The sequence below is a fragment of the Sphaerodactylus townsendi genome, linkage group LG15 (genome assembly GCF_021028975.2).
Source record: "Sphaerodactylus townsendi isolate TG3544 linkage group LG15, MPM_Stown_v2.3, whole genome shotgun sequence".
In the NCBI taxonomy this organism is placed as follows: domain Eukaryota; kingdom Metazoa; phylum Chordata; class Lepidosauria; order Squamata; family Sphaerodactylidae; genus Sphaerodactylus; species Sphaerodactylus townsendi.
Genome location: NC_059439.1, coordinates 19194403 through 19337078, shown reverse-complemented (window position 1 = coordinate 19337078; position 142676 = coordinate 19194403). Strand labels below are relative to the sequence as shown.

The 142676-nt window shown below is 48.4% G+C and overlaps 2 protein-coding genes across 7 annotated transcripts; one reads left to right on the top strand and one right to left on the bottom strand.

The window, feature by feature from the left end:
• The first annotated feature begins 36391 nt into the window (after positions 1-36391).
• SYT3 (synaptotagmin 3) lies at positions 36392-87468 on the top strand. 4 transcript variants are annotated; one of them, XM_048517920.1, is made up of 10 exons: positions 36392-36487; positions 49349-49817; positions 51061-51201; positions 52547-52934; positions 55144-55696; positions 78855-78975; positions 80956-81127; positions 83025-83154; positions 84607-84727; positions 85731-87468. In XM_048517920.1, the coding sequence occupies exons 3-9, from the start codon at positions 51066-51068 to the stop codon at positions 84691-84693; spliced, it is 1587 nt and encodes a 528-aa protein (XP_048373877.1). In that variant the 5' UTR covers positions 36392-36487; positions 49349-49817; positions 51061-51065; the 3' UTR covers positions 84694-84727; positions 85731-87468. The 4 variants fall into 4 exon arrangements, with proteins under 4 accessions (XP_048373877.1, XP_048373876.1, XP_048373878.1 ...); XM_048517919.1 differs by lacking the exon at positions 36392-36487 and adding an exon at positions 37604-37835; XM_048517921.1 differs by lacking the exon at positions 36392-36487 and adding an exon at positions 41412-41539.
• Positions 87469-91602: 4134 nt separating this feature from the next.
• On the bottom strand, positions 91603-136174 carry MYBPC2 (myosin binding protein C2). Of its 3 annotated transcripts, none has more exons than XM_048517420.1 (29): positions 136010-136174; positions 134894-134929; positions 131948-132025; positions 130899-131047; positions 126167-126284; positions 124391-124439; positions 124176-124241; positions 121302-121501; positions 120649-120781; positions 119802-119926; positions 119548-119653; positions 116795-116961; positions 116534-116699; positions 115341-115447; positions 114156-114185; positions 112584-112723; positions 111863-112022; positions 111655-111759; positions 110890-111078; positions 109908-110042; positions 107940-108107; positions 107487-107575; positions 105821-106016; positions 95185-95324; positions 94001-94160; positions 93652-93788; positions 92726-92912; positions 92186-92232; positions 91603-91810 (listed from the first exon to the last, which is right to left on the bottom strand). In XM_048517420.1, exons 1-28 carry the CDS (start codon positions 136155-136157, stop codon positions 92222-92224), a joined length of 3495 nt encoding a protein of 1164 aa, XP_048373377.1. In that variant the 5' UTR covers positions 136158-136174; the 3' UTR covers positions 91603-91810; positions 92186-92221. The 3 variants fall into 3 exon arrangements, with proteins under 3 accessions (XP_048373377.1, XP_048373376.1, XP_048373379.1); XM_048517419.1 differs by having other exon boundaries at positions 92190-92232; XM_048517422.1 differs by having other exon boundaries at positions 92190-92232; positions 131948-132022.
• Positions 136175-142676: the final 6502 nt, after the last annotated feature.

Genomic DNA, 142676 nt, shown 5'->3' with positions numbered 1-142676 from the left:
TCTGGGAAAGGGGACGAGGTTCTCTCTTCAGCCTCCAGCTCCAGCATGGATGGGGCTGCAGGGAAGAAGGGTGGTTAATAGTCAAGTCAGAAATAGCTTTTTTAAAAGGGAGTGGCGTATAATGGTTAGCATGCAAGAAGACTGGAGCTGGGGAAATGGGCGTCCAATCCCTGCTCTGTCATGATGCTTGCTAGGCAATGTTGGGCCCGTTCCTCTCTTTCAATCTGATCTCCTTCACAGGGACATTATTGCTTGGGCCAGTGGTGGCGAACCTATGGCACTCCAGATGTTCAGTGGCCAATTGACCATTCTGGCAGGGGATGATGGGAATTGTAGTCCATGAACATCTGGAGTGCCATAGGTTCGCCACCACAGGCTTAGGCGATGTTTTAAATATATATCTATCTATTAAAATATAAACGTGACGCCGACACAAACAAAAGACAAATGACAGAACAATGATGAAACCTGAAATAGACACACTTAAAATTAATTTCTCACTCTAGACAGGAAAGTATTTTAATTTTTCAATTAAGAATTCACGACCCTGGCTGGGTTGCAGATGGGACTGCTGGAAGCTAGGCCTCCGAGAGGGTACAGAGAATTGCAGCTGGAAGAAGAAGAAGAAGAAGAAGAAGAAGAGGAAGAGGAGGAGGAGGAGGAGGAGGAGGAGGAGGAGGAGTTTGGATTTATATCCCCCCTTTCTCTCCTGTAGGAGACTCAAAGGGGCTTACAATCTCCTCCCCCCCCCAACAACAAACACCCTGTGAGGTGGGTAGGGCTGAGAGCTCTGGAAAGCTGTGACTAGCCCAAGGTCACCCAGCTGGCATGTGTCGGAGTGCACAGGCTAATCTAGTTCCCCAGATAAGCCTCCACAGCTCAAGCAGCAGAGCGGGGGAATCAAACCCGACTGTCCAGATTAGTGTGCGCCTGCTGTTAACCTCTACGCCACTGCTGCTCCTGCGCCGCTGAAGGCAGGCAAATTGTAAGGAATTCCATAGAAGCAGAAATAAAAGGCTCTTTGGTGTAAAAGACCGTTTATTCAGACATCTTAGAAAGCTCAAGTACACGCAGTGGCAGGAATAAGATCTCCCGCCAGAAACACAGGTTATAACTCTGTCCATCCCATCCCCCCTCCCGGATTCCCATGGGAATGGAGGTCTCATCTCCCTCGCAGAGATAAGGTCTCCGCCGGAGAAGCTGGCCCATCGCCCTGGCTGTGGAATGTACTCAAGGTCAGGGCGGCTGCCCCTCTCATCAACAATTCATTGAATCCTTTACACTCTGCCTCCCTTAAAGAAGACCCCTCCCCCCCAGGTTTGTTTTGGTGCTGCGGAAAGCAGAAATAAGGGCATGGGCGTCAATATTTTCGGAGTAAACCCATTGATTATAATCAGAGGAATAGCACCCAAGAGATCTTCAACATTGCCGCCATGCGATTGAAGCGAGAGTCCAGGATGGCATACCAATTCTCGCGAATGCTTGTGGCCATCAATAATAGTCGGTGGGGGTCTCTCCAAAGGAATGTCGCTGCCAGGCATCGGAAACGGGTTCCTCCTTGAGTAAAACTGGAATGGAAGACAGGATGAATGCTGGCTTGGGAAGAGAGCTAGGGCAAATCCAATCGGGCAGCGACATCACTAATCACTTTAGTAATCTGAAAAGGTCCTCACCTAATCTTTTGCCTAGTTTGGAAAAATTTATGCACGTAGCCTCTGAGATTTTTTGGTAGACAAATACACCCAGGCGCCTACACGCGAGAGGGAAATCCGAGCGGGTGCTTATCCGGCTTGCACGCTTTTGGGAGTCTTTAGCCTGTTGTAAAGACTGAAGTCTGGACCGATTTCCACCCCTCGAAGCTAGAGATGAAATCCATTGTTGAAACTCTGGAGGATCCAATGCTTCCGCGGGTAGTTCGCGACAACGGTGGGAAGGAAGCGATGAGACAATGCCTATTTCAAAGGGGGGGTTTTGTACTGCTATGAACCGGCGATTGCTATATATAAGTACTCCGCAAAACAGAATGAGGCTACGCACTCAATTGTCTTGTTGGTAGTTGGTGTAACAAGCGTAAATACTGCTCTTAGGGTTCTTGTTCGTTCTCTCCGACTCCACCGTCACTTTGAACGTGGTAGGGCTGGCAATCGCTGGCTGACCCCTAACAACCCCTAGAAAAAAAAAGCACCAGAACTTTGAAATGAATTGGGGAGCGCTGTCGGAGACCACCTGCTAACGGGCGGAGTGTAGACGGTAAAACATGCACAAGATGAACAGAGCGAGCCAACTTAGGAAGCCGGAGGGGATGGAAGCACATGGAATAAAATGGGCTTGTTTAGAAAATAAGTCCACCACCACCCACAAGACCGTGTTGCTGTGACTTTCTGGCAAATCTGTAATAAAATCCATGGAGATGACTTCCCAGAGGCGGAGGCCACCGGGAGAGGTTTCAACAGACCATGGGGCTTTCCCGGAACGGTCTTGGCTTCTGCACAAACAGACGGCAACCTTTAATATACGTCTCAATGTCCTTGCGCGTCGCTACCACCAGAACTTTTAGGTAACGGCGGAGCCCAAATGCAGAAGCTTTTTAGAAAGTCAAAATGTCCAGCCGAGCCGGGCATCATGGCAGGCCTCGAGAACTCAGTGCTTTGCATGGAGGGAGGAGGCACGCATACCCAGCAACAATCCGCCGCGCTGCCAAACGCCATTCTCCAAAACGCTATAACTGGGAGTCAGCCTTCCTCTCGCCGGAGGTTCGCGTGGCCCCGCCGCCTCAAGTTCCCTGCAGGGAAAGGAGAGACCAGGCTGGGAATGGGCGGAGAAGGAGGAGTGGATGTCTGAGATCGAGGTGACAGCCAGCCCCAATTGGGAGGGAGAGAACAGCGCGGAATGTCCCCTAAGCATGTGGCTCCACACCACCTCCCCGGAGTAGGCGCTTAGAGCCGCATCAACTCCAGTTTATTGGTTTTTTTTCCGGGGGAAAAATGGACCGTGAAAGAGAAACGAGAAAAGAAATGTCGGCCCAACGAAGTTGCGTACTTGTTGGCACATCTTGAGGGGGGTGGAGAGGGCGACTAAGATTCTTGTGATCCGACCAAACTTGAAAGGGTGTTTAGCCCCTCCAGCCAGTGGCGCCAAGTGGAGAGGGCTACTTTAATGGCCGCAGTAGCTCTTTATCCCCCACATTGTCCAGCTTGAGTTCAGCGCCGGAGAATTTCTTTGATAAATAAGGCCACCGCGGAACCAGCCTCTTATCATCTTTATTTCTTCAGTGGGCAACAGGGCTGCCCCAAAGCGCTTTGTCCGGTAGGCATCCACGTGAACCACAAACGGGAGATCTGGGTCAGGGTGCTTTGTTGGATAAGGTCTAGGTGGTAAAAGCAGAAAGACTTTAAGAGCTGAAAGGCTGTTTGACATTCTTCAGACCAGGGAAAAGAGAGGGCCCCGTGGCTTGGCTTTTGGACAGTGGATCTTTTACCGCTTAGTGCGTAAGAGGTCTGTGAGAGGGAGAGTCAGTTCAGCTTAATTGGGAGTATAAAGTCCACGATAGAAATTAGCAAAACCTAGAAAAGATTGGAGTTCTTTTTCGGTTGGTGGGAAACCCGCCGGCCGACTGGAGGACCGCGATCAATCTTAGCAGAGATCCATTTTAGGCTCCTCGGGCGGTAGATTACCGTAACCCAAATGAGTCAATAGAGGTTTGGTGGAAACAGCACTTGGAAAGTTTGAGCAAAGAGGGAGTTGTTGAGCAAGCTGTTTCAATACTTCCCGAACCAATGCTTCAAAGTGCTCTTCCCCATGGTTTGTGAATAAATTAAAAGCGGCCATCCTAAGCATAATGCTACCACTACTTCCCTTTGTAACAATAAATCATGGAGAACTCGTTGATAAGGGCCATGGGGAAAAGCCCTCCGGGGCCCCACTTAACCCTCGAATGGCATTATTATTAAGTATTCAAACTGTCCAAACTTTGTGTTGTAAATGCAGTCATAAGTGTTCGCGGTAGCCTTCAGCAATTCTGACCCTGTAGTAAGCTTCTTCTCAAGTCCAACTTAGTAAAGATGGCTGGCCCTTTGGCTCCAACAATGCGCTCTAAAAGGTCCTTGATCAAAGGCGCAAAGGGTATTTATTGGACAGGGAGACTGCATTGAGACCTCGGTAATCTGTGCAGAGCCGTAGAAGACTCCATCTTTTCTTTTTACAAACAAAACAGGAGCAGCATGTGTGTTTGGTAGGCTCCGCCATATGAACCCGCTGAATGCGAGGTTCTTGTCGAACAGGGCACGAAGTTCCTTCTCCTGATGGGGACTCATACCGTAGATTCTACCTTTGGGCAGTTGCTCTGGCTGTATTACTACGATACGATTTGCAGTCAGTGTCTCTATGGGGTGGCAACTGATCGCATTCTTGTGCTCCTGAAATATTCCCCATGGCTAGATCTTGGTATCACGCGGGATGCCGGTAGAATCGGGAGCAATCGGGCTGATGAAGCCAGGGGGGTGTGTGTGTCAGGAGAAGTCGAAGTTTTCCCACCAATTCATGTGTTCCCCGCAAGAGGTGAGGGTCAGTGAATTCCAAGATCCTTTCTTTCCAAAGGAATTTTGGTTCATGTAACAACAAATCCATGGCATGCCTCCAGAACTATGGAGGTTTAGCCACTGGCGCCAGAATAAAACCCTAATTTTCTCCCAATGGTCGGGCGCAGCGAGGAGAACCGCCATGGCGCTTTGAACTGGGTCCGGTCCTTCGTCTCCCGGTAGAGGACTGCCGGCCCATTTGGGTGAAGGGTATGGGCTTAGCCAGGGGATTTGGTCTTTAGACTCCAGCTCCTCCGGCCTACCTGGGGTCATGATTAAACAACAATGGGGAGTGCAGCCAGAATCCACAAGGGCTGAGGTATTATAATAACGAGTATGCTTAGCTGGGTTGGCCAGAAAACGCTTTGGATTGTGGAATGGGAGCTTGCTGCCTTCAACCTCACCGCTGGCCTGGAGCTCAACCACCCATGTCCATTAAGCTGGAAGAAAGGTAAACTTCGCTGCTTCCTCCGGGTCGCCTTCGGGATGACTGCTTTTAGGATGAGTTCCCGGGGGCGAAGCTCCAGATTTGCGTGGTGGCTTTTGGCAGATGGGGTGCGCGCGTCCGGAGTGGTTGGCTTCTTGTTTTTCGGCAGTTGGCGGCTAGGTGACCGGACTCTCGCCAGCAGTAAAGAGCATTATTAATCCCAGTACCGGGGCGACGGCGCTCGGAGGTGTGGTCTCGTGAGGGGCGGCTGGCTTCATTGGCTTTGGTGGACGAGTGGTCGGGCTTCGGCGCATGGCCCTCCGCACGGCAGCGCATCTGCTAAGCTTTGAAGACGCTTCACTTGGGGATCCCAATGCAAATCCAACTCAGCAATAGTGCGGGGAACACGAATAAAAAACACCGCTTTCACGCAGCTTTCTGCCGGGCCGACAGCATCTGAGGAAGTATTCGCGTGATTTCATGCGCCAGGCCAATTCGAGGGGAGTCGAGCAGCCGCCGCATCGCAAATTCACGGGCAAATTTCTGGCGTAACGAAGCCGGGTTGCCTTTGCTGGAATAGTTTTGATGGCGCGGATAGCTCTCATTTTCCTCGCACCTGGATCTTTGGAAGCGAGCCCTCAAGGCTTGGAGGACAATGCGGGCACCGCGGCGGCAGAATCTTCATCTTGCAGGTTCAAAAAGAGTCACAAACCAGTCGGGTTGCTGCTGCCCCATCCAGGGACTGGAGCCGATGTCCCCAGTGGTGATTTTTTCTCGGGCCACCAGACCGGTATAAATCATCATAGTCCTCCATGTGGGCATCGAAGTTGCAAGGGTGATGAAGTAGGGAAGTTTGGAAGCCGGTCCCATCGAAAATTCGTGGCTGGTATTGAGGTTCTGTAGTAATTCCCCTCTCCATCGTCCCTTGGCGTACTCGCAGGGGCGAGGCGGCGCTTGCGCGAGGTTGAGCGGGCTGGAGTGCAGCTGCTATGCCAGGGGCCGGAATCGGGTGGAGGTATCAGCCGCCGGTGCCGCTTGCGTGTTCCGCGTGAGCCGGTCCTTGGAAGGTGGTTGGACCCAGCAGCGTCGCCCCTCGGGCGCCGGCTGTACGGGCGGACAGCGTAGACTCCAACTTGGGTTGCCCTGGTCTGCTGCGCCCTCAGTTCCCTCTCCAAGGGCAGCCAGCTCTCTCTCCTTGCGAAGTCAATGCATCCTGGTGCGCATGCAACGCTGCTTTCTCTCGTTCCAATTTAGCCAGTTCGTCCCGTTGAACAGCTGCAGTAAGTTCACTTTGAGTGCGCAAGGCCTGAACACTCTCACGTTGACGCTGTAAGTTCAGTTTGGAGTGTTCCAGGACTTTATCATGGACTGATAGATTCTGGCGATATTGCCGTTTGAGCGCATCCTTGGCACGGTCCAATTCGAAGTTGGATTTCTTTGCGCTGCTGCTCCCGGTCTCTGCAGGTTTTCACGCTCTTGCTGCAGCTGTTCCCGTTCCTCTTCCCATAGCTGGCGCTCACGGGCCCATGCTTCTTGGGCATCTCGGGTGCCAGTCGGCCCACTTCCTCATCCCAGCTCTCTTTCGATGGGAGAGGGAACAGATCCGCTGGGAGTGCAGGCTTTCTCCGACTCTCGTCGTCTGGACGCGAGGCATCGTGCCCACCGTGGCTCCACGGGCATCTCAGGTGCAGCCGCTGGTCCGGGATCAGGGGGGTCCGACCGGAAGACGGTACGGATACCCCTCCCAATCCCTGGTATAGTCCCAGTGTCACCGGTGGTCTTCGGACGGGCCCCAGTGCTGTGCCACGGTGGTTCTTTGGGAGCATCACCAAAATACGAGTCCAGGAATCGTTCAATGGACTCCTGGGTTGCCGCATGAAAGGTGGTCAGGCCCGTCTCCTCCGTGACAGGTTGCATCTGAGGTTTGTAATCCATACGAAAACGGGTAGATATCCAATCGACAGGCGCGGGATCGATAGACAGCGCGCCAAACGACTCATGTAAGTCCCCATGGTCGTCTTCACGCCCCTCGTTCCAGCGAAGTAAAGGAAGACTCGTGCTGATACGAGGACGGGAAAGAGCTCACCAGCGAGACCTCGCTTCTCCCACCGGTTCCTCCAGATCCAGAAGGGACAGGTCGAGCCCTCTTTGGGGCTACCGCACCTTCCCCAGAAACACCCAACCTCTCCATGCCGAGGCACCAGAGGTCCACTGCACTAGGAATATAGATGAATTAGGATTCCTGCCACAATGTAAGGAATTCCATAGAAGCAGAAATAAAAGGCTCTTTGGTGTAAAAGACCGTTTATTCAGACATCTTAGAAAGCTCAAGTACACGCAGTGGCAGGAATAAGATCTCCCGCCAGAAACACAGGTTATAACTCTGTCCATCCCATCCCCCCTCCCGGATTCCCATGGGAACGGAGGTCTCATCTCCCTCGCAGAGATAAGGTCTCCGCCGGAGAAGCTGGCCCATCGCCCGGGCTGTGGAATGTACTCAAGGCCAGGCGGCTGCCCCTCTCATCAACACCATTGAATCCTTTACACAAATGTTGCCTCTTTTAAAAACTGGCTGTCTTAGCTGAACTTCTTGGGTGGCTTCACCCGGCTGTGTCTCGGTGACTCTGAACTGGAGGGTGGGCAACAGAGCAGTTCCTTCTAGGGTTGCCGGATCCTACCCCTGCAGCCACTGACTTGGGATGAAGGGACCAGGGTTGCCAGATTCAGGTTGGGAAACTCCTGGTGATGTGGGAATGGAGTCTAGGCAGGGCAGGGACCCAAGTGAGATACAATACCGCAGGGTCCACCCAGTAGTGTAAAGCATAGATGTCAAACTCACAGCCCTCCAGATATTATGGACTACAGTTCCCATCATCCCCTGCGACCATCATGCTGACAGGGGATGATGGGAACTGTAGTCCATAACATCTGGAGGGCCATGAGTTTGGCACCTGTGCTGTAAAGCATCCTTTTCTTCCAGGGGAACTGATCTCTGTGGTTTGGAGATGAGCTGTAATTCCAGGGGATCCCCAGATCCCACCCTGTGGGTGGCTCCCCTAGATCCTTTTCCACTTCTATTCTGCATCGCCAAGCAGGCTGCTTGCGGCCTGGGGTTGGGGATCAAGAATGATCCTCCGCCTCTTTTCCAGCCCTGCAGAATATCTGCTCTCTCTTCCCCCCCACCAGCCTCCTCCTCCAAGTATCGTTTCTGCATTGCCCACCCCCACCCAGGCATCTTTTCCAACTCATCTCCATTTGACTGGCTAATTATGTTAAAACCTCTCGCTGGCAACAGCATCTTTCAAAGCTATGGTCCAGGAGGAAAGGCGGGGGGAGTTAAAAAGGAGAGGGGGCTGGGCTGGGCTATCCAAACCGCAAAGGGGGCTGACAAGCCAGGGGGGAAGATTCTGCTTCTCCGGATCTTGACCTGGTTCCCAGACGTTGCTGGAACCGGGCCACAGCTTAGAACCTTCCGCCTCGTCTTCCTGCATCCTCAGAGGAAGTTAAAAACCCCGGTGTTGGATTTGTGCACAGGTGATTATGGCCGACCTGCAAATACAAAAATAACCCTGTCAGGACAATACGCATTTTGTGACAATGCCGAGGGGCCTCTTAAACTTGACACGGCTCAGGGCCTCCGCCTGTCTTAATCCGCCCCTGTTAAGAATGTTTGGTAATACCCTGAGAGTGATTCCTGTCTTCTCCACCGAAGCAACCCTGAACTTGCGTAAGTCTTTTGCCCCAAAACACAGCTCCTCCCTCTCTCTCTCTCTCTCTCTCTCTCTCCCTCTCTCTCTCTCTTTTTCTCTGGCCCCTTCCGTACATGCAGAATAATGCACTTTCAATGCACTTTGCAGCTGGATTTTACTGTGCGGAATAGCAAAATCCAGGGCAATTTCCCACTGGCAATTAATCCTGGGATAGTCACCTGAAATATCCAGGTTTCCTTGTGATCTCCCCACTGCTGAACCACAGAATACATTTCTGAACCATAGTCCCACTTCTGGCACCCCCACCCCCCCAAACAGGATTTTCCTGGACCTGCTTGTATATGCACCTTTTCGAAAAAACACTCCAATGGGAGCTAATAGGAGATGGGGGCTACACATTTGAGGGTCCATAACTTTGATACTCATGAACCAAACTTCACCAAACCTGGGTGGTATCATCAGGGGTGTCTCCTACTGATACCACCCAATTTTTGTGAAGTTTGGTCCAGTGGGTCCAAAGCTATGGACTCCCAAAGGGGGTGCCCCATCCCCCATTGTTTCCAATGGGAGCTAATGGGAGATGGGGGCTACACATTTGAGGGTCCATAACTTTGGCCCCCATGAACCAAACTTCACCAATCCTGGGTGGTATCATCAGGAGGGTCTCCTAAAGATACTCTGACATTTTGGTGCTGCTAGCTTAACAATTGCACCCCTGAAAGCAGGCACAACCCCCCCAAAAAAGGGGCAGGCCTAGACGTCTTCACTAGAAGCATGCTGCAGCAAGGATGTTGGAACCTAGATGAAAAGGTGCCAATTCGTTTGAAACTTGGTTGTATCTAGATTAAATTTTCAGTGGGAATTTGGCCCCACTTGCAAACAATTGTGAAAGTGGATTGAAAGTGCATTCTTCCGCATGTGCAGAAGGGGCCTCTGTTTTTGTACCCACCTAAGTTACAGTTGCCAACTGCCAGGTGATGCCCAGAGATCTTCTCAGATTACACTGATCTCCAGGTGACAGAAATCAGCCCACCTGGAGTAATGGTTGCCTTTGAAGGTGAATTCAGTGCATTGGATAGCCCCCAACCCCACCCCCAGTGGTGGGATCCAAAAATTTTAGTAACAGGTTCCCTCGCCAGCCCTCCCTCAGCAAAGGGGGCAGAGGCGTACTTAGGCAAACCTGAGCCCTGGGCAAACCTGAGTTGGATCCCCCCATGGGCAGCCACCCCATCACTTCGACCCCCCCAATTTTTTTGCACCAGGTCATTTCTAAATCATCATCACATTATAGAAAAAATGTCCCCTGCAACTCCATGCAAAATCTGAACACAAAGCAATGGAGTGAAACACACAGAGTTTTTTTTTGATAGAGACTGGTGTGGTGTGAGATAAAGATAGCAAATCTGCAAGGCTGAGAATCTCAATTAATTGCACGAGTACCTTAGAAAGGGATTAACCCAGTTCAGGGAGTTACATTATTAGTTGCAATTGCTATATGGAACCTTCACGTTCAAAGGCAGGGTGGGATGCCCTTTGGGAGTGCTTTTAGGGCGTGGAGATGGGAAAAAAGCAAGACCCAATTATAGTAACCCCCTCTCGGCACAATAATAAATAATTAGCCAAACTACACTCTGCCGGGAACTGGTAAGAACCTGCTGGATCCTACCCCTACCCTGTCCTCCCCAAATCCCACCCTTTTCAGGCTCCACCTTCAATGTCTCCAGGTATTCCCCAAGTCAGAGTTGGCAATCCTAACCCATGTACATCTTGAGATGTTTCGTAGAAGGGGTAAACAGGCATGCAGCACTTCTTGGTTTCAAAAACTGAAATGGAAACTCCTTTTTTCTCCATCTCACGCCATTTTTTACTGGGCAAGGGCTCCACAAAGTAATGGCAATGAAATGAAAGCATTGGGGGCAGGGGAGAAGACACAGTAAAAAGTCCCTCCCATGCCATTCTTTGCTGTCCCTCTGACCAATTCAGTTCCATCCCCCCCCCCCCATCCCCATCACACATTGCATGGGATTGGACTGGATGGCCCTTGGGGTCTCTTCCAACTCTATGGTTCTATGGTACTTCCTAGATGCAGCTTCCTCTACAGACCCTCCTTGTTTTTCCACACTCGTATCTCTACACCACTTCCACAGTTCCTTTCCTTTACTTCAGCAGTTCCTTCCGAAGAGGAATTCTGCTTTTCTTGCAGGTCAACTGTACCAATTCAAACCCACGTTCAAGGTTCCAGAACTCCGGTTCTGGATCCTCGTTGGAGGAAGAGGGGGTGGTTCTTAAGGTAAGCAGCCTCCAGGTGAGGCTTGGAATTTTCCCAGGATGACATGCAATCTCCAAACTGCAAAACACCACACCATTCCTGTGAGCAAAACAGCAGCTTCAGAGAGTAGACTCTAGGGTATACCATAGAGTTATGAAGAAATGGGCGTCCTAGAGTGCCATCATATCTCTGCTGAGCTCCTTCCCCAAACTTGACCTTCCCCATCTGCACTTCTCAAGCCAGAGTTGGTATCACTGTTTTTTTTCCTCACTGGAATTAGGACAGCCAGTCCTCACTGGAATTAGGACAGCCTTGGAGATTTCAGTGATGGGTGGGTAATAAGTGCACAGATAAATAAATAACATAAATACATTTCCTGGAATTGCAGCTGATTTTCAGACTATGTTGATTAGTTCCACTATGTTGATTAGTTCCTCTAGAGAACATAGCTGCTTTAGGAGCAGCAGTGGCGTAGTGGTTAAGAGCAGGTGCATTCTAACCTGGAGGAACTGGGTTTGATTCCCCGCTCTCCCACCTGAGCTGTGCAGGCTTATCTGGGGAATTCAGCACTCCCACACACGCCAGTTGGGTGACCTTGGGCTAGTCACAGCTTTTCGGAGCTCTCTCAGCCCCACCCACCTCACAGGGTGTTTGTTGTGAGGGGGAGGGAAGGGCAAGGAGATTGTAAGCCCCTTTGAGTCTCCTACAGGAGAGAAGGGGGGGATATAAATCCAAACTCTTCTTCTTCTTTGGAGGGTGAACTTGATGCCATTATACCTTGCTGAGGTCCCCCTCCAGGCTCCGCCCCTAAACTCCAGGTATTTCCCAAGCCAGAGCTGGCGATCCTAGCTGGAACTCATCTGTTTCCTTTATCAGTAGCACACACCACTACATCCTCCAGACAACCCAAGCAAGGCGAGGTCATTTTCTTTCCCTGCCATTAGTTAAGACTGCAGGGGGTTGAATTAAGCTTTCAAGGGCTTGACTCCTCATCACTTTCCATTCAGGCTGGGATGTCTAATACTTGGAGACAGGGAACTGTAGGAAGACCCCATTAAAGGCCAGAGTCCCAGTTGCACTGTGCTCTGTGCCAAAATGCCTGGGCACGGGGATTTCTGAGTGCTCTACCAGGACAGAAGAGCAATTAGACAGAGAGAGGGAAATTATGTGAGGCTGATTGCTTAGGCCCAGGAAAGAAAGTACAGTCTAGTAGGTTTTGTTTAATATTGAGCAGAGGAAAATGTGTGGATGCCCAGTAACTCTCCCGTCCTAAACAGGACCGGAGCTTGGAATTAAAACTGGGGTGGGTGGAAGGGGGTTGAACAAGGGAAAGAAGATGCACTCATAAAGTGAATAATCCAAGGAGAGAGGGTCCCAACTGTTGGAGAATTAGCCAAGAAGAAGAGTGGGTTTATATCCCACCTTTCTCTCCTGTAAAGAGACTCAAGATGGCTTACAGCCTCCTTTCCCTTCCTCTCCCCACAACAGACACCTTGTGAGGTAGGTGGGGCTGGGAGAGTTCTGAAGAACTGCAACTAGCCCAAGGTCACCCAGAAGGAATGCAGGAGTGTAGAAACACATCTGGTTCACCGGATAAGCCTCTGCCACTCAGGTGGAGGAGTAGGGAATCAAACCCGGTTCTCCAGATTAGAATCCACCTGCTTTAAACCACTGCGCCACACAAAGATCTGTCTAATGCACCTGTAAGAGGGGCAATTGAGTTCTGCAGTGGCTGATTCTGCACAGGCAACACGGGTCCGTGGCTAATGTCCGATTCCCAGCGTTGCGCGTGCTGCCATTCTGGTAATGGCAGGTGCATGGGCTGGCTAGCATTGGTGAAGCTTTCAGAAGCTAGCTTTGTTCGCACAGGAAACACCGTGTTTCCATGCAAAACAATGCAGCCAAGAATCCCCCCACCCAAGATTCCACCCAAGAATCCACCTCCCCTTGGGAATCTCCCCCACAAGAATCCCCACCACCCACTTATGGGCACAACATGGCAAAGCACCTCCAAACTTGCCTTGAAAACTGTAAGGTTATGATTTGAGGGCAAAAAACCAACTCCGACATCTCGTGCTCACTGAATTCCCTCCACTCCCCAAACGTAGCCCTCCTGCAGCACAACTTACCGAATCCCCGAATATTTCCCCAACTGGAATTGGCAACCCTGTTTCACCCTGTAGCAAGCAACAGCTTATGCCCTATTGATCAAGTATAATTCACTGGCACCGAACTCTTCCCCTGCTGCCAACTTTGCCTCTCGCCCCCCTGTGCTGAAGCCGACTCGCATCTTGAAACGTGCCTGTCACAAATGTGGCCTTCGTGGATTTGTGCCACGCCGCAGCCACAGAGGAAGGAATGGCAGGGCACTTTTTGCACTCCGGAAATTGCACTCACGCAGTTGCACAACACTTGCTAGTGTGTCCAGCCTGCAAGAGGACCAGTGTTCACCAAGCTGTTGTCCAGCCAGCGGACAGGGCCCACCTGCCTGAATACATAAGCTGTTGCTCAGTTTGACAATATTTGTCAGGGGTGCCAATCTAGCAGTCTGTAAAGCACACAACAGATTCTTTTTCTGTACAGAAGAGGATGCTGGGACTGATCTCCTTGTGGCTTTATGCCCCAGCATCCCGGGGTACATCTTGGGTTGCCAACCTCCAGGCCAAGTCTGGCAACCTCTTGGAATTACACCTGATTACACCTGAAGGGGAGGGAGGGAGGGGTGACATGCAAGGGAGGAGAGGGGCCTGGCATCTGGACATGGCCCACCCACCCTAGCGGAGCGGGAGGGTGGCATGCAAGGGAAGGGGAATGAGGGAGGGGAGGGAGGGAGGGGTGACATGCAAGGGAGGGGAGGGGAGGGAGAGAAAATGGCCCCTGGAGAAAATGGCCTTTTTGGAGGGTGGACTTTATGGCCCCCCCTTCCCAAATCCTGAGAGCCAGAGTGGTGTAGTGGTTAAGAGCAGGTGGATTCTAATCTGGAGAACCAGGTTTGAATCCTCACTCCTCCACCTGAGTGGCAGAGGCTTATCTGGTAAAACAGATGTGTTTCTGCACTCCTACATTCCTGCTGGGTGACCTTGGGCTAGTCACAGTTCTCTCAGAACTCTCTCAGCCCCACCTACTTCACAAGGTGTCTGTTGTGGGGAGAGGAAGGAAAAAGAACCTTGAGTCTCCTTACAGGAGCGAAAACTGCGATATAAATCCATACTACTACTACTACTACTACTACTACTACTACTACTACTACTACTACTACTACTACTCTTCTAACGGCAAGAACAGAAGAATTTGCACCAAATAAGCTTAAAGTACTAATGTATTATATACTGTATATCAGTAAAAGCATTTAAACCCTCAAGAACAGTTTCACAATTCAACTATGTTTGCATGGACAGCAAAACAAACATAGGATGTATACGCTCCTGAAAGCAATTTCTTTCTAAAAACCAACTAGAGAATCTAACACAAGGCCATGAATCCTTGATTAGATTCTCTAGTTTATTCTTAGAAAGAAATTGCTTTCAAGAGAGTATCAATGCTATGTTTTGTTTTGCCATGTATGTAGACATAGTTGAATTGTGCAGCTGTTCTTCGGGATTTAAATATTTTTAATCATATACGATATATAGTGCATGAGTACCTTTAAGACTATTTGGTGCAGTTTATTCTGTCCCTGGGGTTATCCCGGTGGGGCCTGAGGCCCCTTCTGCACATGCAGAATAATGCACATTCAGTCCACTTTTGCAATGGTTTGAAAGTGGATTTTGTTATTCCACACAGCTGCAAAGTGCATTGAAAGTGGCTTGGAAGTGCATTATTCTGCATGTGCGGAAGGGGCCTGAGAATCACAATCGTCTCCAGACTAGAGCTCAGTTCCTGCAGAGAAAAGAGCAGCTTCCGAGTGTGAACTCTGTGAGCTCCTTCCCCTCCCTAAATCCCAGACTTCCCGATCCCCACCCCCAAATCTCCAGGAATTGGCAACCTTAGCAACCAATCTCCCTCAGTTAGTGCTTTCCGAGAGCCACGTGGCACCATTCTGTTTAGCACGACTCTGGTCTCTGATGTCTTTGAGACATGCTTGTCTGCCAGCCTGTCTGCTCTCTCTCTCTTCTCACTTCTCCCGGGCACAAGAGTGCCGCCACCTCTTGATCCTCGGAAGAACAGCCCCCCCTCCCCAATCCATTACAGGACATCTTTCTGCCTACCTAGCCTCCCCCCTTCCCCCATCAGCCAGATGTGCCAAATAAAGATGGGGACCAGTGATTGACTTGTTGGTCCATTGCCATGGATACTGTTACCATGGAAACAGGGATCCATAGTCGTGCCCTGGCCCCTGGATGCTTGCTCCTTCCAGGAATGGGCTCTGGCTGCAAGGGAATGGGGCTGAGCATCCCTCTGGGCTGGGAGAGGAGCAAATGCATTAATGAGCAGTGGGAGGAGGGCCGGGAACTTTGTATTCTGAGCAGGAGGGATGGTCAGGTTGCCGGGGATCAGAGCAATGAATTAAAGCTGTTCCAAAGGCGGCACAAACAGAAGGACCGGCGGAAGGCAGAGAGATAAAATGGAGGGTGGGGTGAAGAAAAGGGTCCAAAGGACATCTGATCTTGCAAAGAAGCAGGGTCTTCTGGGAGGGAACTGGGGAGGAGCTGGGGAATCTTGAACTGTTCTGGCTGGCTGCTCATTCCTGTTTTCGGCTCCCAGCCCAGAATGGTTGGCTGCTGCTGCTTCAATAGGAGCTAATCTTAGCTTCTGATAACTCTGTTCAAGGTCCCTACGCTTTCCCCCAAAGGCTCCTTCTAATTTGTTGGGCACATTGGTTAAAAGAGCAGCGTTTGCCCAGTCACAGAAGCATGATCCAGTGCAGTACAATCAGCCTTCCCGAGAAGTAAATTGCAATCAGGTAAACCTTACCCTTATTCAAGTAGATCCTCTTCACATCCTTGTGGCAGTTGCACAAAAGATAGAAATCCTGATCTAAAGAATACGTTTCCTTATACAATTGGCCAGCTATTCCGGAGTCATGTGAGTGCAAGTATGAAATATTTGCTTCTACGGGAGAGACCTGTAGAATCATTGGTCTCCATGCAGGTCCACGTGGAAAGTGGGAACTTTGTATTCTGAGCAGGCCACTAATCTGGATAACTTTAAAAGGGGCTTGGACAGATTTATGGAGGAGAAGTTGATGTATGGCTACCAATCGTGATCCTCCTTGATCTGAGATTGCAAATGCTTTAGCAGACCAGGTGTTCGGGAGCAGCAGCAGCAGCAGAAGGCCATTGCTTTCCCATCCTGCAGGTGAGCTCCCAAAGGCATCTGGTGGGCCACTGCGAGTAGCAGAGTGCTGGACTAGATGGACTCTGGTCTGATCCAGCAGGCTCTTTCTTATGTTCTTATATTCTTAAAGTGAGACAAAGAACCATGGCTACTGAGAGAGAAGGAGGAGAGGTCAGAGAGCAGCTCCCAGATCCAAAAAGAGGAACATCCCACCAAGAGATAATACAAATGTTTAGAGAGATTTAGCATCCCCCTATACAAGTGGCCAGCTATTCTGGAGTCATGTGAGTATAGGTATGAAATGCTGAGTCGCTCTCACTCCTGCACTAATATTGGCCCCCCGAAATGAGTCTGGTCTGCTCTGAGGCCCCTTCCGCACATGCAGAATGATGCACTCTCAATCCACTTCCACACTTGTTTGCAAGTGGATTTTGCTATTCCGCACGGTAAAATCCAGCTGCAAAGTGGATTGAAAGTGGATTGAAAGTGCCTTATTCTGCACGTGCGGAAGGGGCTTTTGTGACAGCTGCTCGCCAGCCTTCCCGAGCAGAGGTCTTTCCCGTCACTGGCTGTTTGATCCTTTGAACAGGGGATGCTGGAGACTGGGAACTTCTACATGCCAAGCAGCTATTCTGCCAGTGAGCCCCAGGCCGCTCTCTGCCAGCATTTGGGGAAGGTATCCCCACTAGGGGAAGAGAAGGGACGACTGAGTGAGTGAAGGAACAACACGTAGAGTTTGAAAATGGAGAGGGAGTCGAATGAGGCACATCTTTTGGGGTCTCCGTTGGGGAGAAAGACAGGGTGTCGCTGATATAAACAAATAAACGTGCTTATCCAAACAGTCCCAAACCCTCGTAGCAGTGGTGGGATTCAGCCGGTTCGCACCGCTTCAGCAGAACCGGTTGTTAAAATGTTGCTTCTAAACAACCAGTTGTTAAATTGTTTGAATCCCACCACTGCCTAGTAGCATTTCCCCGAGATCTTCTCACCGCAAATAGAAAGGGAGAGCGTATTGACACTAATGATGGTATACGTTTGGATGGTACTATAATTATCCATTGCCTGCCTAAATTGTGTCTTCATTTATTTACTTTGTTTATTTCCCCAGTGGGAGGACCCAGAGCAATTTATATCATTCTTCTCTGCTCCTCCATTGCAGAGTTTACCAAGGCCTTGGGGGCGGGGGGTGGAGGGTGGGGGGAGGCCTACACTGATCCCAGCCCCGATTCCTACTCTTTTCCTTTCAGGGCATCGCCTCTTTCTTTCCGCCTCTCCCGCCTTCTATTTTGCAGCTCTGAGGAGAGGATTTTAATGGCTAGTCGCTATTGGGCTTTAAGTTGGTTTATTGATAATGATACGGTTTTTTGCTCTTGTTTTATAGTATTGATATTGATATTGAGTTTACATACTGTTGGAAGCTGCCTTAAGACGGGAGGGGAAGGACAGCCTATAAATGTAATTTAAAATAATAATGATAGGCAGGCAGGTAGGCAGGCAGGCAGACAATGATGATGATCATGGTGGTGGTGGTGGTGGTGACGACAGACAGACAGACAGACAGACAGACAGGCAGGCAGGCAGGCAGGCAGGCAGGCAGGCAGGCAGGCAGGCAGGCAGGCAGGCAGGCAGGCAGGCAGGCAGGCAGGCAGGCAGGCAGGCAGGCAGGCAGGCAGGCAGGCAGACGATGACGATCATGGTGGTGATGATAGACAGACAGACAGTCAGGCGGTCAGTCAGTCAGTCAGTCAGTCAGTCAGTCAGTCAGACAGACAGACAGACAGACAGACAGACAGACAGACAGACAGACAGACAGACAGACAGACAGACAGACAGACAGACAGTCGATGACGATCATGGTGGTGATGGTGATGATAGACAGTCAGTCAGTCGGACAGACAGACAGACAGACAGACAGACAGACAGACAGACAGACAGACAGACAGACAGACAGACAGACAGACAGACAGACAGACAGACAGACAGACAGACAGACAGACAGACAGACAGACGATGACGATCATGGTGGTGATGGTGATGATAGACAGACACTCAGGCGGTCAGTCAGTCAGTCAGTCAGTCAGTCAGTCAGTCAGTCAGTCAGTCAGTCAGTCAGACAGACAGACAGACAGACAGACAGACAGACAGACAGACAGACAGACAGTCGATGACGATCATGGTGGTGATGGTGATGATAGACAGTCAGTCAGTCAGTCAGTCAGTCAGTCAGTCAGTCAGTCAGTCAGTCAGTCAGACAGACAGACAGACAGACAGACAGACAGACAGACAGACAGACAGACAGACAGACAGACAGAGAACAAGGGAGTGAGGGGCAGAGGAAGTGAGATAAAGAGAGGGAGGGAGGGAGGGAGGGAGGGAAGAAGAAGAAGAAGAAGAAGAAGAAGAAGAAGAAGAAGAAGAAGAAGAAGAAGAAGAAGAAGAAGAAGAAGAAGGAGGAGGAGGAGGAGGAGGAGGAGGGAGGGAGGGAGGGAGGGAGGGAGGGAGGGAGGGAGGAGAAGGAGGGAAGAGGGGAGAAGAGGGAAGAGAGAGAGAGAGGAAGAGGAAGAGGAAGAGGAGGAGGAGGAGGAGGAGGAGTTTGGATTTATACCCCCCCTTTCTCTCCTGCAGGAGACTCAAAGGGGCTTACAATCTCCTTGCCCTTCCCCTCCAGACTGAAGGGATTTGTGTGTGTGTATTATATGTAGGTTTCTGTATATCAGGATATATATACCCTATCATACATAAGGCAAGCCATGACGATGACTCACTTTTGAAAGAGCTGTGCAGGAGTGCAAGCAGGGTGGGGGGATAGGCTGTGCTGAAGCGAGCGCATCACCGTATTCTACAGGCCACTGTATTTTCTCACACAACCGGCTTGATTGCTAGTATGCTATATGTAATACTTCATACTCTGCCTTTCTCCCCATGTTTCCCTCCCCTGCATTTCATCCTCACAACAACCCTGCAAGGTAGGCTAGGCTGAAAGTGAGACTTGCCCAAGGTCCCTTAGCAAGCTTCCATAGGAGAACAGGGATTTGAACCTTTGTACTTTCACACAAAAGAAGCCCTCAGTTCAGTCTCTGGTGGAGGTTTACCTGGAGGTACACAACCCACTGAGGTGGGTGGGGCTGAGAGAGCTCCGAAGAACTGTGACTAGCCCAAGGTCACCCAGCTGGCATGTGTTGGCGTGCACAAACGAATCTGGTTCCCCAGATCAGCCTCCACAGCTCAAGTGGCAGAGCGGGGAATCCAACCCAGTTCTCCAGATTAGAGTGCACCTGCTCTTCACCACGACACCACGCTGGCTCTCATGCAAGGCAGGCCATATCTGCACCCGCCCTGACCACCCAGAGATCAGGATTGGGCTGCCCAGCAGTTGGAACTGGGAGAATGAAAAACCTTCCAAACAGTTCCAAAGGTCTTGCCCGCTGCATCTCAACACTTGGGCCCCACTACTGTCTCTGTGCCGTGGCTTTTCCTGGCATTCCCCAGCGCGATGTGCATAATTGTTCTTTCCAGTGCGGCTTCACCTGTCAGGCACGGTTGTCATCAGGGATTAGCCTGCGACCGGCTGACAGCGTGCCAGATAGCAATGTTGACAGCGAAGGGCAGTGACAGGCAGGTGCCCCCGGTTAGCGAGCTGCCCCAATCTTCTGACACAATGGATTTGTGCACACTTGGCATTATGCAGGCCTGCAGTCACGGTCCTTCCAGACTTGCTCGCCGGAACATATGCGGCGGATTTGCAAATTCACACGGGTTGGCCGATCGTTCGGAAGAAGCAGAGTCAGTGGCTCCTTAGAGGACCAGCAAGACCCTCCACTGCCTCACCTTTCGTGCGCTCGTGCTCCCTTTGTCAGGTCCCCGAAATTAAAATGGATGATGCAGCAGCTGCTGAGAAATTAGGCCGCCGCAGATTGGGCCGTTGCTATTAGGAACTGGGCAAATGAAGTGAGCAGGGCTCGGTAGCGCTAATGGCAGGAGAAAATACAGTCTGGGAAACCTCTTTCCGACACTGAAGAGATTGTTAGCTCCCCCATCAGCCTTTGCGAGAGGGGGAGCTATAAATCAAAATTAACAACCAATTAACCCACACACACACGCGCGCACACACACGCGCGCACACACTGCAACTGTACCTCGGGAAGAGTTTCGACTCGAAGCCTGTTGCCGACACCTTGGAGCATACAAAAAAAAAATACTGAATGGTTTATTAAGGCCACAAGGCCAGCCAAAAGAAAACAAAAACAAATTCGGATTATACATATATACAAAAATCCATGGTCAAAGAAGCATCAACTTACAACATTATTACAATCGCCGTCATCTAACGCTGCTCCCTGTCTCAGCATGGATCTGTGCTTATTATATGCTAAACATACAAAATTTAGCTAGCTGCAAAGATATATAAGAAACCCGGTCTTCCGATAAAATTCTTGTAAGAGCTCAATCAGAGTCACCTGCGATTGAATTGGTATAACGAATTAGCAATGGTTGAATTAGAGACTTCCTTTCCCTTTTATGGAGCTCACAATGCACAGTAGGATGTGTGACATAGAGTCCACCTCCAGAGGTGGGATCCAGCAGGTTCTCACAGGTTCCCGAGAGTAGGTTACTAATTATTTGTGTGTGCCGAGAGGGGGTTACTAATTGGTGATTTTGCCACATGATTTTTGCCTTAGTTACACCCCTCCTCTCAGCAGTAGCGTGCAGAACTTGAAGCAGTCTAGCAGGAGGTGCACCGGCGTGCGTGGCAGCCTGTGCCTGCGTACATTCATTTCCCGCCCAAGGACCGGCGCAGTGGCTGCGTCCTTGCCACAGCCCCACCCAGGAATGCCCCACCCAGGAATGCCTGGCCACACCCCCATCATGCCCTGCCCAGCCCCATTGGCGCTACGCCACAGCTTGAATCCCACCACCATGGGAACCTGTTACTAAAATTTTTGGATCCCACCACTGTCCACCTCCCCTGAATTGCAAATACATACTCTCCTGTGCGGGGTGGGGGGGGGGGCGACCATACAAAGGGAATGGCCTTCCCCCACCCACCACCTACCCCTCACCCCTGCTGGTGGCCAGGGGAGAATGCAGCAGCTGGACTAAACTGCAGATGGGTGAATCTGGCCAAGCGCATATCCTTTTTGCTGCTGGGTGCGATTCAAGGTCTTGAGGTTGATGTGTGAAGCCCTAAATGGCTCGGGTTCCACCGACCTGCACCTGTGCCCATATAAACCTGCTCAGCACTGAGGTTGAGCCAGGGGGGAGGGGGCTCTCCTGGTGGTCCCTTTCCCCGCTGAAGTGCAGGCGAAGGGGTTTCTCCGTGGCTGGCCCCAGACTATGGAACATTAGCCAGTCGCTAATTCTTTATGGGGTTTGGCGTCTGGCAAAGACCTTCCTATTCACCCAGGGTTTTGGTCTTTGACCCATTTGATGCTCCGTCTGAAGGTCGCCGGTCTGGGGTGGGGGAAGGTGCGCGCGTTGGTAGTTCTATGGTTTTTAGAATGGTTTTATATGTTGATGCTTTTATTGTTGCTTTTAATTTTGTAAGCTACCCCAAGACTGCCGTATAGGGTGGGGTATACATTCTATGAATGAATGAATGAATGAATGAATGAATGAATGAATGAATGAATGAATGAATGAATGAATGAATCCCTATTTTCAGCATATATGGAAAGTTTTCCAGTCATGGCTACCCGTGTGATCCTAAACAGAGTTATATGCTTCTAAGTCCATTGAAGTAAATGTGTTTCAAAGAGTGTAAGACTATTTATGATCGCACTCTGACAAGCAGTCCAAGTGTAGGAGTGAGACCCCTATAAATTGAGTGGGACCCCTATAAATTGAGACTTCTAGACTGCCTTTCATTTTAGAAATGAAGTTGGGCTAGCCAATTGCCTGCAGAAAATAATATCCAGCACCTTTTAATAGAGGTTTAACGGGGTGTTATTTAGTAGGCTATTGAAACTTCAGTGGTGGCCCTTTCCACACAGCAGGAATATAACATCTTGAGGATGTTATGAAAAGTGTTGTGGGGGAAACGTTCACATAGCTCTCTCCCCAAAAATGTCTTCCGAACATTTTATTTCTCTCAATCTGGGTTTTTCAAAAAAAATTGCAACACTTTCAAAACTTTGTTTCCTGAAGGCAGGTTGAAGAAGTGTGCAGAAAAACCCACGGAAGCTTCCCACACTAAACTGTACTGCCATAACATCTATGCATGTCTATTGAATACTGTTTAAGCGTAATTCTACTCACGGTGTCTTAAATAAATGTAAACATACAATAAAAAGCAGTGCTCTCTCTCTCTCTTTTAGAATAAATATCCAATTAACATATAATTACCAGCCTTGTACAAACCTCACAGATCATTTTTGTTACATGAGGTACATAAACAGAAGGCTCAGCTGGAAAAAAAAGTACAAAATGCGCTCTATGAATATTCAGGCATCAATTACTGCACTGTCTCCATACCAAGAGCTCATTACAACGCCCATGTAAGGTGGCCAGTTCTGAGTTGGCAAATACCTGGCGATTTGGGGGTGGGCAGCCTGGGGAGAGGAGGGTTTGGGCAGGGAGGGGACCTTAGCAGAGCATAATGCCACAAACTCCACCCTGAAGAAGAAGAAGAAGAAGAAGAAGAAGAAGAAGAAGACGAAGAAGAAGAAGAAGAAGAAGAAGAAGAAGAAGAAGAAGAAGAAGAAGAAGAAGAAGAAGAAGAAGAAGAAGAAGAAGAGGAGGAGGAGGAGGAGGAGGAGGAGGAGGAGGAGGAGGAGGAGTTTGGATTTATACCCCACCTTTCTTACAAGCTGCTTTCCCTTCCTCTCCCCACAACAGACACCTTGTGAGGCAGGTGGGGCTGGGAGAGTTCCCAAGAACTGTGACTAGCCCAAGGTCACCCAGCAGTAATGTAGGAATGCGGAGACACATCTGGTTCACCAGACACGCCTCCGCCACTCAGGTGGAGGAGTGGGGAATCCAACCCAATTCTCCAGATTAGAATCCACCTGCTCTTAACCACTACACCAAAAGGCTTTTGACAAAGTTCCTCACCAGAGACTATTGAGAAAACTCAGCAATCAAGGAATAAAAGGGGAAGTCCTCCTATGGATTAAAAACTGGTTGAGAAACAGGAAGCAAAGAGTGGGTGTAAATGGGAAATTCTCATAATGGAGAGATGTAGGGAATGGTGTCCCCCAAGGATCCGTTTTGGGACCAGTGCTCTTTAACCTATTCATAAATGACATGGAAGTAGGGGTGGGTAGCGTGGTGGCCAAGTTTGCAGATGATACCAAGTTATGTAGGGTGGTGAGAACCACAAAGGATTGCGAAGAGCTCCAAGCGGATCTTGATAAATTAGGTGAGTGGGCTAAGAAATGGCAAATGCAGTTCAATGTAGCAAAATGTAAAGTGATGCACATGGGGGCAAAAAATCCAAACTTCACATACATGCTACAGGGGTCAGTGCTATCAGTCACAGACCAGGAAAGGGATTTCGGCATCTTAGTTGATAGTTCCATGGGAATGTCAACTCAATGCATGGCAGCTGTGAAAAAGGCAAACTCTATGCTGGGGATAATTAGGAAAGGAATTGATAATAAAACTGCAAAGATTGTCTTGCCCTTATATATAAAGCAGTTAGGTGCTGACCACATATTTGGAGTACTGTGTCCAAGTTCTGGCCGCCACATCTCAAAAAGGATATCGAAGAGATAGAAAAAGTGCAGAGAAGGGCAATGAGGATGATTGAGGGACTGGAGCACCTTCCTTGTGAGGAGAGGCTGTGGCGTTTGGGACTCTTTAGTTTGGAGAGGAGACGTCTGAGGGGGGATATGATTGAAGTCTATAAAATTATGCATGGGGTAGAAAATGTTGACAGAGACAACTTTCTCTTTCTCTCTTTCTCACAATACTAGAACCAGGGGGCATTCATTGAAAATGCTGGGGGGAAGAATTAGGACTAATAAAAGGAAACACTTCTTCACACAACGTGTGATTGGTGTTTGGAATATGCTGCCACAGGAGGTGGTGATGGCCACTAACCTGGATAGCTTTAAAAGGGGCTTGGATAGATTTATGGAGGAGAAGTCGATCTATGGCTACCAATCTTGGTCCTCTTGGATCTGAGATTGCAAATGCCTTAACAGACCAGGTGCTCGGGAGCAGCAGCAGCAGAAGGCCATTCCTTTCGCCACCTGCATGTGAGCTCCCAAAGGCATCTGGTGGGCCACTGCGAGTAGCAGAGAGTTGGACTAGATGGACTCTGGTCTGATCCAGCTGGCTTGTTCTTATATTCTTACGCCACACTGGCAAAGCAGGCATTTTCTCCCGAGGACTAATTTTGATCAACAAGATTAGCTGTAATAATGGGAGATCTCCATGTGTCCCCTGGAAGCTGGCAACCCTCGGTCCATGTCTACACAGTATGCCTCTGTTAAAGGGACAGGGCATTTTTTTCCCCAGGTCTCTTGGCAACCCATGTGCATGCAGAAACATTGCCAGTGTGGATGTAAGGGATCCCTCTTCCCTGGGAACTGTGCCTCCCATGAGGCAGTCTGCTGGATGAAACAAAGCACATGACTCCAGAGAGCGGCCAGGCAACAATGAGACCATATGTTCTGAGTCAACACAGGCCAGGGGCTCTGTTGTGCAAGCGAGTGCAGGGAGACAAAACCACCATGAGCGAGAGATGCTTCCAGCGAGCCTGTGCACGCTAAGAACCAGTGAACGCATGCGTAGTGTAGCGACAAAGATGCTCTCCAACTGAACGTGTGCCTAGGTAGCAATAGAGGTGAAGCCACTTCCGAGCTACAAATCTGAATATGAACAGTCCCTCCAAAGCCTTCTGATCTTCAAGACCAACGCTCATAATATCAATGACAATATTCAAAATATTGTCGAAGGCTTTCATGGCCGGAATCACTGAGGCATTGTGTGGTTTCCGGGCTGTAAATCGGTGCTCTAGTGGCATTTTCTCCTGACGTTTCACCTGCATCCGTGGCTGGTGTCTTCAGAGGATCTCAGATGATCCTCTGAAGACGCCAGTCACAGATGCAGGCGAAACATCAGGAGAAAATGCCACTAGAGCACAGACTTACAGCCCGGAAACCACACAACACCCCAATATTCAAAATGTTGTCCTGTGAAGAGAAATGTGCTTGATGGAACATTTCAGGATGTTGGGAACATGTAAAATTCCCACCTCGTCTGCATATCTGAAAACTCAAAATCCGGATTCAGACTTGGAACGAAACCAAAGCGTTGGTGGTGAAATCGAAATTGTAATGCTATTCTCAATTGCGTTTGTGGCTTGCCCAAATTTTAATTCCCGGTCTGTTTTTAAATGGCATCTGTCGCCAGTCTTATTTTAACGCTGATCTAAATGAGCTTTTACTCAATTTTAATCTACATGTATTTTAATTAGATTGGATCGGACTTTAATTATTATAACTGTTTTGACTGTTTTAGTTGGTGATTTAAACAGATTTTTTTTTTTGCGTGGTTTATTGCTGTAAGCCACTCTGAGCCCTGGCGGAGAGAGCGGTGTACAAATCAAACTAAATAAACAAACAAACAGACTTCAGATCTTAATGGAAGAATTCACCTGTCTGTGCTTGAACCCACTTTATACGTTTCCAATTGAAGCTCCTGCTGATGTAGATCCATGCACTGTGAATGTCACACACGAGGTGCACTGCTATGCATATGAGCTGAGAAGGGGTTGGATCCAACTGGTTTTCCTAGTGGTGAAAAAGAAAGGAAGGACCTTATTGGACCACCGTGCTGGGGATCATAAGACCTGCACATGCTAAAGGCATGCAGAACAGGGGCTATTGCAGAGGTGGGATCCAGCAGGTTCTCACAGGTTCCCGAGAGTAGGTTACTAATTATTTGTGTGTGCCGAGAGGGGGTTACTAATCGGTGATTTTGCCACGTGATTTTTGCCTTAGTTACGCCCCTCCTCTCAGCAGTAGTGCGCAGAACTTGAAGCAGTCTAGCAGGAGGTGCGCCGGCATGCGTGGCAGCCTGCGCCTGCGTGCATTCAAGCTTCCTTCAAGGACCCGAGGCGCTTGGTGGCTGCGTCCTTGCCAAAGCCCCGCCCAGGAATGCCCCGCCCCTGGAATGCCCGGCCATGCCCCCGTCGTGTCCCCCGCCCAGCCCCATTGGTGCTACGCCACAGTTTGAATCCCACCACCATGGGAACCTGTTACTAAAATTTTTGGATCCCACCACTGGGCTATTGTTAAGAGGGAAATGGGGTGAGGTTGATTATGAACAGCTGGGTGGATCTAACCTCGTGTGTATAAGTATCTAGAGCTGAGAAGCACAATACAAGTCTGTCTGTGAAGAATCCCCTCTGTTTCACACCAAAAACAGGATATCAGGGATGTACACATTCAGCTTTGGCTTGTTTTAATTGTTGAAAATATTGTCCATTATCTGTATGTTTATACTGGCTTCAGTGAGGGGGAAACCTCCTGCTCTGTCATTTCTCACCCCACGCCCACCTAGGACGAAGTTGTGACGGACTGTAACTCTCACCCAAGGGAACCTCCATAACCACATCGCTGGTTATGGAGGTTCCGTCCCCGTTGTACCGTCCCCGTTGTACAGGCCATTAAAATTCTCTCTCGTAAAACCGGCCACGGATGCAGTAGAACGAAGCTGAGCTCCCTCCATCCTTTCCTGCCGGAACCTGGCTGTGTTGAGTTAGAGAACGGAAGCCCAATAGCTTTCCTTCTGCAAAGCAACAAGCTTGCCTGTTAAAATACTGGAAGGAATCAAATACAGCCAGACAAGCCTGCTGCAGTTTAGCTGCCTCACTGAACGGTGCTGCCGCCGCGCTCCCTGTTTTACAGAGAGAATGCAAGCATGTACGCTGCCTCTATCTCTGGAGAGCATATCATATAAATTCTCTGGAGAGCACATCATATAATTTTTTTCTAAATAAATAAAATATTTAGAAGTGCTCTTTTCTGGAGCCATGCCATGCAGAACTACATCCCACCCCAAGGCAGGGTTGTGATGGGGTGGGGGTGAGTGATGCTCTGCGCAGAGATTCCAATCAGAGCCATTGTTTGGTATGAACATCAGCTAAACTCTCTGGTTGGACAAGGTTGCTGCCAGGCACCTATCTGCTGTCATGCTTTCAACTCGCGACCCTTTGCTGCCCTGGGGAACTGACACTTACTTATGGCAGGGGAAACGGAAAGCAAATCTTAGCTTTAGCCTAATCAGTTTGAACCCCATTGGGAGTAGTTACCCTTCCAAAGTGAGCAAGCAGGGTGTGCTCGACCCAGATTTTGATTGGTTATATTACAAGTGCAGGTCTCTGCAAGATTTCTGTCATCTCATATTGTGAGGAATTTACACTAGTGTGGCTGTCCTGGTTCACCTCAAAGACCATGGGTACGTCCAGTACCCATGAGCCAGCATGGTGAAGTAGTTAAGAGAACTGGGCTCTAATCTGGAGAACTGGGTTTGGTTCCTCACTGCTCCCCATGAATGGTGGACTTTTATCTAGTGAACTGGATTTGTTTCCCTGCTCCTCCACCGCAGTGGCGTATTTGCCTAGGGACAGGGGGTACCCTGGGCGGCACTAATCTGGTCACGTGGGGGCGCAAAATCATGTGATCAGAAAGATGGCAAGGCAAGGCTGCCTTGTCATCTTGTGGTGCCCTTGGCCCCACCCATGTCAGAGGACCTCCTAGGCCTCGCCCCCCTCCCGGCTGCCAGCTCCCCCCCCCAAGCCCCACCCCCCTCCCGGCTGCTGGCTCTGAGCTGGCAGCTGGCAGTCCCTTCTGCCCTCCCCTCTGGGGAGGACAGAAGCAACTGGAAGGCTCCGTGCTGGGGCCTTTGCTTTTATAACCTCAGGGTATGTGGCCCAGGTGTGGGGGGGCGCACCCAGAGAATTGATGTCTCCGGGCACCGTTTCCCCCCCTCTGCTCCACCTGCAGCTTGCTGAGTAACCTTGGGCTAGGGCTAGTCACAGTTCTTCAAAACTCGCTCAGCCCCACATCCCTCACAAGATCTTTGTTGTGGGGTGAGGAAGAGAAGGAGTTTGTAAGTCGCTTTGGCCCCTTCCGCACATGCAGAATAATGCACATTCAATCCACTTTCACAATTGTTTGAAAGTGGATTTTGCTATTCCGCCCAGCAAAATCCAGCTTCAAAGTGCATTGAAAGTAGATTGAAAGTGCATTATTCTGCATGTGCGGAAAGGGCCTTTGAGACTCCTTGCGATTGAGAACAGCGGGTATAACTCCAAACTACTCTTCTTCATCTTTATTTTCTTCTAATGTAGGGGTGTCCAACTCTGGCGCTTCAGATGTTCATGGACTACAATTCCCATCGGCCCCTGCTGATGGGAATTGTAGTCCATGAACATCTGAAGCGCCAGAGTTGGACACCCCTGTTCTAATGCTACAGTTCCCAGGATTCTTTGGAGGAGAGAGACTAAGCCAGTTTGCTTAGACTATAGATGTGACCCAGATATATGAATGTAGGTGTTGCCGAGAACATCTAACATAGCTGTGTTGTGCTGATGCAAAAAGAATACATCATTTCTGTGTTCACGTAGTAAGTTTGGGAAAGATTACCATTCAACAAACAGGTCTACGTAGGAACGAACACAGACAGGATTCCTGTATTACTTATAGGGACATATCACTTTTTCTCCCTGTGGTCAAAAAGGAACATGAAATGTCTAACTACATACATAGTTTCATCTTCTAAATATATATGTGCACAAATCTATAGAAAGATTCATGAATTGCTAGTGGATATCTCATCTGCTGTGCAGGCACAGAAAAATCACAGGTCAATGTACCTGGATTGCTAAAAATAATACACTGGCTTCATGTAACATCTGATAAATGGGAATAAGGGTAGCTTAACAGAGGAAGATTACAAAAGAGACATTTGAAGGGAAATGGATGGATACTGCATTTGTGGATAGATGAATGAATGAATGCGATTTGACGTGTCTGTACACAAAGAGCAATGATGCATGTATGTGGAGGGGGCAGAGTACATTGTCAGGCGTCTATATGGCTGTGCGCACCAATTGTTAGCATTGCAAATACATATCTGCATTTAAACTATTCATGCATTATGAGAGCTATACCCAAAGTGGATCCACGGTGCGTGTGAGTGAACAAGCACAAAAGACATATGCAGGCATGTACATAAGGATTTCAGTGTTACAAGTCTTGTTTAGCTCACAAGGGAACAGTTGCTTATAACGCACAAGTATGCGTGCAGTCACGATACATGTATAACATTACTTAAGCAAAACATGTTACAGATGACCTCTTGACTCTCTTGAAAATAGATCATGGGCGAATCTGCATTTGAACAGTTATAACTGTGTCCTGAGTATGTGTACCAAAGCACAGGTGGCATTTCCAACCTGTTTTGCTTCAATTGATGCCGACAATCCATCTTCAAACAGAAAATTAGACAGGGAGTGTAGATCCTGTGTGATCTCTCATTCTGGCCCCTTCTGCACGTGCAGAATAAGGCACTTTCAATCCCCTTTCAATGCACTTTGCAGCTGGATTTTGCTATGCGGAATAGCAAAATCCACTTGCAAACCATTGTGAAAGGGGATTTAAAGTGCATTATTCTGCAAGCTGCTTTCCCAACCTGAAATGGCTCTGGGTCGCACCCATTATTTTACTGGAGCAGGAACATGCATGTGTACCACTGAACTTCCTATGCAGTCTCCATTTTGGGTCGGGAAACCAAACGTGGGGAAGTCCACTCTTTCGATCTACCATGATTCTGATCCAAATTGGAGCCCTACGTGGTTAGAAAAGGAGCTCCCTCACAGCAGACATGCGGTTGTCCGAAACAAAGTCCAGCTGGGAAAACCCACACATAAATTAATAAGTGTAACAAGCTATGTGGCATTCAACCAATCTTTCTCCTGGTGAAAAGAGGAGGTGGATCACAATAGAATGCTGGGAGGACAAAATCAGAACATACACTATTGTGGCCAAATTATGAATCGATATCCAAAAGATGAACTTGAGGACAAATGGAGTCCTTATTTTTCATACCAATCTGATCTGACCACATAAAAACAAAATAACTTGAAAGCTGGAACTTAACAATGTTTAAGATATAATAAATGGACTAGTAAAAATGGTTAGAAGTATATAAATGATAAAGATTTCAAAATCTTATAAAGTCTGTCCAGAGGTGGGATCCAGCAGGTTCTCACAGGTTCCCGAGAGTAGGTTACTAATTATTTGTGTGTGCCGAGAGGGGGTTACTAATTGGTGATTTTGCCACATGATTTTTGCCTTAGTTATGCCCCTCCTCTCAGCAGTAGTGCGCAGAACTTGAAGCAGTCTAGCAGGAGGTGCACCGGTGTGCGTGGCAGCCTGCGCCTGCGTGCATTCGTTTCCCGCCCAAGGACTGGCGCAGTGGCTGCGTCCTTGCCACAGCCCTGCCCAGGAATGCCCTGCCCCCAGAATGCCTGGCCACGCCCCCATCGTGCCCCGCCCAGCCCCATTGGCGCTATGCCACAGTTTGAATCCCACCACCATGGGAACCTGTTACTAAAAATTTTGGATCCCACCACTGAGTCTGTCTAATAAATAGAAGATGATATATTGGGATCCATTATATAATATGTAAATATGAGGGGTGGATTTCTTTTTCTTTGACGTAATTGTGTCTGTTTTCGATTATTTCTTTTGCCTTTTTTCTTTCTCGTATGTTTAATAAATGTTGAAAAACAATTAAAAATATTTTTTTAAAAAAAGAGGTGGGATACCTTTTTGCCACCTCAAAAAACTAGGCTGAGGATCAAGGGATCTGCATGGATACAGGGACAGGGGCTCTACTTATGAGGAGACCGTAGTGAGCATGAGTGAAAAATCTGAATGGATCCCTAACCCTTAATCTTCAAGAGAGATACTACATAGCGCTGCTGGTTTATCTGCTTAAGGTCAGCATCAGTGGTCAGTCTTGTAATGAACATGACAAGCTGCCCAGAGGTGCCACGGGAAGTACACAGGGGCACCGTGGCACCCACAGGGAGCACATTGAGAAACCCTGACCTAAATACCTCACAGGCTTGTTTTTGTGGGGAAAAAAATTGGAGAAGGGGCAAACTTGTGAGCCCACTATAGGTCCCCATTTCAGAGAAAAGCAGGGTACAAACATCTAAATAAATACTAATGCCCTATGACAAGGCCAAAACAAAGAAGACCAGGCCACAGAGCTCACATTTTGTGCTTCATTTTGAGAACCAGCATAATGTCGTGGTTAAGAGGAGGCGGGTTCTTATCTGGTGAACAGGATTTGTTTCCCCACTCCTACGTTCCTGTTGGGTGACCTTGGGCCAGTCACAGTTCTCTCAGGACTCTCTCAGCCCCTCCTATTTCTCAAGGTGTCTGTTGTGAAGACAAGAAGGAAAAAGAGTTTGTAAGCTACCTTGAGTCTCCTTACAGAGAGAAGGGGGGGTATAATCCAAACTCTGCCGCCGCCTCCTCCTCCTCCTCCTCCTCCTCCTCCTCCTCCTCCTCTTCTTCTTCTTCTTCTTCTTCTTCTTCTTCTTCACAATATTCTAAGTTGCAAACCCCCGTGAATGCCCTGACAGAAAAATTAAAATAAAATTGAACAAACCGCTTCCTCTAACAGAAAAAAAATTGCCCGGCCACCCATTAACCATCACGAAAGCAGAGCCATCAGGCCTTCCGCAGTGACGCTCTGGGGACCCATTCATGTATGCAGAAAAATCTGCCGTTGTGAATTAACCCACAGAAATGAAAAGAAAATGACCAAGTGAAAAGCGAAAATGCTCCAGAAGCCATGAAACATCGCAAGCAGCTCAGAGTCAGTTGAAAGGGGGGGGAGTGGATGGGATCCTAGAGGGGGGTCCTAGAAGGGGGGATCTTGGGGGCACAGGCTCCCAGTCTGAATAAATAAGGGTAAGGACCTGGTCCGGTGTATGCTTATTCAGAAGGAAAGTCCCACAGTGCTCCCTAGATCTACTTCGAGGCAAGCATGCGTACGATCCCACACTTTGCCGTATTCAGCGGCATTGCAGCCTGAATGAAGAAAGTGACAGGCAAGTCAAAAGGCCTACAGCCGGAAGGCCGAGCACGCATGTTACAAGCCCCTGCTTTGCTCAGCCGGTTTTTTTTCTACGGCACAATCAGTGCGCAGCAGGACATGAGGGGAAGAGACAGATCCTTGCCTCAAGGAGCTTACAATTTAAATGTTTGTAGCGTGGGGAACAGCAAGCTGACACCGGGAGAGGAGGGGCCGGGAAGGGAGCAAAGCTGGCGCTTGAGCTGATGCAACTTGCAGCGCTGGAGTGTGGAGTGTGCACAGAAAGGCTGTGGGTGTATCAAATCAAATGGCCAGGCGGCTTTTGCAAATGGGGCTGCCAACCTCCAGGTAGTGACCAAAGCAATTACACCAATGCGTACCTATATTCACAAAATGAGTAATATTTCAACCAATAATAAACTGGAATACAACTCTGTCTTTCTATCTGAAGAGTTCCACATAGTTTTCAGCCCAAGATGGGGGGTTTTTCCCCTAGCCTCAAAATGTTTTAGATGCATCCTGGATGTCCATGTTAGCAATTCTTTTTGTGAGAACATTTTCAAAACGTTTTCACTCGCTGTGCGTATATCTTTAAAATGTTTCCTACCGCTCTCTGCAGTCCCTGGGCTGTCTCCTTGCCTCCACTGTATCTCCTGTTTACCTCATTTTAAAAAACATGGGGGGAGGTGATCTCTTCAAACCGACAAAGACGCAACCCCTGAAGAATTGCAGCATGAGGTTTGGAAGCGTCAAAACTATGAATCCACAGAGACATTAAAATAAAATCGGAGAATCCTGAAATGATGGCCAGGAAGTGTTTTCGAGGGGGTGAGTGTGGACATACCCGGGGGGACTGGACTGAAAACGCTTTGCAAATGTTTTCAGTAACTTGTGTGGAATTGGCGATGATCTAAAATGATAATCAAACTAGGGAAATGCAACGTCCATAAACATGTGTCAAAAACCACGTCGCAGATCTGGCTTAGGTCTTATTGAATCAGTTCATATCATCATTGTGTGTTCGTGTGATTGGTGTTTGGAATATGCTGCCACAGGAGGTGGTGATGGCCACTAACCTGGATAGCTTTAAAAAGGGCTTGGACAGATTTATGGAGGAGAAGTCAATCTATGGCTACCAATCTTGATCCTCCTTGGTCTCAGATTGCAAATGCCTTAGCAGACCAGGTGCTCAGGAACAGCAGCAGCAGAAGGCCGTTGCTTTCACATCCTGCAGGTGAGCACCCAAAGGCACCTGGTGGGCCACTGCGAGTAGCAGAGTGCTGGACTAGATGGACTCTGGTCTGATCCAGCAGGCTAGTTCTTATGTTCTTATGTTCTTATCAAATAACAACAAAATTATATAAAATTCTGTATAATTTACAAAAATTTGTATAATTTTGTTGTTATTTGATGATATGAACTGATTCAATAAGACACAAGCCAGATCTGCGACGTGGTTTTTGATACACGATGATCTAAAACGTACATTCCCAGCATCTGCTGTGACATAACAAGGGATCCTAAATTGCACGGCGGATCCTAAATCACCCAGCCCCTAATTGCCTGGTTCTTCCCACTTGGGGTTATCCACAGGCCAGAAAAAGAAAAGAAAAAAAACCCGCTTGTCCTTAAGAGTGACTTAATCCAATGAAGCCCTTCTCACAGAACCGAGATAAGCCTTGTTACCTGCTAATGGTTTCAGATTAAGCTCCTGTTAAAAGTTCCTTTAAAAAAAGAAGTTAGCAACCATAGGTGCCCAAACCAGCTAATCTTAATCCTATCCATGCAAAACCGGCGGCCAAATGCTGTCTGGGCGCACAGGGGTGCCACGCCACGCCACGCCACGCCCTCACCCCACCCCCACCCCTTGAAAGCCAGGTGACGCTTTTGTTCCTGACTTTATTCCCGGAACAGCTTTACCTACTACATTGAGTTCCTCAGAGGAAGGGAAGGATTTAAAGGGGCAAAAATATGTCCCTAAAAATAAATATATCCCCTGCGGGTCAAAGCTACTGACAGCGCAAGGTGGTTGTCAGAGATTGAACCTAGTTTACTGAGATGCATTCCTAGTTCAATGTAGTGAAAAGTGGTGAAAGGGAAGGTAGCTACTTCACGTGCAAACCCACAACTTTTCCTGGGCATCTTAACTGCACCATAGGCCCCCCAAGCAAAGCAGTGCGTGAGATACTTACATGCACATGTGGTTGTGATGCCCTTATATAAAGCAGTGGTGCGACTGCATTTGGAGTACTGTGTTCAGTTCTGGCCGCCACATCTCAAAAAGGATATCGAAGAGATAGAAAAAGTGCAGAGGAGGGCAACGAGGATGATTGAGGGACTGGAGCACCTTCCTTATGAGGAGAGGCTGCAGCTTTTGGGACTCTTTAGTTTGGAGAGGAGACGTCTGAGGGGGGATATGATTGAAGTCTATACAATTATGCATGGGGTAGAAAATGTTGACAGAGAAAATTTTCTCTCTTTCTCACAATACTAAAACCGGGGGAATACATTGAAAATGCTGGGGGGGGGGGGGGGGAATTTAGGACTAATAAAAGGAAAAATTTCTTTACACAACGTGCGATCGGTGTTTGGAATATGCTGCCACAGGAGGTGGTGATGGCCACTAACCCGGATAGCTTTAAAAGGGGCTTGGACAGATTTGTGGAGGAGAAGTCGATCTATGGCTACCAATCTCGATCCTCCTCGATCTGAGATTGCAAATGCCTTAGCAGACCAGGTGCTCGGGAGCAACAGCCGCAGAAGGCCATTGCTTTCACCTCCTGCACGTGAGCTCCCAAAGGCACCTGGTGGGCCACTGTGAGTAGCAGAGTGCTGGGCTAGATGGACTTTATGCACAAATTCTAATGTCCCCCTCCCCACAAAAATCTTTTCTTGAGCATTCACCTGGGGCCACCACCTGGCTTGGAAAGGAGGCCACGCCATGCAATGAAACTCAGTCCCCTCCTAATTCTTTGCAGATCGAAGGCACAAATTCACTCTGTGGCAACTACACTGCAGCCCCCTCCCCACTTATAGCCCCCTGATGCCCTTCCATGTTCTCTCCCCCAGAGCTGTCTTAACACATGGGCATGCCAGGCAGTGGCAGGGGCACGAGCAGTGGTGGGATTCAGCCAGTTCGCACCACTTCTGCAGAACCAGTTGTTAAAATGGTGCTTGTATACAACCAGTTGTTACATTATTTGAATCCCACCACTGGGCATGAGCACAGGGCCCCCATACCAATCTATGTATGTTGTGCCTTGCTCTCAAGAAATAAATAAACACCATAATAAACTATAAATATTTATACTTTATATTTGTACTCCGCCAATTGCCAGAAGGACTCGAGGCGGCTTTACATATCAACCCACGATGAAAACATCATAAAAACCATACAAAATTGCAAAAACACAAACGGAAACACTAAAACCAGTTTGAAACTAACGATATAAGGGAGCAGGCGTTACTTTTACTGGAAAATGCAAATTGGGCATGTATTCCCCTCAAGACAATATTAATGCTAATGCTTGTGATCGCAAGTGGACCCTGGCATTCGCCTCTGATCTAGCAGCCCGGTCCCCTCTGCAACCACACGTGCGTGAATGTGGACGTATCTCACGCACTACATCACGTCAAAGCGTCGTGCAGGTAGGGGCACCAGTGCATTGCTTTGCGGAGTGTGTGTGTGTGTGGGGAGGGGGGGAGGGTATAACTCTGCCCTGTTCTCCCCACGTGTGCAAAAACCCAGCCTCTCTGGGGTGCTTGCAGGAGTATTTTTTGTTCAGGCCCCCAATGCACGCATACACACCACACGACCCCACTCTCCAGATCCTGGCTGGGCGTGCGCACGCACCTCTGCACACAGACAATGCACAGAGGGGTCACCACAGCGCACGGCCAAGGAGCCCTCCCCCGATCTCCCTTCCTCTCGCCCTTCCCCAAACGCCACCGCCCTCCTCTCCTCACACCCCCCCCCCCCCGGTTAAGGGGCTGCCGCAGCTCCCTCCCGCTGCCCCCTCCATCCCCAACCGAGCGCCCTCTAGCGGCGCCGCCCCGCACCGCCAAGCAGCCGGCGAGGGAGGCGACCGGCAGTCCGGCTCGCCCGCCCGCCCGCCCGCCCTTCGCGCAGCACCGCCCGCTCCACAGCAGCTCCATCCTGCAGGTAGGCAAGCCGGCGCCCAGCCTCCGCCGCCGCCGCCTCCGGGGCAGCCGGCCTCGGTTTGATCCCCGCCTGGGGGGGGGGGGGAGGATGGGGGGCGGGGAAGAGGGGAAAAAAGGGGTTGCCCAGAACGGGGGGCGCCCCGAGGAGGCTGTAGGCAGGGGATGCAGAAGAGCTGGGCAGAGAGCGGTTGCAAAAGGGGGTGCATGGGGGGAGGGGTACGGAGGTGGTGGGTAGGAGACTGGGGGTACGGAGTGGAGAGGGGCCAGATGGGGGAAAGGCTGCAGGCACTGCGGGGGCACAGGTGGGGGCAGATAGAAGGGGTGTGGGGCAGGGAGGTTGAGATCAGAAGGGGGGATCCTCGGAGGGGAGGGGAATTGGGGAGGGGGCCTCGTGGATGAGGGGTACAGGTGCTTCGGGTTCCCCACAGCCCGAGGAAGGAGGCGGACAGGATCCGGGGCTGTGCTTGTGCAGCTGCATCGAGATGCTGTGAGCAGCACCGGAACCCTGTGGCTGGGAGGGGGGGCAGAGCCGTGGGGGCAGCTCTTCTGCCCGCACAGGGCCTCCCCCACCCACACGCCCCTTGCTTGGCGCAGGGCGTAATTAGGGGGAGGCTGGCAGGGCGCCACACGTCAGGGCAGAGACAATGGGCCAGCCTCCCCCGGGGCGGTTGTTGTGCCAACACACTGCTAATGTGATTAGAGGAGCATCTCCCAGCCAGCCCCTGGCCTCCTGGGCAGCGTGTGTGAGTGTGTTCAGATGGGGGGGAGCATGGGGTGGGTTGGGAGGCCGAGGGCAGACTGGGCATAGGGAGAGAAAGGTCAGTGAAGGCCGTGTCCCCTGGAGCATCCCAGAGGGTGAATCGAGGCCGGGCTGGAGCGTGCCCGCACGCCTATGGGTGCGTGCATGCCCCTTCAGAGCGGGCGGGCCTTGCACAAGGGGGCTGGAGATTGAGGGGACATCCCTATTCCCCCTGAGGTCACGCGTGCGGGAAACCCGTGCTTTCTGGGGACAGGTGTATGTGTGGCACCCTGGCACCAGGCTCGTGAGCGTGGCCGGGTGCGACGGCGTGGCTGGGATTCTAGTAACACGCTGTCTGCTTGTGCCACGGCACCTCAGCTCACATGTGGAGAGGTGCGACGTTTATCGGTGTCGGAGCAGCGGCGGTCGTTCAGACACAGAGACGCAGCCTGTGCGCCCGAAGCGGCGCGGGGGTCAGAGAGTCTCCTGTGGAGTAGCTAATGATTATTTCACACATGATGGGTTTCTGGCACAAATAGCCCTCCTGTGCAGAAAATGGCCTCTAGCCCATCGCCTGTGACAAAAGGCCTCTGTGTCTATTTCGCCACAGGTAAACGGCATAGGAAGCCCTTTCTGGGCTGGGCGTACCGAAGGGCCAGTTAGACGCGAGTGCCCACATCAAATATGCACCATTTCCTGTGCGGAAGCAATATCTGCCTGGGGAAAAGCACGTTGCGTTGACCAGACTTTGATGTGGCCCCGTTGTGTGTTTCGTGTGCCACCGGGACCTCTGAGTTCTCGCTCTGGGCGCGTGTGCCTCCGTTGGCGTGCAAACGGCGTAGCGCACCTCGATGACCCTCATGCGCCCGGGGGGGGGGGCCCTAACTGGGTGCAGAGGCAGCGTGAAAAATGTTTAGTCAATTAACTGATTAGATACTTTGAAGAGACTATGGCATGCCTTGTGCGGTCCTTCCCGATGCGTTGACTCGGATCTGGGGAGAGATGCGCTGATTTGAGCCTGTGAGTATGATGCTGGACGTTTTGCCCTAAAGAGGCTGGTGGGAAAATGTCCCCCAATCACGTAAGAGAACGGCAGCTTTAGGCTTTCTTCTGTTTCCATGTGCTCCAAAACCCTCTTAACCATAGGTGTCAAACTCGCAGCCCTCCAGATGTTATGGACTACAGTTCCCATCATGCTGGCAGGGGTGATGGGAACTGTAGTCCATAACATCTGGAGGGGCACGAGTTTGACACCTGAGCTCTTAACCGACTAGGACTAACTGCCCCCTTGCTGCAACCCTTTACTGCCCCCTTCCTACAAGATCCTACAACCCTTGGTTTTAAACCTTCCCCTCATGCCCAAGTTATTCCATTCCCAGAGAATGAAGGAAGGAATCTATGTGGGGGGGGGGGGGAGATTAAAATAAATCCCTGCTGAAATGGGGAAAAGGGAAGTCCTGGGAATAGTAAAGGGTAGCTTGGTAGAGAATATTTGGAAGCGGGACCCTTTCTCGTCCCTCCCGCAGCTGGGCTGGCTTCTCCCCTCATTGGGGCCTCCCCCGTTGGGGCTCTACTCTATTGGCAGGAAAAGTTTGTGGGATGGAGATGAAGTTCCTCCTTCTAACAGTGACAAGGCGTCCTATCGACCCGACATGGCTGTGGATGCAACAGGGCTGGGTCATGTTACCCGGAGATGCCAGCTTCGGGGAAAGACAGAGAGGGAGGGCTCCCGGGAAACTTGGTTGACTGAAAGAGTGGGAGTCACGAGGGAACCGGACTACTCTAGCTTGGGTTTGAGGCCTGGGGCATTCAGCAGGGATATTCCGTCAGACACAGATGCCTGGGACTTTGAAGGAAGGGGCCACGACTCAGCGGGTTAGCATCGTCAAAGGGCGTGAGTGGTTCTGCCTCCTCTGCATAGGAGGCCATATAATCGAGCTGGGAGTCGAGGTCCCCAAATGGGTATGTGTCAGTCATATTGGGTGTTATCCGTTTTAAGCAGCAGTGGCGTAGTGGTTAAGAGCAGGTGCGCTCTAATCTGGAGAACTGGGTTTGATTCCCCGCTCTGCCACGGGCTGTGGAGGCTTATTTGGGGAACTAGATTAGCCTGTGCACTCCAACAGACGCCAGCTGGGTGACCTTGGGCTGGTCACAGTTCTTGGGAGCTCTCTCAGCCCCACCCACCTCACAGGGTGTTTGTTGGGGGGGGGAAAGAGATTGTAAGCCCCTTTGAGTCTCCTGTAATTGATACCTATTATTATACCCATGATTGCACATCCTTTGCTGTCACAGGAGCATCTCCTGACCCTCCTTTTAAGTGACGGCCTTTCCAATACTTAAAGAGAATAATCGTGTCTCCTTTTAATCTCCTCTTTTCCAGACTAAACATTTCAAGTTCCTTCAGCCTTTCCTCCCACCCTTTTTTCACTCGTGTACCCCCTGGCAACCCATTTCCCTAAAACTGTACCACCACCACCCCCATATTAGCAAACCCATTAAATAATTTTTTTCCAGCGTGGTGTGGTAGGTTAGGGCAGGTGCGCTCTAATCTGGAGAACCGGGTTTGATTCCTCGCTCTGCCACTTGAGCTGTGGCGGCTTACCTGGTGAACCAGATTAGCTTGTGCACTCCAGCACATGCCAGCATGGTACCCTTGGTCTAGTCACAGTTGCTCAGAGCTCTCTCAGCTCCACCCACCTTACAGGGTGTTTGTTGTGGGGGTGGTGGAAGGAGATTGTAAGCCCCTTTGAGTCTCCTAACAGGAGAGAAAGGGGGTGTGTGAATCCAAACTCCTCCTCCTCCTCCTCCTCCTCCTCCTCCTCCTCCTCCTCTTCTTCTTCTTCTTCTTCTTCTTCTTCTTCTTCTTCTTCTTCTTCTTCTTCTTCTTCTTCTTCTTCTTCTTGTGTACCCCAATTGTTCTGTTGTGCACCTCTAGAGATAGAGGAACCACTGCACTGTACGATACTCAAGAGTTCTTAGGAGTTTAGTCCAGGGGCATCTGGGGGACCACTAGCATTTTGTAGCGATCAAAGTGAAGGGGGGATTACCAGATGGAAAACAAGGTGGAGGTCTTGTGCCTGGAAAACCTTTGTAGAGGGTGGGATTCTGGCAGGTGTTACCGTTCTTACCCCTGGTGTGAGAAGTCGCCCTTAGCAGCAACTCCTCCTTCTTCACAGCTGTTGACAGCGCAAATACCTGTGGCCTTTGCAACCTGCCTTCACAGAGAGCCAGGAAAGGTATTTGGAAATTAATCTCTGTGGGAGTTCCTGTATTGCAGGCTAGTATTGAAGAGGGGCCCTGGGTCGGACTGGGTAGCCCAATGGGTAGTGTGCAGTGAATCAGAAGAAACCGGAATTCCTGGGATGGAAAGAAAGGTTAGGCTGGAGAAGAGGAGCTAGGAATACCCCACAGTTTAATGTGTGGGGGGGGGCATGCCCTCCCCATCTTATTTGCCTGCCTGCTATGACCCCTTTTCCTGAGCAGAGGGGGGCCGGTTCCCACCAGCTTTGGTCCCCTGCCTGTTGTCCTTTATTTGCACTGATGGGATTCTTTGACGCCGTGAAGAGATCTCCTTTTATTCCCCCCCCCCCGCCGCCCATGCGAAAAGGCCTGGGGAGTCCCCTGTCTAGTCTCAATGAGTCATGCCTTGTTCTTCATGCTGAGCAGGGGGGTTGAGGCATTGCCAACGCAGAGAAGCCATCCCAGTCCAATTTTTCCTGAATTGCAAGGCCTCCGGGGCAGAGACTCCAGCCGTTTGTATGTTCTCTGCCTCTGGCATAAATGTGGCATTTGATCTATGGCGTCGGCGCCTTCCTTCCCAGTCGTTTGTCTCCCCTCCTTCGCTGCGCTGGAGAAGGACCGTTCTTCATGTTTCACGGATTCGAACAGAAGCTATTCTGATTGACTTCAGTCTCTGCTTGTTCCCCACCTTTTCTTCCCTCTCCCAACCTTGGAGAGACCTGGGTTGGGGGCGAGGTGGGGGGATCTTTCTCTTTTGTGTTTTGCTTTCCTCACAGCAGAGGGGCGGCACACAGAGCCCAGACCCACCTTCCTGGAGGTTCCCTTGAAAATCCCCCTTGCTCTCTTGTTCCGCCTCTTCTCCATCCTACACTGCACAGTGACTCATTGTGTGCGGGGGTGGGGAATGGCAAGTGATTGAAGTGCCTTGTCGGTTTGATGCGGGGAGCCGAGGAGCTGAAATCCCGGGGTGTCTTTCCCCGTGCGTGCGTGGACTCGCACACACCCCTCTCGGCTTGGCTGTCTCCCTTCTGTCTCCGATCCAACTGGAGAGCCCGGCAACAGGCTGCAAAGCAGGTACGGGCTCCGGAAATGTGCCACAGGTGCGGGTCCTGAAGCGCGCGTGCCTTGTGCATCGGCTGCCTTGGCGTGTTGGAGTAACGTGTGAAACCTTTGCAGCGACGGTGCTTTGGTAAAGATGAGCGAGCTGTCTGTGTGGAATGTTGTGTGCAATGCGCGTGCAGGCCGGTCAAGGGAAGCTGGTGCCAAAGGTTTATAGGCACAGGATTTGGGGGTGGGGTGAATGCTGTGAAATGCCGAGGGAGGTGGGGGTGAGGTATAGCTGTGCATTTCCGTGCTCGCTGGCTCCTGAACAGCAAGTGAGCATTTGAGCAGGGGCCCACCTGTGATGCAGTGTGAACGGCATCAGTGAGCCGAACGCTTGGGGGTCACAGAACAGGTGACTGGTCAATGCGTTCATGCTCTGCTTGTGGCTTTGATGAGGCATCTGCCTGGCGGGTGCTGAGACCTCAGTCCTTCCCTATGTGGATCTCGGTGTGATCCAACAGGGCGATTCTTACATTTCCAAGAGATGCAGAATATTCATCTACAAGAGGGGTTGGGGACTGGGTGCCGGTGGAAAGCTCAAGCCAGTGGTGGGATTCAAATAATTTAACAACCGGTTGTTTACAAGCACCATTTTAAACAACTGGTTCTGCCGAAGCGGTGCGAACCGGCTGAATCCCACCACTGGCTAAAGCCCTTTCTGTGCGCGTACCGCGTGAGCGTCCTAAGTCCAACGTGGCGGGGGGGCGGGGGGCGGACAGACTCGAGCTGTGTGATGTGGTAGTGAGTGAAGAAGTAGTTGTACAAGTCTACCAGGCTAAAATTCTGGGTTGCTTATTCTTCCTCTCTGAAATAGCGTGACCTCTGTCAGAGGTTATTGTGAGTCTGAACGAGATAAGCAACCCTTTGCATGTTCAGAGTGATTTCAGAATTAATAATAGTAATAATTAAGGCTGTCATCTGATTAAAGGCCTCCTTAGTCAATTTACAGTATTCATTTGAGTTGAAGCGGTTAAATCTGCATGCATCCTCGTACGTATGCCCTAGTTCAGTGGTGGCGAACCTATGGCACGGGTGCCAGAGGTGGCACTCAGAGCCCTCTCTGTGGGCACGCACAAACAGAGTCCCCCCCCCTCCCACACACACACATATCTAGGCTGGCCTGGGCCACTGGGCTCGAATATTAGCGTTAAACCTAGTTTGGGGGAAGCAGTGTAGGTAACCCTGTTAAGTGCTGTTAAACGCCACTATTTTCATGCGCAAACTAAAGCATGATTGTTTACCTGGGAGTAAGCTTGGTTGCTGGCAATGGGGCTTGCTTCTGAGAAAACCCTCCTAGGGCCGTGATTCACCCATTGGAAGAATTGCACGGTTGCTTCAAAGCAAAGCCACCGACTACCACCAAGCTTACTCCCGAGTAACGGACGCCTCGGAGCCAACCGTTTTTTCTAAACGAAAACCTCAGTATTCAGGTTAAATTGCCATGTTGGCACTTTGCGATAAATAAGTGGGTTTTGGGTTGCAGTTTGGGCACTCGGTCTTGAAAAGGTTCGCCATCACTGCCCTAGTTCAAAAGAAAAGAGCATGTGTGTGTCTTGAGATGGTTCACGTGCACTGAAGAGGCATTCCCTTCCTTCTTTCCTAGAAGAGGCATCCCCTCTCTTCTATGCCCGAGGAGAAAGAATGCCTCTTTTTATTTTTTAAAAAAAGAATTGTTACCTACAGTTATTATAAGTCGCATTCAGAAAGAGCACAGTTTTAAAAGCTCTGCAGTGTAATTAATTGGGGGCACATTTTGAGCGGGCCACGTGTCTCTCCATGATTAATATAACCAATTAAACCATGCGGTTCTCAAAACTGTAAAAAAAAGAAAAGAAATCCAAATGCCACAATTAAAAAAAAAAGGAATGTGAAAATTGGCCAGGGCACAGATAGTACCTATTGTTCTCTCTGCTGCCGCTGGAATGATCCCCAAATCTCTGAAGGATCGTTCCAAAACACATTCCAGAGGGGGTAGCCATGTGAAGTCTGTTGCAGCAGAAAGAACGGGGGTTTGCGGCCCCTCCTGAACAAACAGAAGGGGAATTTTCGGGAGCCCATCAGATGATCTTGCAGCTTTTTCCTGTGTGAGCCTGTAGCCCAGTCACTGGGTTCATTTCTAAGGGGCCCTAGATCTTAAGAGAGCCAGTGGTTAAGAGCAGGTGGATTCTAATCTGGAGAGCTGGGTTTGATTCCCCATGCCTCCGTCTGAGTGGCAGAGGCTTATCTGGAGAACCAGGTTTGATTCCCCATGCCTCCATCTGAGTGGCAGAGGCTTATCTGGTGAACCAGATGTGTTTCCGCACTCCTACGTTCCTGCTGGGTGGCCTTGGGGTAGTCCCAGTTCTTCGGAACTTTCTCAGTCCCAACTACCTCAAAAGGTGTCCATTATGGAGAGAGGAAGGGAAAGGAGCTTGTAAGCCACTTTACAGTCTCCTTACAGGAGAGAAAGGTAGGATATAAATTCTTCTTCGCTTTTAGTCAGTGCTAAGAACAATGTGGACAACCTTTCTCCTGCCTTGCCGGGAAATGTCCTGAAAACCTGTTGCAGTCGGAAATATTTAATGTGCCTCGAGAAAGTTGTCTCGGCCGCGTCTGATGGGTATCCAGCAAACACTGATAAAAGAGAAACGATTGCTGTGACCATATCTTCACGATAACTAACTCTGAACGGCGCAGAGTGCTTTGCAACAGGGCAAAGGACCTTCCCACCCAGACCAGTTTCAGATCTGGGTGACGCTTATCTAAGTGCCCATCTCTGGGATCACATTGCAGGACAGCCAAGCCTTCTAGAGGCTCTGAACCATCTGCCCAGGCAGTTGAGTAGCCACCCTACTAGGAGCAGCTGCTATTTATCGCCTTTCCCCTAGGTTGGCAGCCGCTTGTCTTATTTGTGGTGTAGTGGCGGTTAAGAGCAGTGGACTCTAATCTGGAAAGCCAGGTTTGGTTCCTCACTCCTCCGCATGGCTCCTCTTATCTGGCAAACTGGATTTGTTTCCCTGCTCCTGCACAGGAAGCCTGCTGGGTGACCTTCGGCGAGGCACAGTTCTCTCCGAACTTTCTTAGCCCCACCTACCTTTCTCAGCAGTGGCGTAGGAGGTTAAAAGCTCATGTATCTAATCTGGAGGAACTGGGTTTTATTCCCCACCCTGCCGCCTCAGCTGTGGAGGCTTATCTGGGTAATTCAGAGTAGCCTGTGCACTCCCACACATGCCAGCTGGGTGACCTTGGGCTAGTCACAGCTTCTCGGAGCTCTCTCAGCTCACCTACCTCACAGGGTGTTTGTTGTGAGGGGGGAAGGGCAAGGAGATTGTAAGCCCCTTTGAGTCTCCTGCAGGAGAGAAAGGGGGGATATAAATCCAAACTCCTCCTCCTCCTCCTCCTCCTCCTCTTCCTCCTCCTCCTCTTCTTCTTCTTCTTCTTCTTCTTCTTCTTCTTCTTCTTCTTCTTCTTCTTCTTCTTCTTCTTCTTCTTCTTCTTCTTCTTCTTCTTCTTCTTCTTCTTCTACCTCACAACGAATGTTACAGGACCAAGTGGTAGTGTCTTTCTGAAGCTAAGTGTCATTCTATCAGGCCTTCTAATTACTTTAAATGTCTCTGGGTAGCTCAAGGAAATGTGTCGTTAACCTTGTGAATTATCTGGAGCTGTTTTTCACAGCATAGGCTGGCAGAAGATAACATTGCTTCTGATCATGCGCAGAGTGCCATCGCCATAACCTGCTACCGTGTCTGTGGGCATCTGGCGTAGGGAACCTAATGAGCAGAGGAAACTGACCTCACGCTCTCTGTTTCCAAAATTAATGCTGCCTGTCTGTGTGAGCCTGTTGACATTTATTTCTGTGTGCAGATAGCGTTGAGCAAATGAAATGGCACATTTGTCCTGTGATGTTCTCCTAGCTCACAGCTGGCTTGGGTGAAAACCCAAACGAGCATCTCCGGCCGTGCGCTTTTGCGCTTTGGTGCGCCGAAGTCAGTGGGTACTAGATTGGCAAAAAGCGGAAAAAAAAGTATCTGCTGAAGATACTGGACTGGTGAGCATGTGAATTGGCGCCCTTGTTGGGAACATAAGCATGTATGTTTTGCAGCGACCGCTTGTTCACGCCATCTGTGTGTGTACGGCTGCCTGTTCTGGAAGTGCGTGTGCGTTTGTGGGTTGTGTGCGTTTGTAATGTATCCCTGCTAGCTTTGGAGGCAGCCGGCTTGCTAGCACACATTTTCCCCTTGCACGCGTCTTCTGCCCCGGCATCGTTCCCGAGCGTGGTGCCAGAAGGTTGGGCAGGCTGCGGCCTTGTTGGCGAAGGGCTGTCTAACACGATGTGGCAGCGAGCATCTGGATGTTTGGCATTGACATGGCGGGTTGACCTGGGCCGTAGGCGAGAGGATTTTCCAGAGTGGTAACCAGGCCAGGCCGTATTCCTCCAGAGATCACTTTGGCCTCCCTTCTTTAGGGCCCTGCGGTTCCTTCAGATGAGGGAACCAGGGTTTCCCCTCTGGGTGAGGCAGCCTGTGAAGAGCTCAGAATTGTGGGACGTTGTAGGCCATTTGAAGAGAAACTCTGGCCTCAGGCTGACTCCCATCCCAGAGGCTTCTGGGAGATGCTCTCCCAGATCCCCTTCTCCCTATAGCTGAGCACAGCCGTTCCCCGTGGGTCTGATGACTGACATCTGAAAAGGGAGCGTGCCTTGTGGAAATTCGCTAGGGAAGGCTGAAGGTAGAAAGAGAGAGGCGGTTTCTTATTATGAAACCCCGTGAAAAGCTAGCTGCTGTAGAAAAGATTAGCTGCAGCCAAAGGAGAGCTTTCTAGCTGGACAAGAGGACAAGATGTGAGTGGGGAGACACCAGTAGAATTGGGGAAGGGGGGTGGAGATGCTATTCAGAGAGTGGTAAAAAGGAAAAAATAGCCAGAGTGAATTAGGAGCTGGGAGATCCAGGATCTCGAGAGCCAGCATGGTATAGTGGTAAGAGCAGGGGGATTCTACTCTGGAGAACCGGGTTCCCCACTCCTCCACCTGAGTGGCAGAGGCTTATCTGGTGAACCAGATGTGTTTCCGCGCTCCTGCATTCCTGCTGGGTGACCTTGGGCTAGTCACAGTTCTTCAGAACTCTCTCAGCCGCACCTACCTCACAAGGTGCCTGTTGTGGCGAGAGGAAGGGAAAGGAGCTTGTCGGCCACCTTGAGTCTCCTTACAGGAGAGAAAAGTGGGATATAAATCCAAAATCATCATCTTCTTAAATCTCCACTCTGCCATGAGGCTCTTTTTATGACTTTGGGCCATTCTCTCTCTGTCTCTCTGTCTCTGTCTCTCTGTCTCTCTCTCTCAGCCTAGCCCTCCCTTGCAGGATTGTCGTGGCAACTTAGATGGATAATATCGGGAAGGGAAAACTTTCTACGCCGCCCTGGGTTCCTGGGAAAAAGTGCCAGATACAAATGTACCATTAGGGAGATGCTAATAATTCAGGGCAATGCTGGAAAGCTCTTTGCTGGGAAGAGGGGGACAGGAACAGAGGGGCGCGGGTTTTTTCAAAATTATGAACCTAAAATAATGTTTGTTGGGAGCGCGAAAAGCGGCTGCGTCGGGAGGAGATGGGCTAGGACGATTTTGCCCGGATGAGAAGTGATGGGAGAGAGAAGGCTGTGTGCTACCATTCAGCCCTGATACTTGTTATTCTGGGCAGGAATGAATGCTGGCAATTCCAGCAGGGATGCAGCGATGGCAGCAGCGGAGGCCGCAGGAGCTTTGGGGGAGAGGCAAGTCAGTAGAACCAGGCTCTCCTCTGTTCTGCCCCTGCAACGCATTCTCCTATTGGGGATCAGAATCTGGTATCTTCTTCCCCACAAAAAGGGCAGAGCAGGAAAACCCCCATGGGTTTGCCTCTCTTATAAAGCTTGTGCTTCTAGGCCTTTACCGCACCCTACTAACCCAGCCTAGGAGATCTGGCAAGAAGAGACTTTCCATGATGGCTGTTTGGTCCTAGAGGGACCACCATGCAATAGGGGAGGGCAGGCTGTCAATACCTGCTAAGAGCCGTGGCCTCTGGGAAAAACCTCCATCTGAGAAGCTGGAGAGCTTCTGCCAGCCAGAGTAGACAATAACGGAACTTAGTAGACCAGAAGTCTGACTCAGTAGAAAGCAGCTTAGGGACTTAGGGACGCAAACGTGTTGCTCCCTTGTGAGCCTATTTCCTATCCAAAGATGTAAAAAAATTCCTTTCTTCTCAGTTCTAGCCCAAATTATTGCTTAACCAGGGGAGCAAATGTGGTGTAGTGGCTGACTACAGCTGGGAGACTCAGGCCCCTTCCGCACACGCAGAATAATGCACATTCAATCCACTTTCACAATTGTTTGCAAGTAGATTTTGCTATTCCGCACAGTAAATCCAAGCTCCAGAATGGATGAAAGAAGGGTGCATTATTCTGTCTTGAGAAGAATTCATTAATTTCTGCCCTGCCATAAAGCTCACTGGCTCTCCTTGAATGATCATATTAGGATCTGAATACACAGGTTTGTGACGACAAGGGGTGGACGGAACTATGTAAACCCTTTGAATCTCTGCAGAGAAAGGGGTATAAAGATATCTTCTCTTCTTCCCATTCAAATACTAATCAGGGCCGACCCTGGACTTTTTTGGTGCTTTCCCACCCAAATTCCACCCAGGGCTGTCCCTGTTTAGCTTTCAAGATCTGCCAAGATCAGACTAGCCTGAGCCATCCAGATCAAGGCACCTGCTTGTTACCTATCATAAAAATATCTTGCAGGTAAAACATTTTTAACATGTTGGAAAATCTGTCACTCAGTGGCCCAGTCCCTGCCATCTTGAGTTTTCAAAAGAATCTTGGAGAGCAGCTAGAGCAGGAAGAAGACCCTTTTCTCCTTGAGACCTTGAAGACCTACATCCAGTTGGAGATGGACCATTGGCCTGACTCTTACCTAAAGCAGCTTCATATGTTTGTATTGTGTTATTTAGATATTTATGGCCCAGTTTTCTCCACAAAGGCGACCCATTCTCCTCTCCCCCAGTGGCCCCCCCCAGCAGCCACCTCATCAGATACATTAGGCTGCGAGAGAGTGATTGGGGCAAGGTCACCCAGCGAGTGTCCACAGATCATGAATCCCAGATCTTATTCCAGCACTTTCACCACTATACCATGCTGATCCCCATAGACACATCTGTAATGTTTAAAAAGCAAGAATTCAGCACCACGGACAGCTCCCATCTCTGGTCACCATCTGCCATTACGTCTGATCTAAGGAGGTGGCATCTGAGGGTCTCTAGTGATGACTTTGCTGAACAGGTGGGCTCATAAAACATAAGAGAAGGTAAGAAGAGCCCTGCTGGATCAGACCGGCGGTCCTTCTAGCCCAGCATCCTGTCTCATGCAGCGGCCAACCAGTTACTCTGGAGACTCAACAACAGGGTGTAGAATCTGAGGCCTTCCCGTGAAGTTGCCTCCTGACACTGGTGTGTTTAGAGCATAGGTGTCAAACTCGCAGCCCTCCAGATGTTATGGACTACAGTTCCCATCATCCTCTGCCAGAATCATGCTGGCAGGGGATTATGGGAACTGTAGTCCATAACATCTGGAGGGCTGCGAGTTTGAAACCTGTGGTTTAGAGGGAGGAGGCAGTCTTTAAATACCCCATTTTTAGGCTCTTTCGTGGGTTTTTTAGATCAAGAATGACCAGTATATGTATGTTGTGTGCTCTGTTCTCTCAAATGGGGATGAAAGCACATGAAAGGCAAACTTTGGCTCAAATCTAACTGGGTTTCCCCTTCACTGCAGCTGTCCACATATCCCTGGAGGGGAGAAGGAGGAAGATCCTCTGGAAATCAGTTTCCTTGAAGATTTAAGAAATCACTCCCTGTCACCATGAAGAAGCCCCCTAGGATCCATGACTCTGAGATCCCGTGGCTCTGAGATCCCCCTGCCGTCTCACAGAGCCAGCCAGAACCATTGACTCCACTGGCAGCCCTGCCTGCTGATTGTTCCCTCAAGCATCCAGCAGAGGGCACTACTGCCCTCACCCTGTGAACCCCTCTTTGAGACGCATGGACCCCACGGTGCCCCGGATGGCAGATTGCATGCCCTGCTTCCCGCTGGCCGCTGCTCACGTGCGGACTTGGATCTCCAGGGATTTGGCACTGGTTTCCTGCTACTCTCCTGCTTGGCACTGACCTGGACCAGTTGGCATCCTGGATTCAGCAATACGGAAGCAACCTGACAGCCATACCCTGAACCAGTTGCTGACCAGGTGAGTGGCAGAGTGGGGAATTGAACCTGGTTCTCCAGATTAGAGTGCACCTGCTCTTAACCACTACACAACACTTGCCAGCTCCTGACCAGGACAGTGTTCTTCTATGGCCTAGTGCAGGGGTCTGCAACCTGTGGCTCTCCAGATGTTCATGGACTACAATTCCCATCAGCCCCTGCCAGCATGCTCAATTGGCCACGCTGGCAGGGGCTGATGGGAATTGTAGTCCATGAACATCTGGAGAGCCACAGGTTGCAGATCCCTGGCCTAGTGTGTTCCCCTTCCTGGTGAAGAAGCTGGTGTTTCCCTAGTTCCCTTGAGCATCTGCAGCGCCTGAAATCCTTCATTCCTTTGTATTCCATGGCTGCTGGTTCTCACCCAGAGAGGATGACTCCACCTTGGTGCACCAAGGCACTGAGCCAAGAAGTGGCTGCTGTGCCTCTTGTTCTGTTTCCTTCACTAACTCCTTCCCTTTCTATCCTCCCACACCTGTCATGTCCAATGAGGCTCTAATTCCCACCCCCTCCCCTGACTTACTACTGTGAGGAAGAAATAAGGAGGGTGAGAATCTGTTTCTCCAAAATGCAAATGTTGAGGATTGTAGAAACCAGTCCTTTCTAGAGGCAGCCTGGTTGCCCTCAAATAATGCTGCCAGGTTGCCCTTAAATAATGCAGCCTGGTTGCCCTCAAATAGTGCAGCCTGGTTGCCCTTAAATAATACAGCCTGGTTGCCCTCAAATTGTTTCCCCATCCTTCATTCATTCTGAGTGACCTTGGGTGAGTCACAGTTTGCTGAGAACTTTCTCAGCCCCACCTATCTCACAAGGTGTCTGTTGTGGGGAGAGGAAAAGAAAGTATTTGTAAGCCACCTTGAGTGTTCTTACAGGAGAGAAAGGTGGAATATAAATCCGAACTCCTCTTCCTCCTCCTCCTCCTCTTCCTCTTCTTCTTCTTCTTCTTCTTCTTCTTCTTCTTCTTCTTCTTCTTCTTCTTCTGCTGCTGCTGCTGCTGCTGCTGCTGCTGCTGCTGCTTCTACTGCTACTGCTACTGCTTCTACTGCTACTGCTACTGCTACTGCTTCTCCTGCTTAGATTAGGATGCTCTTCCCATCCAATAAGATAACCACAAACGAACCATCGAAGACAGTAAGAATGTCAGGGCCCGCCAAAGAGCAGCGGATTAAACTTCACAACCAGCATGACCCAGGCCTCTCTGATCTTCTTTCAATCTGCCTTCCCTTTAGGCACCATGTCAGGAGACTACGACGAAGAGAGGCACCGCAGGGCGATGGAGCTTCTACAGGTGCTGTGCTCCAACACATGTGCTGCCCAGGAACGGGAGAAGTGTCAGGAACTGACGGGCCACGTGGGTCCCGTCAATACAGGTAAGGAGCCTGGAGGGAGGTCGAGGTAAGAGATGGCCCAGATCTAGGAGGAGGCTGGAAGAGGAATCACGTCCTGCTCCCAGAAGTCACTAAAGTCGTGGCTCAGCTCAGGTCCCAGGTTCAGCCTCAGGATCTCTAACCATTTCATGTATTCAAGCAAATCCATATAGTGCCCAGGCTTTTAGTAATTAAAATGTAAGAGAACGACAACTGCCTTCTGATTATAAAGAGCAGCAAGTAGGTGACGTGAAAGTCTGAAGACTCCAAAGTGCTTCTGCCTTTCAGAGGAGATAATCCCAATCTTGATCGACTGTCAGTTGGACTCTTTGTGAAGCAGCTTCATGGGTTGAGATTTAGCCACGGCTCACTGGGAGGGGCCAGCTTTTCACGAGAAAGGGCCTGGGTTCCATCTTGGCCTTTCCAATTAAAAGCGTTGGGTAGTAGACGATTGAGGGCCAGGATGTTGTGGTGGTTAAGCCACTTTAAAGGACTTGTCCATGTTCTTCAATCATGTTGGAAACGACAGAACACGTTCTGTTGTATTGTCCCCGTCACACTGACTCACATAAACATTGTATTGAGCAGTATATAAACTCAAAACCTGCTCTTTCCAACAGGGTTAAGACTCAGATACTCCTCAGCGATTGTTGTTCTAAACGGACCCAGGATGTGGCAAAGTTTCTTGCTTTGGCCCTGAACAAAACTTAGTTAACCTGAATAGGTTTTCCTCCCCTTTTAATATATTTTATTTTATTTTAAATTATGCCTAGTAAAGTTTACTGAATTGAATTGAATTGATGTGGCGGTTGAAAGTCATACTGGACTACAATGATTGCAATTGTTTGTTTTTCATCTGTATATTTTCATCTGTACATATTTTTTAATCTGTTTCTATTTTTAGAATGTATATTTTGCTTTTTAACCTGTTCAAAAATTGAAATTCTTTTAACCCATCTTTTGTTCATAAATAAAAATACTACTACTACTACTACTACTACTACTACTACTACTACTACTACTACTACTACTACTACTACTGCAAGAGTATAAGACAATGTCCCAATCATGCCCAGTTCTGCTAGGACAAAACCTTATAATGCCTCAATCATAGGAAACTCTTCTAGTTTGGCGCATGATTGGCTTGATGTTTACTGGTCCCTTAAACAATTCTTGGACTTTTAGGTCCTTCGTTCTAGTTTTATAGGGTTGTTTGTTCCCCTCTTTGGTTTGTGCCTCATGTTTGTGGGATTCGCTAGGAACGGGAGAGGGATTCGCTAGGAACAGCCATGTCTCAACAGTGAAGCTTGGATACTGAGTTCAAGGCCTTTCTGTTTGTCCCATCTAGAAATCTTGGTCAGCCTCCTGTCGGTGATCGTGACCTTCTGTGGGATTGTCCTGCTGGGGGTCTCCCTCTTCGTCTCGTGGAAACTTTGCTGGATCCCTTGGCGGGATAAGGGCTCCTCTTCGCAAACCCAGCGCAAGGAGCACCCCCTCCATGCTCACCTCCACCACTCGCCTTTTGGGGACCTCTTGGCCGAGCGGGTGGAGCTGGGGCCAGAGATGCCCGAGAGGTCCTACCTCGATATGGATTCCTACCCCGAGGCCAACCTCAAGGTCAGCCAGACCTCCCCCGACCTCCCTGTGGAAGGCCAGACGAACACCAAGGAGGGCGTGCCCAATATGCCCAATGCCCATTCCCACCAGCAGGTTGCAAGCTTGGCCCCCACACCCAGGTGAGTGGGATGGTGGGGGGAGACCTGGGGAGGGGAGAATGTCTAGCTAAGAATGCTCAGTTGTAGATAAAACGCAGGAGGTTGTTGGACGGGGTCCTGACCTGGAAGGCTCAGACTAGCCAAGTCTGGCTAGATCTTGGAAGTTGAGCAAAGTCAACTGTAATTAGTATTGGGATGGGAAGTCCAGGACCACTATTCAGAGGCAGGCAATGCCATACCACCCCTATTAGTCACCATAAATCAGGTGTGAGAGCCAGCGTGATGTAGAGGTTAAGAGCAGGTGGGCTCTCATCTGGAGAGCTGGATTTGATCCCCCACTCTTCCACCTGAGCAGCAGACTCTAATCCGGGGAACTGGATTTCTTTCCCCACTTCTCCACGTACACCCTGCTGGGTGACTTCGAGCTAGTCCTAGTTCTTGCTGAACTCTCTCAGCCCCACCTACATCACAAAGTGTCGATTGTGGGGAGAGGAAGGGAAGGAGTTTATAAGCTGCTTTGAGACTCATTATGGCTCAGAAATTGGGGTATAAATCCAAGCTGTTCTTCTAACGACACATTCCACTACCAGACAGACACACTGGATAGATATATATTTCTATATGCACGTTATGCATGGAATGATGGCGGATGGGGAGATCTTTAAGATGGACTGTTGTGTTAACCAACATTTTTCTTGCTCAGTAATGATGTACAAAGGGTAAGGAGCAGTGGCGTATTTGCCTAGGGATGGGGGTACCCTCTGTCCACCGGAGCACTGATCTGGTCACGTGGGGGGCGCAAAATCCCGCCCCTCACGTGACCAGGAAGACGGCAAGGCAGCTGGAAGTCCTGCTGCCTTGTTGTCTTCTAGAGCCTTTGGCCCCACCCATTTCGTCATTGAAGGAAGCCAGAGGACCCTCCCAAGCCTCCCCCCGGCTGCTGGCTCCCCCCAAGCCCTATCCCCCTCCCAGCTCCCCCTCTGGGGAGTACAGAAGCAACTGGAAGGCTCCGTGCTGGGGCCTATGCTTTTATAATCTCGGGGGCTGTGGCTCTTTCTGGGTATTCTCTCTGGGTATGTTTTGGGACTCTCTCTGGGTATTTTCAGTTCCCAGTCCTGTGAGGGCCCAATTTGGATCGGAACAAGAAAGGGTGCATATACCTCTCACTCCCGTGCCATTTTCCTGACCTGAAAAAGCCCCAGGGAAATCTGTTTGCCTCTTTGGGGAAACCTACTTGTACCGCATGAGGGCATGTTGAGCCCCAACAGGTCTTTCAGGTCAGGAAAATGGTGGGGGGGGGGGGTACAAAAATCCGAGCCTGCTGTCCTTATGAATTGGGAACCGTGCGCCTGGAAGCCGTGGAACTTCCAGACCATGCCTATCAGCCCAAATTGTGGACATCCCTGGTAAAAGCATATCCTGTTGTCAGATCCTTTACTGTAAATTTTAGGCCATGGATCATCTTTCAATTTAGCCTACCTTACATGTTTGTGGTGTGGATAAAAGGGGAGCCCCACATATTCTGTCTGGAGCTCATTAAAGAAAGGGCCGGATTAAAATAAATTAAATAATGCCCGTTCTGATCTGGATGCAGGATTGCTCAGCTGCGTGGCTAGATAGGTGGAGATGATTGTGCAAGAGACTGGTTTGATGTCTGTCCTTTCAGCAAGTACAGTACACTGCCTCTCCCCTTGACTCAGCAATTGAGCAGCCCGCATCCCAGAGTCCACGTAGGGGAGGAGAAGGTAGAGCTCATTAAGAGAAAGGTAGAGCTCAGTAGAGAAAGGTAGAGCTCAGTAGTGAAAGGTGGAGCTCATTAAGAGAAATGTAGAGCTCATTAAAAGAAAGATAGAGCTCAGTAGAGAAAGGTAGAGCTCATTAAGAGAAAGGTAGAGCTCAGTAGAGAAAGGTAGAGCTCATTAAGAGAAAGGTAGAGCTCATTAAAAGAAAGGTAGAGCTCAGTAGTGAAAGGTGGAGCTCATTAAGAGAAAGGTAGAGCTCATTAAGAGAAAGGTAGAGCTCATTAGAGAAAGGTAGAGCTCATTATTTATTTATTTATTTATTAGGTTTGTATACCGCCCAACCCCCAAAGGGCTCTTAGAAAAAGGGCTGGATTTAAATAAGTTAAATAATGCCTCTTCTGATCTGGACACAGGATTGCTCACTTCTATGGCTAGATAGATGGAGATGATTGTTCAAGAGACTGGTTTGATGTCTGTCCTCTTGGCAGGTACAATACACTGCCTCGCCCCTTGACCCAGCAGTTGAGCAGCCCGGATACCGGAGTCCACGTAGGGGAGGAGAAAGTAGAACAAGTGACCAGCATCGGGCAGATCAAGCCGGAGTTGTACAAGCAGCGCTCTGGTGAATCGGACTCCAAGAAAGGGGAGGCCGCCAGCTGCGGGCGGCTGAGTTTTGGCCTGCGCTACGCCTACGGCACGGAGCAGCTGGTGGTGCGGATTCTCCGGGGTGTGGACCTGCCCGCCAAAGACGCCAACGGTTTCTCAGACCCCTACGTGAAAATGTACCTGCTGCCTGACCGCAAGAAGAAATTCCAGACTAAGGTGCACCGCAAGACCCTGAACCCCATCTTCAACGAGACTTTTAACTTCAACGTCCCCTTTGCCGAACTGCCCTCGCGGAAGCTGCACTTCAGCGTCTACGATTTCGACCGCTTCTCCCGTCACGACCTCATTGGCCAAGTGGTGCTGGACAACCTGCTGGAACTTGCCGAGCGGGACAGTGACGCGCCCCTGTGGCGGGACATCATGGAAGCCAGTTCGGTGAGTGGGGGTCATATTGCGGGGAGGAAAGTGGGGGGAGGAACAACTCTATCTTTGGAGCAATCGCATCAAGTTTTTTTAAAATTATAACTTTATTTAATAATTACAAATTACAACAATGATTATAGTTCCGTCAAACATTAAAACTTAAAATGAAAAACAAGAAATGTAACACTATGTTGTACATAAGTAATATATATCCCATATTTTATATCCCCCTCTATTATACCATGAACCCTCCCCTCCCCCCTCTGTAGAACTTCTCCTCCAGTTCAACTTACTTTCTACTCAATTACAGTCTAACAGCAGTAAAACAAAGATTACTATAAATCTCAAAACTAAGTCATATTACTGGGGTGCTGTGTGGTTTCCGGGCTGTATGGCCGTGTTCTAGCAGCATTCTCTCCCGACGTTTCGCCTGCATCTGTGAAGATGCATCTCTGAAGATGCCAGCCACAGATGCAGGCGAAACGTCAGGAGAGAATGCTGCTAGAACACGGCCATACAGCCCGGAAACCGCACAGCACCCAAGTGATTCTGGCCATGAAAGCCTTCGACAAGAAGTCATATTAATCGATAATACTGCTACTTCAATTACAAAAAACTGTCACTACTAATTCACCCTTTCTGTTTGCAACAAAGCAATTAGTATTACTCTGTCTTATCTAAAAGAAGAAGAGAAGAGTGGATTTATATCCCCCCTTTCTCTCCTGTAGGAGACTCAAAGGGGCTTACAATCTCCTTGCCCTTCCCCCCTCACAACAAACACCCTGTGAGGTGGGTGGGGCTGAGAGAGCTCCAAAAAGCTGTGACTAGCCCAAGGTCACCCAGCTGGCGTGTGTGGGAGTGCACAGGCCAATCTGAATTCCCCAGATAAGCCTCCACAGCTCAGGCGGCAGAGCAGGGAATCAAACCCGGTTCCTCCAGATTAGAGTGCACCTGCTCTTAACCACTACACCACTGCTGGAACAGAAAGTAGTAGAAAATAGTAGAAAGTAGTGGAACAGAAAGTAGTAGAAAAAGACGGGGGGAAAAGAGAAAAGACATTGAGTAATATATTCGTAAAATACCGAAGAGTTCATATGCCACCGGAGCGATATTTATGTCATAAGCATTTGAAATATAGCTCGACCGTAGTTGCCAATTCTGGACATAACGCATCAAGTTCATGTCCTTCCAACCCCATCGGTCAGCCGAGCAATGAAACCCTTTCTAATTTGCCGTCCCAATTCTGTAAACTTGACATTTAATCCAGGACAATCAGTCCAGTCTGTCAATGAAATTGGCCTACGAAGCCGTTCCGCCTGATAATCGTGACTTGCTCAGTGATACTTCCTCTAAGGGCTGAATCAAAATAGTGACATGCCTTTGGCACGCTCCGTGAAGAGAGTCCCCTTTCTGTCAGTAGAGGGGAAGGGGGTCAGAAGTATCAACAGCATGGCTCTTTTCCTGTCCATAGTACCTGTTCTTGTTGTGGGGGGCCACGCTTCTCCTTCCCCAGTGTCATTCCGAAAATGCCATTTCTCGTCTGTGGGGAGTGTCCATGGCTCAGTGATAGAGCATCTCTTTGCACGCACAAACGCCGAGATTCTATCCCCAGCATGCACGGTCGAAAAGACCTCAGCCCAAAAAGCTGCTGCCGGCCAGAGTAGACAATATGGATCTTGACTGACTCAGTAGAAGAGCCAGCGGGGTGTAGTGGTTAAGAGCAGGTGCACTCTAATCTGGAGAATCGGGTTTGATTCCCTCTCTGCCACTTGAGCTGTGGAGGCTTATCTGGGGAACCAGATTAGCTTCTGAACTCCAACACATGCCAGCTGGGTGACCTTGGGCTAGTCACAGTTCTTTGGAGCTCTCTCAGCCCCACATATCTCACAGGGTGTTTGTTGTGGGGCGGGGGAGGAGAATGTAAGCTCCTTTGAGGCTCCTATTGGAGAGAAAGGGGATATAAATCCAAACGCCTCCTCCTCCTCCTCCTCTTCTTCTTCTCCTTCATCTTCATGTGTGCTTGGGTGACCTTGGGCTAGTCACAGTTCTTCGGAACACTCTCAGTCCCACCCACCTCAAAAGGTGTCTGTTGTGGGGAGAGGGAGGGAAAGGAGCTTGTAAGCCACCTTGAGTCTCCTTACAGGAGAGAAAGGTGGGATATAAATCCAAACTCCTCCTCCTCCTCCTCCTCCTCTTCTTCTTCTTCTTCTTCTTCTTCTTCTTCTTCTTCTTCTTCTTCTTCTTCATGTGTGCTTCCATTCAGTGGGAGGTAAATAAAGCTAGCTTTGCTTGCCCTCAAGGACATTGTCACATAGCTGGATCCTATTGGTTACGTGATAAGGTCACTGGTCCTGGGTAGAAAGCTCCTTGTTGTTAAAATCAAGCATAACAAAATGGTGTGGAAGTGGCAGAGTTGGAGGGAGGGGGAAGGTCGAAAACATTTCAGTTGCTCCCGCAAACCCTCCTTTCCATGCCAAAAAACGTTCTCTTCCAGACATTCTCCAGGGCAGCATTAGAACGAATGGTTTAATATTAGAACGCAACCACCCAGTGATTTTAACTCAGTCCAGCACAACAGCTCCTCCCAATAAAACATGAAAAGTCACAATGTACCCGAGCAGTCAGCCCAGCTTAGTCAATTGTCCTTGATGATAATGAGGCCTCGTTGCACGTTGCGTTTGTCCAAGGGGGGAGAAAGATCTCCCAAAGTTCTCGGTTTCCATTTCTCCCTTTGTTTGCTGAAGCCCGTCCGGTAATGAGCATGAATTGCTGCAAGTCAGAACATTCATCCACCTGTCCTAGTGTAGTCTGTCTGTCTGGCGCGTTTTCCCCCCAATCTTCCAAAAGAAGGTTTCACGGAGAGAAACGCGTCTCGCCGTGACATGCCACTGGAGATGACAGCCGTAGATGCAGGCAAAGTTTGAGGAGCGCAAACCGCCAGGCCACAGCCGCACAGCCCAGAAAACCCACCACATCGAACTTCTTCCCAAAATGTCAGGGCGATGTACCTGCTTTTATCTTACCCCAGTTATTTATTATTATTAATGTGGCCGTGGACCGGCACAAATCACTGCAAAGTTCGAAACTTGGTGAAATAAATAATCACAGCCGATTGACTCCCACGAATAAGCGGACTTCTGATTTGGAGGAAATGGGAGTGAAATAAAATAATAAATGAGGTCGTTTTAAAAATTCTGTAATATGTATCTAAGCAGTGGCGTAGGAGGTTAAGAGCTCGTGTATCTAATCTGGAGGAACCGGGTTTGATTCCCCGCTCTGCCGCCTGAGCTGTGGAGGCTTATCTGGGGAATTCAGATTAGCCTGTAACACTCCCACACACGCCAGCTGGGTGACCTTGGGCTAGTCACAGCTTCTCAGAGCCCTCTCAGCCCCACCTACCTCATAGGGTGTTTGTTGTGAGGGGGGGAAGGGCAAGGAGATTGTCAGCCCCTTTGAGTCTCCTGCAGGAGAGAAAGGGGGATATAAATCCAAACTACTCCTCCTCTTCTTCTTCTTCTTCTTCTTCTTCTTCTTCTTCTCTTCTTCTCCTCCTCCTCCTCCTCCTCCTCCTCCTCCTCCTCCTCCTCCTCCTCCTCCTCCTCCTCCTCCTTCTTCTTCTTCTTCTTCTTCTTCTTCTTCTTCGCATTTCAGCTGTCGATGTTTGACAAATTTTACAGGTGGCCACACATGGCTGTCAGTGCATGCCGAAACCAGTGGTTTTTCCATCAGTAAGCAACATACGAGCGTGAACTGAGTCTGATCCACCTGGATACCTACTATACAGGGGAAGAACAAACTTAGAATAAACCTCCCGGTGTGAGGGGCAATGAAGTAAAACATGTTCCGCTATTCTCATCTTCCCTAAACCTCCGAGATATAGCTTGAATGCCTTTAGGACCTTTTTGATAGTGGAGGTTTATAAAAATGATCCCTGGGATGGAGAAAATGGAGAGAACTTTTTATCACTAGAGAGTTCAGAGACTGGATTCCAGGATCTTGTGCATGTGAGATATGTACGCTCTACTCCGAGCCACAGTATAATCCTAAAGACACTGCATGCTTGATGGCATTGTGGCAGCAATAAGGAACAGTGAGCAAGCATGGTGGAGAGGTGGAATACTACGGCCCCTTCCCCTCCTCCCCTCCCTTGCATGCCACCCCTCTCTCCCCTCCCTCACCCCCTTCCCTTGCATGCCACCCCTCCCCCTCCCTCACCTCCGCTAGAGTGGGTGGGCCATGTCCAGATGCCGGGGCCCCTCCCTCCCCTCCCTTGCATGCCACCCCTCCCTCCCCTTCCCTTGCATGCCACCCCTCCCTCCCCTTCCCTTGCATGCCTCCCCTCCCTCCCCTCCCTTGCACGCACTTTCAATCCACTTTGAATGCACTTCGCAGCTGTGCAGAATAGCAAGATCCACTTGCAAACCATTGTGAAACTGGATTGAAAGTGCATCGTTCTGCATGTGCGGAAGGGGTCGTAGAACAGCAGGCAGGCAAAGCTCTTGAGGAAGATCTGTGTGGGGCAGAAATGTTTCTGGCACTGGGGAGGGTGCAGAGAAAAGTGTCGAGAATTCCAGAGACCTGCAGAGAGCTCCTTCAGCCTTCTGCTCATCCACCCACCTGCGCACCTGTCGGCTCCTCCTTGCTCCCATCCTCCCCGTGCCAACCACGCTTTTCTTTTTTGGAGCTCAAAGAGAAGCCGTTGGCACAAATAGGGTTGTTGCTTTTTTTCCTATTCCCTCCGATGAGTATTTTTAGCTGGGCTTGTTGTTCATGAAACGGGTGGCTAATTAAGGTGGTCAGGTGTGAGGCCGCCGCTTCCCTTGCCCTGCACCTTGCGAGATCACCCCTTCTTTTCAAGCTCACGTTTCCTCCCCTGCTGTGTCAGCCCTCCGGATGACTCCCTCCAGCCCGCATGATGCGAACCTGTAGCCGTCTTCTCTTCTCACACACCCTCCCCCCGCCGCCACTTCTCACCACCAAAGCCCTCAATTGAATGCGATTGTCATTGATCGTGATCTTATTACTGGGCTCCAGGAAATCAGCTGGTTTTCAGTTTTCTATATTTTGTACCTCAGAGAACAGAGGAGTGTAAGGAACGAGAATCATAGAGTTGGAAGAGACCCCAAGAATCATAGAGTTGGAAGAGACCCCAGGAGACCCCAAAGATCGGCAAGATCTTTGCACTGGAAGTTCTGTTAGCGGGGTGGCTGGAATCGGAGGGAGGGAGACTGATCCATAACCCAAGAGACTGATCCACAGTCCAAATAAAGCCAACTCAAGTCTGCTGATAGCTGTAATAACGCTCAAGCAGAATATGGCACTGTGGTGTAGTGGTTAGGGTATCAGTCAAAAGATCTGGGAGACTCAGGTCCAAACCTCCACTGTGTCATAGCAGCTCAGCAGGTGACCTTGGGAAGGTCTCTCTCTCTCTGCCTAACCTACCTTGCTGGGTGGTTGTTGGGATGAAATAGAGGAAGAGGGCATTGTAAGCTGCTTTAAAGGTAAAGGTTGACTCCTGTGCCAGCATCAGGTCATTACAGACCCATGGGGTGATGCCATATCACAACGTTGACTGCTATGGGGTGGTTTGCCATTGCCTTTCCCAGTCATCTACACCAGGGGTGTCCAACTCTGGTGCTTCAGATGTTCATGGTCTACAATTCCCATCAGCCTCTGCTGGCATGGCCAACGGAAGCGCCAGAGTTGGACACCCCTGGTCTACACCTTACCCCCAAGCAAGCTGAATGCTCGTTTTTCCAGCCTCAGAAATTTTTCTCTCTTTCTCACAATACTAGGACCAGGGGGCATACATTGAAAAAGCTGGGGGGGAGAATTAGAACTAATAAAAGGAAACACTTCACGCAACGAGTGATTGGTGTTTGGGATATGCTGCCACAGGAGGTGGTGATGGCCACTAACCTGGATAGCTTTAAAAAGGGCTTGGACAGATTTATGGAGGAGAAGTCGATCTATGGCTACCAATCTTGATCCTCTTGGATCTGAGATTGCAAATGCCTTAACAGTCCAGGTGATCGGGAGCAACAGCCGCAGAAGGCCATTGCTTTCACATCCTGCATGTGAGCTCCCAAAGGCACCTGGTGGGCCACTGCGAGTAGCAGAGAGCTGGACTAGATGGACTCTGGTCTGATCCAGCTGGCTTGTTCTTATGTTCTTATGTTCTTAATCTGGAGGAACCGGGTTTGATTCCCTGCTCTGCCATTTGAGCTGTGGAGGCTTATCTGGGGAACGAAGATTAGCCTGTGCACTCCCACACATGCCAGCTGGGTGACCTTGGGCTAGTCACAGCTTTTTGGAGCTCTCTCAGCCCCACCCACCTCACAGGGTGTTTGTTGTGAGGGGGGAAGGGCAAGGAGATTGTAAGCCCCTTTGAGTCTCCTACAGGAGAGAAAGGGGGATATAAATCCAACTCTTCTTCAATCCAGCTGAAAATTTGAGTGCTTGCTCGCTGGGTTCAGTGAAGTTCAGCATGCTCAATCCAATTTGACGAAAGCAAAATTCAGCATTCAACATCCAATTGGACAAAAAAGAGACACCCAACGTGGTCAGAGTGTCATTGGACCCATGAGAGCCAGGTTCAAAACCCTATTCTTCCATGGTAGCTTGATGGGTAACCACAGAATGGAGTGAATGCAGAAGAAAACAACGAGGATGATGGGGGATCTGGAGATCAAGCCCTATGAGGACAGGCGGAGGGACTTGGGAATGTTTTGTCTGGAAAAGAGAAGGTTGAAGGGGGCATGATTGTTCTCTTTAAGCATTTGAAGGGCTGTCACTTGGGCCCCTTCCGCACATGCAGAATAATGCACTTTCAATGCACTATGCAGCTGTGCGGAATAGCAAACAATTGTGAAAGTGGATTGACAGTGCATTATTCTGCATGTGCAGAAGGGGTCTTGGAGGAGGGCAGGGAGCTGTTCCTATTGGCTGCAGAGAATAGGATTCACAACAATGGGTTTAAGTTGTAGGCAGAAAGGTGGCAGCTGAATATTAGGGAAAAAAGGGTTTACAGTACAAGTTGATCTCTGCCTTGGTCTTGAGCTCCACCCCCCGCCTCTCCTGAACAACCACCGGTCTGGGATTCTAGTCTGATCCTGTTTTGAGCAGGGGGTTGGACTAGATCAGGGGTCTGCAACCTGTGGCTCTCCAGATGTTCAAAGACTACAATTCCCATCAGCCCTGCCAGCATGACCAATTGGCCATGCTGGCAGGGGCTGATGGGAATTGTCGTCCATGAACATCTGGAGAGCCACAGGTTGCAGACCCCTGGACTAGATGACCTGTATGGCCCCTTCCAATGCTTTATCCCTGAAATCAGGCTCCATCCCTGAAGACTGGAAGATGGCCAATGTCACACCAATCTTTAAGAAAGGATCTAGGGGGGACCCGGGAAATTACAGGCCAGTCAGTTTGACATCTGTTCCTGGTAAATTAGTAGAATCTATCATTAAAGATAAAATTATAAGACATGTAGAAAAGCAAGACCTGCTGAGAAAGAGTCAGCATGGCTTTTGCAGAGGCAAATCCTGTCTTACAAACTTACTAGAGTTCTTTGAGGGTGTAAACAGGCATGTGGACAGGGGTGAACCGGTGGACATTGTCTACTTGGATTTCCAAAAGGCTTTTTGACAAAGTTCCTCACCAGAGACTGTTGAGAAAACTCAGCAATGAAGGAATAAGAGGGGAAGTCCTCCTATGGATTAAAAACTGGTTGAGAAACAGGAAACAAAGAGTGGGTGTAAATGGGAAGTTCTCACAATGGAGAGATGTAGGGGTGGTGTCCCCCAAGGATCCGTTTTGGGACCAGTGCTCTTTAACCTATTCATAAATGACCTGGAAGTAGGGGTGGGTAGCGTGGTGGCCAAGTTTGCAGATGATACCAAATTATGTAGGGTGGTGAGAACCACAAAGGATTGCGAAGAGCTCCAAGCGGACCTTGATAAATTAGATGAGTGGGCTCAGAAATGGCAAATGCAGTTCAATGTAGCAAAATGTAAAGTGATGCACATAGGGGCAAAAAATCCAAACTTCACATACACGCTACAGGGGTCAGTGCTATCAGTCACAGACCAGGAAAGGGATTTAGGCGTCTTAGTTGATAGTTCCATGGGAATGTCAACTCAATGCATGGCAGCTGTGAAAAAGGCAAACTCTATGCTGGGGATCATTAGAAAAGGAATTGAGAATAAAACTGCAAAGATTGTCATGCCCTTATATAAAGCAGTGAAGATGCGACCGCACTTGGAGTACTGTGTCCAGTTCTGGTGCCGCATCTCAAAAAGGATATTGAGGAGATAGAAAAAAGAAGTGCAGAGAAGGGCAACAAGGATGATTGAGGGACTGGAGCACCTTCCCTATGAGGAGAGGCTGCAGCGTTTGGGACTCTTTAGTTTGGAGAGGAGGCTGACTGAGGGGGATATGATTAGAAGTCTACAAAATTATGCATGGGGTAGAAAATGTTGACAGAGAGAGACATTTTTCTCTCTTTCTCACAATACTAGAACCAGGGGACATTCATTGAAAATGCTGGGGGGAAGAATTAGGACTAATAAAAGGAAACACTTCTTCACGCAACGTGTGATTGGTGTTTGGAATATGCTGCCGCAGGAGGTGGTGATGGCCACTAACCTGGATAGCTTTAAAAGGGGCTTGGACAGATTTATGGAGGAGAAGTTGATTTATGGCTACCAATCTTGATCCTCCTTGATCTGAGATTGCAAATGCCTTAACAGACCAGGTGATCGGGAGCAACAGCCGCAGAAGGCCATTGCGTTCACATCCTACATGTGAGCTCCCAAAGGCACCTGGTGGGCCACTGCGAGTAGCAGAGAGCTGGACTAGATGGACTTTGGTCTGATCCAGCTGGCTTGTTCTTATGTTCTTATGTTCTATGACCATCAGCCGGTCTCTGGATAAAATGGGCCCGTGAAGAACGTCATTAGTTGTCTTGTTTCCCCATTGGGGGGAAACGTGGGGTACGGAAACCTGCATGAGCAAATAAAATCATTAACCATGGTTAGACTGTGCCCCAGGTTCCTAGCCCTCATGGTGTTTGTCTGAAAAGAAGGATGGGTGGAACGCCTGAATTGCTAACTACATTTTCCACCAGGCAGGGCTTCAATGCCCGGCACAGCTCCATGACTTGCAAAAGCAGGATAAAAATAGCAACGAGGGATTAACTGCGCTAAATATGGAATGTTGATGCCAGTTTCCTTCATTTAAATATTGTGATGTGTCGCAGAACATGGGCTACCTTAGCACAGACGTTTGCTGTTTTATTCATCTAGCGAAAAGCACACGGGGGGCTCTGGTCGCGATTCTTCCTCTGGTGATCAGACAGGCTTGTGGTTAGGAGAGGAGAGGGCTTTCACAAGCAAGCAGGAAAAGAAATGGAGCATGCCATGCTCTTCGGAAGAGTCTGCCATTTCCATGCTTTGGTTCCTCCCTCTGATAAAGGCTAGAACGATGTCGCCCTGATGCTTGCTAGCGGTAGGAAATCCCTCTCCTACCACCGTGGTGCAGTGTGTGCCTGAAATGCAGTCGACGGATACATGTGATTAAGGTGTGTGTCAAACATTATCTCTCCAGTGTGCAGCGTTGTCAAGCTTAAAAGCTTGTTGGCTGTCTTCTCAGGGCAGCCATCTGGCCTGGCCCAAATGAAGATTGCCAGCTACTTGGAGGGGGGAAAATGTCATGTTCCTTCAATTGGATGTTATTTACCAGGTGATGTCAATAACCACCTTGACCTGGACGGTCAAGGCTAGCCTGATCTCGTCAGAGCTCAGAAGCTAAGCAGGGTCGGCCCTAGTTAGCGTTTAGATGGGAGACCACCAAGGAAGACCAGAGTCATTATGCAGAAGCAGGCAATGGCAAACCTCCTCTATTGGTCTCTCAGCTACTGGGTTACCGTCAGTCGGCTGGACTTGATAGCCCTTTACATACACAATGTTAATAACCTCCATGTCACGAAAATGGGCTTTGGCCGCCCGTTTCCACATGTTCAAAGGGTCTAGACCTGGGGTCTGCAACCTGCGGGTCTCCAGATGTTCATGGACTACAAATCCCATCAGCCCCTGCCAGCATGGCCAATTGGCATGGTTCTGCAACCTGCAGCTCTCCAGATGTTCATGGACTACAAATCCCACCAACCCCTGACAGGATGGCCAATGTCACTAGACATTTTTCTCTAAGCCTACTGGCATCCGAGACAGAGAAGATAAGCGGCCAAGCTTTGTGTGGAGAAAGTCCAGGATTCCATTCCTGGCACAGCCAGTTAAAAGGATCAGGCAGTAAGTAAAGGAGAGATCTCTGTTTCCTGTCTGTCACAGTAGAGATTAGTGACTTTGATAGACTCCATGTCAGTCAGCTTCACATGCTGAGGTTGGACCGTGACTCAGGTCATTTCCGCCCGATCCAAATATCCCGGGGTGAGCGAGAAAAATATCCCTGTGCAGCTGTGAATTCTGCACGGCTCACGGTACTAACGCGGACCTGCCCCGGTTCTGCCCCGCAATATTTCCCTGACCCCAGGATACTTTAAAAATCGCCAAATTGGCGATTCTTTTCAGAGATCCCGGGGTGAACCCGCTGCCGTGCAAACTCCACGGGAGCAGACCTGGTATATTTTCCCCCTCCACGCCGCTTCCTCCCACTCCCTCTGTCTTTTAAAACTCTTTTTACAGAAGACATAATATCAAAAGGTTATTTTTCCCGCCTCGGTACTTCTTCCCACTGTGAACACCTCGGGGATCTACATGTATGTACCACTCACACAGTAAATACAAAAGACCCGGGTTGCACAGAACAAACTGGAGTATAGCCTCTTGGTCCTACCTCAACTCCTGGGAAGAAGCGGAGAGCTGTGCAGAGGCAAAAAACCGGGATAATATATCTGTGGTATGTAAAGTCCTGGTTCTACCCCAGTATAATTGTGCCATGTGGAAACGGCCTCACCCCATATGTCCCTACTCGGCCTCTGCGTTCAGCAGAGGCCAATTTGCTGCGTTCAGCAGAGGCCAATTTGCTGGTGGTCCCCGGCCCCTTAATGATGCGGCTGGCCTCCACACGGGCCAGGACTTTCACAGCGCTGGCCCCGGCCTGGTGGAACACCCTCCCACCAACTGTCCGGGCCCTGCGGGACCTTGGTGAGTTCCGCAGGGCCTGTAAGACTGTGTTGTTCCACCGGGCCTTTGGAGTGTCCAGCCGCTGATATGGTGCCCCCCCACTGCTCCTGCTTTGGCACTGGTACAACAGAGCTCCTCATATTGAGGGGCCTGCCGTCCCCCCCTTCTTGGGGTGAGTTTTTAAATTGAGCCTGGACGCCTCTTGTTTAATTTGCTAATCGTTAGCCGCTGTTTTTATGTATTTTAAGATGTTTTATTGATGGAGCCTATGTTTGTATTTTACTGGATTTGCTCCTTTTTATTGTTTATATATTATGTTGTTCACCGCCCGGAGCCCTTTGGGGATCGGGCGGTATAGAAATTGAATAAATAATAATAATAATAATAATAAAGCGCAATCAGAAGATCCTGAGTTCGAGTTCTCCATCTCTAGTTAAATGGTAGCAGTTGGGGTAGCACAGCCTTTTCTCCCCTTGGGATTTCTTTGTCCAGCCAGGATGGATAACATTTGAGTCGAATGGACCAGTGGTCTGATTCGGTATAGGCAGGTTTGCAAAAATGAAACGAGGAGGAGCCAGGAGGACATCTTCCTCTTTAAAGAGCAAGCCTTTGCTTCAAGTTAGGGATGGCCCCTAAAACCACTGGTTCAGTTCGGAGATTCACAATATAGCAGGCAGAACTCGCAAGCTAAAGTTCAGTGTGGACAGAACATGAAAAAGGAGAGGAAGATCTGTAGGGGAAAAACAATTTTTAAAAATGCACTTGAATGAAATGAGATAGGAATGCATGAAACTACTTTCTATACTCTGTCTTAGATAAAGGTGTTAGTATGGTCAGTGGAGGTGAGGTGCAGCGGCTGAGAAAATCGTATGCTTCCACATTGGACTATAGTCCCGAACAAAAATGAGAATTATCATTCATTTTTACATGCTGCCTTTGTCAAAGCCATTATTTTCTGCATTATTGAACATGGTGAACAAGGAGAGATTTATAATTTATAATTCGTTGAATGACTATCATCAAGCTTTCAGATGGATTGGGGGGGAGGGAGCAGGGCTAGATGTGCACTAGGACCTAGGCGGAATACTCTACAATAAAGAAGGCCCGGCATGTTGTGTTCTGTGGTGGAGGAATATACAGTCTAGTAACATCTTTTTTGTGAGGCAGAGCATGCTAAGTCGTTCTAGGCCAGTTTTGTCTGTTCTGCCTGGTGGCAGCTCTCCAGGGTGTCAGGCAAAGTACTACTAGATCCTTTCAGCTGCAGAGGCCAAGGATAGCAACCTCCCAAGGGACTTTTGATGACCATCCTGACAGATCCGCATTAACAGACGAAGCAGTCTTATACTGAGTCATGCTCAGGGTCATGTCTACTCTGACCAGCATGCTCCAGAGTCTCGAGCAAAGGTCTTTCCCATCACCTGCTACCTGAACAGAGATGCCCGGGGCAGAACTTGGCACCTTCTGCATGCAGAGACGATGCTCTCCCCCTGAGCCTCATCTCCATGTTAGATGTGGGAGTTGGATGTCAATGGATCAGCGAACGTAAAGGCATCTAGGCTGGAGAACACAGACACTCACATAAACAGGGGTGTATCTACCTAAAAGGCCACCCAGGGCAAGCCCAGATGCTGTGCCCCCTCCCATAGCTGTGCCTTGCCCCTGAAGACCAGGGTACAGTTGGGGCCCGCCCCCATTCGCAGTCTCCACGTGGAGATTATGAATAGGGCAAGCTGGGTCTCTCCGCCCCCTCTCCACATGGAGGTCGGATATAGAGTGTCCCTGACTGGGCACAGTTCGGGGTGAGTGGGGCATGGCCACAAAATGCACCCCCCAGAAGCGGGGCCCGGGGCTTAACACACACACTCCGCCTCCCCTTGATATGCTGCTGCACCTAATCAACCTTGTACCTCTCGGCTATTAGTACTCAGCCCTGGATAACCGATAGTCATTGTACAGTTCCACAGTCCTATGAAGACAACAAGATTTGGTCAGAAACCAGGGACAGATCAGGCTTGCTGGATTGTTTAGCTTAGTGTTTGTATCACTTGGAGCTAAGAGTTTCTATTGGATTGTTAAGATGTGAGAATCGCTGAGGATTGGGTGCTTCGTGTTTGTGACGCATTTGGTGTTGTGAAGAGCGTGTGACATTTTTGAGGAGTACATGGCAGCTTGGTGGGCACCTTGAGTGTCAAGTCAGGTTTGTTTCGACTATCCGGTACTGTGTATGTGAGTGTTTTCTGTTGCACCTCCCTTTTGTTTGGGTATGGGGTAGAACAGAGACAGCTGCTTGATCTCCGAGACCGGGCACTGTCGAAGGAGGGTGCCAAGGGGAAGCATGCTGAGAAAGAAGAGCACAGCTTGTGCATGAGAACATTACTGGGCAGAGAAGAATAAAGATAGCAGTCAGGCTGGATTAGAACAAAAGGTTCATCTGACCCTGCATCCAGTTTCCAATAGTGGACAGACAGGGAAGCACAGGGCCTGCTGGCAACAGCGTCTGTCAGTCAAGGCCCCTTCCGCACCTGCAGAATAATGCACTTTCAATCCACTTTCCAATGCACTTTGCAGTTGGAGTTTACTGTGCAAAACAACAAAATCCAGGCCCCTTCCGCATCTGCAGAATAATGCACTTTCAATCCACTTTCCAACGCACTTTGCAGTTGGAGTTTACTGTGCAAAATAGCAAAATCCAGGCCTCTTCCGCACATGCAGAACAATGCACTTTCAATCCACTTTCCAACGCACTTTGCAGTTGGAGTTTACTGTGCAAAATAGCAAAATCCAGGCCCCTTCCGCACATGCAGAATAATGCACTTTCAATCCACTTTCACAATTGTTTACAAGTGGGTTTTGCTATTCTGCACAGTAAAATCTAGATACAAAGTGCCTTGAAAGTGGATTGAAAGTGCGTTATTCTGCATGTGTGGAAGGGACCTCAGACAATCGGTTAAAAAAAAGACCCCTGAACCACGAGGCTTCAGTCACCTAATGGCCAGCCGGACACCTGTATTCTCCCGCTTTTAAATCCTCCTAAGACTGCCACCAGCTCCACAGGACAACTACCAGTAGAATGGTTGCTCGTTCATCTTGAATCTGCTGCCAGCAATTTCTGCTGGGCGAGCAAGGCCCTCTATGCCATTTCTCATAAAAGTAACAAGGTGCCACTTTGCCGAGGAGCTGGGGGATTGTGACTGAGTTCCTGCAGCTATGAAATTCAATGCTGCTTTAGGAATGGTTGTTTTTTTCCTTTAAATCAAGGCTGTGATTTATGAATGGGTGGGGGAAGGAAAATGAAAGAAGCGACTTGCATTCTGCACAGGCTGACTCACTGGCTGTGTTCCTGCTTACAGTCTGTACCCTTGCTGGGGCCATACTGTGCGGAGGCCGGAGGGCTGGGCAAATTGCAGCCCCTGCTATGGCGGGAAGCTGACTGACCAGCCCCCAAGCTGTTCATTGTTGAGCTGCCATGCCTTCAGGGATAATAGCCATGCTAGCAGAAGATAGAAGAAGAAAAAGAAGGAGGAGGAGGTTTGGATTTATATCCCCCTTTTCTCTCCTATAGGACACTCAAAGGGGCTTACAAACTCCTTTCCCTTCCCCCCTCACAACAAACACCCTGTGAGGTAGGTGGAGCTGAGAGAGCTCAGAAGAACTATGACTAGACCAAGATCACCCAGCTGGCGTGTGTTGGAGTTCACAGGCTAATCTGATTTCCCCAGATAAGCCTCCGCAGCTCAGGCGGCAGATCGGGGAATCAAACCCGGTTCCTCCAGATCAGAGTGCACCTGGTCTAAACCACTACACCACTGCTGCTCCCATATTTTTTGGGCAATATGGTCCACACTGAAAAAGTGGAGTCCAAGAATTAGTACAATGGATTTTGCTATTTCGCTCAGTAAAATCCAGTTGCAAAGTGGATTGAAAGTGGATTGAAAGTGCCTTATTCTGCACGTGCGGAAGGTCCCCCAGTCTTAATCTTGCCCAGTTAACTTTCTTAAGGTCTCCGTCCCTTGTGGCTTTTCTCCATGCAGGTCTCATGATCCCCAGCCTAGCCTTTTAAGCGCTCAAAGAGGACCACACTTTTCTTTTCCCCCAGAGGACAATCTGACTGGATCACACTCATGACTACTGGGGAAAGTGGGGGTTAATTTTTTTCCCTTTGAACCGTTTCTCTTCTTGAAAAGGCCTCACCTTGTGCTATCCTGCTTTTTACTCTAATCAGGAAGAAATGGTGAGGTTCTTGTGCCTTAAAGATCCTGGCTTATCTTGAACTCAAGACTTGAAAAATGGCAGGCGAGGATTTTGCCTGTGCTCCGTTGCTACCTTTGGGAATCTAGAGGGTGTCTAGGCATTGGAAACTGAGAGGTTTCCCCCCTACTCCTGCAGCGAGTCAGGAATAAATCCTCCACTGAAGCGGTAAAACTCCACAGTGGCTTTAATTTTAAAAGTCCTTTCTCATTTTCACCACTGAAGGAGGCAAATCGGATCCCTCTTAACATCAACTGCGCGGAGGGACTTTGTGCCGCTCCCTCTCTCAGCCTGCCCTACCTCACAGCACTGTCGCAGAGATAAAGTAGATGAGGAAAACGGTGTATCCTGCCTTGAGTGCCTTGGGCTTATTTATTCCAATCGGAGGCAGCATGGTATAGGGGTTAGAGTGCTGGGATAGAATCTGGGAGACCCAGCTTCGAGTCCCCAAGGGCCAGGCTGGGTGACCCTTGGGCCAGGCACACGTTCTCAGCCTAACCCACCTCGCAGGGTGGCTGTGGAGATAAAGCGGAGGAGAGGAGAATCGTTTACGCTATTTTGGAACCCCGTTAGGGGGAACGGTAAGGAGGTATAAAGTACAGAAAAGAATACCATGCACGGCACAGAGACCTCGCCAAATCCTTGTTCCTTCGGGCATCGACGTGCCTACCTCGCAGGGTGGTTGTGAGGACAATGCGGAGGAGAGGAGAATAATTGACTATTTTCCCCATTAGGGGGAAAGATGAGCTATAAAGTATAGAAAAGAATAGCATACATGACAGAGACTCTGCCTACATGCTTGTCCCTTCGGGCACCAACATGCCAGGCCAACATGCCATCCCGCCCTTTCTTCTCCTCTGGCCATCTCTTCCTGCCTCGGATGAGTCCAGGCACCATCATGCTCTCCACCCCCACGCTGGCTCGTTCTCTCGGCCTTGGGCTCCGGTGGGATTTAGCCCGGCCGGCATCCAGCAAAGCCCTTCTCTTGCCCCATAACAGTTGGCAGAACAGACGAAAGGGCTTGGCGAATGGGGTGGGGGGGGAGAGGAGGGAAAGGAGGGGGAGAGCTGCATAAATATTGATGAGGCTGCAAATGGGATCGAGCTGGTAAAAGGTCATAAAACATTTATGCAGGAAACAACTCACCGCCTGGTAACATGGGGAGGCTTGGCACCCGATTCTCTGCCAGGGCCAACAGTTGAAGTCCCTGGCTTCTCCCCCGCCCCACCCCGCTGCTTCGATGTGATTGTTTATTTGTTTATCTCTCTCTGCCCCTGCTTCTCTTTCCAGCCATGACCAAAGCAACCACCAAGATTGTTCTTCCTTCCCTCCATTCTATCCTCGCAAAAAAACCACTCCAGCATGACTGGCCCGAGGCCACCGAGGAGGTTTACATGGCAGAGTGTGGATTCGAACCCAGGTCCTGCACATTGTAGTGTGACGCTCTAACCTCTACCCCATGCTGCCTTCAGGCCAAGACTCTTTAGGGGATGTTCAGGGCTTATTTTCCTCGATAGGAAATGTGTGCATAGGGAGGTTTTATGCAGCTTGCCAATGGTGCGGTAAGGGACGCTCCGAGCAGCTTACCCATCTGGAAGCATCCCGAACCTTTTCCCAGTTCTATGCTGTTACAGCAGCAGTGGCGTAGTGGTTAAGAGCAGGTGCACTGTAATCCGGAGAACTGGGTTTGATTCCCCGCTCTGCCACTTGAGCTGTGGAGGCTTATCTGGGGAACTAGATTTAACTTGTGCACTCTAACACACGCCAGCTGGGTGACCTTGGGCTAGTCACAGTTCTTCGGAGCTCTCTTAGCCCCACTCACCTCACAGGGTGTTTGTTGTGGGAGGGAGAAGGGAAGGGTAATTGTAAGCCCCTTTTGAAGAAGAGGAAGAAGAGTTTGGATTGATATCCCCCCTTTCTCCCAAACACCCTGTCAGGTGGGTGGGGCTGAGAGAGCTCCGAGAAGCTGTGACTAGCCCAAGGTCACCCAGCTGGCGTGTGTGGGAGTGTACAGGCTAATCTGAATTCCCCAGATAAGCCTCCACATCTCAGGCGGCAGAGCTGGGAATCAAACCCGGTTCCTCCAGATTAGATACACGAGCTCTAAACCTCCTACGCCCCTGCTGCTCCTATAGTCTCCTTTTGAGTCTCCTATAGGAGAGAAAGGGGGGTATAAATCCAAACTCTTCTTCTCTTATCGAGGCAATTTTGTCTACCCTTGCTTTTCCACAGTGAGAGATCATCTATTCTATTCCCTTTCAACCTGCCATGCAAAACTCAGGGAAGACAAAATAGCCGCGGGATCTGCCACATTCTCTGTCCAGGGAATTCTGTTTCGCAGCTTCTTTTCTAGGGCTTTGTTCCCCCTGAGATGAGTCGAGTCAGTACCTAGCTCGTCGGTCTGCAAACTGCAGGTGCAAACTCACATAACTCCTCGATGGTTTGTTGGGTTTTTGGAAAACCTTCTTTGTTAAAAGCAAACCCTTCCTGGGAGCGTAAGAGAAGTCAGATGCTCCTTCCAAATAGCGAGGATTCTCCGATTTGCATTCATCATCCCCACTTGGGTGGAGACAGGTGCACTGGCGAATGAACATCCGCAAGGGAATGTTCTGCACGCTTTTCTCCATCCGTGTTTTTTTCCCCCTGCGCCACGCCACTGGAGTGCTTCCTGAGGTTTTTTGTTTTATTTTAATTGGTAATTGCTAAACTGCTAAAACTTTATAGTGCTGCAGCAGTTCCTGGGTGGTTTTTTTTTAATCCCTCAAAAAGCCCTCCAGTGGTGCAGCAGGGAAAAGGGGGAGGGGTCTGCAAATACACACAAATCTGCAAGCTTGTGTAACCTCAGCTTGTGGGTTCTGTGGGGCAGTACTTGGAAGGAGTTGCAAAGAACCAAATTTAAACAAAACAGTTTACTTTACTTAACAAATAACACTTTTAAAACATTTAACCTTTACACTTTGCAGTCCTGTTAAGTTTGCATTTTCAAGTCCTTATTTACAGTCTACTGATATTGCCAAGTCCAATTCTTCTTTGCTGGTGGTTGGTTTTGAAGACTTCTGAGGCTTGGTGAATGGGCTTCAAGATGATGAAGGTTCCCAGAAAACTCTCACCATTTACATACACAAAAACCCTGAAACAATAAATTCTAACATTTACAATATAGCAAAAAAATAAACTCCCTTCCCACTAGTTCCCCACAACATTGCAGTTACCTTAAACAAGGTGTTAAGGGCTTAATAAAATCAATCAAGGTCCCAGCCTGGTAGTCTCGCTTCCTCCAACCTCATGAGTTCTGCAGCATTCTACTTCATTTCAGACTCCACCCCTTTCTGGGTCATCCCATTCTGACACAGGGGTTACACTTGCATCGGATTTTGTTGCCCAAATGAGGTGTACAAAATTCCCTACGATTATCGGTACTGGAATTGAAATCTTTCCAAGTATTGCCGCACCTCAAAAAAAGGCAGATTGCAACGAGAATGTATATTGTAAAAATATATATTGCAACAATATGCTGGTAATCTGTCTTTTCTCTTTTAGACAAAATCAATTGTACGCCTTGAGACTTGGAAAACTGATTTTTATTCAGTGTTAGTAAACATTGTTCACATTTATTTATATATAAGATCTATATTCTACCCTTCTGTTTAAACAGCGAGCGTGTAGAACTCTTACAAGCAAACGTAACAAAAAGCAAGGTCCTTAAATTGGAGGAGGAGTCTTTAAAACACACCGAAAAAGATCATTTTGTTTCTGACTGAGCTAAACAAATTCCCGAACAGGTTGCTGCTGGCAATAGCTGTGGTTAAAAGGTTCTTATTTTGACGGGGAAATGGGGAAATGGGCAACAACGCCTTTTGAAAGCAACATTTTAAAAGCATTTTAAAAGCTCCTACGTGGTGCTGTCTACTTGCCAAGATGTGTGGCTCTGTGGCAGAGCATCTGCTTCGCATGCAAGACGCTGCGGGTTCAATTCCCCACTGTCTCCAGTTATAGGATCTGTGATGGCTGGCTACAGGAGAGACCTTTGCCTTCCTGGGGTTGCAGAGAGCCATTGCTCCTCAGAGAAGACAGTACTGACCTAGCTGAACCCGTGGTCCGATCCGGTGCGAGTTTCGTTTAAACGAAAGTCAGAAGCCTTCTTGCATTTCGTATTCTTGCCCAGTTAGATTTGGTGAGAATCTTTTGAAGAATCACAATATTCGGAAACACAGCCGGTCCCTGGCGTCCCTCCGGGTTAAAAATACGAAGTCAGGGGTTCGTTTTGCCTGTTGCTGTCGGGAGGAAGAAGAGAAACGTGGCAAGTGTTATCTTCTTCGGCAGGCTTGACGTCTGCAAGCCCTTTTCAACCCCTCCTGTGTTGTTGAGGTCTGTGTGTGTAAACCAGAAAGGCAGTTTCAAATGCGCAGGTATCGGTTTCCTGTGAGAAACAGGCTGCTGTGAAAACATTGCTTGGGGGGATTTTGGATTCATCAGTGGCCGAGCAAGAAGGCTGATTTACAATCCTGCTTCAGGTTTATGTGCAAGTGTGATTTCAGGCTAGTTTTTGGGCGGAAGACCGTAAGAGTGGCAAAGTGTATCATCAGGTGAAAGTGGCAGGCGTATGTGTCTGAGGTAAAACAATGGTGACAGATTGATTGGGTGCCTGCTCAGTCCTGCTTCCACCTTTCAGCCTGGCTTGCTAATTGAAATCCCTACCCTTCACTTTTAGTCCTGTTTTCAAGGAAAGCAATCATGTTCCTGGAAAAAAACCCCATATTTTTCCATTTAAAATGCTGATAGCATAAAAAGTCTGGTTCTAATTAGCATAGCCAAGAAGGAGTTAAACAATTGCATCTCCTTTCTAAGAGGTCAAGACCCGGAGACTTATGCCTACAGCAGGGGTCTGCAACCTGCGGCTCTCCAGATATGTATGGACTACAAATCCCATTAGCCCCTGCAAGCATGCTGGCAGGGGCTGATGGGATTTGTAGTCCATGGCCATCTGGAGAGCCGCAGGTTGCAGACCCTTGCCCTACAGTTTACCCCATGTAAACAAAATATCTTATCTTCAGCATGCCTTCTTTTAAAAATCCTATGTATTCTTCCATGTCAGACAAAAAATCAGAACATTTGGGCCAGTTGACAACACCCAAAGAAAACTGCTCTAGGGGGAGTAATACTCTGGTCCCTTCCGCACATGCAGAATAATGCACTTTCAATCCACTTTCAATGCAGTTTGCAGCTGGATTTTGCTGTGCAGAATAGCAAAATCCACTTGCAAACAATTGTGAAAGTGGATTGAAAGTGCATTATTCTGCATGTGCAGAAGGGGCCTCTGACTAAACTGGTGGTGGTGGTGGTGGTGGTGGTGGTTAAATTCAACTTAATAAACACCGGGCTCAGAGCAGTGTACAGGCAATAGATATCAGAATACAAAAAACATCGAATAATACAATTAAACTACATAAACCAATAAAAACAGTAGCAGCGATACAACCCACCCACAATTTGGTGGATGGTGTCCAGTTCTAACCCTGGGAGGGGACTGGCAGACAGCCAAAGAGAAACAGGTGGTACATGGGCATCAGGAATAATTAATATGAATGTAGTTATGAATATTCTGAATAAATCAGGTGTTTATTCCATATATTGATTTTTTAAAAATATAGTATTATTATTTCTTTATTTTTCATATTTATACCCCGCCCATCCCCGAAATGCTAAGGGCAGCCTGAAATCTGAAATAGGAGATGACATATATTTCCTTGTATTTGATGGACAATGTACTATGGATATTGGGTTTTTAATTTTCTTTTCTCGCATCAGTTGCTGATCTGCAGTTGTGTCCCGCTGTTGGATAATTACACGTCTTTAAAATCTTGTTCTCTTTGTAATGGGAACAGATGAACCAATTTGGGTAGACAAAATGACCAAGGAGCTGGACAAAATGACCAAGAAGGACATTATGCAAATATTACAATGATGGATATGCATTTTAATGAATGCGTTTTGGCAGGACGGGTGGTGGTGGTGGTGGTGAGCTGTACAGGTCTAGATTGTTTCGCATTGATGTAGCCCCAGAAAAGCCATTGACGGGAAATATCCTGTTTTCCACTCAGGGAGAATCTGTGTGTTCAGTAATGGCTCAGTAATGATTCTGTCATTTCTCCCCCCCCCCCCCCGAGCCCCCTTTGAGACCTTTGAGCTCCCCAAAAAGTTTTTACTGAGGACTTGCGTGGGCAAAAACTATGTGAGACTGGGGCTATAGTAAGGCATGGAATTGAGTGAGATGGATTGACAAAGGTGGCTAGATCCTGGTCAGGTGGAAGAAGAAGAGTTCAAATTTATACACCACTGCTGGGTGGGGTGGGAGCTAGGAGCAGCACACATCCCTTGCGCGTGCTCGGAGCCCCCTCCACAGTTCAAGCCGCGGGTCAGCAAGGAAAAGGGCAGAGCGCTACCTATAGAGCAGGTGGGAGGGGGATCAAGTAGTGTGAGTCCTCCCACATCCACACGCCTGTGCTACAACGACTAGAGCCAGCATGGTGTAGTGGTTAAGATCAGGTAGACTCTAATCTGGAGAACTGGGTTTGATTCCCCACTCCTCCACGTCAGCGGTGGACTCTAATCGGGTGAACTGGATTTCTTTCCTGCTCCTACATTCCTGCTGGGTGACCTTGGGCTAGTGATAGTTTATTCAGAACTTTCTCAGCCCCACCTACCTCTCAAGGAATCTGCTGTGGGGAGAGGAAGGGAAAGGAATTTGTAAGCTGCCTTGAGTCCCCTTAGAGAAAGGTGGGGTATAAATCTAAACTCTTCTCTTTGTCTTTTGTACCACTGGAAAAGGAAGGTAAGGTCCCTTTTGACCACCCAAAAATGATCACAAGTGGCAAGATGGTGTATAAATTTGACTCGTCGTGTTGACCGATGTAGCCAAGAAGACTGCCCATCTTGTCAAAGGCTTTCATGGCTGGATTCAACTGGTTGTAGTGGGTTTTCCACGCTGTGTGGCCATGGTCCGGTGGATCTTGTTCCTAACGTTTCGCCTGCATCTGTGGCTGGCATCTTTTATTTATTTATTTATTTATTAGATTTTTATACCGCCCTATCCCCGAGGGGCTCCGGGCGGTGTACAACAATAAACATAATAAAATGGCAAAATCTTTAAAAGCTGCGATAAAACAGTAAAAGCTAAATCTTATAAATACAATACAATAAAATACAATAAAAATACAATAATAAATATAATACAATAAAAATACAATAATATAAATGGCATCCAGCTGCTCTGTATTTGAAATCCTCTCCCCAAGAGGGAGGAATAGCAGGTCCCAGATGTAGAGGGCCATGAGGCAGAGGGCCATGAAAGGGGGATGCATCACAGAGGGAAGTCTGTTACACACTGTGTCCAGTGAGAAGGGAATGTTTTAGTGGGGTATAAATTTTTCATATCCCCAGGTGGGGAACCAATCAGTAAGTGTTTGGGTGGAACTTGCTATGCACAGGTGTGATTGAGTACACAATATATACCCCACTAAACATTCCCTTCTCACTAGACACAGTGTGTAACAGATTTCCTTCTGTGTGTAACAGACTTCCCTCTGTGATACACCTCTGAAGATGCCAGCCACAGATGCAGGCGAAACATTAGGAACAAGTCCCACCAGCCCACGGCCACGCAGCCTGGAAAACCCACCACAACCAACTGCCCATCTTGTTTCTCCTCCCCCAAAAACCTTTTCACAGTGGACCTATAAGTATCTCAATTAAGCTTCTGTGTCTTTTTTCATCTCTCATAGGAAAAAGCAGATCTGGGGGAACTGAACTTCTCCCTCTGTTACCTGCCCACCGCTGGGCGCCTCACCGTCACGATCATCAAGGCCACCAACCTGAAAGCCATGGACCTGACCGGCTTCTCCGGTGAGCAAAGAGGGAAATGTGCACGTCAGGGGGGATTGTGTGTTTTGATGAGAAGTTGGCCTCTTGGGATGAGCATCAAACGGCGGGAGGGCTCCAGTAGTAGTTGGCCAAGGGACATCACAGTTTGGTAAGGCATTGGGGCCTGTCTTAATCCCATGCGAGCGTGGAATTATGGCAGCATATCTTCGTCTGCTGATTAATCCCACCCAGAGGAGAGCCTTGGCTACTGCAAGATGTAATGTGCTGCCATCAGCTCTGCTGGAGGGAAGATTTAAGAATATGGAACGTTCTAAAAGAGTTTGTTCATGTGATATGACTACGGTTGAAACACTTGACCATTCTTTGTTTCTATGCCCTAAATACAATAAGATACGCATGAAATACATGAATTCCATTTTCTTGCAATGTTCTCAGTGGCATGAGTGTTATAAGATACCCAACCTCCTGAACAGCTCTGATGTGCTCTTTTGTGAAACTGTTGCAAATTTTATACTGGAAATTAGTAATTTTAACTGTATTTCTTAACCTTGTTTTGTTTTAAAATTTTGTCCTGTTTTATATGCCAATAAAGCAGGGGTAGGGAACCTTTAACACTCAAAGAGCCATTTGGACCTGTTTTCCACAGGAAAAGAAAACACTTGGAACCGCAAATAATTTTTGACATTTAAAATAAAGATAACACTAAATATATAGGGGTTTTTTTTACCTTTTACTCCACTCATTCTGAGAAGCGCATGGATGCGCCTGCAGGGCAGGCAAGGATGAAGCCAGCGGCTCGGCCTTGCTGGCCACCGGGAAAGTGCCCGCCCCGCTCCAACGGGGCGGGTGAGAGGGGAAGCCCGCGGCGCGGCCCAGCCGACCATGGGCAGTTAGTGCTCCCACCCTGCTGCCTGCAGGGCGGGCAAGGATGGGGCTGGCGGCTCGGCTCATGGAGCCACAGTGCAAGGGCAGAAGAGTCTCATGTGGCTCTTGAGCCGCAGGTTCCCTACCCCTGCAATAAAGGCTTGTGTTGTGTGTTGTGCATTGGGGCCTGTGGGGAGGAAACAGATAAGGAAGATGGGGAGTGAAATTAGTGAATGCCAGGAACCAGGCCAGAGGCAGGGAATTGGTTGAGTGGGTGGAACCCACATGGAGCAAGGGAAACGCTGGGGACTTGCACTTGTTGTGGGCTGATCTCCTGAGACAGGATCAGGACCCATCATTAAGAAGAACTCGTCATGGGTGGGGCACAGAAGATGATTGGTAAAATGGACTTAAGCCACTTCAGGCCACGGTTTGGTTGGTGGCCCCATTTTTTAATGTTCCCCATGTCGAAAGGGATGTCATGTCGAAGAGGGAGCAAGCTTGTTTTCCGCTGCCTCAGAGACTAGGACACGGAGCAATGGATTCAAGGGGCAGGAAAAGAGATTCCACCAAAACATGAGGAAGAACTTTCTGACCGCCAAGGCTGTTCGATAGTGGAATTCACTGCCTCGGAGAGTGGTGGAGTCTCCTTCTTTAAAGGTTTTTAAAGAGAGGCTCGATGAACATATGTCGGGAGTGCTTTGGTTGTCTGTTCTTGCAGGGCAGGGGGTTGGCCTTGATGGCCCAACTCTATGATTCTATGAAAGCTTCTTGGAAACAGAAGACCAGACAAGTACAGGGATTGACGTCCATTTTAAAATAAACTATTGTTATTTGCAACGTTTATATCCCACCTTTCTGCCCAACCGGAGCCACCAAACTTGTGATCTCCCTCATCTCCAGACTGGAATTGGTGATGGAGGAAGTCGGCTGCCTCTGCTAGCCAACCATAGTCCAAGTTCTCCAAAGGCCCATACTTCCTCCAGTTGCCTAGCAACCAAAAGCTCCATGCATATCTTGAGCCAATAGGCCAATCTGCTTCTGTGGTATTGATACTCACAGGTAGGGATGGTGAGAAGCATAGGCCCAGGCAGGCCTGCGCTCTGTAATCCAGACCCTTTTCCCACCTCTCTTTAGATCCCTACGTTAAGGCATCCCTCATGTGTGAAGGGAGGAGGCTGAAGAAGCGCAAGACGTCCATCAAGAAGAACACGCTCAACCCCACTTACAATGAGGCCCTTGTCTTTGACATCCCCCAGGACAGCATGGAGCACGTCAGCATCACGTTGGCGGTCATGGATTATGATTGGTGAGTCGCACAAGAGTGCCATGCCTCCCTCAATCAGCAGTGACCGGACAGGGGTCCCCAACGTGTGGAATGGTGCGTGAATACTTGACCCCGGCCACGTTGCAGAGAAGGACCGGTGGTGTTCCGCAACAAATGTCCTTCAAATAGTGTCAGTCCATGAGGACCCTTGGATGCTGGCCTTCCAAGAGGATCCCAAAATCGCCCTGAAATCAGAATGAAGGTCAAAATGAGATTCCCAGACTTGCTGAGAAGAGGGGGGGGGGTGGATCTGGTGAATGCAGGAAGCTTTGGACAAGGGAGAGGCGGAGACCTGGAACATCTGACATAATATTCAAAGTATTTGCTAACATACATGCAGAGCTGAACTGGAGGCAAATGAGGGAGGGTTTTGAATTGCATGAGAAGACCCACCCCCCACTGTCCAAGTCTACCAACCACAAACTGGAGCCGGAGTGGTGTAGTGGTTAGGGTGCTTGACCAGGTTGGGTAGACCTGGATTCAGAAGAAGAGTTTGGGTTTGTACCTCGCCTTTCTCTCCTGAAATGGAACTCAAGGTGGCTGACAAGCTCCTTTCCTTTCCTCTCCCCATAACAGACACCTTGTGAGGTAGGTGGGGCTGAGAGACTTCTGAGAGAAGTGTGACTAGCCCAGGGTCATGCAGCAGGAATGTAGGAGTGGGGAAACACATCTGGTGTACCAGATAAAAGTCCACCGCTCACGTGGAGGAGTGGAGAATCAAACCTGGTTCTCCAGATGAGAGTCCACCTGCTCTTAACTGCTATACCACACTGGCTCAAATCCCTGCTCAACCATTGACTGGACTGAGTCGCTTTGGGCCACTCTCTCAGGTGGATTCCGCTTGGCCAAAAGCAGCGGTGTGAAAACGATGCGGAAACAATGTAAAATCGTTTAAAACAGCGTGAAAGGATTTACACTGTTTTCACACCACTGTTTATGGCCCATGCGGAATCCACCTCTCTCTCTCTTTCTTTCTTTCTTTCTCTCTCTCTCTCTCTCTCTCTCTCTCTGTATGTGCTAGGATTGTCATGGGGATAAAAAAATGAGAAAAGAGTGCATACTTCCTTGAGATCCTTGAGAGAAGGGTAGTATCAAAATAAACGCCATAAATTAAATGCGGGCATATTGCAAAACAGGCCTCATTTATTCTGAGAGTCAGCTTGGTATACTGGGTAGAGTGTCAGACTAGGACCGTGGTGGCGAACTCCAGATGTTATGGACTACAATTCCCATCAGCCCCTGCCAGCATCATGCTGGCAGGGGCTGATGGGAACTGTAGTCCATAACATCTGGAGTGCCAAAGGTTCACCACCACTGGACTAGGATGTGGGAAACTCGGGTTCGAATTTTCATTCTGCCATGGAATCTTGCTGGGTGATCTTGGGCCAATCACAAACTCTCAACATGACCCCTCTCACAAAGCTGTTGTGAGGATAAAATGGAGAAGGATGGAATTTTGTACGCTACCTCGGGTTCCTGAAGAGGAAGAGTTTGGATTTATATCCCCCTTTTCTCTCCTGTAAGGAGATTCAAAGGGGCTTACAATCGCCCTTCCCTTCCCTCCACCCACAACAAACACCTGTGAGGTGGGTGAGGCTGAGAGAGCTCCGAAGATCTGTGACTAGCCCAAGGTCACCCAGCTGGCATGTGTTGGAGTGTGCAGGTTAATCTGGTCCACCAGGTAAGCCTCCACAGCTCAAATGGCCGAGTGGGGAATCAAACCTGGTTTTCCAGATTTAAAAAGTGGGCTATGAATGAAGCACGTATAGGGTTTTTTTAAGCTTTAAGTTTTAAGCTTTACGTTTTGAAGCTCTGCCTGCTCTTCCTCTTCTTGTTCTTTGTGGGGGATCAGCAGCTAAAATGATATTTATGTCCACAGCATCGGGCACAATGAAGTCATCGGGATGTGCCAAGTGGGCAGCAATGCCGACGCGCCGGGAAGAGACCACTGGGCCGAGATGCTGGCAAATCCACGTAAACCCATCGAACACTGGCATCAGCTAGTGGAGGTGAGCAGGCTTAGAAGGGAAGATAGTTTCTACATCAGGAAAGCTTTAAGTGGGGAACAGCACCAGCAGAGACCTTGAGCCATAGTGGTTGGATGAGAACTGGGTGCTAAGGTGAGAATTCCCAACTGACCAGGCAATAAACAATCCCTTTAATAGATGCTGCATGTGTTGAAATGGGCAGCTGATTTTTTCCCCCTCCATGCAGGTAAATAACATCTCCTTAAAATAGCTGCCAATCAAACTAACATGGGAAGGGACAACTGAAAGGGCCAGTTAAAATTGGTAACCCTAGCTAGGCTTGCTGCAGAAATTCTGCATTAGAAACTTAGGCCCTTTCCACACATGCAGAATAATGCATTTTCAATCCACTTTCACAATCGTTTTAAAGTGGGATATGCTATTCAAAGTACATTGAAAGTGGATTAAAAGTGAATTATTCTGCACGTCCGGAAGGGACCATAGATGTGATTTAATGCTCCACAGTGTTGTCTTCTGTTACTTAAAACAAACCACACTGTTGTAGCCTGTTATTTGAAAGGCTTGAGCCAGTCTTCCACAAAATCAGTCCCTTACGCGGTAAGGATGGTTTTCAGCCAAACTAGTCAATCCCCTGTGGGAAAAGGGTGCTCTGATAATGAGACCAAACTCCTGCTGTTCAAAATAAGCGGACAAATAAATAAAAGTAGAAGTTTCCTTTTATTAACACGGTCAGTGGGATGGATCTCCTGTTGCATTTAATCATGCCCAGTTCCCCTTATTAGAGACCTCACTCCAGTAGAAGCTTTTTGAGGGTAGCCATTGGGGCCCCTGCCCCTCTTTTCCATCCCCAGATAAGCAAGTTGGATCCCACCCGATACAATCTAGGAATGTGTTTTTTTAGTTAATATTGTCTTGGGACTTTAAAAAAACTTTACATTCCAAAGGACACAAAAAGAATAACAGAAAAACAAAGTAAATTTCAGTAATTACTGCCAGTTTCACCTGCACCGAGTATTAACAGTAAAAATAAATACATTACGCTTGCTCTTTGACAACCTAGGCCAAATTGGATCTTTAAAGCTACTGCTAATAGAAGTCACACTTTTCTCTACTGGATCTCATTTTAACGATCTCTAAGCTTCAAAAACACCGATTTATTTTTTTTCCTGTTTTATCCACATAATTTAAGACAATTGTCCAAAAACTGAACTGAGTGTGTTTCCTTTAAGTAACGAAGTTAGTTTGGCCATCTCCGCCAACTATGACACCTTCACCCGCCAGTCTTTAATTGTAGGTATAGCTGGAATTTCCCTTTTCTGTGCACAGGGTATTTTTGCTTCTGGTCTCAACCTAGCAACTGTTTGTGGGTCCCCAGTTAGGGCTTTTTGGTTCCAGAGAAAGATCTGAAGTTGGCTGAGGGAGCTTTTAGGGATCTTGTAGAGGCTTGATGACCTTCTGCTCTCTCATATCCAGGAGAAGACTTTGAACATCTACATCAACAAGAACCCTCCAGCACGGGACAAGCCGAGCATCGTAGTTGAAAGTGTTCATTCCGATTAAGGCCATTGTCTCCAGCCCTTCGTCACCAGGGACTGTGAGTTCTTTGGGTAGCGTGGGAGGCACACACCCAAAACACACCTAAAGAGCCAGCGTGGTGCAGTGGTTAAGAGCAGGTGCACTCTAATCTGGAGAACCGGGTTTGATTCCCCGCTCTGCCACTTGAGCTGTGGAGGCTTATCTGGTGAACCAGATTAGCTTGTGCACTCCAACACATGCCAGTTGGGTGACCTTGGGCTAGTCATGGAACTCTCTCAACCCCACTCACGGAGCTCTCTCAACCCCACCCACCTCACGGGGTGTTTGTTGTGGGGGGGGGGGAGATTGTAAGCTCCTTTGAGTCTCCTTACAGGAGAGAAAGGGGAGGTATAAATCCAAACTCTTCTCTTCCAAAATGTTGGACACAGCTTGGCCAGTTTTGACCCACGCTCCTTCACTTTGGCAGGGTCTGGCTTTATGCACAAACAAAAATCACCTTGCAGTGAAAACGACTGTATTCTCAGGCTCACCACAATTTGTTGTTAATATCTGTCCTTGGGTTACCGTAACAGAATGTGGAGGGGGGGAGGGGGTACCCTGGTGCCCTGCGTTTGGACTGACTTGCAGTTCCCCCAGTGAACACCTGAGGGAGTCAGAGATTGCAGGAACCGCTGCTTCTCCATTTGGTCTCTCGGAAGGCAGCTTTGCGGGGGCTGGTCTCATTCTGGCCCCTCCCGCACATGCCGAATAGTGCACTTTCACGCCACTTTCACCATTGTTTGCAAGTGGATTTTGCCATTCCGCACTGCTGCAAAGTGCATTGGAAGTGGATTGAAAGTGCATTGTTCTGCATGTGCGGAAGGGGCCTCTGCAGTGTGAAAGAGAGAGATGGGGGAGATCTATTTTGGCCACCGAAACTGCTATGCTGGGGTGCATGGGTCTTGCAGAGACAAAAACCATGGGGAGGGGGGGAGAGCCTCTTTCTGTCCCCTTTTGGGAGAAAAGTGGGGTGTAAAGAAAGGGACAGCTTGGAAATAATTGTCTTTTTCTTTTTTTCCAAGGGAACGGTGATGCGCGCTCAGCGTTTTCTGGACTGTTTGTTTCCTCCGACTCACCCCTCAGGACTGCTGGCAGGGGGGTTGTCGGAGGGTGGAAAAACAAGCCCTCTTTTCTCAATCTCCATCTCCTCCCCCTCCTTCGCCGCCGCTGCTGGTGGGAAGCTGCTGCCTGATGCATCTTTTTCAAAGCCATAAAGGCAGCCAGTTGAGGTGTCTTGGAATGCGGGGAGGGGAGGATCGTGGCTCAGGGGGTGGGTCTAGAGCGGAAGGGACACCCCCTTCCCCCGCAAAACACACACACCGTCCTTAGTCCTTCTACATGAATTGGTTGTTCAGTTGTGTGTGTGTGGGGGGGTGACCTTTTCTGACATGCATGCTTTGGAGTCTGTTGTGAAAGACGGGTGGGAACGGCACTTAGGGGGTGTCCCCTTTTCTGGCAGAGGTCTCGGGACTTCGGCAGCCGCAGGGCAGGTCAGTTTAACCCAACAGAGGCTGTGTTTTGGACGTTCTGTCTGTCACGGAACTGTTAAAAGCTAGAGAGCTTCCACCTAGGTGAGAACTTTTGCCTCGACCAGCGTTTGGGCTTCTAGCTGCGAATTTCGAACAGCGTGACTGTCCTGTAACAGCTACCGTGGGCCTCTGCTTTGAGGGGAGATCCTGGACTCTCTCTTTCCTGTCTCAGTGCCCTTCTTGGGGGATTGGGACTATTCCTCCTGCTGCCAGATCCGGCGGAGGATCCTCTGTTTTGCGCCAGGATGCATGCAGGACCCTTTTGCCTCAGTCTGCATGACCTTCCAAGCCGAGAGGAGGAAGGAGGAGACAGGGAACCAACCGCTCGACTTCCATCGCTCACCACCGTGCCCAAAAGGGACAACCTTAGGCCTGCCGAAAGACAGCCCAGGGGCGGGGCGGGGCGGGCTGCTTTGGTGTTTACCCCATGACTTGAGAATCACCGTGGAATTTCTTGCAACGAATCCGGGAGGGATCGCGGCCCGGAGGAGCCCACACGAACAATGCCCCTTTCCTAGTTACAGGCGGATTTAGGCCTCCCTCCAATATAGTGAGCTGACTCTGGACTCTTTTGTTTGTACGTGTGTGTGTGTGTGTGTGTGTTCAGTGTATGGGGGTAACCGTCTGTTTCTTCTCTCTACCCCCCGCTCCCCTTTCTAAACCTAGATTATTTTGTTTCGTCTGTGGTCTGCATGGTTCCCCTCCACCCGGTTTGGGTGGCAGGTGGTGGTTCCCAGCTATCGGCGGGAAGAGCGCTTCTTCAGAGAACCCAGGTGTCCTAGTTCCGATAAAAGTCCCACCTGTGTGTGTGTCTCTCTCCCCCAACTGACCCTCTCCCCCCCGCAGTTTCTTCTCATTTGGAATGTCCATTTTGTTTACGTCCCCCTCCTGGCCAAACGCACGTCCGTTTGTCACTCTGTCTTTGTCTGTCCTGGTTTTTTGAGATTTTGTCCTGTTGATGGTTGGTTTGGTTGTTTTTTAATTAAACGAAAAGGTGTGGGAAACGAAAACGAACAGGAAGAAAAAAAAATTGCCCTGCTTCCTAAACCTCTGTCCCCCTTTTTTTGGAAAAGCCATATACCTCCCCTCACCGCTTGGGGGAGTTACAGCTCCCCAGCGTTCGGGGTGAGGAGGAGGGGGCCGGACAGGGTTCTCTCTTTGCAATAGGTTTGGAACTTGAAGCCGCTGCTAAAAACAAAAGTGACATCAATAAAACTGGACAAAAACACAATCGGTTGGGCATCTGTGGGGCTTGGAAACGTGTTAATGATCGAAGTAAGCGCCTGGCGGGATGGGGTTTGCCTGATGGTCCACGTGAATGAGGACTTGCCTCTCTCAAAAACACCTGGCCCGCCGTTTTCAACTACAGAGATCAGTCCTTAGAGCAGACACAATCTCAAGCAAGAGAAGATGGTATAGAAGAAGAAGAAGAGTTTGGATTTATATCCCCCCTTTCTCTCCTGCAGTAGTCTCAAAGGGGCTTACAATCTCCTTGCCCTTCCCCCCTCACAACAAACACCCTGTGAGGTAGGTGGGGCTGAGAGAGCTCCGAGAAGCTGTAACTAGCCCAAGGTCACCCAGCTGGCGTGTGTGGGAGTGCACAGGCTCATCTGAATTCCCCAGATAAGCCTCCACAGCTCAGGCGGCAGAGCGGGGAATCAAACCCGGTTCCTGCAGATTAGATACACGAGCTCTTAACCTCCTACGCCGCTGCTGCTCCTCGGCTGGCTAAATCTCACTGTAATAGCTGCAGTTATCCAGTCGCCTGGGAGAGGACGTGCCTGGGATTGACCAGATAGGAAAAGGTAGGGGTAGGGGTTAGAGGGGAAACAGCAGGTTCTTTGCAGCCTGCTGAGATCCTGGAGGAGAAAACACCAAATCCACTTACTTAGCCGGTAAGAAGACTAGGATCCTTGGGTTTCTCAGGAACAAACTGACACCAGCCAGGATTGTTACATTTTGGAGATTGAAGACTGGTCACGCCTTGTGCAAAGCACTAACCAACTCTGGCGTGAATGCATAATAGAAGATTAGGACCTTCTCATCACAAATTGTTTTCAATATATCCTGCCCCCAAATGCTACATTTTTCCCCCTTTTAATTCTGCACTTTCCCCCTCAGTTTGGTTCTGGAAAGTTTTCCCTTCATTTTTCCTTTGTGGTTTTCCAATGCTTTTTCGACGAGTTTTTTAAAAATCTGTTTTTGAGCCAGTTTCTCCTGAACTTGCGATCATGTTGAAACGGTCCTTATTTCTCCACCCTGCCAAACACTTGGTCCTTAGCTCCCCCTTAATGTAGTAGGCGCAAGCCAGATCATTGTACCAGCTTCATCTTGAATGAGCCATGTAAGGTTAAGGTGAAGAGACACTGTGTCAGCTCAGTTAACAGTGTGTGAAATTGACAAGGGAAGTTGCTTTTGCAGGAGGAAATTGACAAAGGATGCTGTAGCAGCTACCATCGGGTCCTACAGCTTTATTTTGGCTAGGAAACTTTTTTTTTTAAGCCAGGAGGTGCTACATATTTCTGTTCCTTTAGATAATGGCACCTGCTCCAGTGGGCCCTTCCTTTCATCATGTGCCAACACCTGGCCCTTACCTATACGCTGCGTAGTTGCCCAACCTCCCTTTCAGCCATTTTCTCTTCCCTCTCCTCCATTTTCTTTTTGTCATATTGAACTAGCGATATAACCCTGTTAGCAGAGATACAAACTAGCATGGATTGGATTAGCTTTGACGATTGCTTATCAAACTCTCGACGAAAGGTTAGGGCAGAGCGATTTTGAAGCGGGGGGCAACTGAAAAGAGTACTGGGAGTAATCCTTGCACATAATCGAGGACTGCCACAGTTACAATTGTGGATTATTTCAGTTCAAATGGGCCCACAAATGTGATTCCTTGTCTATGGGGAGGGAGGGAGGGATGCTATGTGTTTCTGTTCCTTCAGGTAATGGTGCTTACTCCAGGAGTTGTTTTGCCTTCCATTTTGGGTTGGCAGTTCTCAAAAATAGAAACGGAGGCTGAGGCGTTTTTGAATTGCTACTTCAAAATGTAACTGCGCAGTAACACTGGAGCACCTGTGTAAAAGGAAAAAATGGGTGGGGAAGGTTGTTCTTCGGCATCACAGATGGCATTCCACCACTACCAGTCAAAATACGTTTCCCACCATGTGGAATAAACACAACTGAAGAGACGGGGTGGGTGGGACCCAAAGCAGTGGAGGGTGTGTGTGTGAATGATTACACAGAAGATTTTTCCAAGACAGAAGACTTGAACACTGGGAAAATCTGTGGTAAGCTGTGTGTGCGGAAGAGGCCTCAAACTTGAGGTAACGGCTCTAAACCATAGATCCTCAGACACCCTTTTCATCTTGCCCAAGATATGTGAGGGGGCCGCATAGAAGATGTTGAGCGCTCCCCCCCCCCCCCCCCGTCAGCCCAACCCCTGTAAAATCCCGGAAGACGCAAAAGAGCGAGCGTATGCTAACCAACTTCAGCAGATGCTGCAGGCACAAACGGCTCAGTTGCAGTATCAGCATGTAGACTGGCTCGACTTTCCTTTGGGGGAGGGAATACAGGAAAATGAGGTTTCTAGGTCTCGTCGCCACCGAGAATAGATGAAAACCTGCGAGCAACGATCCATCTCAGAATTCAGAGAATCTGGATGTGGCTTTGACGGTTCGTCCAGTTCCGTAGCCTCACCCTGGGATCCCTACAAGCCGCTGATTCATTTTCTAAGTCCCCTGATTCTGAACCCTGGAAGCAGAGTCCAACCAGGAAAATGTCCTTATTTCTGAGGATCGTTAGGCCAGAAGCAGAGTTTTCGAAGTCACAGACAACACCCACCATGGGACAGCAATAACTCTCCTGTTTGCTCTTCCATCACATTTACAAGGCCTCTGTTTATATTCTACTGATGCAGCCTGCCAAGCACCGCAACGCCAATCAATTTGCAGCGCAGTCTTTTTGATTGTCACCGACAGTTCATATATCCAGAACTCCTGGTTTCTGCCCTGCCAGTTATAAGCGGGCTGCACATCTCCTTCCATTCCTGAATTCCCAAGAGTCCTGGCTCTCTGTACAAAAGTTAGACCACCCGTTACCTTTTTTTGTCACGAATAAACTATAATTTTAAATTTTAAAAAAGAATTCAGGCGACCCATTCCCAATAACTAATGGTGAACAAGGTTGCCTGGAAGTTGCTATTGCAGGCAGAATCCATGTCTCACATACCATTCCTTCCAGAGCTGTAGCGAGGCGGAACTGCGCCCGAGACAAGCATGCACCCTACGCCCCTGCCCACGCCACTACCACGCCACCACCAGTGCACACCCAGTGCATCATGCCCAGTGGTGGGATCCAAAAATTTTAGTATCAGGTTCCCATGGTGGTGGGATTCAAACAGTGGCGTAGTGCCAATGGGGCTGAAGGCCCGAGGCCGCAGCCACTGACAGGCGTGGCCGGGCATTCTGGGGGCGGGGCGTTAATAATTTCTCTGTTACTGTAAAAAACTCTTACTGTAAAAAAAAGTTCCTAATTTCCAGCTGGTATCTTTCTGTCCATGAATTTTAAGCTCATTACTTAGCATAAGTCCTATCGTCTACTGCCAAGCAGAAACAACTACTTCTCCTCTAATTGACTGCCTGTCAAATGCTTAATACTTCCAAATACCTCTAATTTTGTTTCTAGAAATCCAAAAGAAGGATACTTTCCTTAAACAAGGAACTTTACCATATTTCTAAAATATGTTTTTAAAACAGCCCAACGGGGAGAATTATCCTGTTTTCTACCTTTGCTAACCAGCCACATAGGAAACAACAGGACTTTATGATTTTTGGACCTAATGGAATTTCTAACGGAAAAGCAGACCCAATTAGTAACCCCTCTCGGCACACACAAATAATTAGTAGCCCACTCTCGGGAACTGGTGAGAGCCTGCTGGATCCCACCTCTGATCAAGCCCCACCCCTTCCCCCCTTGGCACTATGTCACTGATTCTTTGTTACAGTAGGTTGCTGCAAATTTACGATGGGGAAAAGGCTGTTCTTGCAAGGAGCTTCCATGGTTTAGGGCACCGTTTCTCCCTTAGGGAAGCCCTGCAATTCTAGCACCAAGCAGGCAAAGTTGCTTTCATGGACAGGCTCCGTGGTATCTGACACCCTTCCTCCCTGCAAGAAATTGCTCCCACAGACAGAAACCATCTCCCGCTCATCCCTAATAAAAACGGTCTTGCTCATCTTATCCTCCAAGGCCTGTGCTTATACCAGCCTTTCCTCCACATCCAAGTCAGGATCATCTCTACAGCTGATCCACCTCCCAGCCCCAATGTATTCACCGACCCCCTCTGTAAAATGATGGACCGATTCAAAGATTGTCCCATCAAGATATTTTTATTGATACACCAACTAACCAGACAGACACACAGACAGATATAAGGGAGCTGGCTGCTCTATGGTAGTTGCTTCTATCCGAGTGCAAGATGGGTGGGTTTTTTCTTGCAGGGCCGGGAGATAAACATCTCGACACCCCCATGCAGAACATGTAGGATGGGCCACCTTGATGCAAAGGACAGTTGTACGCTGCGGGCAGAGCAAAGCAGAAGTCACAAGAGTTGACGCTTTCGAGGCAAGCGAGATAATTCACCTTCAAAGTTCCCTATCCACCAAACCTTCCCTCCCAACCAGGCTTCCAAAATATGGTTTATTTGCCCTCTTCCTTGATTTAGCTTCATCCTCTTCCATTCAGTACTTCCCCCTACCCTATTTTAAACCCACAGTTCCCCCCACAGACACAAGGCACATTCATCCCCCCCCCCAAAAAAAGCAGGAGCCCTGCTCTCAGGGCTCTTTCTGCTCCCAACTTTGCGTCTAGATCCATAAGGGATTTCCTTAAAATTTAAAGAACTGCATGTCCCTTCTGTGAACACAACAGGAAGGGTGTGGGTGGATTCTTACCTACCTCCTGCAATCCTAGCAGTTGTGGCAATAAGATTACTGTGGCGCTAGAGGGACGAAAGAGGACAGAAAGATGGTGTTAGGTTGAGAGTAGGCTTAGTGAATACCCTAAAAATTCGGTAAAATTAGGATTCGTTTTTATTTGGGCATAAAATTATCTGCATGCCTGAATAAGACAAATAACATATTCGGATATAACTGAATATTCGTGTGTATCCGAAAAATGCGGGTCCATCTGATTTTTTGGGTATTTTTGTGTTTTTTGCATTTTGGCCTGCAGGGGGTGCCTCTTTAAAGCTAGTGGCACCAAAATTTCAGGGTATCATCCAGAGACTGTCCTGATGATATGAACCGACTGGTAAAGTTTGGTTCAGGGGGGACAAAGTTATGGACCCCCAAAGGCAGTGCCCCATCCTCCATTGTTGCACCCGAATCTCCAAGCCTAGTTGAGAGTCTGGTAGGCCTGCGCATGAGAAGGAACGTACCACTTCTCCAAAGAGAATACGTTCTCAACCCATCTCTCTTTCAACCCATGGTTACCTTTGACCTCCAACTTGCACTCTACAAAGGCTTCTCCAAGTTCGTTAATGGCTTTGCAGGAGTACGTGGCGCTGTCAAAAGGGCTCGGCTTCCGGATGTTGAGGGTCAGCACCCCTTGGCTGTTTTTCTGGAGGAACTTTGGATCCCCGCTGAGATCCATTTTGTTCTTCATCCAGATCACTCTGGGCTGGGAACAGACAGGAGGGACTTAAAAGGGAGGCAGCTGAAATGTCCTCGTGGCGGCCACCCTCATTTTAAACCGCAAGTGCCCTTCATGGATTAGACCATACCACCTACCATGCCCCAAAGCAATCAGTTAGGACTGTGAAAACCTTACAAAGTTTGCAATCAGATTTCAGAGTTGCAATTCTTTAAGAAGAAGCATTTGGATTGATACCCCACTTTTCTCAACTGTATGGAGTCTCAAGGCAGCTTACAAACTCCTTCCCCTCCCCACAACAGACACCGTGTGAGTTAGGTGGGGCTGAGAGAGTTCTGAGAGAACTGTGACCAGCCCAAGGTCATCCAACAGGCTTCACGCGGTTCACCAGATTAGAGGCTGCCACTCATGTGGAGGAGTGGGGACTCAAACCTGTTCTCCACACTGGAGTCCACAGCTCTTAACCACTATACCACACTGGCTCTTCAAACTGTGGAACTGAAAATCATGTCATTTGTGCAATGAGGCCCAAACTTCACATTATTCGATTTTTTGTCTTCTCTGACTAAAAGTGATTTGTTTATTGTCACACAACCTTTTTTATCGATTAATAAAAAGAACACCTTGAGCCACCTCAACCACCTACTTCCCCATTTTCTCTCCTTCCCATTAATATCTCACACCGCCAGCTTTTCCCCTTGCATAACCCCAATCCAACCACACCATTTCATCCTAGTCTATTCTGTGGCTCAGACTCAGTACATACTTTGGGGTGTCCCCTCACAGCACAGTTGAGGGCGGTGGTATATCCAGCCACTACTGTCCGATCAACCAGTGGCGTTAGAAACATGGGGGCCATGCGGAAGTCGTGTTCTTGGTAGTCCATCCGTTTACAGATTATCCCTGAAGAGAAAGGGAGACATCAAGTAGCAGAGTCCCAAGGATTCAGGTGTCCTGACCTAGGATCTCAACTTTCTCTGGTATATCCCACCAGTTTCTCCAGAAAACACTATGAAATGGTGCCTTCTAATCCACTAGAACTCCCTCTGAAATCCCACAGGTCTCCCACAGAGTTGTGGGAGAAACCCAGGTTATCAGCCGAGGGAGGCACTTACCAGATTTCTGAATGTAAGCAGTGTTTTTTGTGACTCCAGGATTCTCACTGAGTCCACAAATGTTCTCACTGAAGACTCGGAAGAAATACTCGTTGCCCATGATGAGGTCAGACACAGTGCAGCGTGTGAGACGGTTGTGTTCATAGACCGTGAACCACTCCTAGGGGAAGAAAAGCAGGAACAGGCAAACATTTAGAGAGGGGTACATTCAGAGACAAAATACAGCCAGGCTTGTAAGATCTCCTGCTGTTAAGAATGTATATCACCAACAAGGTAAGGTGTGACATGAGACAAAGTAGACCATATGTATCTGATCGCCACCCCCTCTAAAGGAAAGAAGTATAGGACGTACTTCTTGTTGGTCCTTTTCTCTTCCAAACAGCCCCCTCCCAGTTGAAATCCCGTATTGAGATCCCAAATTCAAGAATACATATTTGGAGTCCTAGCTAGTGGGGAAGGGGGAAAATCTGGTTGGAAAGCAATAATTCTTCTTAGTCCAATAAATAATGGCTTTAAAAAAATTATTTTGCTACGATTTTATCCTGTCTCCTGGCCACTGGTGAATTATGAACATACACCATACTCTGTCCCACCAAAACCTAAAAATGTGGTTCTGCATTGTTCGAAGAAAGCGAAAGCAGTGGCCATAGTGGCCATTTTAATACCGGGACTCTTTTTCTTCCACTGTAGAAAAAAAGTCCCGATAGTAAAATGGCCGCCATGGATAAAACCACCTGTATCTCTGGAATCCCTCAGCCTATCACAGTCGTGTTAACGGCATCCAGCATTCTGCCTCACTAAGGGATTCTTCTCCACCCACCAGTTTTTCCAAAACTCAAACCTTCCAATTTCTTCATTTTTTCCCCTGGTCTCAGAAGATGGCTCCCACCTCCTTTCGGTACAAAGAAGGCCCAGGAAGTGGCTGCAGATTAATTCAACATTGAGGCTCTTTCTTTCTGTGAGACAAGGTATAGAAGGAAAGGCCTTTCCCTGAAAGGTGTCAGCAGTAATTGGAGCCCCAGGTACCGTTCTTAGAAACGACACCCCTGCTCAGTAGTCTAGAGGTAAGTCGTAATTCTGAGAGATTTCCAGGCCCCACCTAAAAGCTGGCAAGCCTAGGCCTGAAGCCAGCCGGTTTGTTAATTAGGTTTCGACAGCTCAGTCGAAGAGGAAAGTGGTGTTACCATGGTCTTCTTGTCCGCTTTCTGGATGGAGTAGCCCGTGATCTCTGAATTCCCATCATCCTTTGGAGGTTCCCACTCTATCAAAGCGTTGAATCCCCACACCTCTTTCACCATCACATTATGTGCCGGGCCTGGCTTCTCTGCAAGGGAAATGGGAAATGAAGTTACGGCACTGCTGAAAGGGAACATGGCGAGAGAACGGCCCTTTAGCTAATGGCGTAAAGAAGAAGAAGAAGAGTTTGGATTTATATCCCCCCCTTTCTCTCCTGCAGGAGACTCAAAGGGGCTTACAATCTCCTTGCCCTTCCCCCCTCACAACAAACACCCTGTGAGGTAGGTAGGGCTGAGAGAGCTCCGAGAAGCTGTGACTAGCCCAAGGTCACCCAGCTGGCGTGTATGGGAGTGTACAGGCTAATCTGAATTCCCCAGATAAGCCTCCACAGCTCAGGCGGCAGAGCTGGGAATCAAACCCGGTTCCTCCAGATTAGATACACGAGCTCTTATCCTCCTATGCCACTGCTGCTCCTAGGAAGGTTCTTCCTAGTGAAGGAGACTAGGCTGCGTCGGGGTGGGGGAGAACTCTGAGCCCCTGTAACATCTGCAATATCCAATATTGCCCACAAAGTGGATGATTCAGGTACCAGATGTGATGTGTCCAGCACCGCAAAGCAAACATGTGTTTATAAAGTGCCGTCAAGACATAGCTAATGTTCAGTGACCCAGCAAGGGCCTTCCAAGGGAAGTGAAAAGCAAAAGTAGCTTGCCATGGCTTTCCTCTGCAGAGTCTTCTTTAGAGGTCTCCCTTCCAACAACACACGCACGCACGCACGCACGCACACACACACACACCCGGGCTTCTGAGATCTTACGAGATTGGGCTACACCATGCTGCCTTCCCTCTCCCAACGCCAAAAAGGTCGTTGTCCCCCCCCCCCCCCAATAAAGTTGGGCTAAGCTGAACAGCGGTTGCTCAGTAATTATTTTCATCTCCTTTTAGGAGGATCAGGGTGGAACATTTGCAATAGCTCCTGCCGAGTTTTATTAATTCCTGCTGCAAATTAATTGCGTTAACCGCATGTTTTGCCTTTGTTGTTCAGCTTCTGTTCCTATTTTTGTACCCGCTGCAGGAATTTTTAGCTTAAGACTGCAGCTGTGTTTTAACCCGTGCTTGGCTTCCATGTCCACTGTGAGCAATTGGGGGGGGCGGGCGGGGGGGACCTCAGTGCTCAAAGACATTGTAGTGGATTAATTAATTGCCGCTCACCACACTGCAAACACAGAATACTGAGAAGTGTGTGTGAGTGTGTGTGTAAATAGAGATTCCTGGTGCTTTGCACTGGCTTCGAGCGCTTTTTAATGTACATGTGAGCATGGTGCCCATCAATGCATCAGCCACTGATGTGAGTTAGTCACTCTTCCCCGCTGGCTGAGTAGCTGCTCTACCATGGCTACTTCCTCCTGTCAGTGAACAAAGTATCTTGTGGATACTTGCCTGAAATAGGGTGCATTCAGACAATCCTGACAACCGAATTAGAGGTTTATCAGGTCAGGTGTGACCACTGCTTTTTTGTTTCACTGATTCCATCGTCCTACTCAAAGGTGCAGAGCTTTGCTGAACGTTTACTATCTTGATCCAGTGCCTTTTGGATAGATGGCGGGATGGACGGATGGGCGGGTGGGCGGGTGGGCGGGCGGGTGGGTTGGTGGGAAGGGAGGGAGGGAGGGAGGGAGGGAGGGAGGGAGGGAGGGAGGGAGGGAGGGAGGGAGGGAGGGAGGGAGAGCCGGAAGAAGGGACCGAGGGAGGCAGGAGGGAAGGGATGGAGGGAGAGCCGGAGGAAGGGACCAAGGGAGGATTAGGGTGTTGTGGGCTTTCCGGGTTGTATGGCTATGTTCCAGTAGCATTTTCTCCTGACGTTTCGCCTGCATCTGTGGCTGGAGGTAGGATTCACACAAATGCAAGAACTTGCCTTCTACTGAACCAGTAGTCCATCAATGTCAGTAGCATATTCTCTGACTGGCAGAGACTTTCTAGGATCTTAGGTAAAGGCCTTTCACATCAACTCTGAGCTGTTCCTTTTACGTGGAAGTACCAGAGCCTGGATCTGCAAAGCAGATGCTCCAGCACTGATCCATGATACCTCCCCACTTGGTTGCAGCCTCCTTTTCTGGCTATCCTACCTGCCCCCGTGCAATGTCCCTGGTGCTGAAGTCCACAATAGAAAGGACACAGGAGTGAACAAAGGATGCTGGAGTCACTTGCCTGAGAAGGGACTGCAGAGGGCAGATCAACCAGCAAGGAAAGGAAGTACCTTGCAGCTCTGTGCTTTCTTTTTGTGTGCCCTTAATAGCCTGCTCCTCCTGCTGGGAAGCGTGACTCTAAAAGCTTTAGACTCTCCCGATATGTGATAGCCTTCGTGTGCATTAAAAGAGAGAGTTGAAAGCAGGTTCACAGCGGTGGATTTCACACAGCACAAATATAACATCTTTAGGACATTATATACAGCGTTTTGGCGAAGAACTTCACACAGCTCTCTTCCCCAAAACGAGTTCAGCTCATCATATACGTTGGGGAGGGAGCAAGCTTGTTTTCTGCTGCTCTACAGACCAGGACCAGGAGGAATGGGTTCAAGGTGAAGGAAAAGAGATTCCGTCTAAACATCAGGAAAAACTTCCTGACTGTCAAAGCTGTTCGACAGTGGAATGGAGCACCTTCCTTATAAGGAGAGGCTGCAGCGTTTGGGACTCTTGAGTTTGGAGAGGAGACGTCTGAGGGGGGATATGATTGAAGTCTATGAAATTATGCATGGGGTAGAAAATGTTGACAGAGAGAAATTTTTCTCTCTTTCTCACAATACTAGAACCAGGGGGCATACATTGAAAATGCTGGGGGGAAGAATTAGGACCAATAAAAGGAAACACTTCTTCACGCAACGTGTGATTGGTGTTTGAAATATGCTGCCACAGGATGTGGTGATGGCCACTAACCTGGATAGCTTTAAAAGGGGCTTGGACAGATTTATGGAGGAGAAGTCGATTTATGGCTACCAATCTTGATCCTCTTGGATCTGAGATTGCAAATGCCTTAACAGTCCAGGTGCTCGGGAGCAACAGCCGCAGAAGGCCATTGCTTTCACATCCTGCATGTGAGCTCCCAAAGGCACCTGGTGGGCCACTGCGAGTAGCAGAGAGCTAGACTAGATGGACTCTGGTCTGATCCAGCTGGCTTGTTCTTATGTTCTTATGTTCTTATGGAATGCACTGCCTCGGAGAGTGGTGGAGTCTTCTTCTTTGGAGGTTTTTAAAGAGAGGCTCAATGGTCATCTGTCAGGAGTGCTTTGATTGTGTGTTCCTGCATTGCAAGGGGTTGGACTTGATGGCCCTTGGGGTCTCTTCCAACTCCATGATTCTATGAGTCTATATCTCTAGACCTGGGTTTTTCAAAGATCAGTAAGGTTTCCCCTCCCAACTCAGCTTGAAGGCGATTCCTGCCTGCTGAACAATTGCCAGCAGGCAGGAAATGCTTTAGTTCTCCTTCTCAAACCTCTCACTGTTGTTTCTGCCACTGTGTGTGCTGCAGGAGATTCTTCGTGGAGATTCCCCGTGGAGGTTTTCTCTGCTTGCAGCTCATGTTTGCCATTTCACTGTCAAAAGCAGGTGAATAAAGTTCGTTCAGCTTAGTGATCCCATGCATGTGTTATTTTTCCTTTTTGTTTCGTTTTGAGGGGGTTGTCTCCCAAGCTACGGCAGCACTAGAGAAGCTGCAATATGCGCATATTCGTGTTGCTGTAGCTTTGCAGACAGCCCCCTCAAAACAAAAACAAAAAACAACAACCCATGTATGGAATCATTGGCAAAACCAACTTTATTCATCTACTATTGACAGCAAAGTAGCAAACGGATGAACTATAGCAGAGGAAACCTCTATGGGGAATCTCCAAGGAGAATCTCCTACAATGACAGGGGCCACTGAGAAACTGACAAGAGCTCCTTGCGGCAGGTGGGAAAAAAAGATCAGTTTTGGCTGGCAACGCTTGTGTTTTCTCACCCTCTGGGAACACAATATCTCAAAACAGATTTCTTTATAACAGTGATGGCGAACCTTTTCGAGACCGAGTGCCCAAATTGCAACCCAAAACCCACTTATTTATCGCAAAGTGCCAACCCGGCAATTTAACCTGAATACTGAGGTTTTAGTTTAGAAAAAACAGTTGGCTCCGAGGCTTGTGTTACTCGGGAGTAAGCTGGGTGAAGCAACCGTGCAACACTTTGAATGGGTGAATCACGACCCTAGGAGGGTTTACTCAGAAGCAAGCCCCATTGCCACAAACCGAGCCTACTCCCAGGTAAAGGATCGTGCCCAGGCCAGTCTAGATGTGTGTTTGTGCCCACAGAAAGGGCTCTGAGTGCCACCTCTGGCACTCGTGCCATAGGTTCGCCACCACTGCTTTATAATGTCCTAAAAATGTTATATTTATGCTGCGTGGAATCCACCAGTGCTGGAAAACTCTTGCCAATTGTCTGCTTCCGGCCCTTGCTGCACATGCAGAATAATGCACTTTCAATCCACTTTCAGTGCACTTTACAGCTGGATTTTACTGTGCGGAATAGCAAGATCCACTTGCAAACCAGGCATTTCCATCTAGCCAGCCGGCCTAATCAGTACTAACATTGGCCTCCCATGATGGGTGCATGGGGGGGAGGGGGGTTCTCGCCATTTGTAGTTGGTTTTTACTGTTTTTAATCATGTTTTTATTGGCTATTGTTTATTTGTATTACATTTAACGTTGTCCCGTCCTGAGCCCTTTCGGGAAGGGCGGGGTACAAAAACAAAATTTAAACAAATCAGTGTACGGAAGGGGCCTCTGATCTGCAACATGCCAATGAAATCCCAGCCCCCATCCAATGGTGCCATTTAGTTTGACAGCGGTAGAGCACGAGGCCGAGGGCAGCATCTTCCCAAATATATTCCTCTTCAAAGGCGCAGCAGCAGCAGCAGGCCCTGGGAAGATGCTCAGTTTCACTTCCAACATCGCAGCGGCCAAGCAGGGATTAGAAGCAGCCGTTCAAAACTGCGCTGTCTGGGAAAGGGGAAGGGAGAGGGATTGGCAAACCCTTCTGCAGCATTCGGGGTGGGGGTGGCGGTGGGGGGGGAGATGACATCTGGCTTAAGCCGTCAAGAAAGCTTAAATATAGAGCAAAGGAATATGATCTGTCTGTGCTAGATGAGGAAAGGGCGGGGAGCAGGAGGGTGTGTAAAAGAAGATAGGAGGGATGGCGGGGGGGGGGAAGGCATGAAGCAAGGAGAGGAGGGCTGGGAAGGCAAGAAGTGGGGGCACAGATGAAGAAGAAGAAGAAGAGTTTGGATTTATATCCCCCCTTTCTCTCCTGTAGGAGACTCAAAGGGGCTTACAATCTCCTTGCCCTTCCCCCCTCACAACAAACACCCTGTGAGGTAGGTGGGGCTGAGAGAATTCAGAAGAACTGTGACTAGCCCAAGGTCACCCAGCTGGCGTGTGTGGGAGTGCACAGGCTAATCTGAATTCCCCAGATAAGCCTCCACAGCTCAAGCGGCAGAGCGGGGAATCAAACCCGGTTCCTCCAGATTAGATACACAAGCTCTTAACCTCCTACGCCACTGCTGCTTCTGTGATGATGAGATTCAGATGAGATTCAGCCCCAAACGGGCAGCATGAGATGTGCCTCAAAATGATGACAGGACCCCTACAGGGCAGACAACTGTCACTCCCCAGCAGGGGCGTACCGCCCAGGGGGACATATGGGGTCAAATGTCCCCAGGCTGCGGCCATTAATCACGTGAGAGGCAGAAAATCGCCCCCACATCCCTCCTCCTTCCCCCCCGAGTCCATACACTGACTTCAAGATCTGGTGCAAAAAAACACGTTGTTTGGTCATGGTGGGGGAGGGCGGCCGCCCATACCAGGGGTGGGCGTGGAAAACTCAGATTTTGCACCGGGCAACATTTTCCCTAGATATGCCTCTGCTCCCCGGCCACCCCTGGAAATGCCTCTTGGCTGGCATCCCGATGGCGCCCACTTGTTCAGCAGGCAGGAGGTTGAGTAATGTGATGCCAACTCTGCTGTCTCCTTTGCCTCTTCTATGCCAGCCCTGGGAGCTGGCTGCAGGGAGGGTTCCCACCAGGACTAGCGGAGGGGAGTCGGGTGAAACAAAGCCGGATTAAAGCTTGTTAGTGGTTTAGCAGCTGCAGTAAGGAGAAAGCGCTGGCTCTCTTTCCTTCCCCCTGTAGGATCCAGGCCACTCCCTAACCTCAGTCGTTCTGCATTCAAAGGCCAACTGCACCCCCCCCCCCATGTCCCTATTTAACCCAAACCTCTATCTACCCATTGTTGCATGTTCTTTAGCTTTATAGTCCTCCACAGAGCAGCAGTGGCGTAGGAGGTTAAGAGCTCGTGTATCTAATCTGGAGGAACCAGGTTTGATTCCCCGCTCTGCCGCCTGAGCTGTGGAGGCTTATCTGGGGAATTCATATTAGCCTGTACACTCCCACACACGCCAGCTGGGTGACCTTGGGCTAGTCACAGCTTCTCAGAGCTCTCTCAGCCCCACCTACCTCACAGGGTCTTTGTTGTGAGGGGGGAAGGGCAAGGAGATTGTAAGCCCCTTTGAGTCTCCTGCAGGAGAGAAAGGGGGATATAAATCCAAACTCTTCTTCTCTTCTTCACATAACTTTGTGTCCTCACTGAACTGACATATATGTTATGCACTATTCTTAGATGGTTAAATCACCATTACATGTTTCTGGATTTGCCTCTCAAATCCCTCTCCCAACTTTTGGATCTGCCTAGTATCCCCACCCCTAAATTATGGATCTGCCTCTCATTCCGCCCCTCCCCCCCCCTCCACACACAACTTCTGTCTGGATCTGTCTCTTCCTCCTGCCCCCAACTTACAGGATGGCAGGAGGCAGAAGCTGGTGAGGGCAGGGCTCAGGAAGAGGAGGCATGGCGGTGGCCATTGTTGCCAGCAAGGCCAGGTGAGATCTCGGCTTGCTGCTGCACCTGTTGCCATGAGTGCTGCACCTGGGCATCTTCAAGCTCAGGGGAGAAGCAGGCGGGTGTCCAGCAAAGGCTGGCAGGTATAGGGCACAAAAAGAGAAGGCACTATGACTGCCATTGTTGGTACCAGGCAAGTTCAGGGTGGGGCCACTTCCTGCGCCTTGCCAAGGAATGCCCAGGGCCCATAACCCCCTGGTAACATTTCTGAGGTCAAGGCAACCTCTTGTATCCAGTTGGGAAGTGACACAGAAGGAGACAATCTTGAACTGCCCGGGAGGGAGAAGAATGCAAATATGCATTAGGTGCATCTGGAATAAGGTTACGGGGAGAGCTGGATGTAACAGCTGAGTGGCAAGTCTGAATAGGAACTGAGGATGAAAGAAGTAGGGTGGCTTGGTTACCAGTAAGGGGGCCGTGGTTGAGTGGTTCCGCAGCTGCTTGGCACACAGAAGGACCAAGGTTCAATCCTCGTTAACTCCAGCTAAAAGGATCAGGTAGGCAGTGATATGAAAGCCCTTCACATGAGACCCACACGAGGAAACAATATGGCCCTTGACAGACCCAGGGCCTGACGGTATAAAGCAGCTGTGACTGACTGTGTGTATCTAGCATTGGACAAAATGCTAAAAGGGCCAGCCTGCTTCAAGCTTTGGCCTACTGAAACCAGAGCTCTATAACCTGAGTCTGTGACCTCCCTGAAGAACAAAACTGGACATAATGGGTAGTCACATGTTCATGTATTTACATCTCTGCCCCGTTCACATATATAGCTTTGAGACTGTGCCTTCAGAAATGCCCCCTCCCCAGCCTGCAACCCCCATTGTCAGCAATGCAGAAAAATCAAAGCAGAACAAAGATTCTTGGGCAAATTTCTGGAATGTTCTTGGAGGGGGCGCATTTTTAGACGTATCAGCACCAAAATTTCAGGGTATCATCTGGAGACTGTCCTGATGGAACCGCCAAAGCTTGGTGCATTTTGGTTCAGGGGGGACAAAGTTATGGACCTTCCAAAGGGTAGCCCCCATCTCCTTAGCACTAAGTACTTAGTACTTACTACACCTTAGTACTTAGTACACCTTAGTACACCTGCCTTAGAACACCTTAGTACACCTTAATACACCTTAGTACACCTGCCTTAGCACACCTTAGTACACCTTAGTACACCTGCCTTAGCACACCTTAGCACACCTTAGTACACCTGCCTTAGCACACCTTAGTACACCTGCCTTAGCACACTTTATGACACCTTAGTACACCTTGGTGTACCTGCCTTAGCACACCTGCCTTAGCACACCTTAGTACACCTTAGTACACCTGCCTTAGTACACCTTAGTACACCTTAGTACACCTGCCTTAGCACACCTTAGTACACCTTAGTACACCTGCCTTAGCACACCTTAGTACACCTTAGTACACCTGCCTTAGCACACCTTAGTACACCTTAGTACACCTTAGTACACCTGCCTTAGCACACCTTAGCACACCTTAGTACACCTTAGTACACCTGCCTTAGCACACCTTAGTACACCTGCCTTAGCACACCTTAGTACACCTTAGTACACCTTAGTACACCTGCCTTAGCACACCTTAGTACACCTTAGTACACCTGCCTTAGCACACCTTAGCACACCTTAGTACACCTTAGTACACCTGCCTTAGCACACCTTAGTACACCTTAATACACCTGCCTTGGTAGACCTTAGTACACCTGCCTTAGTGCCCCTTAATACACCTTAATACACCTGCCTTGGTACACCTTAGTACACCTGCCTTAGTACACCTTAATACACCTTAATACACCTGCTTTGGTACACCTTAGTACACCTTAGTACACCTGCCTTAGTGCACCTTAATACACCTTAATACAGCTGCCTTAGTACACCTTAGTACACCTTAATACACCTGCCTTAGTACACCTTAGTACACCTGCCTTAGTACACCTTAATACATCTTAGTACACCTTAGTACACCTTAGTACACCAGCCTTAGTACACCTTAGTACACCTTAGTACACCTGCCTTAGTGCACCTTAATACACCTTAGTACACCTGCCTTAGTACACCTTAGTACACCTTAATACACCTGCCTTAGTACACCTTAGTACACCTTAGTACACCTGCCTTAATACACCTTAGTACATTTGCTGGTCAATGACCGTAAATAAACTGACAACAACAACACCTTAGTACACCTTAGTACACCTGCCTTAGTGCCCCTTAATACACCTTAGTACACCTTAATACACCTGCCTTAGTACACCTTAATACACCTTAATACACCTGCCTTAGTACACCTTAGTACACCTGCCTTAGTACACCTTACTACACATTAATACACCTTAGTGCACCTTAATACACCTTAATACACCTGCCTTAGTACACCTTAGTACACCTTAGTACATCTGCCTTAGTACACCTTAATACACCTTAATACACCTGCCTTGGTACACCTTAATACACCTTAATACACCTAAATATACCTGCCTTAGTACACCTTAATACACCTTAGTACACCTTAATACACCTTAATACACCTGCCTTAGTACACCTTAATACACCTTAATACACCTGCCTTAGTACACCTTAATACACCTTAATACACCTGCCTTAGTACACCTTAATACACCTGTCTTAGCACACCTTAGCACCTTAGCATATCTCCCATTCTTTCCAATGGGAGCTATGGAGATGGGGGCTACCCTTTGTCCCCCCTGAACCAAACTGCATCAAACTGCATAAGGATAGTCTCCTGATGATTTTGCTGAAATTTTGGTGCCGATATGTCTAAAAATGCACACCCTGCAGACACCAATGACCTGGTGCAAAAAAAAAATTGGGTTGTGGTGGGGTGGCCGCCCATGGGGGGGGGGGGGCATCCAACTCAGGTTTTGCCCCGGGCTCCAGTTTGCCTCGTTGTCATTGCCTTCATGGGCTGAGAGAGTTCTGAGCGAACTGGGTGTGGCCCAAGGCCATTCAGCAGGCTTCATGTGCAAGAGTGGGGGAGCACACTTGGTTCCCCAAATTAGAAGAAGAGTTTGGATTTATACCCCACTTTTCTCAACCACAAGGAGTCTCAAAGCAGCTTATAAACGCCTTCCTTTCCTCTCCCCACAAGAGGCACCATGTGAGGTATGTGGGGCTGAGAAGAAGGGAAGGAGTGACTAGCTGGCTTCAAGTGTAGAACTAGGGAATTTATTTTTTATTTTATTGGATTTGTATCCTGTCCATTCCCAGCCAATGCCGGGCTGGTTCACCAATTTAGAAGAACAGTTTAGATGTATACCTCGCTTTTCTTAATGGTAAGGATTCCCAAAGCAGCTTACAAACTCCTTCCCTTCCTCTCCCCCCAACTGGCACCTTGGGAGGTAAGTGGGGCTGAGAGAGTTTGGAGAGAACTGTGACCGGCCCAGGGTCACCCAGGGAGTGAGATACAAATCTAGTTTACCAGATTAGAATCTGTTGCTCATGTGGACGAGTGGGGGAATCAAACCTGGTTCTCCAGATTAGAATCCACCGGCTCTTAACCACCACCCCACACAGGCTCGACCACATAGATTAGGTTTCAGTTTCAAAACATATCTTCTGAATCTGCAGCAGCCTTACCCACAATACGGATCTTGATCACGGCTTTGTCCTCCATGTTCTCAATCTGAACGGCGAGCTCGTAGTGGCCCGAGTGGTGGCGGGCAGCCGAGCGGATGAAGAGGATGGTGTCCATGTCCGAGGTACGAACGGCCACCTCCTTGGGGTCGAGAGGCTTCCCCTCTTTTGTCCACGTCACTTTAGGACGAGGTTTACCCTGGAATTAGCAGAACGCCTGATGTTGGACCTTCTTTCTAGTGGTACCCCTTTACCTCCCAAGCTCTCCCGGACGGTAGAGTGCCCTTTAGCAGGGGCAGTGTTCTGTCCCATTGGGATGGATCCAGACAGTTTTTCTGTGGATGGAAAAGGAAGGAAGGGTCCCCTTTGGCCACCCAAAAAGGATTATGCAGGACACCTGCAGGGGAAAACGCCATGTGGAACAGGGAATAAGGAGGGGAAATGGGCCAGATTGAGTGAAAAATCTGGATGGATCCACCCAGTTACTGGAAGTTTCCTCTATTGAGATCCTCGGGTTAAGATAGGTGTGTCCAGCTCTGGCCTCCAGATGTTCATGGACTATGATTTCCATCAGCCTCTGCCAACATAGTCAATTGGCCAGGCTGGCAGGCTCTGATGGGAATTGTAGTCAATAACATCTGGAGAGCCAGAGTCGGACGTCCCTGGGTTAAGACAACAATCCCCAACGCAGTGTCTGTGGCAACATGGCACATGTCAATGCATTTCCTGTTGCCTCCTTCCTTCTTCCCAATCCAAAAAAGAGCCAGCCTTGACTTCCTGCCAACCAACTGCGGTAGGAGATGTCTCAGAAGGCATCCCCTTTGCATCTGCACTGAGCACCAATTCAGAAACAATCATCTCCACCATAGCTTGGAACTTCCTAATACTTCTTTGATCGGTTTGAACTCCCAGGGCAGCCATTTTTGTGGTGGTGATACCCACTTGCTAAAGTGTCCTTCGGCTTCACAAGGCTGAGGACTTCTGGCTTAGGTCAAAGGAAACCACAGGAAATTAGGCTCCCGAGACAACTATTAAACCCCTACAGCTCTTTCCACCTTCTTGGTTCAAATATACCATTATCCCAGACTTTAGTTAATGCCACAGACTTGAAGCCCAAGCTGCCTTTCCATTGCAAGGGACAGTTCTACTCATGGGGGAAGGGAAGGTCAATTTTGTCATTCTCCCCCCCCCACACACACACACAAACAACCACCCCCTCTCTGTCATGTTCCCTGAAGGTTTATTGACCACAGGAAATAGCTCTGCTCTTCCCCACTCATCATCATGGGCACTTCCAGGGGATCTACAGCTGGCTTTTGCGAAAAGTCCAAAAATATGGATAGAAATATCGATATAACATAGAAATAGCAATATAAAAATCTAAAGGGCTTTAAAAACAAAGCCGGCAATCTTGCGACGACCAGGAGCAACCCGGAAGCAGGGGCAGGCAAGCCACACAGCAGGAAGTGGGGGCCCTCCTCATGTATATACAGAGAAACACAAGGAGACCCTACTAACAGAGCGAAGAGCCCCGAGGAAAACACTTGATGCATAATAGGCCTTTGTCTCCTCTGTGACACTGTTTTGGATTTCAGCATTCGAAGCTTTCCCCAGCAGTGTCCTCAATTACAAATTCCAGAGCTGTAAGTTTTCCCAGCCCATTATTCACCTGGAAGGGGATCACCAAGTTGACTTGCTCCCCCACTCTCCTGATATATGTCTGCCGGAGATGGCGAGGGAGACGAATCTTGGGCTGTTCTACAGTAAGAGAGAGAAAAAAACCAAGAATCCATGCTGTGTTGACACATCCTTAGGGATAATTTTCAAGTTACCAGCTGATCCATTTCATTTCTCTGAGTTCTTTAAGAATTCCTCAGAGAGTAGTATCCATTCTTGCAACTTATCAGCATTTGTACATCCATTAGTTAAGTAAGGAGGAAGTCAGATGAATCATTAATTTGTCTCCTGAGCGTCACGGTCTGAGAATCACTAAACTCAAGATACCACAGAATCTTGGATGGTCTATGTACAAAGCGAACGGTCTGCTACTGCTCCGTAACCTCCTCTTAAATCTGGTTTGAGAACTCAAGGATTATGGTTCAAGACTCTTTAGCGGACTTACGGACAATCTCTCGGATGGTGACTGGCTGTGCGAAGGTGGCTGGTGGACTCTTGCCGGCGATATTGACCGCAACGACCCGGAATAAAAGCTTCTCACCAGTAGGGAGGTCTTTGGCAGTAAAGCCACAGCGTTCAACCAGCTCTGTGTTGGTAGCTATCCATTCATCAGCTGGAAAAGTGATGGGAAAGTAATGGAGAAGACCAGGTTAGTTGGGAAAAGATATTCATGGCAGTCTATATCCTGTTGATAAATTCAAGAAGCTGACTTATACCAAGTCTGGTCAGGCTTGTCTAGTCAGATTTGCAGCAGCTCGCCAGAACCTCGAGGGTTTTAACATGACTTACTGAACTATTCTGCATTCTCGTTTTCCTTGCTTGTACGTTCCTGGTTCTTCAGGGAGGGGGGTGGAGGAGGTGCTGTTCTGCGTGTGTTTTGCTTTCTCTAGTGGTTCACACAATATTACATCAGCTTAAGTGCAGCATAAAAGCCTGCAGTTTAAATCTGTGGGGAGATAAGCTGAACATCAATTGGTGTAATATAAAATGAACCACTAGAGGGAGAAAGACAATATGGAACAGAACCCCACCCCACCCCCACCCCAAGAAGAAACAGGAACTTACAAGAGAGGCAAATGAGAATGCAAAAAAAACCCCACTGCTGGATCGTTGTAAGTGGAAATGGTGGGACCCAAACCTTCTGCATGCAAAGCAATTGCTCTACCACCAAGTTTTTTGGGGGTGGTTAAGCCAAAGGGAATGACTGGGAAAGGTGGAAGTCACAACCAGTGGCCAGGGAAGGACCAAGTCATGGACCACAGTCAGCAAAGAAAGAAACTGTGTTTCTGCTTTTTATACTAAATAAAGTAAGCCTATGAGAAAAATCCCAGTGTCAAGATTTATGTAGATATTCCAAGACAGGCCCCAAAATGGAGCTAATACAGAAGCCAGGTAAAGCTACTAGAAGATTGGGAATGGATAGTGGGAAGGCATGAGCAGTTATCAAGTAATGATAAAAACACTGCAAAGGATACAAGGACAGCAAAGGAATTTGTTAAAGCTGGGCTGGGTCACAGCGTTGAAATTTTAACCCAGAGGCGCCCAGTGTAGTGCCCATGGGCACCATGGCACCTGCAAACATCTTTGGGAAAGTGGGTGGGGCAAAATGGGGCTGTTCTTCAGCAACGTTTCTGATTGGCTGTGCAGGTTTTTTAAAATGTTGCTTTAGCATCTGCAGCCACCATAGCACAAGGATCTGCTCTGTGTGATTGAAGGTCAGCTGTGGTGGCCATTTTGTGGCTGGCTCCGCCTACTATGGCAGTCATGTTGTGGCAGCCTTTTTTGGGGAGGGCTGCCTCTAGCATGCTGTGTCAGAATTCCAAAGGTGCCCACAGGGTCAAAAAGGTTGGGGAACCATGGGTAACTCTATTTGAGCATGAGGACATAAGTGAATGAGGGAGACAGTGGGGCCAGGCTCAAAGATTTGGGGTGTGACTACGTGTTACACTTTCCTTAAGCCATCTCTCAGGGACAGGTTGACAAATGTAATCTGAGACTTCCACACTTCCATATGAGCTTGATTCAGATTTGGCTCGTGGCGTGTAGGGACAAGGGCCTTTGGATTCCCTCTCACTCCATTTTCCCAACCTGAAATGGGCCCAGGTTTGCCCTGCTGGGAAAACTGAACTTTCAGTAAGTACACAAGACTGCATCGGGACCTGGGGTTGGGGGATCCCCCACACCCACCAGGAGCTTGGCTGCTCTAGTCAGGGCGCGGAGGGAAGACTGATTACCCTGGCTTAGTGGGCAGAGGGCACTGTGAGACCAATAGTGAATGCTCATTTTTCAGGAAGAAGAAGGTGTCTTGAGAAGTTCCAAAAGAAGTTTGGGAGTCCCTGCCTCAAGGGAGAGGCACCCGCCCCCTCATTCTACCAGACCCGTCTGCCTTGTTTTTTCCGCTGCAGCGACTCACTTCCTTCTTTGCAGTACTCAATGAGGTAGCCGTCAATGCCACCTGCCCCAACACGATCTGGGGCGCGCCATTTCAGCGTGGCTGTGGTGTCCGTTACATCCTCCAAAGTCAGGTGGAGTGGCTCGCTCGTGGGGGCTGTGGTGGGAAATGGGAACATGAATTACAAATGCATCGTATGATGTGATCCACATGGACTAGGGCCCTTTCCACATAGACACCTTAAAACATTTTGGGGGCAGGAAATAAAATGTTTCCTCCAAGGAGTTCTGCACCGTTTCCCCCCCACCCCCACCCCCCAAATCTTTTATTTGCAGCCTCAACACATTTTAAATGCATCCTCTTTTCTAGCAATTCTTTGGGTTGAAAGGTTTTTTAAAAGGCTTCATTTGTGTGCTGTCCCTTTAAGACGCCATTTTGTGAGCTTGCCTGCAGAGATCCCTTGCCCTGTTTTGAATGCATTTCAGAGTGTTTTTGAGATTTTGGGGTGCTTAATCTTCACTACAGAAAACTCTGGGAACTGCAGAACGATGCTGTGAAGCATGAAGCAATGATTTGGGGGGGAAACTGGAGGGAAACCGGGACACTGGGAAAAAAGGGGAAAAACAAAATGGCAGCCAGGAATCGTTTCAAGAGAGTGAGCATGAACAAAAGGGGGGAATTGAAAACATTTTACAAATGTTTTAGGAGGTTTGTGTGGAAAGGGCCAATGTCATAACCTCCATTATGCCTGTAGGACCAACATTTCTGGAGAAACCCCAATCCCTTTCCCAGTTATGGCTCCTCCTCTCCCTTTGGCTGCCATTTTGAACGACCTGAAGAAGGATCCACATGAGCAAGCAGGGAGGAGAAAGTGATTCCGTTGCCTAAAACTGGAGAACAGAATGATCTTATCTTATCATTTTCCTTTTCTCGTGGATCTATAGTCTGTCCCACCTACTTACTCCTTCCCAATCTGGCCCCCATAGTCACCCCACCTACTCACCAATTGGCATGAAAGGTTTGGTGTTCAGACTGGGCTGAGAGACTCCAATGGCGTTGACAGCAAAGACACGCATCTCATAGAGCACCCCCTCAATCATCTTGGTAGACTCAAAGGTAGTGTCTGTGTAAACCTCAAAATTTATCTTCATCCAGCGCATGCTTCCCTTCTTTTTACGCTCCATCAGGTACCCTGACAAACATAAAAACAAGATAAATGAGGGAGGGAATGAGATGCCTACCATCTTTAGCTAGTTTCCTCAACCAGGGGTTGACATGGTTGTACCATGCCCCAATGCCAGGAAATTGGAGGGTATTTCTAGATGCCATCTCAGCCATTCACTGGTCACAGATATATCTGGCCATTTCTGCACGGTCCAAATATCCTGGCCAACATGTGCCTGTCAGAGCAAACTTAGAGAAAGTGAAGTAAAGTCAAAGCAGACTTATGGTAACAGAGGTGATTTGCCATCACCTGGCTTTGCATAGCAACCATAGACTTCCTTGTTGGTCTCCCATCCAAATACTAATCAGGGTCAAAGCCCACTTAGCTTCTGATATCTGATAAGAACAGGCTAGCCTGGGCCATTGTTCCTTCCTACACTCTTCAAAGTCCATTGAAGTCAACTGGTTTTGTAGGGTGGTTGTAAGATACCCTTGTACACATCTATCACAACAGTTCCTACTTAAGTAATTGTAGGCTCCAAATTAATCTTATCCACAATTTGTATTTAATTTGATGCGAATTATGTCCACTTGAAACTCTCACCTGTCACGGGCATCCCACCATCATATTTAGGTGGCTCCCACACCAAAATGGCCCAGTCTTCTCCAACCTTAGTGATGTGGGCAGCTTCAGGAGGATCAGGAACATCTGGAAAAGACAAGGAGAGATGGACCATAAGGACCCATATAGAACCCCAGGCCAGCTAGGACCACCAGTCTGTCCCAGGTGCTCATCTTGACGTGCTACTCACCCACAACTTTGACATGGAGAGTGGCTGTGTCCTCACCCACCGGATTGGTCACCTTGATGGTGTAACTCCCTTCATCAGAGCGCTCTGCGCATTCTATCACAAAACTGCTCAGTTCCTTCCGCTCTTCTACCCGAACCCGACCCTCGGTCTCAGCAAAGACCTAAAGAATGAGGGAGGGAAGTCAGGGAGGTACAAAAAGATGTTGACATTTGAAAAGGCAAAAGTAAGTTACATAAAGCAGAGATAAGGTTTCCAACAGCAAGTGTTTTGTCAGAAATCAGAAAATATTGGGTCCAATCCACCCAGCTCTTCTGGCTGCATCTCATCCCAGCCTTCTCTTTACAATTGCCTCCATCTCACATGACATTTGTCCATGCAGGTCCCCTGATCCCCATCACAGACTTTATGGCGGCTAAAGAAAACCCCCTCTTCCCTTTCTCACTGGCAGAAAAACTGTTTGGATTTTATTTTGGTTGTACGAAAAGGACCATTGTGTATAGCTTATATGATAGGGGTGTTCAACTCTGGTGCTTCAGATGTTCATGGACTACAATTCCCATCAGCCCCTGCTGGCATGGGAATTGTAGTCCGTGAACTTCTGAAGCACCAGATTTGGACACCCCTGCTGAATGATAATGGCTTTTCTAATTGCATTGCCTTCCAATGCTGTAATCTGGCTCAAGCCTGGCCAAGAAAGGTAGTCAATGAATGAAACACCTACGTCGCTGCCCCTCATCCAGGTGGCAACAGGTGGTGGTTCTCCAGTGATGGGCACATCAAAGCGCAGCTTATTCCCTGCGACCACCACAATGGTATTTGCCTGACCTTGTCCAGAACAGTCCAGGTGGATCTTGGGGGGTTCTAGAGAAACCAGAAAGGACACTGGCGTCAAACTGAGGGCAACCCCCTCCTTTATATTACACACAAAGCCTTCATTGGCGTTTCAATGACAAAAAGTTAAAATAAAATGGGACCAAGTACAAAGTTGCATTACAAAGCACAAGTAAAGTAAAATAGGTTGGGAACAGTCCAGAATCAACTGTTCAGATATACAAAATGGCGACGCTGAGCCAGCAGCTGTGAGGAATCCTCTGTTATGATATTTACTTCAAGGGTTTATCCCCCTTTACTGACTGCGTAGTTATTTTGTATGGAGTTTTCCAGGTACTTTGATTAGTTTGTGTTTCATTTTTCTATGCGATTTGTTGTGAACAGCCCTCCATGTTCTTATGCGTAGGGCATCAATATTTTAAAGATATAGTAAGTGAGAGCTTTTGCACCTGAGCAGGGATTTGAACCTGCATCTTTCCAATCCAACACTCTAGTCAATATATCACACTGGCTTTTCTAGAAAAAGAAGGGGGTGTAGAAGAGATGGTGCTGCCAGGTGGAATGGCGTTTTAACTCGGTTGTGCCTCTCAGTGCTCTCAGCCTACTCATGGCTGATAGGGGCTACTTTGCTAGCAAGTTGAGCAAGTTTTTCTTAGCTCTCACCTCCCCCAATATTGGGGAACTTGAATTTGACAGGTGGACTGGAAGGGTCTGTATTTTAGACCCACAAGTTCTGAGAAAATCCAGAATCATCAGTATGAATGAACAACAGAGCTCTTGGAAACAGACTTCCCCTTATCTTAGGCCGTTTCCCCACTTTAAAAAATGATGTCGGTTTCATCCAGCGTGGACCTTTTCAGCGCGGGGATTGTGTTCCCCGGCTTCCCCACTGCCCCGCGCTCTGCGCGCGGTCATCAAAAGGCGCCGTTTTCAGCAGCGCCAGAAATGACGCGCGCTGAGGGGGTGCGAGAGCAGCAGAGTCGGGGCGGCTGTGTTGTCGCTGCCCCTGTAGTGGGGAGTGCCACTGGACCCCGCGCTACTTGGCAAGAGTAGCACGCAGCGAACGGTGAGTGGGGAAAGGCCCTTAGTTTTTCTCCTTATCGAATCAAACAATTTTATTACGGCCACAAGGCCAGCAAATTTCTCCTCACTGGTCTTTCTTTTTTCTCTCTCTTCTTTTTTCCTTTCTCTCTCTCGTTTATTTTTTTGATAACAAGTGGATCTGCGTTACCCGAAGACAAGGCCATAAATACAGGTCCGTTCTAATCATTTTAAAATGTATTATTATTACTGATAACTTTATTTTATTTTCCTGTAATCTTTTGTTGGTAAAATATTTTTTTAAAGAGTAGAAATGGTTCTGCCGGGCCCCATCAAACCAAATGATCAGTCCACCCCCTTCCCTGGTTCCCCCCCTTCCGTCCCACCACCAATCCTCGAGGAGAATCGACCCCAAACTCACCTTGTTTAGGGACGTACTCAATCTTGATTTCTAGAAGTATGGGACAGAAAAAAATGGAAAGAAGAGTTGGTTTTTATACACACACGAGAGGTTTCTAGTCCTTTGTGCTTTAGTCTGTGTAGTCACACTCAAAAACACAGATCCCTGCAAACAAGCCCCATGCAGGCATGTCCCTAAGAAGAGGTGGGAAACAGGTGTAGTGATATTGGATTGGAGCCAGTCAGTTCTTTCAATCCAATCCAATCCAAAAACCTTTATTAGGTGTAAACCAGAAGTACCATACATTCCAAGTACAAAAACAGGATCATTGTTATATATCATGTAGAACATGGATTAAAAATGTAGCAACTGCTTCAGAAATTTCTACATTAGGGCTGTTCAATAGCTTAGACATTTTTAGTTTGTCTGAGAGAAACATAAATTCCAGAGGTAACAAAGCTCCCAGATCGGTTCTAATATCATTATACCTCGAACAGTAAAGCAGGATATGAGGGATTGAGTCCATAGCGTTGGGACAGTACCGACAACAACGCTCACTTTGTGGGATGTTAAGGAAACAACCTTGAAGATAGACAGAGGGGAATGAGTTGCACCTTGCTCTTGTCATGACCCACCTGCACTTATAATTAACAAGCTGTTCTAAATATACAGCAGGGCTAGATTTTGGGGGCGTGATCCCAAAATATACAGTCAGTTCTTTCACTGCTGTCTTATTCCCCTCCTTTCTTCAGTCCATCCCACATGGCTCTTGATCAGGCTCAACCCAACCAGTCAATTTTTAACTGCATATACTCTGAGTTGGGTTCAGGGAAGCTTGGGGGTTACCTGTCCAGCCACAGGTACATAACACTGGCGGAGCTTCCATGGGGACATTTAGGGACATATGCCCCGGGCGGGCCGCCATTCGGTCACATGGGGGTGGAAAATCGCCCCCCACACCCATCCTCCTTCCCCCCTCAGCCCAGCCCAACCCTGCCAGGCGGCCTAGGACTGCCACCGCCTAAGGTAAGTGGAGCACGGGGGGGGGCTGGGGTGCCCGGAGCAGGTGTTGTCCCGTGCGCCATTTTCCCTCGCTACATCTCTGGTACATAGTCTGTGTTTTATTTATGAGACTGGGATTGGGAGGAAGGTCATGCTCCATCAGAATCCCCAGACCCTCTTCAGGAAGCTCCTTCTTTCACTGACCCAGGAAGTTGAGTTTGGCAGATAGTGAGATAGCGTATCCATCAGGGACAAAAGTGTAGTCTCCCTCATCTTCTGGCCTCACATCATCGATGACCAGCTTGTGGAACCTGCCAAACAAAAATATCTGGCATGAGATTAAAAAATCAAGTGAAGAACAAGGCAGGCAAGATAGCCATTGCAGATTTCTGTTAGGTGTTTCCAGGTCTTTGAGAAATGTATTGTTGAAGGCTTTCGTGGCCAGAATCAACTGGCTGTTGCGGGTTTTCCAGGCTGTGTTGCTACAGTCTGGTCGTTTTAGCTCCTAATGTTTCGTTGCATCTGTGGTTGGCATCTTCAAAGACATGACACGGTAAAATCACCAGACTATAGCAACATAGCCCAGAAAACCCACAACAGCTACTCTCTGAGAAATATCCTATGCTGGCATGCCTCTCCCAAAGAAAGAGATGGGCCCCTCCAATAAATTATCTAACTCAACCACAATATTATGCAATTGAAAGAGTTCTGTCCCCAATTTTTCTTTGCTCAGGAATGTTTAATCTCTACTTTCTAAGTCTAGTTCTCTTCTTTTACAAATGGCCAAGTTTAGAGTCAACAGATATGAACTGCGTTACTTGGATTTTAATCAAGAGAAACAAAAACTAAATACACCCTGCTGCTTAAATGTTCTCTTTAAGATAACATAAGCTAAGAGATGGCAGCTGTTCAAGGCCTTTTACAATGCCATCCAAAGCAGAGTTATACTTAGGGGCGGAGCGAGGAGGAACTGTGCCCAGGGCTGCTGCGCCCCTGCCGCATTGGCCCTTGGCCCACCCCAGAATGCCCCCAGAATTCCCCTGGAACGCCCTGGCCACACCTCTGCACCAGGGCATGCCCGGGATATCGCACACACCCCTCCCATGGGTGCTACGCCACTGGTTACACTTGGCCAAGCCCATTTATTTCAATTGACATAGAAGGATGAAACTGTGCTAAGGATGGCACTGTTAATTAGATCCAAGTTGAGATTTGAAGCTGGATTTCATACATCCAAATGCATCACTTCAGCCAAAACAACTTTGGGCGGATTCAGAAACAGTTCTACAGATAGCTCATCGGAGTTCATTGGAGCATCTGCCCCAATGTCAACAAATCCACCCACCCCACCCCCACCCCCGTTCTAAAACCCAGCATTCCCTTCCCTCTGGGCTCACCTGCCCTTGTGAGAAATTGTAATGCGTTTGCTAGGCCGGACCTCAACTCCATTCTTGTACCATTTGCCAGTCACCTTCTCATCCGACACCTCGCACTTGAAGACGGCCTGTTCTGCAGCTTTGACCGTCAGATCGGCAATATCCTGAAGGACTTCGAGCTGTTTGTCTGGGAGATGAGAGAAACGGAGAGGTCCCACCTGGCAAGATCTCCAGATCCCTTTTGGTGCCCTTCCGCTCCCTGCCCTGACAGCCCACACGGACCTTCAACCACCAAGTCTGCCTCTGAACTGCCGCCAGTGGTCAGGAGCTGGTAACGGCCGGCATCTTCCTTGGTAGCCTCGTTGATAATGAGGATGTGCTTTTGGCCATCTTTCTTGAAGCGGTACTTGAAGGCATCCTCTCGAGTCAGCTCTACGCCATCTTTCTTCCTGGTGGGTGAAAAGAGAGCCAAGGTTCAGAGCTTGACAAAGCCAAGTAGATAGCAGGCAAGTGGGGTACGCTGGAAGACACAAGTTTTCCCCCACCTCACAACTGAGCAGGCAGCATCCCCACCCGGTAAACACGCTGACAGTTCTTCTATTTTACTGTATTTATATTGTCTTCAATTTCACTAGCAGGGAGAAAATTAAGCACAAAATTATGACGAAACTGAATGATTCCCAAAACATGACAAATAATGTACAACCCGAGGTTTGGATATTATGTCCCCATAAATCCATAAATATAGTTTCATTAAAATAGCAACAATTTCTGCTCATTTCCTTTTTCCCCATCAACAATATTCGAGGAAAATCAGAATGTTGCAACCATTAGAGGACAGGCAAGAAAGTTCTCTGCCACGGACAGAATTGCCTTAGTTTGAATCCTGGCCAAGGCCTTATATTCTTCTCAAGATAATAGAATTTACTTGTTCCAATGAAAGGAAATAATAATTTTAATAGAAGATTCATTTACCAATACCACATGCAAAAGTGAGCATTTTCAAAGCTCCTATCCACCTCAGTAGGAGCTGAGTGGCGTAGTGGTTAAGTGCTTGTGTAACCCCTATGTTCAGAATGGGTTGACCCAGAAAGGGGTGGAGACTCAAAGCAGGAGAAGGCTGCAAAAACTGGTGAAGTTGGAGGAAGCAAGGCTACCAGGCTGGGACCTTGATTTAATTCTTTATAAGCTCTTAACACCGTTTAAGGTAACTGCAAAGTTGTTGGGAACTAGTGGGAAGGGAGTTGTTTATTTTTGCTATATTTGTAAATGTTAGAATTTATTGTTTCAGGGCTTGCTATGTATGTAATTGATGGGAGTTCGTTTGGGGACCTTCATCATCTTGGATCCCATTCACCAAACCTCTGAAGTCTTCATAAGCCAACCACCAGCAGGAAGAATTGGACTTGGCATTTATCAGTAGATTGTCAAGTTAAGGACTTGAAATGCAACCTAGAAGGACTGTAAATTGTAAATGTTAAATGTTAATGTTAAAAGTGTTATTTGTTAAGGAAGTAAACCATTTTGTTTTAAAATTCAGTTCTTTGCAACTCCTTCCAAGTTCTGCCCCACAGAACCCACAGTTAGAGGTTACCCTTGCACTGCCATTCACACGGTCAGGAGTTCGAGCCCCCTGTGGGTCAGATATCCTGGCAGCTGGCTCATGGTCAACTCAGCCATCCATCCATTTCTTGGTCAGTAAACGAGTACCTAGCTCATAGCTGGGGGGGTAAAGAATAGCTGGGGAAAGCAATGGCAAACTACCCCACAAAAACAGCTTGCCTATAAAATCACTGCTTGCAGTGATACCCCAGGGTCGGACACGACTGAAGGGGAAACTTTACCTTTTTATCCACCTCAGTGCCATTAAAAATACTAAAAGAGAAGGGAGCGCATGATGGAAGGGGACTTTCTTAAAAGTGAGATATTGAAGGCGCAATTTCAAACACTTCCAATGAGGAGGAAACATTGGAGGTGACTAAAGAAGCCAGAATGAGGGTCTAATGAACTTTCAACTGAGCTAGGATTTGAAAGGGACATGTACAAGGAGCAGAAAAAGAGGGAAATCACCAGAATGGAATTCAGACAAATAGCCAGCATGTGTAGGGAGAAAGTCAGAAAAGTTAAAGCACAGGATGGGCACAGGTTTGCTTGAGAAGGGAAAAACAATACGGAGCTTTTTTTGATTATGTCCTTAGCTAAAGGAAGCACAAGAACATGGTAGGATCAGAGTGTGGAGAAGATGGCAAAATGCTAACAGGGGACAGAGAAAAGGCAGAACTACTCAATGGCTTCTTTGTTTCGGTCTTCTCCCAAAAGGGAAACTGTGCTCAAGCTGGGGGAAATGGAGCAGAGGATGCTGTAGGGGAAACCCAGCACAGAATAGATACTGAATAGCCTGGCTACTCTAAATGAATTCATGTCTCCAGGATTTGATGAACTACATCCAAGGGAATTAGAAGAACTGGCAGAAGTAATCGCAGAAACCACTGGCAATAATCTTGGAAAATTCCTGGAGAACAGAAGAATCTCCAGCAGACAGGGTAATTTAGAATCACAGAATCATAGAAACATAGTGTTGGAAGGAACCTCCCAGGTCATCTAGTCTGGGGCTTTGAAAACAAGTGAGAAGCAGAGGTGGTTTGCCATTGCCTTCCCCTGCCAAGTCTTCCTTGGTGGACTCCCTTCCAAGTACTGATCCTGCTCAGCTTCCGAGATGTGGCAAGACTGGGCTACACCATGCCGCCTTCCCTCCTGGTGTTTCCATAAAGGCAGTTGATTTGCTCAGTGTTTTCCATGCCGATTTCATCGCCACGTTCGAGATCAGCTGTAGTTTTTGAACCGCCTTCTAGGGCAGCCCCCAGATATTGCCCAAGCTCACCTGATACGACTTAGCAGAAGAGGCAACGTGTTGGTTGAAAAAGAGACCTGAATAACAGGGTTATGCAGGAAGGTTGAAGGGAACAGCTCCGTGTGAAAGGGGGTTGTTTGGATAATGGAAGAAAGGTGGGAAATTATTGGAGCAACCAACTTACCATATCACTTGGGCTCCCTCCTCAGACACTTCGGCTTCCATTTCCACCTTGTCCCCGACATATACTTGCTGATCATCCAAGCCAACTTTGACCAAGACGGGAGGCTCTGGGGACAGAAAAGCAGATGAGCCAGGACAAACACCAGCCCCAAACCTCCCTTCCAACTCATCTCTTCATCTGATCACCCCAACTCCCGATCATTCCCACATCGCTTTGCCCAGCCGCGAGTTATCTCAAGCTAACCATGGTCATACCTCTGACAAAGACCTCCGTGGAGGTCCTCTCTTCCCCGGCAACACATTCATAAGCCGCGTCGTCAGCCAGCGAAGCTTTGGTGATAGTCAGGATCCGCTTCTTGCCCACGTTCTCAAAGATGTACCTGCCACAAATAGGAGAAGACACGTGCAGTTGGGTCAAAGAGACATGGAACCAGATGCCCCGACTCTTGGCTGATTCCAGACACCAGCCCTCCAAATCTCTTGCCGCTCTCAGAGATCCCAGACTTTTATCTGCATTTATACTAATTTAAAATGTTTTATTTGTATTTATACTAGTGCGATGTAGTACTGAATATGTTGCAAGCCACTCTCAGCCAGTTACGGGAAGGGCAGCATACAGAGGTGTAGCTGGGAAAAATGGAGCCCGGGGCGTATTCCATGTTTTCCGGGGGGGGCTGCACTCGGCCCTCCGTGCCGCTCACACCCCGCTTACATGGCTGGGCAGGGATTCAAGGAGTAGTTATAAGGGGGCCAGGTGGGGACCAGCCACTGGCCCTCACCCCAGCATACCTATAAGGGGTGGGGTGGGGACAGGCCCTTCCCATCACGCTCCCTTATAGCTATGCTGGGGCAGAGCTGGTCCCCTCCCCGCTCCCTTATAGCTACTCTGGGGCAGGAACGCAAGGCGGGGTGAGAGGGAAGGTGGAGGGGTCTGGGGGCAATTTTCCATGCCCACCCATGTGACCCACCAGCGCTCACCCGGTGTGCCGGTCCCCCCTCCTTCCCCTTACAGCTACGCCTCTGGCAGCATACAAGACTAATAAATAAAATTAAAATAAATAAAATGACTGACATCAGATTTGCCAGCCCTATTCAGACTCACTTGCCACTAGGTTTGATCACTTGCCCATTCTTCATCCATTTGATTTGCAGGTCTGGGTCGCTCAGCTCCACAAACATCTTGATTTTGTGCCCTTTGTCCACTTGGTAGGCGGGGTCCAATTTTGACATGAATGCTGCAAAAGAAATGAGGGACTTGTAGTGGGAAATATGTTCACGCTCTGCAAAAAAAAGCCACTTTCTAGAGCAGCTACAAGTTTGGTGGCTCTTGCTCCATTACCCCACCCTCACTCTGAAATCACGAAGAAGGCTCCTAGATGTCCTAGTGAGAGATTTAGGAGTTGGATCCGGTCAGCTCCTCCACTCAGACTCATCCACTTTATTTATTTATATAAAACAGATATTACCCTCCTTTTCACTTTACAGTACTCGAGGCAGTTTACAATATAAATAGAACGTAAAACTTCAACCAAACCGTTTCCATTAAACGAGAAGCCACTTGACAAATTCCCATTCCTCTCAACTCCACGGAAACCATAACGCCAATGTGCATGATCTCCCTGAAGCTGTCCCAGAAAATTCCAGTTGAAACCTGTACCTATCCTCCCACGCCACATGGACCCCACTCCAAGTCCAGAACCTCAGGAGCCCCAGATCCCCAGCCTTTCTGTAGAGAATTCAGGCATCCCGACTGACCTTCACTCTTCTTGACCTCCACCTTGGCTTTCTTCAGTCTTTTGAGCATGCCACGTAGGTCAGTGACACCATATTGAAAGGCAATGCGTTCATATTCACTTTTCTTGGTCACACCCTTCAGCATTTCCCAGATCTCCGGGGGGATCCCCATATCATCATCATCATCTTTCTTTTTCTTCTTCTCTTCTTCCTGCCCTTCTCTATGGAGAACGACAGGACATATGTTCAGCAGGAGAAATAATCTAATCAAATCTGTTAACTCAGGTCGTAAGAGAGGATGTAAACTGACATATTTAGATCTAATTTTGGCAAATCTAGTGCAATGTAATAGCTGGTGAGCCAATGACCCTGCTCAAATGGAATTAGAAATTGTGTAGGAGAGCAAGTTTGTTTAGCTGCTAGATACAGTGGTACCTCGAAAATCGGTGCCTTCGACAATCATCGATCTCAGAAATCGACGATTGCCAGGTGCCGATTTCCACCCTCGAAAATTGTCGACCACCTTGATTTTTGGTGGCCACTGAGGGCACACAAATGCAAACTGCGTTGCGCATGCGCAAATGGCGTACCTCGAAATACGCCATTTTCGAAAATCGCTGATAATCTCCGGATGGATTATTGGCGATTTTCGAGGTACCACTGTATAATTCTGCAAATTCCAAATCTAAGAGTCGGGCTTTGAGTAGTTTGTATGCTTCTGAACAGGAAAGAGAGTAGAATGATTCAATAGACAATCCAATAGATACAGTTTTCAATCAGAGAAAACCCAGGATTAACCTGTTTGACAGGACATATATTTAAGCTTTAATTTGCCAAAGGTCCAGCACTCCTCTGCCATCTATGTTCCACACTCACAGCTGCGGTACCAAACAGAATGCATTCACCACCCCCGTTTTCATGTACAGTCTTTGGGAAACTCTTCAACAAAGTCAAGTCAATCCTATCTCTCCATATTATCCAGTAAATCAAAACCCAGGACTCAATCATAAGGAAGTTGGGCACAACCATGTAGGTATCACAGGATATTATAGATGTTTTTAAAAATAAATAATACATTATGTTTATGTGGAAGACCGGTGCAGTTTTAGTTGAACAAGCATTCCTTATGTGTATTGTCGAAGGCTTTCATGGCCAGAATCACTGTATGGCACTGTATGGCACTGTATGGGGTTTCTAGGCTGTATGGCATTTTCTCCTGATGTTTTGCCTGCATCTGTGGCTGTCATCTTCAGAGGATCTGATGGTAGTAAAGCACTTGGTTCTCCAGATTAGAGCGCTTTACTACCATCAGATCCTCTGAAGACGTCAGCCACAGATGCAGGCGAAACGCCAGGAGAAAATGCTATTGGAACATGGCCATATAGCCCGGAAACCCCAGAACACTCAATTTCTTATGACTTTCCAACTTTTGTTCAACTTTTGTTTAAAGAAAATCTTAAAATCTCCTATCTTGCTCCATGTATATGCTTAGCAAAGGAGATAATTTATTGTTTAGACATTTATACTGTATTTTTCTCCTCAAAGTGTCTTACAACATTCTCCTGCCTTTGTTTCATCCTCACAACCATTGTTGTAAGGGGGGTCAGAATAAATATGTGTGTCTGGGCCAAGGTCCCCCAGCAAGCTTCCATGGAAGAGTGGAGATCTGAAACTGGGTCCCCCACATTCTAATGTAACACTCTACCACACTGGCACCATAAATGTTTCTTAAGGACCCTGACTCGGTGGTAGGATATCTCATTGCACCTTATTTTTATTCTCATTGTTTTGCAGCCACGATGGAGTCATTCCCACGCTTAGCCCATTAACGCTAAGTACCAAACATTAATTTCAAGTACGTTACCCATCAACTTGAGTATCACCACTCAAGTTGCACTTCTCTCTTGTTTTTCCCTGGAAAGGCAATGCTCCCCTTTGTCCTACGTGCTGAAGGGTCTCTTTGCATCACCAGAGGGCCCATTTCTCCCTATAAGTAGCCCCGTTCCCCTGGAAGCCAATGTTCAATATCTCTGGACACCTTTCTGTCTGTGGATATTGTCCCCAATGCAATGTTTCTTCTGCCAAAGCTAGCAAGGGTAATTCAGCTCTATTCATTGGACCAAAAGCCACTTCAGGATCTGGAACAATATTACCCCCCAAATTCCCCCAATTCCCTCCATCTATTCCAGACTTATCCACTCAATGCTTTCCATATCCTAGGACTGTGTGTGTGCTCTGCTGCCTTGATTATTGTGTGCTTGTACGTTTATTATTTTTTTCTTTAATAACACTGTTAAACTGTATTTGCTCTCCTACAGATTTCTTGATTAAGCAACTCTCCATAAACGTTGGCAACGAAGATTCTGAGCTTGCCCAACCCCTTGCTAAACTAAAGGTCTGCCCTTGCTATTTCCCAATTCTAAAAGGGTCAGACCTCAACCATTTCGGGTGGGCAAATCTGCTGGCACAACTTCACACCACTTCCACTAGCAGATTTGGGGCCCCTCCCCAGATGGGGCTCTCAATCATTGACATCTTCAGTTCAAGAATTTCAGGGGGCAGCTGATGAGAAAAGACTGTCTGCCTAAAAAGAAGAAGAGTTTGGATTTATACCCCCCCCCCTTCTCTCCTGCAGGGAGACTCAAAGGGGCTTACAATCTCCTTTCCCTCCCCTGTGAGGTGGGTGGGGCTGAGAGAGCTCCAAAGAGCTGTGACTCACCCAAGGTCACCCAGCTGGCGTGTGTTGGCATGCACAGGTTAATCTGGTTCCCCAGATAAGCCTCCACAGCTCAAGTGAAAGAGTGGCGACTCAAACCTGGTTCTCCAGTTTAGACTGCACCTGCTCTTAACCTCTACATCACTCCTTCTAAGAGGGGAGCCTCTTAGACAACTCACCTCTTCTTTAGCAACCCGCTGAAATCCAGCTCGCCTGCAACTTCATCTTTGTTATTTTCCGCTCCTCTGCAAGAAGAAAAGGAAACAAACTTCACCCCACATGGCTCAGCCAGCCAGAGAACAAGCAGAGCTGTCCATGGCTGTAGGGTACTTGGGCATTTCAAGACGATTCTAGCTCAAATAAATAGATCCACCCTTTAGCCGCAAGCACTTACGTCCTCTTGAAAGCTTGCAGTACATTTTCAGATTCTTCTGTCCGGGTCGCTGGAAGAGAAAAGAACAAACGTATAAAGCTAAAATGATGAACCATGTCTTCTTTCGCTGAGAAACGTAATCATCGTGTTGAGGACCCTTGGTCTAGGCGGGGATGAGAATGGGAAGTGAAAGGGATGGGACTCCTGGGTTCTTTATTTATTTATTTATTTATTTATTTATTGAATTTGTAGACTGCCCCATCCCCGAGGGGCTCTGGGCGGTGCACAACAATATTCATTACAATCAGTAAAATTATTAAACCAATAAAATCTATTAAAATCTATTAAAGGCAGAGGTCAATACAAAGATATCAGGCACCCCAAACCCCAATTTAATTAAAGGCCTCCCTAAGGAAAGGGAACGGCCGGACTCCCCTCTAAGAGGGTAGCATATGGTGGTAATCGAATAGAGAGGGGGGGGGACGCACATTTCAGCGACTGGACACTCCAAAGGCCCGGCGGAACAACTCAGTCTTACAGGCCCTGCAGAACTCACCAAGGTCCCGCAGGGCCCGGACAGCTGGAGGAAGAGTGTTCCACCAGGCTGGGGCCAGGGCTGTGAAAGTCCTGGCCCGTATGGAGGCCAGCCGCATCATTGAGGGGCCAGGAACCACCAGCAAATTGGTCTCTGCTGAGCGCAGAGGCCGAGTAGGGGCATATGGGGTAATGCGGTCTCTAAGGTACGAGGGTCCCAGGCCACGTAAGGCCTTAAAGGTCAAAACCCACACCTTGAAAATGATTCTGCCTGCTCCTCTGATCTGTCCTGTCCCCTTTCTTCTTGCTTACCCCTAGATGTGTAGGGAGGGACCTGCTCAGGCACCCCCCCACACTGCCCCCGTGCCCCCCTCCCATGCCCCACATACCAGGCTGGGCCTTTGGCCAGCAGAGGTTCCTCCAGCTGAAGGAGCAGCCTGGTGGGGTGGGGCAGGACCGAGGGGAGGGGAGGGGTGGGGGAGTGATTCTCCACCCCCCACATGGCCAGCTGGCATGTGCCAGGGACATGTGACCCCACATGTCCCCATGAGCACTCCACCTCTGCTTACCCTTTTTCTAGTATTCATAATGGAGAATTCACACTAGAAAGGGAGGAGGGTTGATTCTCCAGAGCCTCGCCCCCACCAGACCGAGAGTCTGCATGTCATCTATGGCCTTATCAATGTTGCGATAATAAAGGGCAGAGGAAAGGCCGCCCAATTTAATGCTCTTTCGACTCTCTCTCCTAGGCTGAGTTGCCTAGAAATTGGAAGGTGAGAGATGGGTGGATAAATGAGAACGCAGCTAGGGGACACTAGCCATCAGAAGTGAAGGTAAGCAGGTTCAGGCTGGTACAGAGTACCAGTAGAAAGGCCCACAAGCACCAGTGGAAAATGTAAGCTATTTTCACCCCTGCTAGTCATCAGCCTTGTGAATAGGGATTGCCAGAATCAACCTCTAGGGCGGCTTGAATAAATGAGACACAGGCAAAGAAGAGGGTGGTTGAAGCAGGTTTTTCTTCCACCCCTCCCCGGATAACCAACCCTGAATTCAGTTGTCCATCATAAAGGAAAGAAAGAATGTTCAGGAAAGGCAGTTCCAGAGCTGGGAGGAAGCGGCCAAGAAGATCTCTCATTGAGTTCTCACCATTCACATCCCCTCTTTGAAGAGCATGCACAAAGATCAAGGGGAAGATGTGGTCTCTAAGATATGGAGCATGGGGCCAAGACACTTAGGGTTCAGAGGCAGGGTTCCAGACCATACCTTCCACATCAATGTTGAAGGGGCAGCTGTCAAACTTGTCCTTGACTTTCACCTCGCAGCGATAATCCCCCCGGTCTCCGGCGACCACTTTGCCAATTTTCAGCTCATAGCTGTAAACCTTTGGGAGAAACCAAAGAAGAAGAGTGGGGTAATTAGGAGCAGCTTTTGTCCATAATGGATGTGATGGTTGAAATGAGAAAGAACTAGATGTTCCCAATGCTCTTAATATTTTACACAGGGGAAGGGGGACATTTGCATGGTCAAATTAGCAATGGTGGGACAGAACTTACTCATTCCCCACATATGGATTTTCCCAGGTAAATGCCTCTCCCGGACAGCTTTTAATCGTTTTTTGTTGCCCAGCTGGACTCTGAACATGGAAGTGATGCCACATGGGAAACGGTGGCCTCCGTGGGATTCCACAGAAGAGAATCAGAAGGTGACACCTTCTCCGCTGTGCGTGTCTCCCATCGTCACCTTCCCATTTTGTCAGTTATGGCCCGTTTGGACTCCAGCACGGGTGTAGTGCTTAAGAGCAGTAGACTTTAATCCGGAAAAGCAGGTTCGATTCCTCACTCGTCCATATGATGGCAGCCTCTAAATTGGTGAGCCAGGTTTGTTTTTCCACTCCTACACATGAAGCATGCTGGGTAACCTTGGATTAATCACAGTTATCTCAGAACTCTCTCGGCCCACCTACTATCATTAGGTACCTTTCTCTCCAGTGGGGATCCGAAAGAGCTTACATAATTCTGTCCCAGAGGCATAGCTCCAAGGGGACAGGGGGGTGCAACACACTGGGCGCGCACCCCTGTGGGGGTGTGGTGGGGGCATGGTGGGGGCGTTCCGGGGCGGGGAGTTCTGTGGCGGGGCGGGACAGAGAACGCACAAGTGCACCAGGTGCTTTCCCCCCTTGCTACGCCTCTGTTCTGTCCTCCATTTTATCAAGTCTGGGGCACAGTGACAACCAGGAACCAGCAGCTAATTTAGTGTATTCAATCAAAGCACAAGTCCCAAGACAAGTCTAATGGTCCTTTAACTTTGTTGAGCGGCTGTCGAGCCACCATAAAATATACGGAGAGTCAACAGCTCACAGAGCTTGCGACTGACAGCGGTCAGCTGACATGGGTCCTGAAATGTCTCGCCACTCGGATGACATATTGAAATACTTAAACTGATTTAACCTGGGAACTGGGGTTTTATGAGCCAACTAAGGACCAAAAATAGTCATCGGCCCTTTCTAATAAGTAGGTACCCTCTTAAAATAGTTTTGGACTGCTGTAACTACCACACAGGGAGGAGCTGCGTTATTTTGCTACCCGAAGAAGAAGAAGAAGAAGAAGAAGAAGAAGAAGAAGAAGAAGAAGAAGAAGAAGAAGAAGAAGAAGAAGAAGAAGAAGAAGAAGAAGAAGAAGAAGAAGAAGAAGAAGAGGAGGAGGAGGAGGAGGAGGAGGAGGAGGAGGAGGAGGAGGAGGAGGAGGAGGAGGAGGAAAAGGAGGAGCAGGAGCAGCAGGAGCAGCAGGAGCAGCAGGAGCAGCAGGAGCAGGAGCAGCAGGAGCAGCAGGAGCAGGAGCAGGAGGAGTTTGAATTTATACCCCACTTTTCTCTCCTGTAAGGATTTATACCCCACCTTTCTCTCAAGGTGGCTTACCAACTCCTTTCCCTTCCTCTCCCCACAACAGACACCTTCTGAGGTAGGTGGGACTGAGAAAGTTCTTCAGAACTGTGACTAGCTCAAGGTCACCCAGCAGGAATGTAAGAGTGCAGAAACACATCTAGCTCACCAGATAAGCCTCTACCACTCAGGTGGAAGAGTGAGGAATCAAACCCGGTTCTCCAGATTAGAATACACCTGCTCTTAACCACTACACCACACTGTCTCCCAAGCAAATTCCATAATACTCCCTATCATAGGTTTAAGTCAATTCTTACAATGCTAGCAGCACCACAGAGGGCTGCTTAGAGTAAGTCCAGGCGTAGCAGTGGATGAGCGGCTTGTGTTTATGGGAGAAGGCCAAACGTTGCCTTTGCTTCCAACTGCACCCTCCGCAGCAGAACTCCGGAAGGCAATGACAGACGCAAGTCACATCTGTCACCTCCTTCACCACCAGCTGACTGAATTGTGCTACCCCAAACAGCTGTTGGGTCACTTGGGCCGTGAACTGGCCTGCTGTCATGACTTCCTGGACAAGGGATTGCATTTTGCAAGAGCAACAAAGACATCTCTGTTATTATCAGATCTTTAAATAGCTTGTCGAGGAACAACAGAGGAGAGCCGTGATCTGATCTCCCACTTTTTCATATGACTGAACTGGGTGTACGGTGAGGACTGGACAGGAGTGCCGAGGATTCTGGCAACATAAATGGGGATGGATCAGAAACCCCAAATGTCAATGTGGACACCCTCAACAAACAGTAAAACATACAGTAAAGGAGTGTCCGCTGATGACAAACCAAGCACTTCTCCCAGATTTTGTTTTTTTAACAGAAACAGCTCAGCAATATCGAGGAAAGTCGCAAACTATGATGTCAAACGTATGCATTGATACTACATTTTAAAACTGCCTTTGTATGTTAAGTTACTAAGATTTTTAACGGGCTGATGGATACACATTCGATTTGAATTGTTCTGTCACATGAAATAATGCCACGGGATAAATAGATCAATATGACTGCGAGAGGGAAGCATGATTTGGATCACAGCCGTGGCCCTTTCCATCCAAACTTTTAAAAAACGTTTTGAGGCAGGAAATAAAACGTTTCCTCTGTGGAGTTCTGCATTGTTTTCCCCCCCAAAAAAACGTTTTATTTGCAGCCTCAAAATGTTTTAAATGAATGCCCTTCTAAAGCAATTCTTTGGTTGAAAATATCTTCAATTGCCCGTGCGATCTCTTTGAGACATTTCCCACCCCTCTGTGCCATGCCCAGACTCTGCATTGGCATCATTTTCTGAGCTCGCTCTGTTCCTCGTCACCTGTTTGTTTGCACCATTTCTGTTTGGTTTTTTATTGGGCAGAAAATCACAACATGTGAAGCACTGAAACATCAATTAAACATCTACTGTATATACCGGTGTATAAGACGACCCCCCCCCCCTTTTCCAGTTAAAATATAGAGTTTGGGATATACTCGCCATATAAGACTACGTCAAATGCTTATGACATGTAGCTGCTGGACGTCTCTAGGAGAACTCCAAAGAATCGTGCCCCGAACAACTTGGGGAAATTTTCCCACTCAGAGGAAGAGGAGAAACTTGACCCCCCCCTTTCACATTCACCAAGTTTCCAGATCATCTCTCCTTCGGGTGGGGGGGGGCGCACTGACAGTTGCACTAGGATCATGGCAGGTGTTGGCGACGGGCTGCAGTTGCACAGGCAGGGAGGCAGGCAGGTGGCTGGCCAAGCTAGAGTAGGGCAAGTTTTGTGTTCAGGAGTGAGGAACTGAACCCAGAGCGTGGGGTAGCAGCAGCAGCAGCAGAGCTGCTGCTCCAGATCCTGGGCACTCAGTACCACCCGCTCAGTACCCGGCGTATAAGACGACCCCAGACTTTACAGATGATTTCCCAGGGTTCAAAAGTAGTCTTATACGCCAGTATATACGGTACCTCAAAAAGGGGGGGGCAGAATCGCATAATGGAGGTCAGGACTCATTTTGAGGGAGTGAATACAGACATACATTGTAGTAAAGGGGGGGGACTGAAAACATTTTCCAAGCGTTTTCACTGGTTTGTGCGGAAAGGACCCATGATGCACTGAGTTCAGCATTATCCTCTTGTGCCAGTTTCCGAATGCAAGTTAACCCCTCTTGCAACAAGTGCTATTTTCCACAGGGGATATATACACAGAATTTCCCCTGCATGGTAAAAGGACTTTCTCAGGGATGTCATTAACATTTTTTTTTAAAAAAAAGCAAGCCCTGAAGTCACAGATCTGCAGCTATTCGGTTTAGGCGTACCCTAAGGAACACATAACAACAGCGAATTCTCAGTCACCCTTGGAAGGATCTCTTGGAAGGCAGCTGTGATAGTTCTAGCTCAAGCCCATGAAAGCTTCTGAGGCTCAGTATTTATTAGTGTCAGTAAACTGCGTATCCAACTTTATGGGTGTAAACTGTAGACAACTACGGAAGAGAATGGCAAATCACCTCATAAACAACATCTGCCTAGTAAACATTATGATGTGACGTCACCCCCTTGGTCAGTGATGGCTCAATGCTTGCCCAAGAGACTCCCTTTATAAACCTTTACCTTTTTAAGGTGCCACGGGATGCATCTTTTGTTTTCATTTCAGGGAGTAACTAGCTATCACCCCTCCCGCTTGGAATCAAATATATCAACACAAGCACAGATCAGCATTCCTACACTGAACAGGTTCTCCATCCATCACAGTGAGAGTGCAGATATGACCTTTGCAAGCCCTTAACGTCTCTTCCATTGGTGGGATTCAGCCGGTTCGCGCCGGTTCGCACCGGTTCCCACCACCCCAGGGGAGGGCAAGTGATGGGCCTTTTAGAGCCCTAGAGCGGCCTGGCAGCAAGACTCGGAAAAACCCCTCACCCTTCCAGGCTAAGCTTCAGCCCCCACCTTCCCCCCTGCAAGCCAGCTATTTTCTTCCACAGCAGCCAAGTAAGTGGGCGGCGGTGGGGGGGGGCGAGAGGTGGTTCCCCCCGAACCATTAGATAAATTAGACTTCCACCACTGGTCTCTTCCCATAAACTTCAACAGAAGACTCACATTTTTCTCCTTGTCAAAGCTGTCCTTGAACTGGAACCGCTGGCCGCTCTTAATACCTAGCTCCAGCCATTTACCCTTGAACCATTTCACAGTAGGTTTGCCAGGGAGCTGAGCCCCATCCACTTGAAAGGAAATGGTCACATCCTGTCCTGTATAACAAACACATAAAGGTCAGTACATTCATTCTTAAGAAGGATAAGCAAACTTTGTAGGGCACTAACTTGAGCAGATGGCTCAAAGCTCCTCTTTTTTCCAGTTTTGGATAGGCCCCGGTGCAGGCCTCAACATGGCAAGCAGCAGCACAAAACAGTGGGGCACAGCATCACACCACATTCCCACTCACGTTCTCATATTTTTTGTGGAAAACGAGAGATTCCCCCTGCCCCGTGATATGCCCAAAGATCACATCTCCCTAGCTATGCACTCTGAGCAACCAGTAGATGTACAGAAAAGAAAACCTTTTGGGACTCCTCTCCTGATTAACCCAGGCGAAATGGCACCTGGTCGATACCATAAGCAGGAAACGTGCTTTGGGAAAAGCTTCAGGAAGGGCAGGCTGCAGCAGAGGCTCATTCCGCACATGCAGAATAATGCATTTTCAAACTGCTTTCAGTGCTCTTTGAAGCTGTGCGGAATAGCAAAATCCACTTGCAAACAGTTGTGAAAGTGGTTTGAAAACGCATTATTTTGCGTGTGTGGAAGGGGCCAGAGTTGAAAACTTACATGACATCAGATGGGGAGGTCAGGGGGATAGGGTGGGGAGATCAGGCAGCTGGGCAGGAAAAATAAACCGGTTCTGCTCCCATGGTGTTTGCGTCATAGTGGGTTCAACACGGGATTTTTGAAAATCTCAGGATGAGGAAAATATTGGGGGACAAACCTGCTTTAGGACCGGGAACCGTGCGAACTTCTTGGACAAACCGGGATATTTCCCTTGCTCAACCCGGGATATTTGGACTGTGCAGAAATGTGCAGGGCCATGCAGACAAACCTTGTTTTACAAAGAAGAGTCTAGCATTTGAGAGGATTTGCTGCCATTCACCACTTACCGGCCTCTACTAACACATGTTCTGGCTTTTTGATAAACAGCCCATCCGACTGGCTTGAAGGCTCCCCTTGGGGTGCTGCTAAAAAAAATGGGGACAAAGGAGGAAGACTTTTAATTGCCGTGCCTGGAGCAAAAAAATTGCCATAGTGATAGGGGCTACTGGGATATGGCTTTCTGTGCCCTGAGGTTCTCAGAAGGATGAAACAGTTCCTGCAGGAAGGACCCCTACCAATAATAGCAGAAACCACATGGAAATTCGCTTTCAGCAGACGCCAAATTTGTTCAGTACTGACTGGCTAGTCCTTGTGTCAGTCACGACTCTACCGCTATAGGAATGAGCCTCCCATGCAACCCCCCAGAACCTAAAGAACCTCAGATGCTTGGGTGAGGGAGTATAATTTCTATCTAACTGGTGCACTTTTATTCTGCCCTTCTTCTAAGAAGAAGAAGAGAAGAGTTTTGGATTTATATCCCCCCTTTCTCTCCTGCAGGAGACTCAAAGGGGCCTACAATCTCCTTGCCCTTCCCCCCTCACCACAAACACCCTGTGAGGTAGGTGGAGCTGAGAGAGCTCCCACAAGCTGTGACTAGCCCAAGGTCACCCAGCTGGCGTGTGTGGGAGTGTAGAGGCTAATCTGAATTCCCCCAGATAAGCCTCCACAGCTCAGGCGGCAGAGCTGGGAATCAAACCCGGTTCCTCCAGATTAGATACAGGAGCTCTTCACCTCCTACGCCACTGCTGCTAAGGAGTTCAGGACAATATATAGGATTCTCCCTTCCTCATTTTATCCTCGCAACAACCATGGGAGGTAAGAGATTGACAGAGTGACTCGCCCAAGGTCACCAGGCAGGCTTCATGACACAGCAGGCATTTGAATCTAGTTCAGGGGTAGGGAACCTGCGGCTCTCCAGATGTTCAGGAACTACAATTCCCATCAGCCCCTACCAGCATGGCCAATTGGCCATGCTGACAGAGGCTGATGGGAATTGTAGTTCCTGAACATCTGGAGAGCCGCAGGTTCCCTACCCCTGATCTAGTTCTTTCAGATCCCACCCCAGTAATAGAGCCAGTGTGGTAGAGTAGTTAAAGAGCAGCGGACTCTAATTTGAAGAACTGGGTTTGATTCCCCAGTCCTCCACATGAGCAGTGGACTCTCAACTGGCGAGCCAAATTAGTTTCCTTGCTGCGACATTCCTGCTGGGTGACTGTGGGCTCGTCACAGTTCTCTCAGAACTCTCTCAGCTCCACCGACCTCACAAGGTGTCTGTGGTGGAGAGAGTGAAGGGAAAGGAGTTTGTAAGTCTCCTTGAGAAAGGCAGGGTATAAATCCAGACTCTTCCTCTGCTAATGGACATTACATCACACTGGGGTCTTATAGCTACAGTAGAACCTGATAAACACAATAGCTACAGTAGAACCTGATAAACACAATAGCTACAGTAGAACCTGATAAACACAATAGCTACAGTAGAACCTGATAAACAAACTCCATCTGGAGATTATCGGCGATTGACAAAAATGGTGTATTTCGAGGAATGCCGTTTGCGTACGCGCAACGGCGTTTGTGTACCTTGGCGGCCGCTGAAAACCAAGCCGGCCGACGATTTTAGATGGTGGAAATTAGCACCTGGCAATCATCGATTTCTGAAATCGACGATTGTCAAAGGCACCGATTTTCAAGGTTCTACTGGCAATTTGGGTGCAGTGCAGACTGCAGCATCCCCAGGTGAGCAGATATTCCCAATCCCACCCTGCCATAAAATACCTCCAAGCAACCAAATTATGTTTTACTTTTGTCCTCCACTGAGACTTTCCCTCAGACACCAGCTGTGAGTTCCCCACTGAGGCAATTTAGTTCCCACATATTCCAAGGTTGCAATTTGTAATGGGACTGAACAGCGTAGGGATAAGGTACTTCTCCCGTCTCCCCTCCAAGCTGTTTTCCCACCCCCCAAAATGTCCTAGGAAGCATTATTCACATTGTGGGCAGCTGGGGAAGTTTGTGGTCAGGAAAATGTATGCCACAGTCAGGATCCAAATTGGAGTCCCTTATATGGCGAACTTGCAGGTGATGTGTAACTAAAAGTTTCCACAGAGCATAAATATAAAAGGGAATGTGTGGCTAGGATCTAAGGCAAGCCATTAGGGAAACTGGGATTATTTCAGTCAGGATTCTGCAAAAAAAAACTTGAGACTCCTCATTAGTTGAGCGTGGGGGTGTGGCTCTGATGGTTGGCATACCTGCCATACACTGCAGAGTGTTCATAGAATCAATGCTCACACAATCACACATTTACTGACAGTCCCTGGCCCCTCCATGATGCGGGTGGCTCCTCTTCGGCTTCGGGCCACAAGCACCTTGTACAGCTCCTGGGTCCCTGCCTGGTGGAACACTCCCTTCCTCCAGCTGTTCCTGGGCCCTCTGCAGGATCTTGGTGATTTCTGCAGGGCCTGCAAGACGGAGTTGTTCCGCCGGGCTTTTGGAGTGTCCAACCACTGAAAGTGCCACCCCCCCCTTCCATTTTTATGGAATTAGGGTCCATTACCATCTGTTGGACCCACCCTTTCTTTTCTCCGCTCGGGAGGGTTTAAGAGGGATATTGCGGGCATTGTTATGTGATGTATTAATTGCTGCATTTTAATTTATGTTACTTAGAGATTCACTTATATTTGGTTTTATGTTTATCTGTATTTGAATGTCATGTTGTTCACCGCCCAGAGCCCTTCGGGGGTTGGGGGTATATAAGTTGAATAAACCAACCAACCAACCAACCAACCAACCAACCAACCAACCAACCAACCAACCAACCAACCAACCAACCAACCACAGCCAGCCAGCCAGCCAGCCAGCCAACCAACCAACCATGGAGCCTTGCTCCAGAAACCTACCAGCTTAAATGTCAAAATGAAGGGCATTCTTTTCTGCTTCAAGAAATGCGGTCTTACCTTCTGGAGCTGGCTCTGCAGGTGCCGGTTCCTCTGCTGAAAGAGAAAGTGGGGGGGATGTTAGACCCTTCACTCAAAACTTGATGGTTCTGGGGTGTTGTGTGGTTTCCAGGCTGGGGAGTAGTAATATCATAGTCCTGGTAGCATTTTTCTCTTGATAAGTTTCGCTTGTATTCAGTGGCTGCATGCCTTCTATGAGGATCCTCTGAAGCATTGCCAGCCATGATGCAGAATCAAGGCAAAACATCAGGAGAAAAATGCTTTACTAGATAGAATTATGGCGAACCTTTTAACCTTGGCACTCCAGATAGATCAGTTCTTCCAGCATGGGACCACTGGGTCATGCTGAAGGCTGATGAACTGTAGTCCATAAAATCTGAGTGCCAATCAGGTTAAGCTACAATCAAGGAGATAGAACATGGCCATATAATAGCCCAGAAACCACACAACCAGCGGTGGGATTCAGCAGGTTTGCACCACTTTGGCCAAACCAGTTGTTAAAATGGTGCTTGTAAACAATCAGTTGTTAATTTTTTTTTTAATTCCCACCACTGGAACCGATTGTTAAATTATTTGAATCCCACTACTGCACACAACTCCCCAGTGATTCCGGCCATGAAAGCCTTCAACAATACTTGATGGTTCTGCTTTCCCACTACTTCTAAATAATGAAATACAGCACATCTGGTATGAAACTTATGAGTGCAGGGAGTATTTCTGTGTGTGGAAGTCTGAATTTCACCTATTCTATTTCCAGAAGTTCATTTTGAGTCCCTGGGATTTACCCAGAGAATGTATCCATGATTTATTTATCTATAATCATTCTCCCTTGCTCTGTTTTTATCTTTACAAAACCCACCTGGGGATCACAGGAAAACAGTGATCAAACAGAAGAGCTAACAGAATCCAACCAGTGGTGGGATTTAGCAGGTTCGCACCACTTTGGCAGAACCGGTTGTTAAAATGGTGCTTGTGAACAACCGGTTGTTAAATTATTTGAATCCCACCACTGAATCCAACCCTGCATTTCCCCACAGTTCTTCATTCTTCCTGCCCAGAAATGAGACATCCTCAGTATCTGCTAGCAGCATGACAAAGCAGGACTCCTGACTTCACCTTTTGGCTCCTCTTTTGGTTCTTCTTTCTTCTCTTCTTTCTTCTCTTCTTTCTTCTCTTCTTTCTTCTCTACTTTCTTGGCTGCCTTTGGGTCCTCTTTTTTCTTCACTTCTTTCTTTTTTGCTGCTGTTTGGGAAGGGAAGAACATCAGACCAAGATAGGAAAGTCAAGAAGATACAGCATAGATTCATGTGCACACGGGAGGTGGGGGGGGGGGGATTGTATCTTCTATTATTATCACCAGCTGCCTGAAGGGCACCCAATGAACTTTGTGACAATGTGAGGATTTGAGATGGGTTCCTGATGAACGTATCTGTTCAGTGTTGGATTGAATCTCCCTACAATACGGACCATGTGCGTGCACTTTGCTCTTTCCCTCAGGAATGCGGCCTCTGAGCCCCAAATGTTCCCATCCACCCACTGGAACACATTTTACCTCACAGTGCCCTCAATCCCTTGGGCTGCTTTCCAGCTTTCTTCACACACATACCCTTGCCATGTGTTAACATATCTGCTGAGGGTTAATCCAGATCAAGAGTGCTACTTACCACCTATAGGCTGATGTAGAAGAAGATGAGTTGGGATTTATACCCCAACTTTCTCTCCTGTAAGGCCCTTATTATCACGGCGCTTTTACAAACCCTATTCTTTTAATAATTTGGATGAAACTTTAATTAAATATTTATTGGAAGACAAAGTTCCTAATATAACATATCAAGTGGCTAAATTTCTTTATATTGCCACCAGATTACGACAAGCTATGTTTGAATTTACTTAGGTTCTTTTGTTAATACTTATAAGATGTTTTATCTGTTATAACCAATGTGAGCTTATCTCCCCCCCCCCCCCCATGATAGAATGTGACAAATTAAGCTTTGGAAGATCATCTGCTTGTTTGTATTTGTTTTATCTATTTGTGGGTCAATGACCAAATAACTACTTATTGTATCTCTCCGGTAGGAGATTCAAGGTGGCTTACAAACTCCTTTCCCTTCCTCTCCCCACAACAGACACCTTGTGAGGTAGGGGTGGGGCTAGAGAGAGTTCCTTGAGAGAACTGTGTCTAGCCCAAGGTCACTCCAGCAGGAATGTAGGAGCGCGAGAGCACATCCTGGTTCACTCAGGATAAGCCTCTGCTACTCAAGTGAAGAGGAGTGGGGGAATCAAAACCCGGTTCTCCGTGATTAGAATCCACCTGCTGTTAACCACTAGACCACGCTGGCTCTCCCAGAAGGAAGAAGGAACTATGGGTCATGGCGCAGTGGTGGCTAATCCCATGGCAATGGGTGCCAGGAGGTGGCACCCTCAGAGCCCTCCTCTCTGTAGGCACGCTGCACAGAGTTCATCAAGCGTCATAATAGTATAATTATTTGTAGGGAGATTATTAGCATTAAACCTCCAAGACCTAGTTTTGGGAAAGCAGTGTAGCGTAACCCTCTGTTAAGCTCTGTTAAACCTTCCTACTGATGATTTTCATGAATCCAAGAACGGAACCAGTGCGAGAAACTAGCATCCTTTACCTGGAAGTAGCCTCGGGTACATGGCAATGGGGGTTTGCTTCTGAGAAAACCCTCCTAGGGTTGTGATTTCAATTCGTTCGAGAAGCATTGCAAGAAGTTGCTTCAAAGTAAAGCCACCAGACTACCACCAAAGCTTACTCCTGAGTAACAGATGCCTTGGAGTTTCAACTGTTTTTCTCTACTAAAAATCCCAGTGTTCAGTACCAGCTAAATTCGCCATGTTGGCACCTTCTGCATAAATAAGTATAATTTTGGGTTGCAGTTTGGGCAACTCGGTTCTCAAAAGGTCTTCACCACCACACTGGGCTATGGATTTGAGGGAGCAAATTGGGAGACTAAAGACAAAAAGCCCACAGCAATGCTAGATGAGTCCTGCACATAATTGGGGTGTGCAACCAGGAAGCAAGAGCTACAACCAGTGGCGTAGTGCCAACGAGGTGGAGGGGCCCGACGCCCCAGCCATGCGCCACAGCAGGGGCATGACCGGGATGTGGAGGGCTGCCCGGGCGCAGGTAGGGTGGAAAGTGGGTGCAGGGGTGCAGGGCGCTGCAGCAGGCTCCTGGGCTTAGGCTCTTTCTCGCCCGTCCCCTGGCTACGGCAGAGCAATCAGTGTGATGGGATGCAGCCAAAAGAAAACCACAGGAAAATTAAGCAAAAAAGCTATTTTGGGCATGTGAAAAAATATGAATATATATATTCTTTCACCTGAATCGTTTTGCTGAGCGAGCAGGTACACAGCACAAGGAGTATAAGATTGATGTGAATGCTTAATATAGGATGCAGAGTATGTAGAATTCCAGGTTTTATTAGGCCAATAATCAGTTGCTAATTTCAGGCCTTTTTTGATTTGCTAGACCATTCGAAAGTATATTAATTCGTTTCCATTATTCTGGATCAATAGTCCCCAGACTCTTCACAGGCGCAAGTGCATAATCTTACGTCTGCTCCAACTTAATTTGAGTAACAAAAGGTAGTATTTGCTAGGGCTCTGCACGGGCAACTGGAAGCTGAAAAGCTTAACATGACATCTTTAAATACACTCCGGAGAGTTCCGCAAAAGTCCCATGTTTTACTGGAAATTAAGGCTGTTTTGAAAGCTGACCCTGGGAGGGAAATAACGTCCAGAATCATCAGACTCTCACACCGGCTGTATGTGTGACATGATCGCCCTCTACAGGGTTCTGGTTTGCATGAATGGAAGTTGCATTTGCAGGGAAAAGCAATAATTAAAAACACGACATCCAATAACCCAAACAACAAAAACAATCCACTTCATACAACGCACTCCAAGCTCCCTCTCTGTATAAAGAGATTGAGAACCTAACATCCCCAGAGGGCTTCATCCCAGGAAGAAGAAGAAGAAGAAGAAGAAGAAGAAGAAGAAGAAGAAGAAGAAGAAGAAGAAGAAGAAGAAGGAGGAGTGATGAGGAGGAGGAGGAGGAGGAGGAGGAGGAGGAGGAGGAGGAGGAGGAGGGAGTTTGGATTTATACCCCTTGCTTTTTCTAAATGCAAGTATTCTGCAAAAGTGGTTTACAAACTCCTCTTCCCTTCCTCTTCCCCTACCACACAACCTTGGGAGGTAGGGTGGGCTGAGAGAGTTCTGGAGAGAACTGTGACGCCTGTGAAACGGGTATGGATATATGAAGCGCGAAGAAAATTACCCAGCTCCAAAGAAGTCAAGCAATAAACCATAAACTTTAAAAGCACAATTAAAACACGCACATCCAGTAACCCAAACAACAAAAACAAAAACAATCATGCAACACACGAACAACTCTAACAGACCGAAAAGGGATCCCAACATAGGTGCAAAAGATGACGAGTCTCTGTGTAAATAATACCCCTACAGAGAAATCCCTGCAATTAAACTGTAAGCATAAAGCAGACCTCCAGTGATCAAATTCCCTGAAATGAAATGAATGCTTGTCCTGCATCAAAACATTGGAATGTCCAAATAGTTGGCTGCTTGTTGCTCTGATGACAGAGGCTTGAAGTAGTTGCCAGATCTCACCTGGATACCATGTAAAGAGCCAAACTGGCTGTGCATAAGCATGAATGAATAACAAAACTTGGAAGTGCTCCAGCTGCCAGATGTTCAGCTGAATGCTGAGTCAGGGGATAAGCTGGCCACATGTAAGCATCAAATTGATATCAGTAGTGCTTAGATGCATTTGGTTTGAGCATTTTGATGCTTCAACTTCTGAAGTTATACTTTTGGGCTGGATGCCTTGATACCTAAAAAGACTAAGGCTGAAGAAGACTAAGGCCAAAAGTATGTAACTTACCCAGGTTAGCACTACTGATTCTATTAGATCGTAGGTATTAAACTTGTGGCCCTCCAGATGTTATGGACTACAGTTCACATCATCCCCTGCCAGCATCATGGGAACTGTAGTCCATAACATCTGGAGGGGCGCGAGATTGACACCTGTGTATTAGATGTTTACATGTAGCTAGCCTATCTCCTGACATGGCGCTTGAGGACCGGGAACAGTGCGAACTTCTTGGCCACACAGGGATATTTCTCTTGCTCAACCCAGGATATTTGGTCCGTGCAGAAACAGCCAATCTCAGCCTATTTTAGGAAGCAAAAGCCTGTTATTTTCCACCTCCCCAAAAACCATAAGACTGTTGTCCAAAACATTCACAGTCTGCCTCCAGGCATTTACAGAGCAACTTCACCATATCATCGCAAACCATCCCCAACCCACTGGCAAAGGTACGGCAACCATTTGAAAGCTGAACAGACCTGTGTGTGGCAGGTACCTGGCCTCTTTGGGCAAAAGGAAGGATATAAATAAATAAACGAGAGCTGTCCCCAGCAAGCTTAAGCCCCGGCACCTCTCATTTCAGACACTAAGCACTGTTGCATGACGCCATCCTGCTTCCATTCCCACTATGTGCTGACGGTGTAGTCCCTGTCTCCCAATCGAGCGTCCAGCCTGTCTGAGCCCCCCCTAATATAGCCAGGCACAAAGTGCTGAGCCATCACTGGTAGAGATCAATAATAACCCAGCCTCCTGGGCTACAGTCAACGGAGCAGGGAAATGAGCGGCGGAGAAGCCCAGCTGTCATCGGGACTTCACCAGAACCTGCAAGGCTCTGCGCACTCCCAGGATGCTTTGCATTACTCCCAGCGGGGGATAGCAGTGTGAAGGGGGAAAGTGGATCCCAGAGGCTTTGGGCTTCTTTCTGAGCCAAGGAAGAGGCACAGAGGTCAGAAAAGCGGTCAGTAAAGCAGGGAGTAGAACCAGCATTGCTCCACAACTGCTCACACGGGCTGCATGACGGACGGTCGGCAAAAAATTCCACAGAGGTTTTTGTTATTTCGTGCTGCTCGTTTCTTAAGTTTCCCATAGTTAGCATGGTTTTAGTTCATTGTTAAGTCCTCTAAGGAGTGTATCTTTAAGCTAGCCCTCTGTCCCTTTAAGACATTTCCCCAATAGGCAGTTTCCTTTCTTTACCCAGCTATCCCCTCTTTTAGTTCTGGCCAGTCAGTCAGAGTGAGGTGCTAAGGGTAGTTGGAGACTGGAATATTTGTGATGTACATATCAGCATATGAGTGTCCATAGAGCACAAGTTAAGTTTAACAGCAGTTAGAACTAGACAAAGACTAAAAGAGAACTTTGAAGGGAAGCAAGACACAGTGGGATCCTTTCTTGAAAGCAGCCAAGCATAGGAAGACACAGTCTACAGCTTTCCAAAACCTGCTCTCAAGACAAGGAAGTGCATTCTGGGATTTAGATAGACTCAAGGGAAAAAAGCTAGGGTCCTGATTCTCTCCAGGAATAAAAACCTATTAAGCTTGAACCACAATTGTTGAACCTGGCTTGTGTCTCCCCCAACTCTGTCCCAGCTGCTACAGGGCAATCCAAAAAAACAGATTCCACTGGGGCAGAACAGGATGTTCAGAATTGGTGTTATCTGGTTTCTCCGGTTGTAGCTGTGTGGTTGTCTGCTGCGCATTCTAGCATCTCCTCTGACGTTTCTCTGCATCTGTGGCTGGCATCTTCAGAGGATCTGTGGCTGGCATCTTCATCAGATCCTCTGAAGAAGCCAGCCACAGATGCAGGCGAAACGTCAGGAGAGAATGCTGCTAGAACACGGCCATGCAGCCCGGAAACCAGACAGCACCCCAGTGATTCTGGCCGTGAAAGCCTTCGACAATAGCTTGTGGAACCGTTCTTTGGAAGGAGAGAGCAGTCCCAGTTGTTATTCCAAATTGCTGAGGGTCCTGCGCTCCAGCCTCCCCTGGCCTGCGTCAATGTGTTGGACCTGGAAGACCCAGATTCGGATCCCCGCTCTGTCATGGAAGCTCGCTGGATGACCATGGGCCATTTCCTCTCAGCATAACCTGTTTCATGTTAAGGCTGGCAGGTTCCCCTGACCACTGTCGAGGGATTGGGGCAGGAGGCTAGTGTTGCCAAATCCAGGTTGAGCAACTCTTGGAGATTTGAGGATTAAACCTGGGGAGGACAGAAACCTCAGTGGAGTACGATGCCAAACCATCCACCCTCCAAAGCATCCATTTCCTCCCGGGAAACTGATCTCTGTGGTCCAGAGTTGAGTTGTAATCCCGTGAGATCCCCAGGACCCACCTGGAGGTTGGCTTCCCAGCTTCACAGTCTGACTGTAGATATTTATTTATTTATTTATTTATTTATTTAGGCTGATTCCGCATGGGCCAAAAACAGCAGTGTGAAAACGGTGTGAAAACGGTGTAAAAGGGTTTAAAACAGTGTAAAAGGGTTTATACTGTTTTCACACCGTTTTCACACTGCTGTTTTTAGCCCATGCGGAATCAGCCTTAGTTAGTTAGTTAGTTAGTTAGTTAGTTAGTTAGTTAGTTAGTTAGTTAGTTAGTTAGTTAGTTAGTTAGTTAGTTAGTTAGTTAGTTAGTTAGTTAGTTAGTTTTATATACCGCCCTATCCCCGAAGGGTTCTGGGCGTACAACAAAATTAAAGCATAATACAACTAAACATAATCAAAACTAAACAATTAAATTTCAATACAAATAAATTACTAAATCCCCTTTAAAAACAGCGGATAGTACAAAATTTTAAATTGAAGTCAAAGGCGCCCAGCAAAACCCATTTTTAAAACCCTCCCCAAACGGGAAGACTGCTGGCTCCATTAATAAAAGGTAT

Excerpts from the sequence above, each read along its gene's own strand:
- SYT3 (XM_048517920.1), top strand. The coding sequence starts at position 51,066 with ATGTCAGGAGACTACGACGAAGAGAGGCACCGCAGGGCGATGGAGCTT. Across the intron at positions 55,697-78,854 it reads ACATCATGGAAGCCAGTTCG|GAAAAAGCAGATCTGGGGGA; the intron begins GTGAGTGGGGGT and ends CATCTCTCATAG. Across the intron at positions 78,976-80,955 it reads GGACCTGACCGGCTTCTCCG|ATCCCTACGTTAAGGCATCC; the intron begins GTGAGCAAAGAG and ends ACCTCTCTTTAG.
- MYBPC2 (XM_048517420.1), bottom strand. The coding sequence starts at position 136,157 with ATGTTCTTCCCTTCCCAAACAGCAGCAAAAAAGAAAGAAGTGAAGAAA. Across the intron at positions 134,930-136,009 it reads ACCAAAAGAGGAGCCAAAAG|CAGAGGAACCGGCACCTGCA; the intron begins GTGAAGTCAGGA and ends TTTCTCTTTCAG. Across the intron at positions 119,927-120,648 it reads GTGATCAAACCTAGTGGCAA|GTACATCTTTGAGAACGTGG; the intron begins GTGAGTCTGAAT and ends TATTTGTGGCAG.